The sequence below is a fragment of the Lissotriton vulgaris genome, chromosome 10, assembly GCF_964263255.1.
Source record: "Lissotriton vulgaris chromosome 10, aLisVul1.2, whole genome shotgun sequence".
Classification (NCBI taxonomy): Eukaryota; Metazoa; Chordata; class Amphibia; order Caudata; family Salamandridae; genus Lissotriton; species Lissotriton vulgaris.
In genome coordinates this window covers 259,016,017-259,160,195 of record NC_141698.1, presented here as the reverse complement: position 1 = coordinate 259,160,195, position 144,179 = coordinate 259,016,017, and the positions used below count along the sequence as shown (strand labels likewise).

The 144,179-nt window shown below is 45.8% G+C and overlaps 1 protein-coding gene across 1 annotated transcript; it reads right to left on the bottom strand.

Moving 5' to 3' along the window:
• Window positions 1–42,113: 42,113 nt before the first annotated feature.
• LOC147685071 (uncharacterized) lies at window positions 42,114–140,821 on the bottom strand. The gene is made up of 2 exons (XM_086940953.1): window positions 140,692–140,821; window positions 42,114–48,526 (listed from the first exon to the last, which is right to left on the bottom strand). The coding sequence occupies exons 1-2, from the start codon at window positions 140,771–140,773 to the stop codon at window positions 45,198–45,200; spliced, it is 3,411 nt and encodes a 1,136-aa protein (XP_086797079.1). The 5' UTR covers window positions 140,774–140,821; the 3' UTR covers window positions 42,114–45,197.
• Between the last annotated feature and the right edge of the window lie 3,358 nt (window positions 140,822–144,179).

Genomic DNA, 144,179 nt, shown 5'->3' with positions numbered 1-144,179 from the left:
CTCAATTTCTGGTATACACCGGAGCAACACGTAGTGCGTTATCTAAACAACTGATTCCGAGGGTACCCTTGTCTGGCTCACACGTAACATCAATAGGTTTTGATGGAACGCTCTCCACTAATCCCTTATCCACACCGATCTCTTTTGACTTAGAAAATAACACCACTGACACAACATTTCTGCTCTCCTCCAACACCCCCGATGCCAATATGGGTCTTGATTTGTTGAAACATTTCCGAGCCACCATTAGATGCTCACCGGACGGAGTTCGAGTCATTCTGTACGACAACCCTAATCTGCTCAGACCTTGTCCCACACGACACATGTTCTCTATGACCGATGCTGACACATCCCTGCCTGACACATTACCCCAGTACTTGTGGGCAAAGACCGACTCAGACGTAGGACGCATGATGATTGACCCTGTGCATGTGACTGTACGACAGGACGCTACGCTCCCAAAACTCCCACAGTATCGGATATCACCCGAAGGCGAGAAGGCATTGGTAAAGATCATCCAGTCCCTAGTGCATGCAGGAGTGGTAGAGGAAGTAGTCAGTAATGTTTGCAACAGCCCCATCCTACCCATTGTAAAGAAGCAAGGTGAGGGCGATGAGAAAGCGTACCGCTTCATCATCGACCTACGAGAGGTTAACAAAGTAGTCGTGCCTCAGTACCCCGTAGTCTCTGATATCACCACCATTCTGACCCTGATTCCGTCCACCGCCACCACCTTTACTGTAATTGATCTCAAGAATGCTTTCTTTTCTATCCCCATCCACCCAGACAGCCGCTACCTCTTCGGCTTCACTCGAAATCCCGCTCATACAGATTCTGTAGAGCACCCCAAGCCTACACTGAAAGTCCCTGCATCTACAGTCAGGCCCTCAAAAGACAGCTAGAAGCAGTTCAGCTACCGGATGGAGTGGTGTTAATACAGTACATAGATTATCCTTCTGGCAGCCGACACCACTCCACTCGCAGTCACAGCTACCATCCAACTCCTACACTTCCTCACAGAGAATGGTCACAAGGTCTCCAGGAAGAAACTGCAATTCTGCCAACCCCAAGTAACATACCTAGGTCACCTCTTGTCCAAAGACGGGAGAAAACTTACGCCAGACAGAATTCAGACCATTTTGGAAACACCCGTCCCTAAGAACCAGAAGCAAGTCCGCTCTCTAGTAGGCCTCACCTTGTTCTGTCGACAATGGTTGCCAAACGTCAGCCTTATTGTCAAGCCCTTACTTTCCTTTCTGGCCAAAGATGTCCCCTTCCCACTCCCTTGGACCCCCGAATGCCAATCCTCCTTCAAAGAATTACAAGATGCCCTTTGCTCAGCACCAGTTCTAGGAACCCCAGACTACTCCAAGCCCTTCTCACGTAAGGGAGGGATGCGCTTTATCTGTTCTAACTCAATCCATCGGTCCCAAACAACGCCCTTGCACTTACTTCTCTGCCACTCTTGATCCCGTAGCCAGAGCTTTGCCTGCCTTCGAGCTGTAGCCGCCGCTGCTGTCTCTATTCGACAGAGTGAAGGAATCGTGCTTTCAAACCCCCTCCCAGTGTTAGTACCCCACTCGTTGACACCCTCTGAACCAGACTAAGACTCAACATCTGACTAGCGCACAACTGACTGGATACGAGTTGACTCTACTGGCATCCCACATAACATTGAAAAGATGCACCACCCTGAATCCAGCCACCCTGTTACCCCTACCTGAGGACGATCCCAATGTAACTCCTGTACACGACCGTGTGACCTTCACGGACGAACAGACGAGGAGTAGAGCTGACCTCCGAGACACTGCCTTCCCAGAACCAGACGGAGAGCTATCGGTAGACGGCTCATGCATCAAACTCCCCGATGGCACCACTTCAGCTGCTTATGCAGTTACCACGGCCCGAACCGTAGTTGAGACAGCTCGCATTACACAACGATCCGCACAGGCGGCAGAACTGATTGCCCTCACACGAGCATGTATCTTAGCCGCAGGAACAACGGCCAACATATACACCGACAGCCAGTATGCCTTCAGGGTGGTTCACCATTTTGGGCTCTTATGGAAGGAAAGAGGATTCTTGACCTCACATGGCACACCGATCCTACACGGAGATCTAGTCTCCGCCCTGACTGAAGCAGTCCTCCTCCCCAAACAACTAGCTGTGATCAAGTGCCAGGCACACAAAAGGGTGACAGACATTGTAGGGCAGGGGAACGCACTGGCTGACATTACTGCCCGAACCACGGCCGAGAATAGGACGACAACACGCATGTATGTGACCAGGTCACAAGCAGAAAAGTGGAAGGACGCTAGGGAGACTATTAGGGACATTCAAACGGCCAGTACACCACACGAATTGACTGAATGGGCACGGGTGGGACTGAAAGACGATGAAGGCTGCTGGCGGACGAAAGACGCAAACAAATGGTTGTTACCCAATTCCTATCTGATCCCCATACGGACCATGACGCACTCCCCGGCACACATAGGATCTGCCCCATGACTGAACTTGTTTCCAGAATTTGGCACAACAACAAGATAGCAGATGCAGCGAAACACTTGGTTCAACAATGCCTGATATGTCTGCAACATAACCCAGGGAAAGGAACTGTAGTACCTCGGGGAGGGTTTGGGGTCCCTGATCCTCCCTTCGAAGTCCTCCAAATGGACTACATTCAGCTAGAGAGATGCCACAGTCTAAAATACGTACTCGTCATTGTGTGTGCCTTCAGCAAATGGGTGGAAGCTTATCCCACACGGGACAATACCGCCATCACTACCGCAAAGGTGTTATTGAAAGAATTCTTCCCACGTTATGGCCTTTGTCGTATTTTGTGGAGCGACAATGGCCCCCACTTCATAGCCGAAGTTATCCAACTTATCTTGAACGAGTTGGGTGTAAAACAAAAATTTCATGCAGTCTTCCACCCCCAATCTGCAGGCCTAGTAGAACGACATAACGCCACACTGAAGCTCAAGCTAGCAAAGATAGTTGCCACGACGGGACTGAAATGGCCAGACGCCCTTCCACTGGCATTGCTATCAATGCGCTCCACTCCTACCAAACACCACCTGACCCCATATGAGGTTGTCTTCGGCCGACCCATGATTATCTGGGCCGCACCAAAGCCAACATCCATCCATGATGTACCGGACATCCTAATGTCTGATTATCTACATAACTTGACAAAAACGCTAACTGTTATCCACCAACAGGTGCAGCAAGCCATACCAGATGCATCTAGGGGCCCCGGACACGACATCCAGCCCGGAGAGTTCGTCTTAATTTAAAATTTCCAAAGGACGAAGAGTCTGGAACCCAGGTGGACGGGCCCCTGGCAAGTCTTGATCAGCACCCGAACTGCACTTCGAGTGGAAGGGAAACGAAATTGGCTGCATGCGCATCACTGCAAGAAGATATCACCGACCCTGACAACAAAAGAAGACGTGGACACCCAAGAAGAGCTCCTGAACAAAGACAGACCATCCCTGAGTTGCTACCCTGACACAGAGACACTTGAGTTGACAGAATTTCCAGATCCCACTGTGCCGTCCAGAGAAGGTTACAACTTACATCGAAAGGAGAGCGCTTCAGCCAAGCAGACCACTGACTAAGTAAAAAATCTCAGAGCGGTAGCCTAACACTACTAAGGTTATCAGGAGAGAAGCTAGACGAAGTTTGTGGTCTTGCCCATCACCGAGCCTCTTGAAGGTGATGGAAGCTCCCAACAAGAAGATGATGGAAGCGCCCGACATGAAGGTGATGGAAGCAACCAGACGTTCGAAGACCCACTACAAAGACCCAAAGACTGACAAAAAGGAATAGCTCAAAGACAATTGCCCTTTTCATCGCTCTTCTCTTTTGCCTCCTCCTCATGGCCACCTTCTGGATCGTGGAAGAAAGTGCACCCGCCCATGAGACTTTGATACCCACTGTGCAACCCACCACCAAGAGAGAACACTATCTCATTTCATTTTCACCCCAGCTCCGAGAAAGACGCAAGGAGTTCTGGAACAATTCATTGGTGCAGTTGCTACACCAACACAACCTTGCTACCAATGCCACGAACTGCTGGATCTGTGGGCTGCTACCACATGCAACTGAACACTTTATCGTTTTCATCCCCTCGCCTTTTTCCGTTCATGGGTCCTGCCTTGCCTGGCTGATACTCTTGCAAGAGAGTTACAAGGACAATGCAACATCTGGCAAAACCATTTCACTCTTCTACAATGAGTTCTGGCTGAATAAGACCGGAAAAACTTCTGTTCCCTTTTGCCCTTTGACATCCAACACCACCTTTCAGATGAACATCCCTGCAAAGGAACGAATCGAAATGCAGGTGTTCAACAATCCAGCCAGACCCACCTTCTCTTATCTCCGGAAGCGAACTGCCGCCACACTGACTGTGGCCCTATCTGTGGTGAACGTTTCAGGCCTTGTCTGCATTGAAGGTCATGGAACAAAATCAGTGGGTCACAGCTCCTGCCACATCACAAAGACCCTGCACACAACCGATCCAACCTCTTTTGTTGCCTCCCCGAATATGTACTTCGTCTGTGGAACCAAAGCCTACACCTGGCTCCCAAAGGGCTGGGAAGGCACCTGTTACATCGCTTTTGCCCTTCCTCCGACATATGTGTCACCAGCAAAACATCGACAAAAGCGAGCAAAAGACATTGAACAAACAGACTCCACTGGAGCGCAGTTCCTAGACGCAGTAAAGGGACTTGTTCCATTTTGGGGCCCGATGGCAAACACTCGTGCCATCCGACATTTGACCCAGGCAGTTGAAACCACTATGAACATCACAGCTGGCATCCTCACGAACAACACAGCCGAGCTTCAGGCAGCTCGCCTGGTGGCTCTTCAAAATCGCCTTGTTCTAGATGTGGTTCTAGCTGATCGTGGAGGAGCATGCCGCATCATCGGATCTAGCTGCTGCACCTACGTGCCGGACAACTCGACCTCAGTCTACAAGGCAATTGAACATCTCCACAGACTCTCCTCAGAGGTTCATCAAGAGCAAGAAGGATGGTCATTTGGGAGCTGGTTCTGGAGTACTGTAAAAGACTGGGGGTGGAGGTTGTTTACGATCATATTGATCCCAATTGTAATAATATGTGGATTCTGCCTGGGTATTCAATGCTTGCCACCTCTGTGCTCACTTTTTGCGAACTGTATCTGCCCTAAGACTCTGGACTTTGAAGCTGAACGAATGAAAGCTTTATACGAAGTGGAAGTCCGTAACCTAATGGGGATAAATACAGACTGACAAGCTGGCTATATATGTTAAAAGGGAGGACCGTTAAAATCTAGTTTGCAGCGTGAACATTATCGGCGCCATCTTGTCCCTTTTCTAGGCCCATACGTGTGCGTAAGCGCTAGCCATTTTGCGTACCATGGCCTCTCTACCCATTGCCGATCACCAGCGCGTCTCTGACTTCTCAAGCATCCCCCACGCACGGACAGCCCCCGCACTCACATGCCCGGGCCATAAACCACCCCTTCAGCGCAACCCTGCCTCGGAGCCACATCCCGTACCAAGCCAACACCTCCCTCCATCCCTTTCATGACAACGAATCCTTTGATAACGCCCTTCCTCCGTGCCTGATTGTCCGAACTGATCTCAGGCCATCACCTAGCCCTGCGGATGTAGTTTATTGCCCCTACTGTAAAAACTCACCCTTCTTCAAAGGAGCTAAGATTAATCAATGTCTCCACCCCATGAGATCTGATCGATCGCACACATTCCGGGAACCGGCGGAATGTCCAGCTGCGCGATAGTCATCACCTGCTGAGATTGGGGTGGGGACTTCTACTGCAGATATGTGTGGGAATGGGCCTGAAGCGGGGATTCCGAGGATGTCTTTCCTTACATCAAAGCATTTGCAAGAATGTGCCATATGTAATAAACTACAATAAATGTCATAAACCTGTGTATAAGAGGCCAGGCCACAGAGATGCAGTTAGAGCACCTTGAGACGATACCCTGTTTGTCTGATCTGACGTGTTCTGTTCCGACGGAATTAAACCTTGTTTTCCAGCTTTCCAATTTCTAGCGCTCGCCTCTTTATTTGGTAATCTTCGAATGGTATGAGAGGCGACTAACACCAAGCAGTGTCAGAAGGTTGTCTATAGGAACTGCTTTTTCCACAATACATCTGCCCTTCTCCCCCAACATCAAGCTGAAGGCAGTAAAGGGGAGGGGATCCTCACTCCTCACTAGGTAGAGATAAATGAATCACTTGCACAACAGTGGACCCCCCACAGCCCCCTGGTATCGCTAACCGCTTATAAGGTCCCAAAGGCCACTGCACTCCAAACCAAAACACATAGGTAAAAGACATTCTCATTTACAACGCCAATAGCTCTAACTCTCACAAATGTGAGACCAATTACATTGCAAGTGCTTGTTAATATTTGTTGTTACTTCGATCTTGTTCTAAAAATGTCCAATCTGTTTGCACTGACAGTACAGCTCTTCCTGGAGTGTCCTTATGAGAAAGCAGCATAAGGAAATGAATGCAATACAGGAGATAATGTCTAAGATGTTTTTGAACTGGCGGATAATATTCTGTCTCTTAGATTGTATTTGATTTGCTAGACCCTTCTCTTGTGAAGGAGATAGTTTTCTTTCCCTCGTATTGAGAATTAACCACAGAAACTGAATCCTGATCAATGGTTCCGTTATTGACTTCTGCATGTTGACTGTTAGTCTAAAAATCTGCAACTAAATGGAGTAGACTCAAACATGCCTTGTTAAATTTAGGACTGAATTGCACAATGAGCCTTTTATCAGCCAGTTGAACAAGTTACTTACCTTCGGTAACAATATATCTGTAAGAAACAGTAGTTAGTATTAGATTCCTTACCTTAGAATATCCCCAGGCGTCAGTCTGGATCCGGAAACTTTTGCGTAGCAGTACCCCTGCGCGTCGGTAGGCGTCGTCTGCAGGCGTCCCCTGCGGCTCCGCGTCCGTCGTCGGCGTCGTGCGCCGTGATGACGTCGCTGGAGTATATAGACGCCGCCTCCGCGCGCTGACGTCAGTTCTTTGCACACAGCTTTTCCGCGCCAGAACACGCAGAGCCATGTGAGAACCAACACTGGTGCCATTTGAAACTAGGGCTCTGAAAGGGATGTCCTTAACCCTAGGTATCAGTTCGCAGAACGGGGAGGATGGGTGGGGCGGTAAGGAATCTAATACTAACTACTGTTTCTTACAGATATATCGTTACCGAAGGTAAGTAACTTGTTCATCTGAAAGAAACAGGTTAGTATTAGATTCCTTACCTTAGAATAGATGCCCCAGCAATACCAACGCCGGTGGTGGGTCTGCGAACCAATACAATCCTACACCAGAAAGTCCTGGAGGACAGAACGGCCAAAGAAGCCATCCCTCCGGACTTGACTGTCCAGGCAGTAGTGCCTCGCAAAGGTGTGCAGCGAGGCCCACGTAGCCGCCTGGCAAATGTCCTGCAAGGGGACTCCCCGGCCCAGGGCAGTAGTAGCCGCCGTGGCCCGAGTGGAATGGGCCCTCAGCCCAACAGGAGGCTCCTTCTGAGCCAAAGAGTAGCACGCTTTGATGCATAGAACGACCCACCGAGAGATGGTCCGTTTATGTACCGCCCGTCCCTTCTTCGCACCCACGTAGCCAACAAACAGTTGGTCATCCACCCGGAACTGGCGTGTGCGATCCATATAAAATGAAAGCGCACGTTTTGGGTCCAGACGATGGAGCCGCTCTTCCTCCTTTGAAGGATGCGGCGGCGGGAAGAGGAAGGGGAGGGTGATGGACTGCCCGATGTGAAAAGCAGAGACTACTTTGGGCAGGAAAGAAGGTCTAGTTCTCAAAACCACCTTGTCAGGATGGATGGACAGGAAAGGAGGTTTGACAGAAAGAGCCTGGAGCTCACTCACTCTCCTGGCAGAGGTGATGGCAACCAGGAAAGCCGTCTTTAAAGTCAGGAGACGGAGAGGACAGGAATGAAGGGGCTCAAAGGGAGCACACATCAAGAAGGTTAGAACCAGGTTCAAGTCCCACTGAGGCATCACAAACGGAACAGGTGGATACATGTGTGTGATGCCCTTCAAGAATCTTGTCACAATGGGGGACTTGAACAAAGAAGGTTGATCAGGTAGCCTCAGAAAGGCCGAAAGGGCAGAAAGGTAGCCCTTGATAGTGCCCAGAGCAGAGCCCTGCTGGGCAAGAGAAAGGAGGAAGAGAAGAACCTCAGAAAGAGGGACAGAGAGAGGATCCACAGCCTTTGCTGTGCACCATGCCACAAACTTGTTCCACCGACAGGCGTATACCGATTTCGTGGAGGAACGCCTGGCTGCCAGAATCACATCACAGACTTCAGGAAGCAAGTCAAATGGCCTCAACTGTCGCCGCTCAATCTCCACGCATGGAGGTGGAGGCTGGACAGGTTCGGGTGGAGGACCGTCCCCTGCTGCTGCGACAGAGGTCCTCCTGAAGAGGCAGGCGGATCGGGGGACCGACTGACATGCTGAGTAGCTCGGGATACCAGTACCTTCGAGCCCAGTCCGGAGCCACAAGGATGACTTGGGCCCGGTCGCGCCTGATCTTCTTCAGCACTCTGGGCGGAAGTGGTATAGGCGGAAAGGCGTATAACAGACCGCAATTCCACTCGCGCCGAAAGGCGTCGCCGTGCGAGTGCCGTCTTGGAAACTCCAACGCGCAGAACTGATGACATTGCGCGTTCTCTTTTGTGGCGAATAGATCTAACCAAGGCTCTCCCCATTGCAGAAAGAGGCCTCGCGCCACGTCCGAGTTCAGACGCCATTCGTGATCCATCGAGCACCGACGGCTGAGTTCGTCCGCCCTGGCGTTCAGAGAACCTGCCAGGTGTTGAACCATCAGAGTCACGCCCTGACGTTCCAGCCATTGCCAGAGGCGCGGAGCCTCCTGGCAAAGGGTCCACGACCCCACTCCGCCCTGCTTGTTGCAGTACCACATGGCGGTGGTGTTGTCCGTGAACACCTGCACTACACTCCCGTTGACAAAGGGGAGGAATGCTTTCAGTGCCAAACGAATCGCCCGGAGCTCCAACAGGTTTATATGGAGCCGGGACTCCGCCGGAGACCAGATGCCTCTGATCTCTGCCTCTCCCAAGTGGCCTCCCCAGCCATGGAGGGACGCGTCCGTCACAACAACGTGCTCCGGTTGGGGAAGGGAGAGGGATCTGCCTCTGACCCAATCGCGGTCCGTAAGCCACCACTGCAGTTGTCTCGCAGTGCCCTCCGAGATCAAGACATGGTCGGACAAGTTGCCCTGATGCTGGGCCCACTGAAACTTCAGGTCCCACTGCAGAGCCCGCATCCGCCACCGGGCGTGATGCACCAGAAGGATGCAGGAAGCCATCAGCCCCAGCAGCCGCAGCGTCAACCTGACCGAAACCCGGGATAACGGCTGAAAGATGGGAATCAAAGCCTGTATATCCTGGACTCGCCGTTCCGGAGGATAGACCCGAAACTACGCCGAGTCGAGAACCGCTCCGATGAAAAGGAGCTTTTGAGAGGGACACAGGTGTGATTTCGGCACATTGATGGAGAACTTCACCTGGTGCAGGAGGTCTGCCGTCATCTGAAGGTGGTGGACGACTGTCTGGGGCGAGCCCGCCTTCAACAACCAGTCGTCTAGATAGGGGAAGACTGAAACCCCCAATCTGCGCAGATGGGCTGCGACCACCGCCATCACCTTGGTGAACACCCGTGGGGTGCTGGTAAGGCCGAAGGGGAGCACGATAAACTGAAAGTGCTCGTGGCCTACCGTGAACCGCAGGTAACGCCGGTGGGCCGCAGGACGGGGATGTGAAAATACGCATCCTGCAAGTCCAACGCTACCATCCAGTCTTGCGGGTCTAGAGCAGCCAAGACCTGAGCTAAAGTCAACATCTTGAACTTCTCCTTCCGGAGGAAGCCGTTGACATTCCTTAGGTCCAAGATAGGACGTAGGCCCCCTTTGTCCTTGGGTACCAGAAAGTAGTGGGAATAGCAACCACGTCCTACTTCTGGCCCAGGAACGCGCTCAATGGCCCCCTTGGCCAAGAGGGCCGTAACTTCCTCCCTTAGAAGTGCCAAGTGGTCCCCCGACACACGGTGGTTCTGCGGTGGCATGGCTGGAGGAGTGGTCTCGAAGGGGAGGGAGTAGCCCCTTCGGACAAGCTGCAGCACCTACCTGTCCGATGTTATTGTGCGCCAGTGGGAGAGGTGATGGCGAACCCTGCCCCCCACTGGCGTCACATGGACCTGAAAGCACGGACTAGGAGGATTTAGTGGCAGATGCTGCGGGGGGAGGTGTGGTCTGACCCCGCCGCTGTCCCCGACCGCCACCACGGCGGTTTCCACGGCCGCCACCGCGTTGATAAGTCTGTTGCGGCGCGTGGCTGGCAGCACGTGTGGGACCGCCCCTTCCTTGGCCACGAAAGGAGCGAAACAAACCCGTTTGCTGGCGCTGGGTCGAGAGACCCAAGAACTTGGCCGTGACCCTGGAGTCCTTGAAGCGCTCCAGCGCGTGGTCCGCTTTGTTGCCAAACAGGCGACTGCCATCAAACGGCATGTCCATCAATGCATTCTGGACATCTGCCGAGAAATTGGCGGATCTCCGCCAGGCGTGGCGACGAATCGCCACCGTCGTGGACATCGCTCTGCCCAGTGAGTGGGTCGTATCAAGACCACACCTGATGGAGTACCTTGCTGCGTCTCGGCCTTCAATCATAGCCTTGCCGAGCTTAGCCCGTACCTCCGGCGGGCATTCAGGGAGCAGGTCCGAGACCGTATCCCACAGAGAGTGGGTGTAGCGGCCCAAGAGGCACGCGGTGTTGCAAGACACAGTCCCAGAATCAGGGACGAGATGACCTTCTTACCATACTGGTCGTACCTCTTAGATTCCCGGTCGGGCGGGGCCGACGGGAATGCGGTCTGGGAAGTCGAGGTCTGGATCACCAGGCTCTCAGGGGTGGGATGGGTGGACAAGAACTTGGGGTCATCCGTACACGGACGGTGGCGTCTGACCACGTTCCTATCAACAGGTGAACCTGAAGCGGGCCTGGACCACGTGCCCAAAAGAACGTCAGTTAAGGCCTCGTTGAACGGCAGCAGTGGCTCCTGTGGGCATGACTGCGGTTTGAGTACCTCAGTGAGGATGTTAGTCCTAACGGCCGCGACGGGGAGCTCAAGGTTTAAGGCATTGGCAGCCCTCATCAACACCACTGAATAAGCTGCCCCCTCCTCCGTAGCCACGGTAGGAGGCGAGACAAAGCCAGGGTTGGGGGAGGCATCCAGACCACTGGCGTCACCCAAGTCACCCGTCCAGTCCACATTGTTCTGACACTCGCGGGTCAGAGGGTCCTCAGACCCCTCCCACTCCTCTCCATAATCTACATCCTCACCATATTCTGAATCAACAATGTAGACCGGCTCCCCGGGGTCCACAGGCCCCACCGGCGTCGGGCGACGCCGGTCCGACTCCGCGTCCGGAGTCGGAGAGGGAATGGGGGCGGCGCCGCGCGGGGGCGGCGCCATGGGTTGCCCCGATGGAATCGGCGCCGGAGAGGCCGGTTGACCAGCCGGCGTCGACCCTGAAGGTCCCTGCGGCGCCGGAGCCGTCGGCGGCGTCGGGGCCGGAGCACCCGACGGCGTTGAGGCAGGAGCACCCGAACCGCTAGGGCCCTCGGGCGGGACCACAGGGCCCGCAGGCCCCGTCGGAGGAGACAGTGCCCTCATGGCCACGAAGAACGCCTCTATCTCCTCGGGCGACGCGCCTTGCCCAGGGACCGCAGGGTATGGAGCAGGCCGCGTCGGCGACTCACGCGGAGCCGCGGGGGTGGGGCCACCCGAACCCCCGGCCGCATCGCGCGAGCGTCGGGGGTACGATGACGACGCCCCGACTTCTTGTGCTTCCTACCTGAGGAACCAGAGGAATGGTGACGACTCCCGGAACGCTCGTGACAGCTCCGCGACTGCTCCCTCGATCTCTCCCTTGACCTCCGGCCGGACCGGGACCGCTCTCGATGCGGGGCCGACACCCGGAGCTCGAGCAGCTTGCGGGACCCCTCCTGTCTAGCTTTATTCGTCAAGGCCCGGCAATCGACGCAGGCGTCCACGTCGTGGTCGGGGCCCAGGCACCGGAGGCAGAGTCGGTGATGGTCCGTGACCGACATCGTGCGGTCACAGTCGTCACAGTTCTTAAAACCGGGCATCCTACCGGCACCTTAAGAAGATATCAGAAAGATTCAAAAAACTTTGGTCAAAGACCGGAGTACTGCTCTTCGGATCTGCGCTAACTGGCGCGGAAAAAAGAAGAACTGACGTCAGCGCACGGAGGCGGCGTCTATATACTCCAGCGACGTCATCACGGCGCACAACGCCGACGACGGACGAGGAGCCGCAGGGTACGCCTGCAGACGACGCCTACCGACGCGCAGGGGTACTGCTACGCAAAAGTTTCCGGATCCAGACTGACGCCTGGGGATATTCTAAGGTAAGGAATCTAATACTAACCTGTTTCTTTCAGATGTCCATATTCAGAAACATTTGATGACCGTGCTGAGTGAGCTATGACTGTACCATGCACTCCATAAATACCCTTGGTTCTGACTTCAGACTGAAAGGTAGCACTATAGTCTAAAATGCAGATTTTTTCATAGTTAGGGCGGAAAGAGAGTTAGAAATCAGCAACCTGCAGGATCAAGGTGGTCATAATTTCTGATTATCTTAACAGTTGAGAATGTCCTCAAGGGATACCATCCTAAACTGTCATTGCTTGAGAAAAGCACTGAGCTGCCACAGGTCCAAAGTTGATCTCCATGGTCCTTAATCCTGATTAAAAGGAATACACAAAATCCTGCATTTTTGGGGATCCGCTCGCTTTATTATGGAGAGAACATTCTCTTGCAACTTCTTCAGATGCAGATGTTATTTTCTGGTTGGAGGTGTTGAGGTCTAACAAACAGCAAAGCACACAAGTTCGATCTCCCATCTGTCCGTAGTGATGATTTTGCAAGCAAGAGGACATTTTCCACCTACTTAATGGTAGTTATTGGTGACCGGTGCATATGTTTCGTCAACGCCTTGTTCCAGTTTTCCGAGGTCTGTGCATGGAAGTGTTTGTTCATCATGGCATATATAGTCATTGATGTTCTGTAAAGAGGCTGATAGTCCAGAGTGTATGGGTTGAGGTATACATGATGTAGCTGATAATTATACTGCTGGTATCAACCTCCACAACTGGTTGTCCTCTCCCTCTTTAGGATCAAAAAGGTTGCGGTCTTCATTGCTGGAGGACTGTCAGCGATCTTACCATTTTCAGGTCAATCTTCATGATTTGAAGGGCCTAGTGTACATGTTTGCCCAAAAAAGGGACTTACTTTCAAAATGCAGATCTAAAATCCTACTGTGTACGTCTGGTCCAAGTGAAGTGCAATGTGGCACCCCTGCCATCTGAAAACAGCCGCTTCAGCAAGCTGCCTGAATTGTAGGTTTGCAATGTCCACATATGTGTCTATGATTGCAGGTGATGTTTGGTCTCTTTCTCTAAGAATGCTTTCGCCTCATTCTTTTTATCCTCTGAGTACTATAATTAAGACGAAATCCCATCACCCACCAAGGTGGCATGGTTCATCATCTGGGATTCTCCTCTTGGAGGACACTCCTATTACCGCCAAAGGCTACCACCCCCTCACTATGAGGGAGGAGCTCAAGGATGTTTTTAGATTCCTACTCTACGAAAGATATACGAAATCCTAGAGCTGTGAAGCTTTAAACTGGTTAGGTAGCAGCCGCAGTGCAGAAAAAAGAAACTCAAAATGTGAGGTAAGTGATGCTAAAAAAAAATACTAGGAGCGAAAAAAAACTTTATTGGCTCATTCCTAGAGTCAGGATAAAAAACAGTGCACCTCAGTATAGAAAAGATAGTTACTGCATGTGACAGATGAACCAGGTCTAAATGTTTCTGCCCAATCAACCCATAGAGGTGTCCCAGCCTTCTTCAGGACATTCAAACAATGTGCTACTGCGTTGGACTATGTGAAAAGTGGAAGGTAATACAGGTAAAAGGTAATAAGAATAGATACAAACCAGTAATTCTACTATTGGTGAACACAATTTACTGGATTTACCAGTAAAAAACAAAAACATGAGAAATCAAATGCATGTGTATCAATACAGATCGGTCAACCGAGTAGTGCGAGAACAAAGTAGTGTGAGTCCTATGTCCTCATCAATGGCCTGCCATCAAAGTGCAGATGAAAAAAGGTTCAAAATGTGTCTTACCCTTTGGTTGCAGATCAGAGGCCTCACCTCAGCCAGGCAACAGGTCAGGGGAGAGGCACCGCTCTGAAAGAAGGATGTTTACACATGCCAGAACAGTGTAACAATATTCAGTCAGACAACTCCAAACATGCATACACCTTGGAGAATAATGTTAACAGTATCCGCAAAAACACCAAGGTGCCAGTAAGTCAACTTTCTAACGATGGACAGCGTGTAAAGTGTGTGATTGTAACATATTGAGCTACATTGACTACCAACGCACTTTGGTGATGTGCGTGGATTCTAAGAAAGGGGAGGATGGCACACCTTTGTGTTTGTAGCAAAGGTAAGGCATTACAGGTAACCAACCACCATCATGCAAACCAGTTAAGTTCAAGAATAGAACTATCTCCAAATTAATGTTTTATATTAACCGCAATCTTGTGTGGCTTTAAATTGGTGCCTTTATAGGATTATCTAGTAATGAACGGTTCCTGGTTTTGCGAGAGCCGGAGCCTAAGCTGTGCACTCAGCGCCGGGAAGAAGGAAGGAAGGAATCCCGCCACTACTTGCCGCCACTCACCACCGCTGTTTGGAACTTTCAGCTGCCGTGGCGCTGGGGGAATTCCTCACTGCTGAGACTGCAGCCAAGACCACCAAAGCTGTTGTGCACCTGAAGCCCGTAACCCATGACCGTGAGCGGTAGAGCCCCTGCAGCTCCTGCTCCCGCCCGCTCCAGCTTAAGCCTCAAGCCACAGCCCTTGAGCCTATCGGGCTCACAGGTTTGCGGGGTCTGCGGGTTGTCTGGCAGGGTTGTAACCTTGGGCAAACGGCAGCGGACAACGGGTCAGAGTCAGAGTGGCTTAGGTGTGCTTAGAGGCAAAGAGGTGCCTACAGGAAGTTACAACCGGAGACAACGGGAGGACCCAAGGAGGGGCCAAGGAAGCGTCAAGGAGCCACAGTCAGCCCAGGGGGGTCCAGCCCTTGTTTGTCTAAATTTGCTCGGTTTTTCTGCCTGTTTGCTTTTGCCTCTTGTCGTGCACTTCCACTCCTGTGTTGTGTGGTGGTGCTTTTGAGCAACCAATTTACCGTTTACAGTTTATAGTTAACAGCTAACAGTTAGGGTACAAATAAACTCCCGCTCCTCTTGTGTCTCATTCGACTGCAGAAAGCGGTTGAATACTCTGGATTTTTAAGTTTTGTGAGGCTGCTGTGTTTGTGAGGCCGTCTCTGCAGCGGCAGGAGCCGCTCAAGCCGCAGAGCCGTAAGCGCCATTCCAAAGCGGTCGGAGCCGCGAAAGCTTCTCCTCGGCGGCCGGAGCCGCGAAAGCTTCTCATCGGCGGCCAAAGCCGCGAAAGCCTCTCTACAGCGGCTGGAGCCGCGAAAAGCCTCTCCACAGCGGCCGGAGCCGCGAATACCTTTCCACAGCGGCCGGAGCCGCGAAAGACACTTCACCGCGGCAGGAGCCACGAAAAGTCACCCCGTAGCCGCAGTGTCCACAGGAGCAGCCCGGCAGCGGCAGGAGCCGCGAAAGCCTCCTGTAGCGGCAGGGGCGCCAAACAGCACTGTTTTGCTTCGGTGACAGCTGCACAGGAAGCGGAGAGAGAGCCTCCCCTCTTCCTGCCTTACCTTACCGGTTGCCTGCTCCCGAGTTTCGTTGGCGTGCTTTGGCGGTGCAGGCAAAGGCGGTGGGGCTGGGATCTCCGACAGGGGGGGGAATTTTTGGACTGCTGGGCCGAAATTCTTTGCTTAACAAGTTTGAATCCCACATTTTTCAAGGTCCACTCCACGTCTTTGCCTGAGCAGAGCCCAGGAAGAGTTCAGAGGTTGGAACATCTGTGAAACAGGCAGGCAGGCAGGCTGTTTTAAAACGCTGAGCACTGTGGAAGCCGCTGCCACCTAGAAACTAACTAGCTAATAACAACTGTCGCTGGAGGAACACGTTTAAACGCCGATTAAACTGAAGAAACACTGTCTGAAAGGAAAGGAAAACTATAGTCTTGTATTATAGTCTTGTGTATATATATATATACATATCTATATATATATCAGCATTGTTTCTCTGCAGCGCTCCATGCCCACCTTTTCCCTTGTTTTTCAGTACTCCCCTTTGTATCACTTTTAAATATAATGACAGCAAAAAAAGTTAAGGTCTGGGCGTTTATTGGTGGGTAGGACTTGTGCAAAAACAAAATCAAATCCCTTACGAAATAAGGATGTCTCTGGCATGTTGTCGAAAGGAAAAAATCAACTATTTAGTCTATGGGAAAGGGGAAAGGATACAAACCCCAAAGATAGATCAAATACAGTAATTACTGGAGATAGAGGGGGAAATGCGAGTGGGATTAGAAAATAGTTTGAAATGGTAAATACTGTTGAGGCTGTAGAGTTCCATACTACTGGTAGTATTTCTAGAGGAGGAGAATCCCGAGAACCCCAAGAACCCCAGAGACATCCTGCGCAAAGTCCTGAGGATCTAATCAGTTCTCCAATTCCACAGGTAGCATTGGGACCTGCTCTATACACAGTAGATGTGATTATGCATAGAACTCCACACGCTCCCCATGGTTCCATAGAGGACCCCTTTAGTCTTAATCTAGTTGAGGATCTTCAAAGTAAAGATTTCACTCTCCCGGATCTAGACTTAGATCTCTGCAGGAGGTATGTTTCTATTGATTCCAGCAAGATTATAGAACTAGAAAATACTCCTACAAAAACAGTCCCCATAGGTCTAAAATTATTTAGCAGTACTCCATCAAATAAATCAAATAGTTCCTTTTTACACTCCCTCACCTCTATGACCCCTGATTTAAATATTAATGATACCTCACCCAGTCAAATACCTAGGAAGGATATATATGTCTCGGACTCACTATTATCCCTAGAGCATCTATTATCCTCTATCTTAACGTAAATTTGTAGGAGGTTCTGACTGTGTGTTGGAAACTGTAACCCAAATCTTAAAGGCATTGTTAAAAAGTAATCAGGAGAAGGAGGTTAGTTTAAAAACTGATTTCAAACAAGTAGAAGGAGAAGTAAAAGTAGAAGAGGCTGTGGTGAATATACTTGAGGATGCAAATAGTTATCTAACCCATATTAAGCATGACTGTAGTTCTCAAACTGAAAAGCAAATGAATAAAACGGTACAGCTTAATTATGATTTAGCTCAAGAACTAAAAGACTCGGTAGACTCAGCGAAAAGGATAGATAGGGAAGTTTTCCCTATTTTTAGAACCCAGTTAAGTGATGAGAAAGAAGATACCTTAGGAGCTGTACACTTGGAAAAAAAGAGAGAAAAGGGAAAAATGAAAAGAATAGAGGGAAAAAGATGAAATTATTACGAAGAATCTCAAAAAAGAAGCAGAGGAGAATTCGTTTTAAAGAAAATATAGAACCCTCGGGTAGTAAGGAATCTCTCTCCAAATCACTGCAAGATGCATCACAAGATATGATTCAGGAAAATGAAGCTAATCTTGTGAATCCAGAGATTAAAGATCTAGCATTAGGACCAATATTGGCCTATGAAGCTCCCACCTCGAACATTGCATATCCTATAACAGTAATTGATAATTCCACAATAGAGGGGTTTCCATCGCTGATAACAACAGAGCAGTGAAAGTCTGTTAGCCTATTCTCTTCAGTACTTAATCCTTTGGCTATCCCCTTTTCTGACACTGTAAAAAGTAGAGTTAAGTCTGAGATAACTGATGTTGAACACGTCAGGGAAAGTACAGACACACTCCAGTTAGATTTTATTCCTCTGTTTGATACAGATCTAATATTAAATAGGACTCTGCTTCTCAAATGTTTTCAGGAGATTGAAAGTTTAAAACTTATTCAAAGCAGTGATATAAGCTTAGTCTCCATCTTGAAAACAGAAGTTGGCCATAAATCAAGGGTAAGGTTTAATTCCAAAATTGTTGCTAACCTTGTATTTTAATGGTCAGAAGACCTACAAAGTAGGGGGATCGATATTATCCCTTATTCTGAGAAACCCCGAATTAGAGCCCTCGATAATAAGTCCTTCTTAACACATGTAGTTTTATGCAGTAAAGATCGCCCGTTTGAAGCGGAGGAATTAAAAATCTGTATTACAAAAAATGGCAGACAAGGGAATTTTAAAGATTCCATCCCACTCTACTCTCAAGGGAACTGCAAAGAAGAGAGTTCAAACTGGAACTGGCAACCTGGTGTTCTATCGAGCAGATCTAATAATAAACTCCCACAACAGCCATCCTTCTAGCAATTAATTAAAAATAATATAATGGAATGCTGCAGGAATAAAGAATAATAAGGAAAAGTTACAATACTTATGTGCACTTGGTGCAAACGTGATTTGTCTACAAGAGACCTGGTGTACAGAGGAATTTCTATGTAAGGATTATTTTACTTTAGATTGTAAGGCAGTTCCATCTAGGAGAGGTCATGCAAAGGGAGGAGTGGCATGCCTGTTGTCAAATAAGATAAAATGGAACTATGGTTACTATAAAGATCCTAGTAACCTTTTTCTGGCAAAAACGTTGTATAATTCTGATAATAGTGCAAAATGTAAACCACTGACGTTGATAAACGACTATATTCCTCCTGACACCTGTCACGATGTACTCTTGAAGAAGGTTTTCTCATATATTAAGAAAGTCAATGAAGTAGAACTTCCCCCTCATATAGTATAGGTAGGGGATCTGAATTGTAAAATCTCTAATTCCACTCTGGACATATTCGGAAATAAAGAAAAAGAAGAATCCATTCAGATCCCACAAGCACTTTTTTCCACAAAATATTAGGACAAATAAGAGAGAGAAAATACTTCTGGATGAGTTAACGAAAGTTGATGGCATTGTAGTAAATGGAAGACTCCCCTCTGATACACCGGCGAACTCTACTTGTAAATCTAATAGCAGAGAATCTAATCTAGACTATGTGACAGTAGGAAGTACATCCTTTTTCTTATTGAAGGATCTCAAGGTTCCCAATTCTCTCTATAGTGACCATAAAATATTAACTCTCACTGTAAATCTAGATCTACTTTTGAGTGACCCATGGTCACTAAACGGTGAAGCTGTCTGTTTTGCTAAGAATTCCGGGAAATGTTATTGGGATATGAAGGCCATTTTAGGTCTGGATAGTATCTTAGAGGCTAATGTAGAGAATCTGTCTAACTGGAATGGATCAGAAATTGCTAGTTTTAATGTTTTTATGATTAAGTTGATAGACATTGCTAAGAAGTCAAATCAAAAAAGAAGTACTAAAGTAGCCCCCATATCCTTACACCCGTTTAATCTTGTAACAAACAAATTGATTAGAGAACAGTACTTGCACTACTCCTCTGATAGATATCGAACAATATTACTATTAAAGAGGAGGAGGACTAGGGCAAAGGTTACGTTAATGAAAAGAGAGGGAAGACAAAATTTGGATTAATTTGAGAGAAGCAGTGTCGAAAACGTCAAGTAAGAAAGTATTGGTCTCTCATTGGGGAGGGATGTGGAGCTAGATTATGTCCTCTCCCAGTAGCCATTGAGGAGCATAAATGGGTTAGCTATATACAGGACCTATATGCGATTAATGCAACTATAATGGACCACACTGGACTAAACGAAGATCTATCATTATATGGCTCACCATCTGAAAAAGATATTGAAATGGCGATTAAGGGAATGCGGTCCTCCGGGGCAACGGGCCCGGATGAGCGTCCAATTACGGTTTTAAAACAAAACAGTAAAATGTGAAGCAAAATCCTCTATCCTGTGTTTAATTACTGCTATACAAACAAAACGGTTCTCCCATCCTGGAAGAGGAGTATATTAGTCCCCCTATTCAAGAAGGGAGACCGAGATGTCCCAAAAAACTATCGTCAAATTGCTCTGTTAGATGCAGTGGGTAAAGTTTTTGCTAAATGCCTCTTGATGCAAATAAATGACTGGGTGAACGGGGGTCAAATCTTACCTTTTGAACAAACAGGGTTTAGGTCAAAACATGGAACTATTTATTTATTTATTATTTAAATTTATTAAGCGCGACAGCTACCCAAAAAGGGTTTCCCGGCGCTGAACAGGCAGGTTCTAATTACATCTCCGTCTCAACTGCAAGGGAGTTACTGATTAAAAAGCCAGGTTTTAGTAGCTCTGCGAAATTTCACGAAATTAGTTTCAGTTTGTATGTGAAATGGCAGGGAATTCCACAAAGTAGGACCTAGCAGGGCGAAAGATCTTCCTCCCATTCTGGTTAACCTAATTTTAGGCACTACAAAATAGGCTAAAGGGGCAGATCCCAGATTCCGGGAGGGTACATGAGCGTGGACAAGGGACTTAAGGTAATGGGGTGCCTGGTTAGCTTTGATTTTAAACATGTAGGTAAGTGTCTTAAATTTAATACGGCTATCTATTTTGAGCCAATGAAGACTACGTAAAGGACCTGAAATATGGCTAGAGCGAGGTAGTTTGCACAACAATCTCGCTGCTGCATTTTGAACTAATTGCAAACGCCCTATTACATCTTTCTTTGCCCCTAAGAAAAGAATGTTTCCGTAGTCTAACCGTGAGGTTATGAGCACATGGACTACGGATTTTTGAGAGTCTTCAGGCATCATCCACAGAATTTTCTTTAGCCAACGTAAGATGACAAAACATGTGGCCGAGACCTTATTGACTTGATTTTGCATTGTCAAAGTTTTATCAATCACGAAGCCTAGATTACGTACATGATCTGTTGGACAGGGGAGCAAGCCCATTTCCGTGGGCCAATGTTTAGAGGACCATAGGTCATGATGCCGGCCCAATATTAACACCTCAGTTTTATCGCCGTTAAGCTTTAAAAAATTGAGATTCATCCAGTCAACAATTCTCCTCAACCCTAGCTGCAGGCGAGATGGCGAATCCTGAGCAGTGTTTGAGAGAGAGAATGCAATCTGGAAATCGTCGGCGTAAGTGAAAAGTGTGAGGCCTTCCTGTTCTGTTATAAAAGATAATTGACTAACATAAAGATTAAAAAGAAGTGGGCTCAAAACAGAGCCTTGGGGTACACCATAAGGAGACATGTGTTGTTTAGAGGTTGCAGAGTTAGAGAAAATCTGAAATGTACGTTTCTCAAGAAATGAGCACAGCCAACCCAAAGCTGGCCCGCCTATGCCCACGTCAGCTAATGTTTTTATGAGGATGGAATGTGAAATGGTGTCGAAAGCGGCACTGAGATCTAGCAAAATCAGTGCCACTGTCTCACCATTATCCAAAAGCCTACGTAAATTCTCTGTAACCCCAAACAAGGTAGTCTCAGTGGAAAAGCCAGAACGAAAACCAGATTGTGAAAAATGAAGAATACCATTGTCTTCAGTAAACTGAGCAAGATGGTGATGAATGTGTTTTTCAAGAATTTTAGAACAAACTGGTAATAAGGAGATAGGGCGGAAATTAGATGAGACATTTGGGTCAGCTGAAGGTTTTTTCAATAATGGTGATATCATTGCATGCTTCCAGACCGCTGGAACGACGGCAGATTGCATTGACAAATTAAGGGAATTACAAATCACAGAGAGCTGCGAGGTGCTAAGTTGTTTGAGTATAGTCACAGGAAGCGGATCGTTAGGTGATCCTGATTTTAATTTCCCTAAAATTGCCATCAAATTCTCAAGGCTAAGAGGTGGCCAATGATTAAGGACAGGGTCAAGATCTAGCAAAGGGTTTGGTATAGAGGTCAGGAGAGCATGGGTGTGGAGACCCTGATGAGACACTATATCCTTATAGATGTTATCAATTTTATTAGTAAAAAATTGGGCAAGTTCCTCACATTTTGTATCATTTAAGGGAGGTGTACTGACAGTGGTTTTGGAGCCAGCTAATTCTTTCACGACGGAGAATAGAGTTTTAGGTTTGCTGGAAGACTCTTTAATAGTCGACGCTACATACTTAGTTCGAGCAGTTGTACATAACTTGTGATATAGTTTTAATTCTTTTTTATAATTTTCTTTAGACTCCACTGAGTAATCTTGCCTCAATACACGTTCTAAGTGTTTACACTTAGACTTTCCTAGTTTAAGAGATTCGGTGAACCAAGGGGCTGGGGCATTGTGCGAATTGAATTTTTTAATTGACAGGGGAAGACAGGCATCTACAGCTTTCAAAAGCCAATTATCTATACTTTGCGAAATGCATTCCATGTCATCTTGGACGTCTATAAAAGATGGCAAACACTCGTCCAAATTCTGCTTTAAAAGCTCAATGTTTAATTTCCTCCAGTCCCTTTTACGAATACTGGCCCTTGAGTGGAGAACTTCCGACGTGACATCCGATGTAATAATGAATTTAATCAAAAAATGATCGGACCATTGTACTGGTAATGCAGGGGAATAGTCAATATATGGCAAATTAGAAAAGATTGGATCAAGCAGATGTCCCGCTATATGCGTGGAACCTGAATTACATAGCAACATATTCATGGCGGCTAAATCGGCTATCAAATTTTGACTGGCCAGATCATACTTGTCCTCAAGATGAAGATTAATGTCTCCAAGAACCGAGAAGTTAGATGAATTCATTAAACTTAAAGACACCAAATTTGACAGTTGTTCAGACCAGGAAAAAAGAGGTCCTGGAGGGCAATAGACTAAGATACCAGAGTATGTGAAGCTAGGATTTAAAAATAGTTGAAATAGCGCTGCTTCACTGGTTTGTCAAGTTTAATGGAGTGAGTTTGCACTGATATTTTTTATTAAAGATTATAGAAATTCCACCGCCAGTTTTTTTCTGTCTATCTATTCTTACAATAGCATAGTCCGCTGGTAATGCTTCTGCAATATCGGGGCCTGAACTAGCGTGAAGCCACGTTTCTGTAAGAAACAAAGCAGCAGGAGGATCATTAACCAAAAGATCAAAGATATCTCTTTTGTGCTTTGAAAGAGAGCGGCAATTTAGACAAAAGAAGGAATATTTCAACAAAGGCTTAGTAGTAGGCGAACAACAGTTACACAATTGGGGAGTTTCAAGTGAAAAAGTACAATTAACACAAAATGAGGGACCCTGATTGGGTGCCTCAAAAATGCTACAACTAGAGTTCAACCTGGGTCTTAACGCATGAATTTGTGAAGAGGTATACCGCAATTGAGCACTGGAAAAACTGCCAGGGTGTGTGGCCCCTGGTCCAGATCGGGCGCAGACGGGCTTGCCTTTGGTGCGCCTTCGGCGCGCCCGCTGCACCCGTCCGCTGCGCGTACGCAGGGACCGTTTCATATATAGACCTTCTCCATCCAATAACTGTGGCCCTGACCACGTCATGTGACCGGAAGTGGGTCTGAAACTGCCCGTTCCAGCCCTCCGAAGCAAACGGCACAAGCCGCGTCGGACCGGGGCTACGGGTGTCAGGTGCTAAGCAACTCAGGTAAGGCTATCGAACCCAGTGGCTACACAGTTAAAAACACACACAGATAAGCAATTTTAAAAACAGTGTATTAGAACTCCAAGGAGTAGAGGCGGCGAAATAACGCAGCCTACCTTGTCCGGTCTGACTCCTGAATGCTCTGCGCCTTAAGTAATCTAAGGGGAGCAGAAGCTGAAACCCTGACCCCACCTTCCGGCGGAAGTGGGTCTGAAACTGCCCGTTCCAGCCCTCCGAAGCAAATGGCACAAGCCGCGTCGGACCGGGGCTACAGGTGTCAGTTGCTAGGCAACTCTGGTAAGGCTATCGAACCCAGTGGCTACACAGTTAAAAACACACACAGATAAGCAATTTTAAAAACAGTGTATCACAACTCCAAGGAGTAGAGGCGGCGAAATAACGCAGCCTACCTTGTCCGATAACTTAACGGCTCTACAGGTAATACATGAAAAATATGTCAAAGTTAGAGGTGGAAGAGTGTAGACAGCGTTTATAGACTTCTGCACAGCATTTGATAAAGTAGATCGACCTTTGCTGAGGGGAAAATTGTTGGACCTGGGTATGCCAGCCATCCTCTTGGAGCTAGTCCGTGCCGTCTACATAGATACCTGGTGTAGAGTCTTATTGGGAGGGGAAAGAGGTCTCTCCCAAAAAATCCCCACTGTAAATGGCCTAAAACAAGGATGTTTATTGGCCCCTCTACTTTACTTTTCTCCCTTTATTTTACCGACCTTCCCTATGCTCTGTCTCAAAGTGAAGGCATCGCCCTATTATTGGGGGGGAAAATCAATTGTCTGTTTACTTTATGCAGACGACATTCTAATACTGGATTTGATGCCGAGGGGATTAAATAGTCGTCTTCAGGTGCTACATGAATATGCAGAGGCCCATTTTTTAAAGATAAATGTAACTAAAAGCAAAGTAATGTGCATGCATGGTAGAACAAGCATTTGCAATGCAATAGGTCTCGCATTAGGAAAGTTTGAGCTATTGGTCTTGTAAATGACACATTTTTTATTTATGTGTTGGTTTTGAAAATAGCGAAATTAATAGCTTTGTCATTATTTACAATGCCAATACTTTTGTCTTTTGCTAATGTGACACCTAAAGCATTTGTAATGCAACATGTTTTGTATTTACGTGACTTAGATGTATTGATATTACAAATAACAATGGCTTTTAATTTTTTTTAAATAATTAATACTTAAATAAAAGTTATTGTAATTTATAATGGCAATAGCTTAAAGTTGTGTAAATAATTTTTGTGAAGATTATGTTCAGTGTATTTTATTGTGACGAAAATCCAAGAACAGAAGTGAAATATTACCATCTTTTTGTGACATTTGTAATAAAGCTTGAAACATTGAGAGAACATATTTGAACCAGTTGTTGTTGAATAGTTGCACAGATTGATACTGTGGTGGCGCTGAGTGATGTGGTGGCGACGAGTGATGCTGTGGCGTTCAGTGATGCTGTGGTAGCGCATAGTGATGTTGTGGTGCCCCCGAATGATGCTGTGGTGCCCCTGGGTGATGCTGTGGTGATGCCATAGATTGAGTGAGGGCGATAGATAGCTAGAGGGAGGGCGAAAGATAGATAGAGTGAGGGCGAAAGAGAGATAGAGTGAGGGCGAAAGAGAGATAGAGTGAGGGCGAAAGATAGATAGAGTGAGGGCGAAAGAGATAGAGTGAGGGTGATAGATAGAGTGAGGGCGATAGATAGATAGAGGGAGGGCGATATATAGATAGATGGCGATAGATAGATAGAGGGAGGGCAATAGATAGATAGAGGGAGGGCGATAGATAGATAGAGGGAGGGAGGGAGATAGATAGATAGATAGGAGGGCGATAGATAGAGGGAGGGCAATAGATAGAAGGAGGGCAATAGATAGAGGGAGGGCAATAGATAGAGGGAGGGCGATAGGGTGTGGGTGTGTGAGGGTGTGAGGGAGGGTGAGGGTGTGAGTGTGAGTGAGGGTGTAAGGATGTGAGGGTGTGTGATGGTGAGGATGTGTGAGGGTGAGTGAGGATGGGGGGGGAGGGTGTGAGGGTGTGAAAGTGGGTGAGGGTGTGTGAGCGTGTGTGAGGATGAGAGGGTGAGGGGGTGTGGGTGTGTGAGGGTGGGTGAGGGTGTGAGGATGTGAGGGTGTGTGATGGTGAGGGTGAGTGAGGGTGAGAGGGTGCGAGGTTGAGTGAGGGTGAGGGGGCGTGAGGGTGTGTGAGGGTGAGGGTGTGTGAGGGGTGAAGGTGAGTGAGGGTGTGAGGGTGAGTGAGGGTGAGTGAGGTTGTGAGGGTGAGTGAGGTTGTGAGGGTGAGTGAGGTTGTGAGGGTGAGTGAGGGTGATGGTGTGTGAGGGGTGAAGGTGAGTGAAGGTGTGAGGGTGAGTGAAGGTGTGAGGGTGAGTGAGGGTGAGGGTGTGAGGGTGTGTGAGGGTGAGAGATGGTGTGTGAGGGTGAGTGAGGGTGTGTGAGGGTGAGGGTGTGTGAGGGTGAGGGTGTGTGAGGGGTGAATGTGAGTGAGGGTGTGAGGGTGAGTGAGGGTGTGAGGGTGAGTGAGGGTGTGTGAGGGTGATGGTGTGTGGGGGTGAGGGTGTGTGAGGGTGAGTGATGGTGAGTGAGGGTGAGTGAGGATGTGAGGGTGAGTGAGGGTGTGTGAGGATGAGGGGGTGAGGGTGTAAGGGTGAGGGGGTGTTAAGGTGAGTGAGGGTGTGTGAGGAAGTGACGGTGGGTGAGGGTGAGGGTGTGAGTGAGGGTGTGGGTGAGGGAGGGTGGGTGAGGGTGAGTGAGGGTGTGTGAGGGTGAGTGAGGGTTGGTGAGGGTGAGTGATGTGGGTGAGGGTGTGAGAGTGAGTGAGGTTGGGTGAGAGTAAGGGTGTGTGACGGGTGAAGGTGAGTGCGGGTGTGAGGGTGGGTGAGAATGAGGGGGTGTGAGGGTGTGAAGGTGAGTGATGGTGTGTGAGGGTGGGTGAGGGTAGGTGAGGGTGTGAGTGAGGGTGTGAGGATGTGAGTGTGTGATGGTGAGGAGGTGTGAGGATGAGGGTGTGAGGGTGAGGGGATGTGAAGGTGAGTGAGGGTGGGTGAGGGTGTGTGAGGGGTGAAGGTGAGTGAAGGTGAGGGTTGTGAGGGTGAGTGAGGGTGTGTGAGGATGAGGGGGTGAGGGTGAGGGGGTGTGAAGGTGAATGAGGGTGTGTGAGGGTGTGAGGGTGTGTGAGGGTGAGGGTGTGAGTGAGGGTGTGAGGATGTGTGATGGTGAGGAGGTGTGAGGGTGAGTGAGGGTGTGAGGCCTGCAGTTTTGGCCTGCAGCTGGTGATAGGCGACCACGTCCAGAAATTAGTTTCACATCACAGGAGGGGGATAAAAGTTTGCAGCATTTAAAAACCAGTGCCTTACATAATGTCATCGACTTTCACTTAAAATAGTCACTCTCAGTGAGAGAGGGCTAGATTCCATGTGCGTCAAGAGGGCCTGTAAGCTGACATCACGGTGTGGATAGAGGGGAGGGTGTAAGCAGGGAGGTAGAGAGAAGAGTTGAAGAGAAAGGCAGAGGGGAAAAGAAATGGTATTGAGAGGTGGCCGATATAAAGCAGAGAAGAGATAAACAAAGGGGCAATATGTAGGAAAGAGGGGAGGGGGGAGAGAGCGCGTAACAGAGAGAGCCTGACTAAAAGTAGAGAAAGGGAGTAGGTGGGAGAGACAGGGTCTGAATGTAAAAGAGAGGATGGTGGCGAGGGAAAAAGTATGGAACAGATCGGTAGAGGAAATGGGGCGAAGTGAGGGGCGTGAGCGAGGCTAGAGAGAGTGGTAGGGAGAGACCGTATAAAGAGGCTGCAGAATGGAGGGGTTGGCGGTACAGGAAGGGGGGGGGGGGGGGGGGTAGGGAGAGTACCCGGAGGAAAATAACTGCATGGGCAATCCGGAGTTTATTGCCAATGTGTTTGATATGTTCATGTCTGGAGAGTGTCGCTCCGTGTTTATTTACAGCGCTGCGAAGATGAACCAAACATAGGTGCATAATAAGTTTCTGGAATTTTGTTTGGGGGGTGGTGGGCGAGCGTTGCCCTCAGACAGCTGGTTCAGTCCCGGAGACCCTTTGATTGGTGCCTCTACCTCAAACCCAGCAAGGAGAGGCCCGGGCTGCCGTGTGTTCACAAGAGCCGATCTGCACATGCACAGGGTCTATTCAAGGGACGCCCAAAGGAAGGGGAGGGGGGTTGGAAGACATTACCTGCTGCCCCTACTGCTAAATAAAGATTGGGATTGTTTTGTATTTAGTTAACTGTAATGCAGTATTTTGGCGGTATTAACGATGCTACTGTTGTGTGCTTTCACATAACATGTTATCCAGGGGTCGGTGAGTGGAGGCTGTGACGTAGCAAGGTAGGCCAAAGCCAAGCAGGAAAACTGGAGCCTTCCCCCATCGCCTAATTAGGTGGTAACAAAAAAAAAATTGGCATTGCTTCGGGGGTGGGGGGGGGGATGGGGTTGGGGGGTGGAGAGGAGAAATGCGAGACACGGCCTGGAGGCCGTGAAGTGTGAAGCAGTGGGCGGGGGAGAGTTGAAGAGAAAGGCAGAGGGGAAAAGAAATGGTATTGAGAGGCGGTCGATATAAAGCAGAGAAGAGAGAAACAAAGGGGCAATATGTAGGAAAGAGGGGAGGGGGGAGAGAGTGCGTAACAGCGAGAGCCTGACTAAAAGTAGAGAAAGGGAGTAGGTGGGAGAGACAGGGTCTGAATGTAAAAGAGAGGATGGTGGCAAGGGAAAAAGTCTGGGACAGATCGGACAAGGAAATGGGGCGAAGTGAGGGGCGTGAGCGAGGCTAGAGAGAGTGGTAGGGAGAGACCAGATAAAGAGGCTGCAGAATGGAGGGGTTGGCAGTACAGGAAGGGGGGTAGGGAGAGTACCAGGAGGAAAATAACTGCATGGGCAATCCGGAGTTTATTGCCAATGTGTTTGATATGTTCATGTCTGGAGAGTTTCGCTCCGTGTTTATTTACAGCGCTGCGAAGATGAACCAAACATAGGCGCATAATAAGTTTCTTGCGTTTTGTTTGGGGGGGGGTGGGCGAGCGTTGCCCTCAGACAGCTGGTTCAGTCCTGGAGACCCTTTGATTGGCGCCTCTACCTCAAACCCAGCAAGGAGAGGCCAGGGCTGCCGTGTGTTCACAAGAGCCAATCTGGCCGTGAAGTGTGAAGCAGTGGGCGGGGGAGAGTTGAAGAGAAAGGCAGAGGGGAAAAGAAATGGTATTGAGAGGCGGTCGATATAAAGCAGAGAAGAGAGAAACAAAGGGGCAATATGTAGGGAAGAGGGGAAGGGGGAGAGGGCGCGTAACAGCGTGAGCCTGACTAAAAGTAGAGAAAGGGAGTAGGTGGGAGAGACAGGGTCTGAATTAACATCGCGGACAGAAGCTTTTAGGGGCGGGGGAGCGGATCCCTTTGAAGCACGGCCTTGCTGCCGTGAAAGAAGTGTGTGTTAATTAGGGGGAGGAGAAGTGAGGCCGAGTGCGCTGGGGAAGCAACAGATGGCTTTAATTTGAAGGCCAGGAGCAAATGGGTCTGATGCAATTAAGCACGCTGGGGAAGCCGGTAGGGGAAATGCGCGTGCTTGTGTGGTCACGTGATTCGCGTGAATGTTGAAAATCCGCTTGAGAGTCTTTTGAGAGCCTTGGAAGAGCCTTTGGTGAGCCTTTGGTTTAAGTAGTGGTTTAGCTGCATTAGACTCGCATATTCATTCCTTGCGGAATGGAATAGGCGAGACCTAAAAAAGTTGAAGTATGAAAACTTTGTTTGGTCTGTAGGTGGGCAAAAACTGGAACTTGTAAAATCCTATGTCTTCTTGGGAAAAACGGTGTGTAGTAATCTAAGTGATAAAGCACACAGAAAATAATGTTCATAAAGCAATTACACAGGGGAAAAGTTTGGGTTCCCTCTATAGGTCAACAGGAAAGAGACACTTTGGAATTCTATTGGAGGTATTTCGTGCTAAAATTCCTGCCTCTCTGTTGTATGGTATGGAATTACTTGACTTAGGAAAATGGGGTTTCCTAAATACAGCAGAAGGCAAAATTGTACGGAGCCTAGCCTCCGTTAACTCTGCTTGTCCCGTGGCTGCTTTAAGGTTGGAATTTGGACTAAGAAGTACCTGGGTACAGGGACTTGCGGGGATAGTACGTTGGGTTATAAGCCTAGTAAAGGGTGAGCTAGGTACAATAAGATCTTTTATCCGGAAAGAATTATTGGGAAGTTTAAATGAGCAATCTTTAATATTTAAAAATTTCAAAGTTGCGGTAGACTTGCTCCAACTGGATGAAACCGTACTCTTCACCCTATCTCTATATCAATTAAAAGCCACTTTGAAACAGGCTACCTGGAAATTGAGTTTTACTAGGGATAGGGAAGCCGACATGCTAAAGAGAAGTACCAATCCATCTATTGACTCCTGGGTGATAAACAAAGCACAGGCTTATATTACTTGGAACCTGCCCCATTGAGTGCGCCGTTTTTGGTTATTAATGAGGCAAGATCTACTCCCTCTAAATAATCTACTATCTAAATGGTATGGTACCTCTCCAGCCTGCAATTTGTGCAATAATCCTGTCCAGGATCTTATGCATGTACTGTTTATTTGTCCTGCCCTATCATTATGTCGCCATAAATGGATAAGTCCTATCTGTTTATCCTTATCTATTTTCTCTGCCCCGGCTCTGATAGATTCCATTTATGTACCACCGAATGCAATATTTTGTCATAGAATTTTTTACTTTTTAAAGTGTTTTATAGACATATATTAAAACATTTATATGGTGGGTATTATAGCTAAAATTGTTTTTATCTTATGTCTTCTATATTTATAACATTTGTATATCAAAGTTGAATGTTTTGACAATGTAAATTTCAATTTTATGTGGATCTCTTCGGAGTTCCAAGATCATAAATAAATAAACTTGAAACTTGAAACTAGTAACAAACGCATTGTTAGGCATATACAATCACCAATGAATGCCTATGTGCATATGTTAGGCAATGTCGTAGCATCGCCGACAGAAGGTCCTCGTTAGATGCTTGACATTATGGCGTGTTGACTAGTGTGAGGCAAACGAGTAGGTCATGTTCACATCAGCCTACAAGTTATAACGTTGGGTTACTACTAACGCGAGTTGTGTGTAAATACAAGACACTACTTTTGAGGGCCGATACATTTGCACTCTCCTGTGCTCAAATGGGTCACATCTACCTAGTCAAAGATGTATTGGCAATGTTGCACAGCGTGCCCTATTATAAGCTGCACTTATATGCCTGTACTCCTCTGCACTTGCACGTGCTCAAATTACAATACTCCTGGCATTGACTAAACATGACCTACTCATTTGCGCTGAATTGCCTCACACTACTCAACACGCCATATTGTGAAGCATCTCACGAGGTCCTTCTGTCGCCAACGCTACGACATTGCCTAACATATGCATATAGGCATTCTTTGATCATTGTATACCCCTAACAATACGTTCATCACTAGATAATCCTATAAAGAAACCTATCTGAAACCATACAAGATCATTGTTCTATTCTTGAAGTAAACTGATGTGCACGATGAAGGTTGGTTACCTGTAATACCATAACTTTGCTACAAACACAAAGGTGTTCCACCCTCCCCTTTCTTAGTATCCTCGCACATCACCAACGTGCGCTGGTAGTCAATGTAGCTCAGGATGTTACAACCACACGCTTTAAACGCTGTCCACCGTTAGAAAGTTGACTTACTGGCACCTTGGTGTCCTGGCTGATACTGTTAACATTTTTCTCCAATGTGCATGCATGATTGGAGTTGTATCTGACTGATTAGGGTTATACTGGTCTGACACGTGTAAACATCCTTCTTTCAGAGCGGTGCCTCTCTCCTGAGCTGTTGCCAGGCTGAGGTGAGGCTTCTTATCCGTAACAAACGGGTTTGACAAATGTTTAACCTTTTTTCATCTGCACTTTGAAGGCAGGCCATAGATGAGGACATATGACTCACACTACTTTGTTCTCTCACTACTCTGTTGACCGATATGTATTAAGACCCATGCATTTGATTTCTCTTGTCGTTTTTATTTTTATACGTAAAACCAGTAGAGTTCACCAAAAGTGGGATTACTGGTTTTGTATCTATTTTTATTACCTTTCACTTGTATTACCTTCCACTTTTCACATAGTCCAAAGCAGTAGCACATTGTTTGACGGTCCCCAAGAAGGCCGTGACACCTCTATGGGTCTATTGGGCCAAAACATGTAGACCTGGTTCATCTGTCACATGCAGTAACTATATTTTCCATACTGCAGGTGCACTGTTTTTAATCCTGACACTATGAATGAGCCAATAAAGTTTTTTTTTGCTCCTAGTTGTTCGTTTTAGCATCACTTCGCTCACATTTTGAGCTTCTTTTTCTACACTGAGCCCGCTACCCAACCAGTTTAAAGCTTCACATCTCAATGATTTAGTATATCCTTCGTAGGGTAGGAATCTATAAACATCCCTGAGCTCCTCCCTCACAGTGAGGGGGTTGTAGCCCTTAGCGGAGCTAGGAGTCTTCGCCAAGAGGAGAAACCCAGATGATGAAGCATGGCACCTTGGTGGGTGATGGGATTTGGTCTCAATTAAAGGACTCCCCCACTAGCTACACGATAGCTCTGCTGTTGTCTCTTCTGGTGCTATTCTAGCACTCTAGACGCAAGGATTCTTTGTGCTTTGCATTAATGATTGGGGAATCTTTCCTTGCTGGTCTTTTAACTTCCCTTGGACCCCCTCTCCCATTCTATGTTTCTGAATTACTATTTAGCCTGCTTTAGGATGAACTATCAAACAGGCTAGTGTAGTGTCTCATGCTGTCTTTCTTGTTCAGTCTAAGGAGCACTTACGATACTGTAGCTCAATTTTTCATAACCGCCTAGCATATATGTTTGATAATAGGAAATGATCTGATCAATTTCTTTGGGGTCTCTTTAAAGTTATACAGAAAGTCCACATAAATGAGTAAATGAATTGTGCATTTATAATGTGCTACTGCTTCCCAAAACACATGTTCAATGTTCTAGACCAAGGCTTGTGAACAGCGATACAGAAGCTAATAGAACGTAAAATATTTTTTTCAGAAGTTTAAGAAAGGGTGCTTCTGTACCGGCTAGGTAGAGGTCCAGAGGCAGAGTTCCGTTGCTTAGTGGCCAGGTAAGCAAAAAAGCACCCTGTCTAACTTGTTTGAAGAATGGAGTCAACAGTAGCCTGCCACTAGAGGAACCTGAGTAGCTCGCAGGGAGATGTGCGTGGATCAGATTTTAGAAATATTTAGGGACCTGCTTTGAGAAGATAGGGAAAGTTAGAACTAAGGCCTTGAACGTGATCTCTTTGTGTATGGGGAGCAAGTGCATATCTCTCAGATGTGAGGAGACGGATTGATGACAAAACATATTCAAAACGAGTCTTTAGGTAACGCTGTGAACTATCTGCAGCCTTTGGATTAGATATTTAAGGAGCCGTTAATGAAGGGAATTCCTGTAGTTCACTCTTGCTATGATTAGGGCATGGATTACTGTTCTGCAACTGCAAGGTGGAAGAATATCCAGTATTCTTCTTAAAGTTTTCAATTGAGCCAAGGAAGATGGCAGATACAGAAACCGTTAGAGGTTTAAAGAAGAGATCCTGACCAAATTTGATTCCAAGGTTTCTAACCATCTTAGGCGAGATAGTTGTTTTACCCACATCTGTTGAACACAAGGATGCTATCGAAAGAAGTTTGTTTGAAGTTTCTCGCTTCGAAAAAGCAGAAAAGGTCTTTTTCTAGCCGGAGCGGAAAACTTTCAACCGAACCCAGTGGCGGAAAAAAACAATCTGAGGAAGGAGTCGATGATCATGCGCAGTATTGTCCAAGGGAGGAGTCACCTATCTCGTGACTACAAAAGACTTCTTCCAAGAAGACAACAACCTGCAATCATCCGAGCCCAACACCAGGTGGCGATCTATTGCTAAATGTAGGATCTGTAGCTCATATGCCTTGAACCAAATGTTCCTGTCAGTGGAAAGGATCAGATAAATATCATCAGCACTGATATGATTTTGAGCCCATAGGACTTACTGGTAGTAGTAAATCAATCTATATAGAATCCTTTTTAATGATCATGTGAAATCCTGCTATGTCATCAGGAGGAGCCTAGAGGCATTGGTGCTGGACATTCTGGTGATGGAGCCACATATTCCATCCCTTTAGGGTTTCCAGGCAAAGAGATTCTTGCGTAATGCTTGTTGTGGGTCATGCTCATCCTCATCGGAGGTAAAACGTACATGGGTTAGTGCAAGACAAAGCAGAAGGACGTAGCAATTTATTTGCAGATACAACCTATGCAAGTGGTTCTGCAAGTTGAGGACCAACAAATGCCCCCTGTGGAGTTTGACTTGGTGTACCTTGCGCTTGGTCTTTATCTGGAAAGCATTTACAGTAGTCCGCCATGATTAAACTTAAATCAGGTAGCAAGGCTATTGGGATTTGAACTAGTTCTGAATTAGGATACTATCATTCTTCATAGTATGTTTCAAACTCCTGATGCAACTGCAATTGGCACTGAGGTGGATGTGATTCTTCACCAAAGGGTTCATTAAGACATTGGTTGATATAGTTCAATATGTGTCCCTTCACGAGGTACTGTGAAAGGCCACTCCTGATTGTTTTAATATTCTTGATATTTACCCCTCCATTGACCAGGGCTATGTGCATAGGCAAATGGCCTTTATCTCTAAACCACCAGTGTCCAGCAATCTGCAAGGTGAAGGTGGATGTTCTGATATTTTGATTGTGGTAAGTCTTCTAATAGAATTCCAGTATCTGAGATAAGAGACTGCCGCTGTAAAAAGCTCCTCAACCAGACTGATTCAGTCATCTATGGATGTTTCTCCAACAGAGGTGCCAGACGAGAGTCTTGTCAGCGGCGATGTTAATGGAGCTCTCGACTAAGGTGTCAACTACGATATCCCATCTACTATGGCGTGGTTGATGGCTTCTTTCCAGCAACTGTCATCAATGAGGGCTTCTTAGTTTCTTCCTTTACAGCTGTTGGCAACACCAGTGCTGCGGTCAAGGACGCTGATGGGGGTCAATGATGATAGATGTTTCTTGCTCAAACTAACTTTCCCCTGTGCTGTATTCTTCAAAGAAGATGGTGGAAATGGTATGCTTTGATGCTCCGTAGATGGAGCTTACCAGGAACCATAGCTTCTTTTAAGGGATGCCTCTAGTGTAAGTTTAGGCTTTTTATGAATCTGAGGAACCTCAGGAGATTAGCTGCACTGCTTGGATCGCTTCCCAGCTTGTTATGATGTAGAAAGAACCTCTACTTTTAAGACCATTTCAGAGAGTTTTTTTCTTTAGAGTGTAACCGCTTATGGGCATCTTTTATGCCTTTGAGGAGCTTGATTTTTTATCCAAGGCAATTTCCTCTCTTGATTTTTAGAGCCACAATAAAATACATCACAGTTTTTGTAGAACACTCTTCATGTTTTACTGCCTTTTAGTTTGCAAGATGGATGGAGGCACACATGCCTTATTAGGACCATCTGTATTTAGCTTTGCCACATGAGCCACGGAGTCTAAAAAGTTTATTTTTGACATCTATCGTGCTGAAGTATTTAAAAGATTGTAAAGCTTCTTTAATAATTATATAAGACAACTAACCAGTATCACAAAATGGAAGAAAAAAAAAGGCTCCGTTCACACACAAGTAGGAGAAATCTGAAGGATGATGGTCTCTGAGGGTGTGGTCTTCAGACTGATGGTCTCTGACTGGTTGAGCGTGTTTTAAAGACATTAAATGACGTGACTATGCGACTAAAGAGAAGTAGGTCCAGCATTAATGCTGTGTTTAAAATGTAACTACTATTGTAATGTTAAAATGGACCTTCCAGCTCAATGATGGAGAATTTATGAAAGATCCAACACTTGAGAACAAACAATGTACTAGAAAAGCAGATTAGCACTGGCTATACCTGATTTTGAAATAGGGTTGCCTTTGTGTTGCGGTGAGAAAGCAACAAACAACTGTTTTGTTTTTCGAAATACCTTAGTTCTGTCTATATGGTATAGCAGAGCTCTTTTGACATCTAGAGTATGCAAGGCCCTTTCAGCTACTGTCTGTGGATTTCGAAAGAACACTGGCAGTTCGATTGTTTGATTTATGTGGAAATGGGATACCACCTTTGGCATGAATTTAGGGTTTGTTCTGAGAACTACTCTATTTGCATGCATTTGGATGAATGGCTCTTGAATAGTTAGGGCTTGCAGCTCGCTAACTCTTCGAAGCGAAGTAATGGCAATAAGGAAAGCCACCTTCCAAGTAAGAAATTGTATTTCGCATGAGTGTAGTGGTTCAAAAGGTGGTCCCATAAGTCTGGTTAAAAAAATGTTCAGATTCCAGACTGGTGAAGGTGGGTGTGTTGGAGGAATTACGCTTTTGAGTCCTTCCATAAACGCCTTAATTGCTGGCACTCTAAAGAGTGAAAGGTGTTGCCTGTTTTGAAGATATGCTGCTAACGCAGCTAAATGTATTCTGATGGATGAGTAGGCTAAATTGCAGCGTTGTAGGTGCAAGAGATAGCAAATGATGTTTTGAGTTGAAGCATCAAGTGGGTTTATATCATTGTTACTGCAGTAAATGACGAAACGTTTCCACTTAGCTGCATAACATGCCCTGTTAGTAGGTTTTCTTGCCTCCTTGATAATGTTCATACAGTCTGGGGGCAAGTTCAGGTATCCAAACTCTAGGATTTCAGGAGCCAGATCGCCAGGTTCAGCTGTTGCAGATCTGGATGTTGAATTTCTCCATGGCTCTGAGTTAGGAGATTGGGTGTGAGTCTCAGTCTTTGATGAGGCACCACTGACAGTTCTAGGAACGTCGTGTACCATGGTTGCCTTGCCCATGTAGGAGCAACTAGGATTAGCGTTAGTGAATGTTGACGTAGTTTGCGTGCCACTAGCGGTATTAATGGAGCTGGAGGAAAAGCGTATGCAAATTTGCCTGACCAGTTCATCCATATCGCATTGCCTTGCGACTGTGGATGTGGGAACCTGGCGGCAAAGTACTGGCTTTTTGCGTTTTCGCTTGTGGCAAACAGATCTATTTCCGGGTGTCCCCACTTCCGGAAGAATGGTTGGAGCACTTTGGGGTGAATCGCCCATTCGTGCATTTGTTGGCTGTACCTGCTGAGCAGGTCGGCTACTTGATTGTCCTTGCCCGGGAGGTGCTCTGCCATAAGAAACATGTTCCTTTGAATGGCCCACTTCCACATTGCTTGAGCTAGGTGCGACAGCTGTGGAGAGTGTGTTCCTCCCTGTTTTTGAATGTAATACATAGCTGCCATGTTGTCCGTCCGGATCAACACAGTCTTGTTGCATAAGTGTGTCTTGAATGCTTTCAGAGCTAGAAAGATAGCCATCAGCTCCAGAAGGTTGATGTGCATCTTCTTTTGTTGTACAGTCCATAGTCCCTGTACTGTGTAATGTAGGACATGGGCTCCCCATCCTAGTAGGGATGCGTCCGCGGTTAACACTATTTGTGGGCCAGGCTCTTGGAACAGTCGTCCTTTGCAAAGGTTTTGTGGATTCCACCAATGCAGAGAGTTGTATGCCCGACTGGTCACCAACACTAGGTCTTGTAATTGCCCTTGAGCCTGGTTCCACTGCCTTGCTAGACACTCTTGGAGAGGACGCATGTGTAGTCTGGCATGAGGGACTATGAATTTGCACAAGACCATCATGCCTATCAGTTGCATAAACACTCGAGCTGGTAGTGAGTGTTGGGGGCTGAATTTTTGGATTAGTGCTTGCATGCTGTTGATGCGTGCTGCATTGGGGTATGCTTTTGCTGCCAGTGTATCTATAGTTGCTCCCAGGTATTGTTGTACATGGGGGGGTTGTAGATGTGACTTTGGGTAGTTTAGCGAGAAGCATAAACTGTGCAGGAGATGGATGGTTTTTGACATGTGGTTGGCACACCGCTGGGCCGATGGCGCGTGTATTAGCCAATCGTCTAGATATGGATACACATGGATGTGTTGCCTTCTGAGATGTGCCGCCACTGTAGCTAGACATTTGGTGAAGACGCGTGGAGCTGTTGTGACACCAAATAGTAGTACTTTGAACTGGTAGTGCTGTCCCTGTATGGTGAACCTGAGATACTTTCTGTGAGCAGGGTGTATTGGTATATGAAAGTATGCGTCTTTGAGGTCTAGAGTTGCTAGAAAGTCTCCCTTGCGGAGCAATGGTAAGACTTGCTGGAGAGTGAGCATATGAAAATGCTCCGACAAAATATACAGGTTGAGGGGCCTGAGAGACCCGTCCTTCTTTGGAATTAGGAAGTATAGGGAGTATACTCCTGTCCCCTGATGTTGTAGTGGGACTGGTTCTATGGCCCCCTTTTGCAGCATACGGATGACCTCTTGCTGCAGTAGTGTTAGATGTTCCTGTGACATTGGACAGTTCACGGGTGGTATGTTGGGTGGGGTTGAGGCGAGTTCTAGGCAATAGCCATGTTGGATAATTTGCCTGACCCATTTGTCTGTTGTGATATGTAACCAGATTGGCAGAAATTGTTGTAGTCTTCCCCCGATTGGTGTTATATGGTCTGGGGCAGTGCCAGGAAGTCACTGTTAGGTGTTAGTGGAGGATCTATTTGCATTGCCTCCACGACCCCTTCCTTTGGTGTTATTGCCCCTGTATCCACCCCTGTTGGTGTTTTTGTTGTACGTGGATTGAGCGTTAGCTTTGTAGGTGGAGGATTGCTGTGATGTATTACTTCTGGCTCCTCCTCAATAATTGGAGCGGCGAAAGGAGCCCCGGTGTTGTTGGGACTGGAGAGCTCCCATGGACTTCGCTGTTTCCGCATCCTTTTTCATTTTGTCCAGAATTGAGTCAACTGCTGGACCAAATAAAAAGTCTGGGTTGATGGGCTGATTAAGAATAGTGGATTGGACTTAATTCTTAAAACCTGATATGCGAAGCCATGCGTGGCGCCTTAGCAGCACGCTTGTATTGATGGATCTGGCAGCTGTATCAGCCGCGTCTAGAGCACATTTAATTGAGGCATTGGTGATGAGCTTCCCTTCTTATATTAGTTCATCTGCCTGCTGTTTATAAGGGTCAGGTAAGTGTTGGAGAATTTCTTCCAAGCTGTCATAATGCGCCCTGTCGTATCTGGCCAGCAAGGCCTGTGTATTGGCAATTCTCCAAGAGTTTGCTGCTTGAGCTGCTACTTTCTTGCCTGATGCCTCAAAGATTTTTGACTCCTTGTCTAGAGGAGCAGCCTCTCCGATAGTCTGGGAGTTAGCCCTCTTACGTGCGTTGGACACCACTAGGGAGTCCAGGGGTAGCTGCCCTTTTATGTATGTAGGATCAATAGGTGCAGCCCTATATTTCTTCTCAATTCTAGGGTTAATGACCCGTGCCCTAGCAGTGTCTTTAAAAATGTCATGTGCATGTTTTAAGACGCCCTTTAACATGGGGAGTGTCTTGACATGTCTCTCAGATGTTGTGAGTGTATCAAAGAGAAAGTCTTCTTCAATAGCGTCAGAGTGCATATCTACGTTATGGTAGGTAGCTGCTCTATCAAGTAAAGAATGAAAAGCCACTGTATCTTCAGTGGGTGATGGCTTAGTTGGGTAAACTGCTGGTTCTGTAATGGGAAGAGTCCCTTCATTATCTGGTTCTCCTCCTGCACCCCATGGCTGTAGGTTGGGTTCTTCAGTTGGGTTTTGTGGATAACCAAACCCCACATCTGCATCCTGATCTTCATCTGGGTTATATTCAGGTGATGTTGGGGCATATGGGGTTGTAGGCATGGCTGGATTGATAGGTTCAAAAAGGATAGGAGAGGTAGCACAGTCTTGTTTCTTTTTGAGTGGTATTCTAGGAAAGTCTGCTATTGGCAGAGGTCTTTTCTTTTTTGTGTACACAGTCACTTTGCCAGTTGATGGGTCAGTATACAGCTTGGACTGGTCCTCTGTGGAGGGGTCTGGGTGAATAAGCTCTTCCGTCACAGTCCTTGCCTTCGGTGCCTTAGCCTTTGGTTGGCCTGATTTTGGGTCTGTAGGTTTATTGGCTTCGACCGCTTTTGGTGGTTGGATGGGTCTCTGATGTTTATCGACCCCATTTTTTTCGGCTCAGCTGGCTTCACCACCTTTTTCGGACCGAGCGGTTTGGTTGCGACAGTCTCGTTAGGTGTTTTAGGAGTATGTTGTTTTGGCTCGATGCCTTTTTTCGGTTCGAGGGGCTTCGGCTCGACCGCTTTGTTTTTGTCCACAGTAGGTTTCACTTTCGGTTGGACGTTAGGTTTTGGGCGTCGGCCTTTTACTTTCGTCGACAGTCTTTTTCCCTTTGTCGAAATTTGAGTCTTGTTTTCTCGATTCGACATGCTTTGGTTTAGAGGTTGATTCAACGTGCCTTTGCTTTGGCGTCGGATCGACTTGTTTGGGCCGCAAGGTGGACTCGACGGCTTTCGGCTTCGAGCTCGACTCGACGAGTTTTGTCTTCGATGTCGACTCGACGGTCTTTGGCTTTGAAGGTTGTTTTGGGACTACGGCCTTCGGCTCGAGGACCTTTTGCTTAACTTCTTTTGGATCGACGACATTTGGTCCGAAGACGGTGTTGTCGATGAGTTTTGGTTTCAATGGAACCGGTGCCGTATGGCGTGTCTCAAAAAACTTTTCGAATATGTTCTTAGCCGGGCTGTATGGCGGGGCTGTAGAACGAAAATGTTGATTTTGGCTAAGGCCCACTGGCGATGCCTCGACCTGAGTCTCTAATATTGGTGTAGTGTCTATATGGGGCGGTGTACTCACGGTTCGCCCCTCGTCGTTATCGGAGTCGTCTTCGACAGCTACGATGTCGTCTTGATCGTATTCTTCGAGATCGACGATGTCTTCGTCTTCTTCGAAGTAGTTTTCGGAGTCGTGCTCAGAGTATTGTTGTACGTCTTGATCCGATTCTTCGGCGCTACCTAGTTCTTCCTCATCGTCGAAGATGTTATCTGGTTCTGGCGCCGACCTCTGCATTTCTTGCCTTGCTGCCCATCGATTCCGGATAGTCTTTTTTGACCGGAACTGGGCACAAGCTAGGCAACTATCTTCCTTGTGGTCCGGAGATAGGCATTTGTTGCACAAGGGATGCTTATCAGTGTGCGGGAACTTTGAGTTGCACTGCGGACAGTATATAAATGGACTTCGTTCCATCGACAGTCGGTCCACGTGGAGTCGAGAAGGCCTCACGGCCCGATTCGACGACCGGAGTGCAATAGATGTTTCTGAAGAGTCTCTGTACCGAGCGCAAAACAATACCGACGGAACCGAAGGCCTTTTGACCCTAAAGAAGAGTTAGTCAATTCCGAACTTGAAGTGTAGGAAAGTACATCCGAACCCAATGGTGGAAAAAAACAATCTGAGGATGGAGAGGATGCCCATTCGCACTGTAGTCCAAGGGAGGAGCCACCTATCTCGTGATACTTCGAAGACTCTTCCAGGACAACAACATGCAATCATCCGGACCCAACACTAGGCGGCGATCTATGCACAGATATGAATTCAGCAGCCCACATGCCTCGAACCTACAGTTTATACATTGATGTACATTTAATTTTAACTAAAAAAGGCAGCAATATCTATAGGTAGCATATTTACTTCTGAAAGACTGGTTTCCTCTTTTGGATATGTTTTTCACACAACCCTGTGCACTGACAGAGGTGTTCGTAATTTATGAACATTAAAGATGCCATAATCTAGAATGAGACATTCACCCACTGCAAACCCAATGCCCCACATATACCTGCATGCATCATGCATTTTGTCAGCACCAAATTAAATCTGTAGGGACAGATTTCACAGGAAGTGCACATTTTGTTTCAAATCAAAAAAAACACAAAGAATGTTTTTGCTCTCATTATATTTATATCATCCTTAATATAGATTATTTTACAGGTTCATGTTTACTTCCAAGTTGTGTTGCAATTTAACTTTGTACATCCGCACACAAAAAAAGTTCTACAACAATCTTCTGTAGTGCTTCTAAGTATATATATATATATATATATATATATATATATATATATATATATATATATATATATATATATATATATATATATAACTTTTTACCTTGCTTTTTCTATCTGGAACACAGCTGCCTTGAAGATTTGTCCTAAGCAACAATTGCCACTATCGTCATGGAAGCTGCTTCAAATTAACTCCATGGAGTGGGGCAGGAAATTCTTAGGGTCCTTTTACCAATATAATTCATGAAAATGTTATTTGTAAGAGCAGGGGATGAATGATAACAAATGCTATGATTTAAAACAAAAAGAAATCACTATTACCTCTATGGTTCCACTCTCCTGAGTACACTGTTTGTGCTTTCACTTATCAGATGTCCTCTCGGATACTACCAAAGAAAACAAAATATAGAACTACTAAAGCTGTGGATTAATTCATTCTTCTTAAAAATTAAGAAAATAATCATGCACAGACCTAAAATATTTATATGTAGAAATAACTTAAACAGTGAATGCGACTGCATGAACCATGGCAAGGGTTGAGTTAAAGTGAAATGTTACAGGACCAGCTCATTTTCTTCCACCTAAAGATACAGCACACCCTGGGAAATAGCTATGTATACTGGCAAATTAGAACTGGTTTGTGAGGTACCAACAAATGACCTCAGGAGAGTTACCGATACACAAAAAATAAGGAAATGTATTCTCATTTGCCTGTGTAGCTGGCCACTGCATAGACAAGTAGAGCAGGACTGTTAATGAAAATGTATCCTGTTAATTATTTGGGAAGATAGATAATAACAAAGATTATGGAAAGGCTGGAAAACTGCACTATGTGGAAGAAATTATTCTTCTGTAAAAAAAATCAAGTGCCCCCTGCACATGAAAACAATGAAATGCATTTGCCTTAGGGCTAACACACTTTTAAAAACAATGTAAACATTTATGGAAATAAAACACCTGTACGGCAATGGCTTATGGTTAATCTCAAAAGAAAACAGCAAGGTATTGTTACCTATGAACAAGTTTTAAAAGAACTTGAACAGGCTCTACACCCATTTCTTTACACTGAAGATGCTCCACTGGAGACATCACGCTAACATATTTCAAAAGATGTTTTTTCTAGGTGGCTGGCACATCTACTGTAAAAGTAATTTCTCCAAATATTCTCGAATCGTTGTGTAGCCAAGAAAGAACTGCAAACATGCATGATTTCTTCAAAGTCAAAAAACATGTCAGCACCAATGAGACATTTTATGTACATCTATCGGGCCTAATTTTATAAAGCAACACCATGAAGATGTAAGACTTTCCAGCAATCATTGCAGGTGCACAGTAGCCTATGCACATTTTACGTGAATTCAGTGTTTGTGAAATGTTCAAGATTAAGTACATTGAAAAGGGCCTCTAACTAATCATAGAGCAAGGGCAGCACGGGAGTGGGAAACACACGCTTTTCTACAGTTGCTCTCTAAATTTACCCAACTATCCACAGTATCATCATCTGTGGTAAATGTAAAGTTTGGGAGAAATGCCCAAATCTATGACTAATACTGCCAGATGTGATGCAGTTTTCAAGACAGTGTCCATATGGCCAGTTGACCAAGACTATCACACCAATTTCACAAAAAACCCTTCAACAATAGTCTGAATAAAATCTTAGTGCACATGGACAGAAGGTTTAAGTCTTAATTGCTTAATAAAATTCTGTCAACTTGCACATTCCTAAAATTGCTGGGATCAACAAAAATGCCAATTTAATTGCAGAGAAGGAGGAACAGAAAGTGGGATTCTGCACATAGAGCCAATAAAAAAACAAATTCTGTACGTTTGTAGATTCTTCTCTTTCCAGAAAAAAAACAAGGTTGGTTTTGTTGCGAAAGATACTGGAGAGCATTCCCTCACCTAATAAAGATTAACCTACATGGCCTTGTTGTTAGAACTGAAATGACAAACGATGAATTCATTCCATTCAAAGGACAGAGTGTTCAGATCTAAACTGAAAAAAGCAGAAAATACTCAATTTGATTTCAGAAGACCAAGGAACATGCTGCAGATTTCATTTTGAATATTACATATGTAGACATTTGCTACTGCAACTACAACTTGGCAGTGAGAGCATTTGCTAAGTCTGGGGAAGAAACAGTGATGAGACAGAAATGAATGCTACAAGTGAAGAAACAAGAGCTATGGAAAAGAAAGCTCAAAGTTCCGTTCGGGAGTCTAAGGAAATGGGTGTAAACAAGGAACACTAGGACTGTCTTTGGTAGCAAGTCCCAAAAACCCAGAAAAAGTTGATTGTGCACGTTTGTTGCATTGTGAAAGGCCTCATTCTGATAAAGTGGTTCCAGAAGTTTTGTTACTTGTATTGCTATAAATATTTGAAAAGTCACAATGACAGGAAAGAGACAGTCATTATAAGTTGTATGTGCGAAGTACTATAGCTCTATAAAAAAAAACTATGACCACCAGTGATCACAAGACCGAGACTAGAGTTAAAATTTCCACAAGAATATTCCTCTCCGTTACGGAAGTAGTTTCATTAATGGCATGCAATTTGTCAGCCATATATGGGAGATGAACAAATGAGTGCCTGCTCTTGCATCATCCAAGTGGGGAAGGAAGTAACTTAGGTCATTAAACCTTTAATAAAGAAAATGTCAAGGGAAAAACTTTCCCTTAAAAATAAACCAGTTGTTTACTTGTTTTCATAGTTAACTATTCCTTTGGCTAACAGCTCGACCAAAAACCAACTTCATATCTAAATTCTAATGTACTGGGCCTAAGGACAAGTATGTCAATTACATTCAGAACTCCTTTTTGGCTATACTTTTGTACCAGGGACACCTTTTCACAAACCAAAATCTCTCCAGTTCTTTTATGCAGAAAACTAAAAAAGGGACCAACCAGGATTTGGTAACCAATGGTCATTCACAAAGCACGGTTTCATGGCAGAACCCTTTCATAAATCAGTATGTTCTGTTTGCTCTTGCTGTATCAGACTTTTCTCTACTCTACCAGAGAGCACAGAACAACGAAATATAGGGGCATAGACTGCGCAGTTCACACCAAGCACCATCCTTCTCAGAAGACATGGCTCTCAATCATCCTTGCGAGAAGGTATGAAAGTTATCTCACAAGCAAAAGCAGTACAAATCACAACAACATCTTGGAGTTTCATCTGCAGTTTCTGCTAAGGAGGACAATGTAGGAGGAAAATTAGATTTTTAGTATATTATTCAGGCATCCCCTCTCTGTTCCAATTGCACAGTAGCCTGATGGCACAAAAAGACTGTGTTGTTTGGACTTTGGATTTTTAGACATATTACATACATGCATGCATGTTTAACATACACCCTCTGCTTTTGCAGACAGAAAGCCTACATTTTCTTCAACCATGTAACCCACTGCGTTTACAGTACAAATTCAGAGCATCATACAGTCTAAAGATGGACACAGTCATTCTTCTGAAATGTTTCTATTGCATTCAGAGTCTACAGCATCATTTCACAGTTTTACTTCCAAACTTTCTTTGTCTCAGCTTTTGAACAGGGTCTTTAGAATGGACACGCTGGTGGTTTACAAGATGCTGCTTCTGGCTGAAACCTTTACCACATTCACTGCAGCTGAAAGGTTTCTCACCAGTGTGCCGTCTCTGATGCCTTGTCAGATTGGTCTTCTGATTGAAGGTTTTCCCACAATCATTGCACTTATATGGTCTCTCTCCTGTGTGTTTTCTCTGGTGGATAAGGAGAGAAGAACGCCAATTGAACTTCTTCCCACATTCATTGCAGATCAGCTCCCTTTCTTCACGAGGGACTTTCGGACGAGGATTACGCTTTCTTTCTAGCCCAAAGACTGCCTCACTTTCAGGATAGTCACTCTCTCCAAAGTGAGTCCTTCTATGAGCAAGGAAGGGCTGCTTGTGACTAAAATATTCACCACATTCAGAGCAGTAATATCTCCGCTTTCCTATAAAACAGTTTGGAGTGGTGAGGAGGTTTGAGCTCTCCTTTAACCTCTCCACCCATTCTGTCCAAGAAATTGGTTTTCCACCTTCCTGAGTTTTAGGAGGTATTTTATCATCAACATTTTTATCATTTTCATTTAGTCGATGTATAGAGTGTAGTCTCTGGTGCTTTAAGAGATTAGGCTTCTGGCTGAAGCTTCGCCCACATAAACTACAGGAATACGGCCTCTCTCCAGTGTGTGTCCTGTGGTGTATAATTAGGTTTTGTTTGCAAGTAAAACTTTTTCCACAGAGTGTGCAGGGAAATGGTTTTTCACCAGTATGAATTCTTTGGTGAGTAATGAGAGTTTGCTTCTGAGAAAAGCTTTTCCCACACTGCTCACATGGGAAGGACCGATCCTGTGAGTGAGTTTCCTGATGTGTTAAAAGATTGGTCTTACGACGAAAGCACTTCCCACACTCGTCACATTTGTACGGTTTTTCTTCAACATGAATTTTTTGGTGGGAAACCAAGTGTTGCTTTTGGATGAAACTTTTATCACATTCCGTACAGTTGAATGGCCTCTCCCCTGTATGATACCGCCGATGTCTCAAAAGATTGGGCTTTTGGTTAAATGTTTTTCCACAATCAGGGCATGAAAATGGCCTCTCACCGGTATGGGTTCTACGGTGGCCTATCAAAGCTTGCTTTTGAGAAAAGTGTTTTCCACATTCATGGCACTGATAGGGTTTTTCACCAGTGTGGACCCTCTGGTGGTTGGTTAACGTGGACCACCAATGGAAGCTTTTGCCACAAATGTTACAGATGAACTCTCGCTGACCTGGAAATGCTTTCATTTTTCTCCGGAAGAAACCTTTCTTCTCACTTTTTATGTGTTTTCCAAGCAACATATGAAGGTTTTGCTCTGAGCCCACATCTACCCCACCTTCAATTTTCAAATACAATGCTTCTGCAGCATGATTTCTTTGGTGTTTTACAAGACTTGCCTTTTGCTTGAAGCTTTTTCCACATTCAGTACAAGGGAAAGGTCTTTCTCCTGTGTGAGTTCTTAGATGTGTCCTCAAATGTGGCTGCTGGATAAAGCTCTTCCCACATACTGTGCAAGCGAAAGGTCTCTCACCTGTATGGATCCTCTGATGAGTAATAAGAGTTTGTTTGTGGTGGAAAACTTTGTGGCATTCAGAGCATGGGTAGTCCTGTTTAACCAGAGGGGCTCTTGGTCTCCGGCTAACTCGTTTCTGCTGGCATTTAATCCAGGCAAATGGTTTTACATCTTCCCCTTCAGCTACCTCTTCCTTCACACACGTACCACATACACACACTTTTTCCCCCGTATGGATCCTTTGATGCTTTTTCAGGCTTGCGTTTTGACTGAAACTTTTCCCACATTCGTTACAAGTATAAGGCTTCTCTCCAGTGTGCCTTTTTCGATGTGTGATGAGATTTGGCCTCCATCGGAAACATTTCCCGCACTCGAGGCAGGCATAGGGCTTCTCTCCTGTGTGAATTCTCTGGTGAGAAATTAGAGTTTGCTTCTGGGTAAAGTTCTTTCCACAATCAGTACACCCAAACCGTCTCCCACCCGTAATAGGCTCCTTAAACACAATGAAGTTACCTAAAATCTCACTGCGCCTGCAGGGCTTTTCACCAGTATGAATTTTTTGATGGGACACAAGATGCTGCTTCTGAATGAAGGATTTCCTGCATTCAGTACAGTGATAAGGTCTCTCTCCGGTGTGGTTTTTCCTATGCCTTAAAAGGTTAGGCTTCTGATTAAAGCTTTTTCCACAATCGGGACACCTATAAGGTCTCTCTCCAGTGTGAATTCTCTGATGACTTGTTAAAGCAGACCACCAACGAAAACTTTTCCCACAGACATTGCATATGAACTGCCTCTCACCTGAGCGGGACCGTGGATTTCTTCGGACAGAAGAAAAGAGATAGGATCGCTCTCTAGTATGATTTATCTGGTGCTTTACAAGGTTGGACTTCTGTGTGAAACTTTTACCACATTCAGTACATGAAAAAGGCCTCTCTCCAGTGTGAACTCTTCTGTGTGTCTGCAGATGCTGCTTCTGAATGAACTTTTTCCCACACTCCATGCACTGAAACGGCCTCTCACCTGTGTGAATCCGCAGATGGTTTATAAGGATCTGTTTGTTGCTGAACACCTTCACACATTCAGTGCAATTGTACGTTTTTTTCTCCTTTGGAGCACAGAGTCCATGCTCACCCCGAATTCGCTTGACTTTTTCTTTACCTTCTGCGGTGTGTGTCCTTTGGTGGGTTCTAAGATTTGCCTTTTGGCTGAATCTTTTACCACACTCTGTGCATCCATAGGGTTTCTCACCAGTGTGAGTTCGGGTGTGCGTGATGAGGTTCTGCTTACAACTAAAGCGTTTCTCACACACTGTACATATGTACGGTTTCTCTCCTGTATGAAGCCTCTGGTGGGTGATGAGATTGGGCTGCTGCCGAAAACATTTTCCACATTCCTTACATTTATATGGTTTCTCTCCTGTGTGGATTCTCTGATGTGTTTGGAGAGAGTGCTTCTGGCGAAAGTGTTTCCCACAGTCAGTGCAAACAAACTGACCAGGCAAGTTCCGCTGATGTTGTTGCAAGATTGCATTTGTGATTTCACGAAAACTGCTATCCAATTCAGTCAATTCTTCAAACTGGAATCCCAAGTTTCCTTCTAGGGGATCAGTGGCAGTCTGATGGTTACTTCCATGTATGTTCTGGTTTGCTGCTGGATAACAATTTTCTGGAAGTTCCTGCAACGTTTTTAGCAGGTCTTGCTGCTGAAGAAAGGAATCTTCATCTTGTTCTGCCCTCACATCATTTTGTGACACTTGACCTGCGAAATTTAAAAACAAGAAATACAACCATTATTTTTACTTGAGAGATCTACAAAGAAAACACAACTTTAAACTGTAATGCAGATTAAAACAAATGAACAAGCGGGTATGTGAGTGGGCAAACAAAGGCATAATATCCAGGTATGTGTAGTATGTTTCAGACATTTGAAGGTCATCAAGGAGTTAGGCAGCAATGTAAGAAATTATAGAAGTACTTCCCAACATACAGTAAAATGCATCCATCAATAAATAATTTTTCCCACCAGATTGCTGAAGGATTAATTAAGGTGTATATCCTAGAGGGCATATTGGCCCTGAAAGAAGGTGTATTATGGAATGTTCTGGTTGAAAGGCCACATATTTCAGAATTCAAGAACTGAGAAAGTGACTATAAACTGCAGGGGATGGTCCTTTCAGGCTTTAGGAGCGAGGTAGAAGTTATAACCGCTTGTTCTGCATATTCTGGGGGGATGTGTGTAATTAGGAGTCCGGATGAGCAGAGGTATGCAGGGCTCATGTAATGTAAGGCTTTGAATGTGTGAATGAGTACCTTGAATATTGCTTGTTTGTGGATGGGGAGCCAGTAGAGCTCCTTGAGGTGAGTGGTAATGTGTGTACTGGGAGGGTGAGGGCGAGTTCTGTATGGTCTGATCAGTTAAATGTTGATTCTGGCTTATCAAGTAATTCCATAGTCCAGTTTGCTAGTCACAAGAGCCTGAATAACGGATCTTCAGGTGCTGGTAGTGAGCAGTTTAAACATCTTCTTCAGCATCTTTAGTGTGATGAAGCAGGTGGCAGCAACTTAATTGACTTGGCCAGTCACTTTTGTTTTGTCCATGTTTAACCTGTGTCAGTTGCCATTCTTTCATTCAGCAACTTCGGTCCTGCAGGCAAAGAAATTGGTCAGGGTGTTCAGTATCTTGTCTGAGACAAAAAGTATAAACTGGACGTTGTCAGTTAATAAAACGTTAATTTCTTGGTGCGGATGATGTTTGTGATCTGGGTTATGCAGATGTTAAAAAGAGTAGGGGTGAGTGATGACCCTTGACAAACTAAGTGCAGCCTGGAAGGAGCATATCCATGGAAGTGCGGGTCCTTGAATGCAGGCTTTGTGCAGTCGTCAGATTAGAAAGGGGTGGGGGATGGTGTGGAGCGTGGGGTCCAGGAGGAGGAGGGCTGCAGTCTCTTCTGTGCCCACTTTCATAAGGATGTTGTCTGCTGTGGCGATGAGGACTGATTCCGTGCTGTGGCTGGGACTTGGAGCTGTTGAGGAGATAGTTTTTGTCGATATTAGTGGCTAGACATTTGATACTCATCTTCTCCAGGACTTTCACCAGTTACGATAGCAAGGAGATTGGTCGGTGTAGTTAGCTAAAATTGTTGGGTCTACTGAGGGTTTCTTGAGGAAGGGTGGAGAAGACTGATGTGTTTCCAAGCATCAGGGTATACGTCTTTGGTGATGGAGGTTTTTTGGATCTGGGTGAGTGGTGTGATGATGGGGTCATCATTTGATGAAGATATAGTGAGGACTGGGATCTGTGGGAGCTCTGGAATGAATGGACGGCATGGTAGTTGTGGTTTCTTCTGTGGTAATGACGAGTCAGGTGGTCAGAGTGGTCCCTTGGGAGTTTGCTGAGATGGGCAGTAAAACTTAGGGATGGGAAAGGACTGAAGGCTAGCCTACTTGTGGGTGGAGGGGGGTTGAAGTGGTCATAAATGCTGGCGATTTTGGTGCTAAAGAAAAAGCACCGCTTGGTGCAGATGTCCTTCGAGGGGGTGATGCTGATGGCACTAGCTGCTAATGAGTTGAAATCATTCACAAAGGCGAAAATCTCTTTTGCACTATGGGTGCTGCCTTCCATGCAGTCTGTAGGTATGGAGCGTTTGGTGACCCAGTTCTGCTTATGGTTACATCCGAGGGCGGACTTGTCGATGCTCTTGTTCGTGTCACTCTGACTTACTCTCCATCTAGGCTTGAGTTGCATGAAGTGGAGTTTGTCCGTCTTAAGCTCTTCTGTGTATACGGGTAACAGTACACAAGCGGATGTAAATTGTGTGGGTGATGCAGGAAAACCTCTAAAAAGTGCCAATGCCACTACTAAAGTTACCATTTATAGGGTGCAAAATGATCGGATCTTGGAGGACTGTAGCACTGGCAATGAGAATGATGTGAGAGTGAGGGGGTATAGCCTTTGCAACTGTGTCTGCTTTTACCACTGTGATAGGAAAAGTTATGAATTCTTGCATCCCTTGCTGGGGAGAAAATGCCACATAAAATAACATGCCAGGAGCCCACCTTTTTCATGAAGGGAAGAGAAACGGAGAGAGCAAGCAGGACCTAATCTTGGATTAAGGAATAATGTCTGCATACGACTTGGATACCACATTTACATCCTAAGGCAAAAATGCCACAAACAGTAAGGACCAATATGGTTCCAAGGCCTTTTAAAACCCCTGGCAAGGGAAAACTTAAGACTAAAACAGGGTACAGCAACAAAAAGTGAGGGACAACACCTGGTCTGTTCATTAAGGGGTAAAAGCAAAATGTTGGTAAATGGGATCTTCAAGAGCACTCCAGATAGACGATGGACCCGAGAAAATTAGTCTTATGTCCCAGACTAAAAACACACTCCACAAATCTTGAGAGAGGAGCAGAACAGCTATAGAGATAGATAAATGTAGAATTTACTGGTGGTGTTCACTCATTGAACAAGGTAGAACTTGCAATAAAGACAGCTGGACATACTGGCCTGAAGAAAGGAGAACTGCATGAAGCTAGATAGCAAGTGGCTTGAAAAATTAAAAGGTTTAAGTCTAGATCAACCATCTTCGCTGTTGATCAATGAGTGACTAATTCAAGCATGACTGATTCCTTATGAAAGTGGGAGCTAGAGGCCATGAGGCCTCTACACAAATCTTTAAGTAACCAGAAAAACGGGTGGAGTCCAAGTTAAATAATTGGGTACAGTTTAACACTTGTGTCCCAGGGCTTTCAATACTGCAGGTATTTAAAAAGGATAACTATGTACTTTCTTTATTCTCCAGACTCTCCATCAGCAGTCAGGCTTACTCTATGACATGACAGTAGGTCTGGAGTTCCAATACAGAGCAATCAAGCATAATAAAAGTAACATATTAGTGCATTTCATTTTTACACAGAAGCATTCTTCGGTTACATATAGAAAAGATGTGTCAGCTAAGAATAGATAACAGAAAAACATAGGGTTCTAAAATTTTCTGGTGATTAGAAAAGCTCAACGTTTTAACAAGAGCGAGATGAAAAAGCTACTTACAGCGGTAAAATATTTCTGGTGGGTAAATAATCCTCCTACAGATTCCTCACATTATAAATGCACCTTTCAGGGTTCAGACTAGCCAGAAAAAAAAATCCCCAGCAATTACTCTTTGACGCAGCTAGTTAGCAACACGCGTCTCCAGCGCGACTTCACCTTTGGATGTGACATCAGTAGAGTATATTCAATGCAAACTAGGGCATTTGCGTCAGTTCTTGATTTTTTTTTCCCTGCGCTTGAAAGAGGCGTGCGGAAAGGATATGGTGACCAGATGTCCTAGATTCTCCTGGAAGATACTCCTTCGGAGTTATATCCCAGCGTATTAACACTTACTCCTAATAAAATATATGTCCTGGATTTTGGTTAGCAGTTCAGGTGAGCATGTCATCATGGATTCACATCTCAGAGCCTACCACTAACTTAACCCTGTGGGCTTGTAGATGCAGCTTGACCTAACTATAAGTGAAGGGTTTCTCACGACCACAGACTTGCAAAGGTAAGATAAGTGGAATTTGAATTTGTTTGCTCAGCTGCGACACGCCCAGTCTGCTGTCCAGTTGTCAGGAGCCTTCATTTGTACCCCAGACAGTGGGGGTATTACTGTATTTTAAGAAGTGGGCATCCCTCCCCCATATGACCTAAACAAGGTTTACTCAAATATTGTTTCATTTTGGAGTTTGGCTCCCAGCCCGTTTGGCATCAGCAGACCAGGGCTGTTCTGGAGCTGCTTCTGTCAGCCAGGATTCACCGTTAGTCATCAGAGACTAGCTCTCCCAGCCTGCAAGGATCAGCACTTTAATGGCAGCATTTGCATTTCAAGTCTGGAGACGCCTCACATTTCAGCAATTTGGGCAAATGCTTAAAGAGCTACCACATGTTCTCTTTGCGGTTTGTTTGATTGCCACCTTTCTCATAAAAATCTACTGACCATTTGTTTACACATTGATATACTCGTAGGGCTAATATCTAGCTTGTGAAAAACAATTTGGATAACTGACGCAGAGGATGAATTATTCTCTGAAATAAAGTATACAGACCACGAATTCACTGAAATCTCATAGCAAATCATCTTAAAACCAAGTGTGTGTACTTCTTTCATGTATTGCAATTAATGAAGAAATCATGTTGCAAACAAATGCCTGGCAAATGTTTTTCCTCTTAGGCCCCTGAGCTGTTGTGTAAAAAGGTTCTTTATTGTTAACACTAGAAAAACATAAATTGATGACCCGAGTTCATTTGGGCATCAGTAGGACAAACAGCTGACACAGCTAAGCAGCAATGAAATATCATTTGACGATACTGAATCAAGAGCATCTCTAAATAACCTGGGACATGATAGGATTCCTTAAAAAACTGGCATTTCTGCTTGGAGAATGGTTATGCTGTAGGAGCTCATTTAGCATGCTCACTTTCTACATACTTCATGCTGGAGGCTGTCATGTTTCAACTTTCTGATGTATTACCAGATTGCATATTTTCAGAAAGGGCTTCTAGTACTATGAGGGTAACAGTTCCATTGTTTCTAGTCACTTGCTACAAAGAGAAAAACAGTTAACTTCCCTACAATTACAGCAACTTTTTCATCTTTAAAGGTACAAAGATTCAGTGTTGTGTACACCATAGGACTGCCCCAGAACATTGCTCTTTTTTAAGATCAATCAAAATCCAATTGTTTGGTGGTCCAGGAAGCCAGTCCAGATTCAGGCAATGTGGCTCTCTTGAGGAAAAAAATTGTTCAGTATGGTATTTTCGAAATAGTCTGAATTTCATGATGTGGAGCCCCACAAATATCAGAAAACAAACTAAATGCCTAGCAATCCTGGTTAGCCAGGGAACATGAATACATGATAACATACTTTTGCCTCTGTGATGCAGGTATAGCTTGTTGTGCCTTCTCCGATTTGATCTGCTATCTTTTTGTTCTTTGACTCTTTGTTTCAAGTCTCATGTCTATTAGCCATGGCCTGCAGTTTAACCGCATGCCAATATAGTAACAGTTCTAAATGTGTTCTAGGATCAGACCACTCTTAAGTGGTTTGATCTCTTCAGTTACGAACATATTTATTTGTGGAAACCCCCACTGGGGAAGTAAGGGAGGAGGACTTGTGGATGGAGTTCCCACTCGTGTATTGTTGCTGCATTTACTGGTGAGGTAGGCAAAGTCGTTGGGTGTTCCTCTAAATGGTGAGGTCGGCAAAGTCATTTGGTGTTCTATTAATAGATTAATGTTGTGATCTACAATTCAACGCAAAATGGTCTGATAGACATACCTGTTGTGAATGTGCCCCCCCTTCTGTAAATAGTACATGGTTGTCATACTGTCCGTCCACACTATGACAACCTTGTCGATCAGGTGAGGTGTGAATGCTTTCAACACCAGGTGAACAATTTGAAGCTGATGTGGAGACCCTGGACAGGGAGAGTCTGCAAGTGAGCTCCCCAGCCTGCAAGTGATGCGTCAGTTGCCAGTAACATATATATGTACAGTGGACAGCGCTAGATATAGTGATCAGGGCTGGTAAACAATGGTTCGTTTATGCAACTTGTCGACTGCGTTTCAGCCCTGTGTGCAGTGCAGGGTCTCTTTAGGACCTATGATCCTAGGGAAACCTATGAGAAGATGAGGGATAAGGTCAGTATGTGGCTCATTTTAAGCAACTGGTATTATATAGTGGAACTAAGGTTTCGTTTGTATAATCAAAACACTTGATGGCTAGGGGAGATTTAAGGACCTGCGTGAGTTGACTCCCCACCAAATAATGTATCACACAAAACAAGCCATGGGTCCAGGTTAGGAGGAGGTTAGTATGTCATGCAGGGGGGAATTCCCTTTTTAGGACGGTTCCCCTCACATACCAGAGGTGTCATGCTTCATCATGGGGGTGCCTCCTCACACAAAAGACCTAGTCTTTGTGTGGGCTACAACCCATCGCTGTTACAATTGTGCTTCCGGGTACGAGTAACTCAGCTGATCTGAGTTTGATTACACGCAAACGTGTACTTAAAAGAGAGCCTTTTCAGGGTGCGATTTTCCTGTCCCGGACATGCACGACGGAAGAGGACACACACCCCCTGTGGCAAGTGTTTTCGATTCCTGGGCTAATTTAAAACTCTTCTACTGAGGAGGATGCCATCCGGCTTTTTATAGGTCCCGCTGGCTTTGGCATTTCACACCGCGCCACCTACCACGGTAAAACAGCACTACCCTCTGCACCCCGCATCCTTGCACTTTATTATTTGCCAGTCGCCTTATTCTTCTAAAGAGCAGGCATCCTTTCTCCTGCCACACCATCACGCAGCCATCTGCCATCCCAGATGAACCGCCACACTCCCTCTTGCAGTTTCCCTGCCTGCCAGGCGTTGCATCGCATCCTGCAGGCTGCCCGTTTGGTACATTTTCGCCCCCCCACCCCCTCACCCCCCCACACCCATGTTAGGTTTGGGCTCCACCAGATCACACCTTGTGACACACCCTGTCACCGAGGTTGACATTTAGACCATCCAGCCTTGGTTCATCTCCCTCACAGGGCAGTCTCTTGTGGACTAGCACTATCAGCCCTAATGCGTTTATTCTTTTTCACCAGCCCCCTCCACCTACAGGCTGCTAGGCTGTAGCCCAGTTCATCGGGCGCATTACTTCACCCAGCGTGCCCGTTGTAACCGCACTGATGCTCGGGCAAGTGTTACATCGCGCACCCTTACCATCATCCTTAAGTGCTTCCCCCTTCCACTATATTCTCAAAGAGTTCCCTGAACTGTGCTCCTTTCTCTGTTGCATCGATTTTACCGGTCTATGTATGTTGACCAGGGCTGACAGATCCCAGGCATTTCGTTTGGTTGGCTCTTTTTCGTTTTTGCGCCTTTAGCCATACCTGTGACGCCCAACGACAGGGAAAGTCATCGGACAGATTATTAAGTCGCTTTTTGCTCTATCTCTAATCCCTCCCTTGGGGCTTCTTGTTTTTACAGCAACACCATTTACCTCACCCTGCAGGCTTTGGTATAAGTACCACATGGCTAATATGCCTGGACAGATGTAGTGAACTATAGAACCCACTGCGGTGAGTCACACGTTTTTGTATTTTGACACATTGATGTAAAACATATGTGTTTCAAAAAATGCTCAAATTTAGAACTTAGGAGGTTAGTAAATGTACATGAGACTTTGGTTATATATACATTGTTTATGCATTATTTTGACATACTTGCCTTTATATTTTCAATATAGGTTGCATGCAGCCCATACTGAACAGTCCGTATACTGGTTCAGTATCAAACCTTTTGATTTATTCAGGTGTTCTTCAAATTAATATTTTTTCACATACACACATTGTATAACTGCAGTAGCTGAACAAATAGACCCTGAAGAAGGCCACAACAATACCTAGGTCATCCTGGCCGAAACATGTTGGTCTAGTTACACACGTGTTTCTAATGTTGGCACGTGTGTCATCAGCTCCTCAGTGTTTTTAATCCTGACACCAGGAAGCTGAATAAAGTCACAATATAGCTAACCCTGTAGCCAGTTTTAATTAATTTTTCACAACACTGCACTTTATAGCTCCACACACACACACCGGTTCACATAGGGGTTTAGTATACCCTGCCTGATCCTAGAAAACATCCCTGAGCTCCTCCGTCGTAGAGAGGGGGTTGTAGCCCTTTCGTGTGAGGAGGCACCCCCATGATGAAGCATGACACCTGTGGTGTGTGAGGGGAACCGTCCTAAAAAGGGAATTCCCCCCCTGCATGACACACTAAACTCCTCCTAACCTGACCCGTGGCTTGTTTCGTGTGATACTTCGTTTGTATAGTACCTGAAGGGAAATGGCCCAGCTCGTGTGGACGGTGTGGCACCGTGCAAAGGATAAGAAAAAGATACTCACAAGGGTCCCAGCCGGGAGCTACACACGTGAGAAAAATGTGTAATTAGTATTCCAATAGTGGGGGTTGGAGGCATGGCATAGTATTGCAACTTGAAACAGACCTGGAACTTACCCCAAGTGTGAGGTGAGTGGTGATCCGGCTATTATGTGAATGTGCACAATGTAAGGCTCCACGTGTGCGGAGGATGGCACGATCAAAGCGCTGTCAAGACGGGTCTGTAGAGAGGGGGAGCATGTGCATTGGTAATAGTATGGGGACACTTAGTGAGGTGAACATAATAATTAAAAGCTCAGCACTTACAGAGTTCCGATGCCATTTTGACTGAGTGTGTGCTGGGATCCTGCTACCCAGGCTCCAGCTCCTGTGTTCTTTCCCAAAACTGTACCTTTGTTACCCACAATTGGCACACTTCTGGGCTACCTGTAAGTCCCTTGTAAAAGGTACCACAGGTGCCAAGGGCCTTGTGACCAGAGAGGACCTCGAAGGGCTGCAGCATATATTGTGGTACAAAAGGGGGTGGTGATGGACGGAGCATCTGAATCAATCAAACACTCACACCCAGTTAAAAGATCTGGGTTTAATCCATCACCGTTCTTTAGCCCACTCTGCCACCCCAGTTCAGACATGGCTATATGCAAATCATATAGTGGTCCATCAACACCCCCTTTTGTACCGCTTTTGGCCGCCATAAGTTTGGCAGGGTATGCTCAGACGTGAGTCCCTTGCTCACTTTGCCACTGGATTCAAGCAAGCCGGGCTGAAGACGGCTGGAATGCCAGAAACCGGTCCTCGGAAGCTTGTTTCCGGTCCAGGGAAGACATGGCTTGGCAGTTCGGGCTGGACTGTTCCCATGAGGCACAGGGTCAGACTGATTTGCATATGGCCATGTCTGAACTGGGGTGGCAGAGTGGGCTAAAGAACGGTGATGGATTAAACCCAGATCTTGACTGGATGTGAGTATTTTATTGATTCAGATGCTCCGTCCATCACCACCCCCTTTTGTACTGCAGCATATATTGTGCCACCCTCAGAAACTCCTCATCTTAACACCCCCACCCTGCCAATGCAGACTGGGTGTTTTGGTGCAGACCAAACTGAAGAGTCGACATGGCACACATCCCTGTGTGCCATGCCTCCCTACACTGCCTGTGGCAGGGGTAAGTCACCCCTCTTGCAGGCCTTACAGCCCCAAAGGCAGGGTGCACCATACCCCAGGTCAGGGCATAGCTGCATGAGTACGATGCCCCTGCAGTGTCTGTACCATTCACAACATTGTAAGTGCAGTGAAGCCATTTTGAGTACATGGGCTGGGAGTTTGTCAACACGAACTCCACAGCTCCATGATGGCTTTACTGTAGTCTGGTAAGTTTGGTATCAAACTTCCCAGAACATGAAACCCACACTGATGAGAGTGTTGCATTTAAAGAGAATTGCACACATAGGGTAGAGATGCCCCCTGAAAAACAACCAACTCTGGTGTGGTTCCTGATTGGCTCTCAGCCATCCGCCACCACCAGACAGGTTTCTGGAGCACTGGATAGAGAGCCCTCCGCTCTCTAGGTCCGGGAACGAAGCACATCCCTGGCAGAGGTGTCAGGCCTCCTCCCCCAGTATGGGCAGGGTCCTCGAAGGAGATTCAAAGGCCTACCACCATTGTTTTCTGCCCTCAGCCTTTTGCTGCTATCAGCAACTGGCTCCCACTGGTTCTGACTCCCATTTTGGGGCTGAGAACAAGCGGAAAAAACCTACAAAGGGAGGGAGGTGTTCCACCTTTGCCATCCCCACCACTCATCACAAATCTCAGTCTCCGCCATGTTGAAGATTGGAGGGGTCCCCCGATCAGGAAGAGGCCTGTGCACTTCTCCCACTGGAGGGTGGCATACTATGAGGTTTAGACACTCCAGGGAAGGGACCCATTGGTCCCAACCTGCAGACCACTGCAACGCCCCTAAATTTAGTATTTAGGGGTACCCCTGAACTTTGTCATTTCAGATTCGATGAGACAAGAAGAACCAAAGATCCGTGCTGCAGAAGAGGAGGACGATGAAAACTGCTTTGGCCCCAGCCCTACCAGCCTGGCTCCTGCTCTGAACCCCTGCGAGTTGAACCCGGTGTGGCCTGCAGCCAGTGCCTCTAAGAATCCTGTAGGTCTCCCCTGCCTTCCTAAAGAACTCCTATCTCCCGTGGACACTGGATTGTCCAATACCACCCCAAACCAGGACACTACGATGCTCGCATGGATCTACACTTCGGAACTAGGATACTTTGCCTTTTTAAGAGAAGCCATGTGGAATCAAATTTGAAATTTTAAAAACTAATGGAGAAACCATGCTCTTTCTTGATATCTCAAACTTTTCATTCTAACCAACACTACTGATGAACAAACACAGCTTATCATTTGTCCGTCCATACACCATCAGCCCTGAAGAAGTCCCTGGACGGGACGAAACGCGTTGGCTGTTTCAAAAGTTTTTTTAAAAAGAATTGAATAAAAGATCAAATTTAATACAACATCGACTCATCTTTGGAACAAGCTTTGTTTTTTGATTACCATATCATTGGTATATTTTATGTATAAAAGTGTGCTGGGCTATCTTGTATACAGGACTCCAGATCCGGCTGGACCCTTAAGTCCTCAGCACCTGATGCCCACTGCCAGAGTCCAAGTGACCCAACACCCCAGTGAGGTCCCCCAGTGATCCGGACCTGTATACCAGCGTTGGACGACCTCCACCAATCTTCCCAACACCAGCAGCCTCATTCCGGAGGGTCCCACCAACCGCGACCGGAATCAGTGGGAAGAACCCAACATGAAAGGACAACACTACACTTGCAGCTCCTGGGTACTGAGGTGCCTGACCGACTGTGCTCTGGTGTCCGGCAACTCTTCATTTTCATCCTCCAGTCATTGGTTCTCTTCGTCCAGTCTTCTGGTTCCAGCTTGCAGTCTTCCTTCGCGACCGACATACTCCATTTAAACGCATTAGGCCCTTAACACCTACTGGGCACCCTGCACCCGGCCGACCCTGAGCTGCTGAGGGTGTGGACTTGGTGCTAGCCTGGGACCCCTTTTGTCCTGATCTTAACCATAGGAGCTTGGCTCCTGAGGCTGAGTGGCCTGCCCGTCAGCAATCCTCAACCAGGGTGCCCCCTAACCCCAATGACTAACATTGGCATTCTGTACCCGGCCACCATAGTGCCGCTGGATGTGCCCCTTGAGTGCAAACCTGAACCTTGGGGAACTTTGATTCCGACCCCCAAAACTTTAATTCTGAAACCGTTTTACTCACCTGTAACTTAACACTTCGTTTTTTCCAAAGGACTGAATGGTGGGTTTTCGCTGAAAATTCATTCAAGTGTTGAACTGTCTTGTACTGCACAAAAAGTAAACATTTGCTTGCACAAGAGTTAACCTGCTTACAAGTGTCCTGTGATGTGCAAACTGTGTTAGGGGTGTGTTTCATATCAAACCAGACAGTTAATCAGGATATAATCTAAAAGTAATTCAAAGCATTTTTTAACAGTTTACAAATAGTTTTCTTCATTGAAAAAGTAATCTGAATGTTCCCTACTTATCCAGTATTCACTGTATTGCTAACAGTAACATTGTATGAGAAGTATCTAGTGTGTACAATAAATGCTTAACACTACCCTCCTGATAAGTCGGATGCTCAACCACGCTACCACAAAAGAGAGTAAGGTATTATCACCTTTAGCCTCTGCTATACATCTGGGCATCCACTGGACTATGCACACTATACCTTACTTTGGTATAGTTTACATCGACTGCACAAAAGCCGAAAATGCTGCCCCCAGCCCCCTTCTGTCCCGGACAACGCCGGGGCGGGCTGCTAGTCTTTCATATAAAAAGGTACAGATGTCTTCCGACCACTACGTCTCAGACATGACTTGGATAACTCATCCGAACTATTAGACAAAGTAATACAAGACATAGGGCTAGATGTAGGTAATTTTATTTTACCACTTCTTAAATACCAAATTTTACCGATTCAGTATTTAAGAAGTGGTAAAATAGAGTGGGGGATGTAGGTATTACAGAATCGGTAAATACCGAATCGTTAAGATTCGTTATTTACCGATTCTGTAAATACCGATTCGGTAATGCCCATTGATTCCTATGGGCATTGAAGCCCATAGGAATCAATGTGCATTACCGATCGGTATTTACCGGTTCGGTAAATACCGATTCCAGCAAGGTTGCAGGGGGTGTCACTTTGACACCCTCTAGCACCCCAAATACAGGCATGTGTGCCATGTGGCACACAGACATGCCCTAAGGGCATGTCTGTCTGTCACATGGCATAGGTGTGCATGCACACATGTGCATGCACACCTGGATTCGGTATTTTACCACCCAATTGGATTGGGTGGTAAAATACCGAATCTGAAAGGCCTTTGGGACTCAGAAGAGTCCCACCTACATCTGGAAGTTACAGAATCGGTAAAAATACCGATTCGGTAAATTTATCGATTCGGTAAATTTACCGAATCGGTAAAATTGCCTCCCTACATCCCAAAAACTCATTTACCGGTCGGTAACGGCCGAATTCGGCCGTTACCGGCCGGTAAATGGCCACCTACATCGGGCCCTTATTCATTTCAGGATTGGATTTGACAATTACAACTCGACTCAAATTCCATTTTCCAATTTACCAGCATTTCTTAAACATTTCGTTACTTGCATGGGTGCAGTAAACTTCGACCATGACAATGCTTCTACAGGAGCTTTCACACGTACTAAATCACCCACATTTACACAAACTTGCTTTACTTTTTTCCTTCCATCAAAATAAATGCTGTAGGTTTTCTTCTCTTTTCCTCCGAACACCAATGCTATTGTCTTTCACACCTTTACCCCAAGTCATCCAACCTGGACACAAACTTGTGTTGGGAGCTCTGCCTTTAAATAACTCAAAAGGCGACTTCAGAGTAGAGGTGTGAGGAGTGAAACGATGAGCCAGAATACATTTTTCTAACTCATCCTTCCAATTCAAAGAATTGATCCTAGATAGTTGAATATTTTCTTTTATGACCCCATTACATCTTTCAACTACACCATTGCTTTCTGGGTGATAAACAGAACATTTTGTTATGAATAATACCACATGATAAATAAAAATCATTCATTTGTCTAGAGCAGAACAGAGGGCCATTGTCTGATAAGAGTTTTTGGAAATCCTTTTATTTTAAAAACAGCTTGTAAAAAAAGAAATAACCCAATTAGAGGTCACATCTGATACACACAAAATCTCAACCCATATAGAATAAAGATCAATCAAAACAATTTAATAAGGTGTACAATGTTCACCGCTGAGGGGGCCAACGATATCAATGGCAATATCTTCCCAAAGGACTATTTGGTAGTCTGCGTCAAACCATGGGAACAGTGCTAGGGGTAATAACCTGATCACTGATTTTACATTGCAAATATTCTCTAACTTCCCGCTCAATTTCTGAATCCATGGCAGGCCATCAGAAACAAGCTCTCAATCTTTCCTTCGTTATCACTATCCCTAAGTGACCCTGAAGTGCCTCCTCCATTATTTTTTTCCTTAGTGAGGAAGAAGGAACCAATTCTCTCAGCAAAATTTATTTGTCAACAGATAACTCATCTACAACTGTTCGCTAAACTTTGGGCAAGAGATCATCATGTAAAACTTTCGTTTGAATCATGCTCATAACTTTCACCAACTCACAATCTTTTTCAACTTCCTCCTTCCACTCATCCTCTTTTATGACACCTGAGGTTATTTCACAAACACTGACTTCCTCTTCCATTAAATCATCCACCAACTGTTCTTCTCCTACATCACAAACCAAATGTGACAATCAGCTGAAACATTATCAACACCAGGGAGATGTTCCACACTAAAATGAAAATTCTGAAGACCAACAACCCATCGTCTTATAAGTGACGAAATGGAATCAAGACCTTTCTTTGAAAAAAATTATTTTAACGGTTTGTGATCTGAACAGACCTTAAAATAAGTTCCCCAAACAAAGTTTCGAAACGTATTGAGTGCCCAGAAGATAGCCAGCGCTTCCTTTTCAATTAGGGAGTAATTTAATTCTGACCCACGTAAACTCCTTGATGCACATGCAATTAAATGTTCTTTTCCATCTCTAGTTTGTTTTAAAATAGAACCTAGCCCTTTCGAGCTTGCATCCGTCACCACAGGAATGAATGCTTGTAAACTGGGTGCATTTTTTAAATCTTCTTTTAGTTCCACAAATTCCTTTTGACAATCATTAGACCAAATAAACTCGTTGTTCTTACCAAGCAACTGCCTCATATTACTTGATTTACTTGCTAAATTATTTACAATTTTCCCATAATAATCAATCATTTTCAAGAAGGAGACAACTTCCTCTTTTGATTTAGGAGTTTCTAAATTGAGAATAGTATCAACCAATTCCTTCTTGGGAATAATACCTGAGGCTGTGATGCAATGACCCAAATAATTAACCTGTTGTACAGAAAACGAATAGTTTCTTACCTGTCGGTGTAGTTTTGCAGCTTGAAGATCTTTCTGGATTCACTATGCTGTGCATTATTCCGCGGTCTAGTGGTTGGGTTTGGAATCGTAGTCCTTTTTCTTTTTTTTCGTAGTCCAGGTGGGCGTCGACGTCCCACCTTTTGGGTGTCCTTCCTGTGATGTCGGCATGCTTCCTGCAGAAGCACCCACCTTTGGGCGCCCTCTTCGGATTCTTTTTTTCTTGTTTTTGTGTCATGTCATCCTGAGCAACAGACACACCTCCACACACACAAGGCCTCTGTCCTGGTCTGGCAGCTGTTTTCACAACTCATCATGGGAGCTATTCAGGGAGGGCTGGTGAGCCAAGATGGCGGACAAACTTTAACACAGCTCTGCATCTTACCCAGTTGACCTGTTAAATCCTCCGTAAGCGCAAGTGAACCAACCACCGACAGGAGCGAGATCGCTCTTGACTGGCAGCACTCTGAAATGTGGGGTGGGGCACAGCCGTAAATAGAACGCCTGCAGTGGGACCGAGAACCTGCGGCAGGCAAAGGGCGATTTTACTGAACCATTCGGAAAATTACGTAGCGGCTGAAGACGAGAGGTGGCAGATGTTGCCTGTATAGCAAAGAGGTGGGAGGAGAAGGATCTGCGTCCGGAGCCGGCCACAGAGGCTAGTGTGGAGGACTGTGACCGGCGTGGTGTGGAAGGGCCGGGGCCCGGGCGCTGACTGCGTGATACAGTGCTCGCCTGGCCCGTCACACCAGCTCGGATGCTGAGGGAGACCAGAGTGAGCTTGGAGGCCGGAGCGGGCCTGCGTTTGTCTGTAGACTGAGCAGAGGTACAGAGAAGAAGGCGTAACTGGACCTGCATTGGCGGAGGAGAACCGGTCTTGGTGACCTTGTTGTAGCGGGGAGTATTGGAGTGTGGGGCACGATGCATGAGGTCCTTGACTGCGGCCTGCCTGTAGCCAGAAGTGGCTGGGAGGAGATTAGTGGCCACTGACTGGATATCAAGGCGCAGATCGGAGGTGAGATTGGAGGAGAGAGGTGAGCCCCTGACTAGATTCTAGGTCGCTTGGGCCTGGGGGCGCTGGGCGGGGTCTGGAGGTCAGCTGGCGCCTAGGCTAGGTGCAGCGGCATACCTGTGACGGGAGAGCCTTGTGTGCACACAAGGGCTGAGAACAGGGTAGAAGTGGGGAGCAGATCTGACAAACTTCCCTATTCTGAGGCAATAAGTGTTTGGAACTACAGAATGAGGACTAAATAAATGAACTGAGTCTGGGCCTAGCAGCTGTGAAACACACAGTCTGCTGGCACACTACAACATGCAGAACTATGTGAACGCTATTGGAGGTGGACGGACGGTGGGCCACTGAGCAACCAGAGATCAAAGTGAAGTCTTCCTGCGCAGGGGTGAATTTATCATTTGCTTGTGGTTCCACACAGGAACACTAAAACAACTGGCAGTAGGCACCACACAACAAAGAGGCTGGACACTGACTGGTGTCGCAGATTATCGAAGGAAGCTGGCCCAGAGCAGGCACCTCAAAGTACTGGATTAGAGAGATCTGAGCGGCACCACACATGGCGGCGACCTGTAGCTGGGCTGAGGGGGTGGGGGGGGGGGGGGGGGGGGGGGGAAAGTGGGCAGCCAGCGACCTCAACCATATTGGGCCATCGACCAACAACAGTGGCACTGACCTGGGACAGTGTGGGAGCTGGGGATCCTCACCCTCTTCCTCCCGGCAGGACACACAACTTGTGGGCAGAGCAAGAGGCGGGGAGGAGCCAACCCCTGATTGCTAGACCACACACTGTACTGCACGTTTTGAAAGATTTATTACCGTCCTGGAAACGCACTCATCAGACGGAGCAATGTCGTCTCTGCAGTTATAAAACCAAAACCCAAGCCCATTTTCTCTGTGTATGTCCAGCAGTCACGGCCCAGAGGCGACGATATTTGAAACCCATTTTTAACAAGCTGAAAATCCGAACTTGCAGACACGCAGTAACAAGTTGGCTGGGAGGCTCCTCCATAATTCTGGCATGCCGGGGAATTAAATTCCTGGCAGAGGTAAGAAAATGCTTAGGTCAAGTTGAGCAGGGGGAATACTGAGGAGGAAGGCCACCCTAATCCAGGGTCTCTCATGAAAATCATAATCTGAACTACAAAAATTGATTGAGACCCTCAGACGGATGGAGCCGCCCCGGACCTAATTTTTTTTAAAATATCATATTTATATCATTTCTTAGACGCTGAGCTGTAATATGACTAGGAAATTTTAATGGTTTCTATACTGTTATTTTTACCATGTGAAATTTGTAATAATTTTAATTAATTATGCAATAAACCTTTTTGACTTAGAGGGTGAGCCCATGTGACTGGGCGAACTAGGCAACAGGAGCAAGTAACAACTGAACACCCCCAGGGCAAATCGAACTGAGGCCCAAACCAACATGAGGAGGATGGACAGAAGCTGGCCTGATGGTGTGACCGGGGGTGCCACTGTGAGAAGTTGGAGACTAACCTGATTGGGTTGTGGGAACAGCTAGACAACCTTCAACTCACGTGAGGAATACTGTCAGACGCCTCTACATGCCTACAGCTCTAAAGCTGGTAATGGGCTACTTGCGACCGAAGACTCCTCAACCAGCAGCATGCCCCGAATGGATGAGACATTGCATGTGGAAGAAAGCAGAGACCAAGAAGCACTGCACCTAGCGCTGGCCAATAAGCTGGACACACTTCTGAAAGCCGCTGGGAACATAGGAGCTGCCTTTGACCAAAAATGCACAGATCTAGACTCCAAAATCGATATGGTCACATCCAACTTTACCCTTCTGCGAGCCGATTACCGTAAGCTGGCTGATCAAGTCCACACCAATTAGCTTACACTGGCAATCCTACAACCGACAACTATTGCAAATGCAACAGTGCTACAGGACCTACTGGACTGGGTAAACACCTTGGAAGATAGACTAGAAGATGAGGAAGGCTGATCTCACCTGAACAATGCGAGAATGGTGGGCCTCCCGGAAGGGGAGGCGGGTCAAGATCCAGTGACCTACTTCGAAAACTCACTGAAAGAACCGATACCTCAGAATGTGCTGTCGCCCCAATTCGTGGTGGAAGGTTCACGCAGGGTGCCAGCTTGCAGGCCGCTGCCGGGAGCTAATCCCAGGCAGCTGTTTAGATTGCTGAACTACAGGGATAGGGACACCATCCTGAGAGAAGCACGCAAGTTAAACGACATAAAGATCAAAAATGCTCAGATGATATTATTTCCTGATTATATGGCGCAGGTACAGAAATGGTGGCGTTCCTTCTAAGCTGTGAAACGTCATCTTCGTGATCTGGACATACATTACTCTCTGCTATTCCTGGCCCGGCTGCGGGTAGTGGCAAAGGGCACCGTTGGTTTCTTTGATGTACCATTGGATGCCTGGGAACGCCTGGGAGGCGCTGGCCTTGTGGCTGGGAGCAAGTCACTGGGGGAACACAACGGCAGCATGCTGAGAAAAGAGAAGTAGCTGCAGAGGCAGGGACAAAGGAGCGGGCCGCTCTGTTCCACCACCAGTAGTCCCCAACCTAGAGCAGATGATAACGGAAAGGCAAGAGGCTCTTTTTGCAGCCGCAGCCATCCGAGATCTGACAGGGTTCAGAACAAAACGCAGTCATCCAAATCCCAGAATGAAGATGACTCCACTCCTACATGGTCTGGGGGATCCGAACTCGCCGGTCCTGCCTGTTACACCACAGACCTCGTATGACATAATATGAATGAACCTAAGATGATAGACAGTTGAACTGTTACCCTGCAGACTTCATTGAACGTAATGGAGTGACCCCATATCAGCTACACCTGATGCTCATAATATACGGATGATAGTTTGATCCCTATGTGGGTTAAGGCGAGGAGTCCTAAGGGAATAGTACTGTCACGCCACAACAGACCACATGATACTACTAGACATTACAGGACATACCTAGCACTCAACATATGGCATTAAAAGGGTAACCCAGAGCTAGCATCACATCCCACACTACCCCCACTTCACAAGACACATTCAGTAGTTGCCATGGTTGGGCACTACAGTGTGGGTAGACTCATGTTGCTGGTCTGCCCTCATGAAGTTGAACATGTTACCGTTAAGACCCCTGTCTTTCTTTTGAGTCTATGGAGCAACAAGCGGACTTGACTACTGAAGTAATCCCAGGAAGCAGTCATCATACAAATGATGTGGGTAATAATGAACCCTCATGGCACAGGTAAATATTATCACTTGGAACGTGAAAGGTATACATGCACCTGCACGCCACTACTCCATATACTTATACTTTCAGGGAAGATCTGCCAACATAGCGCTCTTACAAGAAACCCACTTAACACAGTCTGAGGCTGTCTGCATCTGTTGGCGAGGGAACGTGTTCAGCACTACCCCTCTCAGGCCAGGGGGGTACTGATATGGGTAAAAGCGGGGACTTCTTAAGTCATATAAGAGGTGGAAATGGACAAGAGGGGGCAATACGTGATCAAAACGGGCAGAATAATGAGCAAAGCATTCTTGTGGGTTCCATATATGTCCTCAACACAGACACAAGCAAACTGATGTCCTGGCCTGATGGCGTGAGATCCCCTGGTTGGTAGGAGGTGACTTCGACAACGTACCTAATGTTACACTGGACCGATCATTCCCACCCTTAACGCACACCACAGCCTTGTCGAATGCACAGGCGATGGTTACCTGGCTTATCCACTGACCCCTGATAGACATATGACATACTCACAATCCTGATGTGTGAATATATTCCTTCTACTACCCTGTGCACAACCTACACGTCAGATTGGATCGTATTGTGGGGTTGTCTTCATTATTTCCCCTTTTTGGACAGGTAGACTACCTAAGGTGCACTCAATCCAAACACAACCCCCAGTGCAGTCAGCTCAAATGGGATGCAGGCCCACGCCCACCCGCCTGTCCCTACTTGGTGCCTCCAACCGGCAGCGCTGGAGGACCCAGCATTCGGTGCATCTCTAGGGGCCGTGACTGCAGAGTATTTTGAAGTTAACGATGGCTACACAGGGAACACACTCCTGGAATGTGATGCCTTTAAAAGACATGAAGTGCTATCAATTGAAAACTGATAGCATCCCTTAGGGCACACTATATGGCGATCCTTGCCTCCAAAGTTTAAAGAAACAGGATTAATGAATTTTCTTGAACAAAAGGTTTTAATCTATTGTACTCAATTTAGTATGTTAATCCACATACTCAATATGTAACATTATATCCAACATTGTTTCTCCTGCTCCAATGCATTTCGGACAGTTGTCCTTCGTCGGGGAGCATCTAAAAGAACGACATACAAAAAAACCTATATGTATTCCTTGTTTACTAAGTCTGATATACACATGTGCAAAAAATCAAACCCCGTGTAATAGAAAAACGTGCTCATGAACGTGATTGTGTGACACCTTGTTGCTTAAATACGTAAACAAAAAACGGTTTTAAAACAGGTGAGGAGTGAACGCTGATATAGTGTTGGAAAACGTGATGAAAGTATGGTGGTTTAATAAGTGAAAAGTTCACCGGGTCGGTGCAGCTGAGGACTCATCGTAACAAACTAATTGCGAACGTGCTCAAGTTTTTGTGCATTATTAAACCCAGCGTTACAAACGGCTGATATAAAGCAGCTAAAATGCTAACGGTTTAGGTACTGGTTAGTAACGAGTGCTCTGTGGACTTACGTTCAGGAGAAAGTCATGGCGGGCTCGTTCGCGCAGGTTCAAAAAGCTCTGCAATGGGTTAGGTGACTAACGCGGAAGTGTAGATTAAATCGGATGTGTGGGTCACATGATTGGAAACTAGAGCTAAACAAAGGACTACCGATCTGTGAGAATAGGTAGTGGTGGCTTAAACAAGGTAAATAATGCGGTTAAACTGCACATGAAAATGCAAAATAAAACAAATGAAAATTCAGGTAAACATAAAGTGAATGCATCATCTAAGATAGGAATAATTAAAGGTACTTAATACAGCAACAAGGAGAATTGTCCAGAACTAATGACCCCAACATGGGGATGTCTGCAAAAGTTGTTTATAGATAACACGAGAATTCGATACGTTCATTTAACCCATATGGCTTCATTGATTGAAGTCTGTATATCCAGTAATTTTCTCTTTGGAGTAAATGCTTGTTGTTATCTCTTCCCTCCACTTTGTTGATAACTTCCAGGATAGTGTATTTCAGTTGAGAAACAGAATGTTTCATTTCATTGAAATGGGTTGCTACTGTTGATTTTTGGTTCATGGTGCGGATGTTGGACTTGTGTTCGTTTAAACGTACTTTGATTTTTCGCTCAGTTTTGCCAACATAGGTTTTTCCACACGGACATTTTAAAAGATAAACACAATTATTGGTGTCGCAGGTAGCTGTGACCTGTAGATGAATTTTGTGTCCTTTCATAGGGTGTGTTATTTCTGTGCCAGTTATTATGTTGTGACAATTGTTGCAATTATTACATGGTCTGGTACTACAAGATTAAAGATCCGGTGCTTTAGTCTGTTTGAGGATTTCTCCCAGATTTTTACCCCTGGTGTAGGCAAACAATGGTAAGGGTTTGAACAAATCGTTAAAATCCGTTTCTAATTGTAATAGTGGCCAATATTTGAGCACAATGTTTTTATAGGCAGTGGTGACATTGGAAAATTTTGAAACTACAACCATCCGGTCGCTTTTAGGTTTTTGTCTGTTTTTTAAAAAAATCTCTTGACGATTCATTGGTTGGATGAAGTTTTTTGCAGATTCCAGAATCTGATCAGGATATCCTCTTGAACGGAATCTCTCCGTCATTTCGTTAATGCGTGCCTCTGCCATTGTAGGGTCTGATGTTATGCGTTTGACTCTGAGTAGTTGTGATCTTGGTAAATGTTTTTTTAAGGATGCTTGGTGAAAACTTGTATAGTGCAGGGTGTTGTTTCGATCTGTAGGTTTTCTGAAAATGTCTGTGGTTATCTGATTGTCCTTGAGTGTAATTTTGACATCCAAAAAAGTGATGGAGTTGGCTTCAATGTTCCATGTGAACTTGATTCTGTCATTGATGTTGTTCAAAGTGTTAAGGGCTGTTTCTAAGCTTTCTTTGTTGTTCTTCCAAAGGATGAACAAGTCATCAATGTAGCGTACATACATTTTGAGATTATTGCTCCATTCAGACTTTGACCATATGTTGGTGTGTTCGAATTCTCCCATGTAGATGTTAGCGTATACTGGCGCTGCGCAATTGCCCATGCTGGTGCCTACTAGTTGCAAATACCAGTTATCCTGATGTTTAAAATAACTGTGGTATAACGTGAAAGTCGTTAATTCCATTAAGACAATTTTGGTAGCTTCATCCAAGTCTAGATTCAAAACAGCTTGTTCAATGGCCTCTATGCCACCTGAGTGTGGGATGGATGTGTGCAATGCACTGACATCGGCAGTGCATAACCATAATGTTTCATTGGGGTGGATTTCCAAATCTTGTAGTCTGCATAAGAAATCGGTCGTGTCTCTGATATAACTTGCCAACGATTGAACAGTGGTTGCAATTTGCGATCCAAGTACTGTCCCACGGGTTCGTGAATGCTTCCACGGGTAGATACTATGGGACGAATCGGTGGATTCGTCAAGTCTTTATGTATCTTGGGCATGGCGTATATTGACGGACTTCTGGGATGAGATAGTAATAGAAAGTTTTTGGTTCTTTGGTCGATGATTCCTTGTGAATAGGCTTTATCAATGATGGTTTTCAAATCTGTGGCAAATTGTTGTGTGGGATTGCTTGGTAATTTCATGTAGATCATTTCGTCTGAAACATGTTCATGTAATTTTTGATGATACATAGAAGCGTTCATAACGACAATTGCGGCACCTTTATCTGCTTTGGTGCAGATTATCTTGTCATTGTGGGCTATTGATTTTAGTCGATCTTGGTCTTTCTGAATCATGTTCTTGTGTGTGTTTTTCTTGCAGTTAATGCTAGTCAAATCCTTTTTGATAAGTTGTTCAAATAGATCGATGGTTTTATGGCTTACTGGGGCCTGGAATGTACTTGGTGCTTTTAGACCCATCAATGGGTCCACTTTTTTCTCCCCTTGTTGGTTCATAATGTTATCAAAAAAGTGTCTAAGTCTTAATTTTCTGATCAGTTTGAACATGTCTATTTACAATTCTAACAAATTAGATTTGCTAGCAGGTACGAACGAGGTGCCTTTTTGTAACAGTTTCATATCTTGTCTGGTAAACGTGTAGTCTGATATGTTGATTACCAGTTGGTTATCCTCATTTATTTCTTCTTCTTTTCTTTCTCCTTTGGTAGAGTCACACTTCTTGTCTGTGGAGTACTTTTTTGTTTTGCCCCTCCTGGGTCGTCTTGTTCCACAGCCTGTTCTAAAAAAGGAGTTGTAGTGGTGTCAATTGATGTACTAGGTATCGATTCTTGTGTTCTTGTGGTTTGATGAGATCCTTGTGGACGACCACTCTGTTGTCCAGATTTACGTTGATGTTCAGTAGAATCACCTTCCGATGAGGACGTGTCCGTATTTTGGGTATATGGGCGAGATCTTCTCCTCTGGGCGTAAACTTCCGCCCAGGTATATACTTCGTCCAATTTATAATCTAGCGTATCACGCCTGAATTTTCTAATTTTTCGATCATTTATTTCATTTTGGTGTTTATCAAGTTGTTGTTTGATATCAGCAATAAATTCGTCCCATTCCTCTGTGGGCATCTTTTTTGTAAGCTCTTCCGTGGTTTCTGTGATTTCTTTTTCTATTTCGATTATGATTTTGGATAGCTCTTCCACTATTAAGAGAATCAAATCGAGGCTACATTTGTTTAATATAGCATACCACTTGTCTTGAAATGGTTTCGAATTCTTGCACAATGAGGGTTTGAGTACAATTCGTAGGCCCCTAGGGATGCGTAGAGTCTTGTGGTATTTGATTACGGTCGCAGCATGTAGTGTCTGATTTATTTTGCGTTTAGACAAATATAACAGTTGTTTTGCGTTCTGTTCTTTACTCCTTGTTGTTGAAGATTGAGTTATGTCGTCCTGGATTAAAGCATAAATTTTACTTGCTTCTTCGATACCAAAAGCAAAAGTATCTGCTCTAGCTTCCGTAGAGCGGGCTATGTCTTCGTAGTTCATTTTGAGATTTATAGGAGTGCAACTTGCCGATGGGTAGAATCAAGTGAAAATGCTATGTAGAGGTTAATGGAAAAGTGCACAGCTGTAGGTCAACTCTTTATAAAGGAAATGTTCAATTGGTAGAGTAGGTGCTCCCAGGTATCGTCCTCTGCCCGATGGACGAGTGGTACTCTCAAAACATGAAGTGCTATCAATTGAAAACTGAGAGCATCCCTTAGGGCACACCAGAGGAGAAGATCTCGCCCATATACCCAAAATACAGACACGTCCTCATCGGAAGGTGATTCTACTGAACGTCAACGTAAATCTGGACAACAGAGTGGTCGTCCACATGGATCTCGTCAAACCACAAGAACACAAGAATCGATACCTAGTACATCAATTGACACCACTACAACTCCATTTTTAGAACAGGCTGTGGAACAAGACGACCCAGGAGGGGCAAAACAAAAGTACTCCACAGACAAGAAGTGTGACTCTACCAAAGGAGAAAGAAAAGAAGAAGAAATAAATGAGGATAACCAACTGGTAATCAACATATCAGACTACACGTTTACCATACAAAAAGGGAGGGATGTGTCCAAGATATAACGACACGATCACCCTAAACCTTTCACTGTGGTCTTCCCTCATCCGTCTGAAACGAAAGTACCAATTATTTTAAATTTATTTTATATTCTTTGCACTTTATTTAACATTTACGTAAAAGTTGCACTTGATTTCTACACTTATCAAATGTAATACGGTATATGTGTACATAGATGAAAATCATGCCCTTTAACTGTGGTCTGAATTGCGAGCCCTTGTCCACTAACCAGGACAGGATACATGACATGTCATGAACCTAATCTGCTATCACACTATTATGCGAGAATACAGTCTAATATACTATAATTAAATATGTACCCCAGCAGATTCTCACTATCAGGAGGAACGTAGGTTCAGGATAAGTGTACCCTCCAGTTATCGCACTTTACGATGACTCAACCCTGAATAAGTTCCTTTATTCCTTCACTAATCAGGACTTATTATTATTTATTGAGGCCATGCCAGATGATTATATGGCACGGGTTACCTAGACAACCGAGATACGTCATACAACGCATCCCTGGGGCGGAGCATAGACACGTGATCAGGCTTACTGTGTCTCCATCCCCAGATCGGGCTCCAAGACAAATTTAAGAACTCTTCGATACTTTTAATTTAACGTACCGGTCAATCAGACACTGGGCTAGGATGATACCCATTTTACATCATACACAGAACCCACTCGATCTAACCATTAGATACCAACATATATGATTATTTGCATCATTACTGTTATAAGAACGGCTCTTTATTTATGTCTTATTAGTTTTGATTAGACCAAAATGAAATGTATATATATACTATGGTGTGAACAAATATGACACACCATTACAAAATGGCGACATGTTAATGTACTGACAACAGTAATCTGGTTCTACAGTCCGTCGTTCATTTCAACAGTAATGTAAAAATGTAAACATAAAAGATGTATAGCAACTGGTGCAATTTGTGTGATCAAGCACTCTGTGGAGTGCGAAACGAGTCACGTAGATTTATGAAGGAATAAATCAACTTTTGGATTTACGAGTGGATTGTGCTCTGTTCGTCTTGCGCCTGAGTGCTCGTGAGGAACGCCGTTTTTTATGCATATATATATATATATATATATATATATATATATATATATATATATATACACATAGTATTATTAAAAAATATACAATATATTTATCATAGGATAGCGAGAGGGTTAACTTACTATTACCACTCCAGTGAGTGCAACAGTAGAAAAAACATTAGATAGCGTAGCAGTAAAAATTACTATTCCCACTCCAGTGAGTGCAACAGTAGGGAAAGCATTGGATGGCGGGAGGGTAAAAATTACTATTTCCACTCCAGAGAGTGCAACAGTAAGGAAAGCGTTGGATAGCGTAGGGGTAAAAATTACTATTCCCACTTCAGAGAGTGCAACAGTAGGGAAAGCGTTGGATAGCGCAGGGGTAAAAATTACTATTCCCACTCCAGTGAGTGCAACAGTAGAGAAAGCGTTGGATAGCGGGAGGGTAAACATTACTATTCCCACTCCAGCACTGTGCAACAATAGGGAAAGCGTTGGATAGCTTAGGGGTAAAAATTACTATTCCAACTCTAGTGAGTGCAACAGTAGGGAAAACGTTGGATAGCGTAGGCATAAAATTTACTATTCCCACTCCAGTGAGTGCAACAGTAGGGAAAGCATTAGATACCAGGAAGGTAAAAATTACTATTCCCAATCCAGAGAGTGCAACCGTAGGGAAAGCGTTGGATAGCGTAGAGATAAAAATTACTATTCCCACTCCAGAGAGTGCAACAGTAGGGAAAGCGTAGGATAGCATAGGGGTACAAATTACTATTCCCACTCCAAAGAGTGCAACAGTAGGGAAAGTGTTGGAAAGCGTAGGGGTAAAAATTACTATTCCCACTCCAGTGAGTGCAACAGTAGGGAAAGCGTTGGATAGCAGGAGGGGAAAAACTACTATGCCCACTCCAGTGAGTGCAACAGTAGGGAAAGTAAATACTTCATATATAAATAAAAATAAAATAAATATTAATACCAATTACAAATTAATTAAAATAATTAACACTTTTATATATTAATTTATCAATTAAAAATACAAATAAAAATGATTAAAAATAATTACCTACTAATACAAATTATTTATCAATTAACAAATTAATTAACAATTAAAAAATTAAAAATTAGATAAAAAAAGAATTTAAAAATTGAATTACTTACAATTAAATTACACCCTATTCCCCTATAAACCCACAACAGAAAATAAATTCATAAAATTAACATAATTATCTATTAATAAATTAATTAAATTAATTACCCATTATATTTTAATTAATTACCAATATATAATTAATTCACAATTCATTCAAAATAAATACAAATAAACATATTTAATTATTTATAATTAAATAACTTCTCAACCTATTCCCCTATAAACCCACAACCCGCCACAGAAAATAAATTACTAAAATTAACATATTGATCAATTAATCAATTAAAATTATTTACTAATTATATTTTAATTAAATAACAATTAATAATTAATTAACAATTAATTCAAAATAAATACCAATAAATAAATTAACATATTTAATTGATTATAATGAAATTACTTCCCACCCTATTCCCCTATAAACCCACAACAGAAAATAAATTACTAAAATTAACATTTATCAATTAATCAAAATTAATTACCAATTAATAATTAATTAACAATTAATTCAAAATAAATACCAATAAATAAACATATTTAATTAATTATAAATAAATTACTTCCCACCCTATTCCGCTATAAACCCACAACCCGCTACAGAAAATAAATTACTAAAATTAACATAATTATCAATTAATCAAGTAATTATTACCAATTATATTTCAATTAAATAACAATTAATAATTAATTAATTCAAAACAAATACCAATAAATAAATTAACATATTTAATTAACTATAATTAAATTACTTCCCACCCTATTCCCCTATAAACCTCAACCCGATACAGAATGATATTACGCAAAAATAAATACCATAAAAAAATAATTAATATAAATAAAATAAATATACACTTTTCAAACATATACTAACATAAAAAACACTTTAAAAATTGATATTAACTTACTTACCTCAAATTCGATATTTTTGTAGTCTATATTCTGTCCATTCTATATTTTTGTGTCTATATTGTGTCCATTCTATATTTTTGTTGTCTATATTCTGTCCATTCGATATTATGTCCATTCTATATATTTGTTGTCTATATTCTGACCATTCTATATTTTTGTTGTATATATTCTGACCATTCGATATTATGTCGATTCTATATTTTTGATTCAATATAAATGCTATTCTATTCGATATTTTTGTAGTCTATATTCTGTCCAGTCGATATTGTGTCCATTCTATATTTTTTAATCGATATTAATGCAAATCGATATTAAAAACTCGACATTTTGAGTGTATACCGCTCATTCCGCGTGCATTCACACAACATCGACTAGTGCAGGACGGTTGTTGGCATGGTTATTGTGCCAGGAACAGACTCACCAACCTATGTATGTCCTACTTACCAGCTTAGGACATAGAATATACACACACTACGAAATGCATGCAGAGATGACACGACATTACGCAGCGCTATACAAATCCACCGTTCAGCATGACTGGACACTTGGATACCTTCCTAGACTCGGTGCGACTACCTGAGATCACTTCTGAGCAGCGTGCGACACTTAACGCACCAATTGACCTTGCTGAGGTCTGTGAAGCCATTGCAACACTGCAGACAGGAAAAAATCCTGGACTTGACAGGCTAACTACTGAATATTACAAGGCTTATGCTGTGACTCTGGATCCAGGACTGCACACCCTATACACTACAGCCTTGGAAGAGTTTTTTCTCCCCTTGTCACTGCGTGAAGCAACCCTGGTCTCGCTGCCAAAACCTGACAAGAGATTCAATTGCCCCAGGTTCATATCAGCCATTGGCCCTATTAAATACTGACAGTAAGATTCTGGCGAAAGTACTAGCCGATCAGTTGGCGCCCATGATCCCAACCCTGGCCCATGCTGATCAAAATGGGTTTGTACCTGCCCGCAATATCTCCTTAAACCCGAGGCGGTTTTTCAGAGTACCCATGTATTCGGTAAGTCGATGGCACTACTCGGAATTCTTAATATTAGATGTGGAAAAAGCCTTCAACTCCCCGGAATGGTAATTAGTATTTACTGGGCAATTGAGTTATGGGCTCGGTGGGGCTTTCATTCGCATGATTAGTCTACTATATTGGGAAGTGAAGGGACGAGTTTGGATCAGCCCTTACATCTCTGCTCCAATTAAGGTGGGATGGGGAACCCTACAGGGATGCCCATTATCCCCATTAGCTATAGAGCCACTAGCGGAGCCTATTTGGGCAAGAGACATGGACTAGGGCATTACACTGGGGGATGGTGGGCATTTAATTTCATTGTATATGGAAGACCTCCTTATACATGTCAAAGACATCTGATTGGTCTCCCCCCCTGCTGGCGCACACCTTAGGAGCTTTGCCACCCTGTCGGGACAGAGTGAACACAGCAAAATCATGCCTATATCCTTTTGTTGGTATGTGTCCGGAACAGATGTATGCGCTGAACAGAGCCCACACAGAATGGTGAGTTGACAACTTCAGTTACCTAGAAATAAGGATCTATTGCCAACATGCGGACCTCCTGGAGGGCAACCTCTGTGGGGCATTGACATCCATCCGTTCTCAGATGTCTTTCTAGGGTACACTCCCGCTATTGGTCACAGGCCATATGGCTCTCATCAAAATGGTGGTCCTACCATGGCTCCTTTAAATGTATTACTTTAGCAATTTACCCCTTGATATCCTACCACCCTTCTTTCGCGCACTTGAAAGTACCATCAGGGATTTCCTCTGGTGGAGCTCCCACACCCGGGTAACTATAAAAAAAAAACTCTACCTGCCGACCAACCTGAGAGGCCTGGCAGTGCCAAACGTGGAATAATACTATCTTGCTGCACAGCTGCAGTGGGTGGCCCGGTGGCTGGCTGGCCGCCACCTACATGACATGGCAACCACTTCCTTGCCCTGGTCCCTTAATGCCCTCATCAATCTATTGCATCACTGTGCAAAGACGAAGCCACAAACACCTCTGCTGCTTAATACAGCAGAACAATGTTATCGCAGGTGCTTACATATCACCCGGAAAATGAAACAATATGAGCCTGCTTTGCAATTGCAGGGCACACCTAGGGGTCACGTGGTCACTATGACAATCAAACTATGCCAATGGGGGGGTGACTGGGATGCATGACATTTGAGACTTGTATCAGGAGGACATCTTAACAATGGGGGGTTACGGCAAGGCCAATTTCTGCTGCACCACTCGCTTCTAACAACCCTGACTAGCCAATGGGGTGACATGGTCAGTGATCCCCCAACACATCTAACAATCCAATATATGCATGTAACAGGACGGGGCGAGCACCTCACAAAGTGGTCACAGGCTCCCTCAGATAGCATAGAACAATAACATTATTGCCCATTGAGATGGTGCTGGGAAGGAGCCCTGTGCCGTCCTTTCACAGACAACGATGGCCCTCTGTGCTGGCAAGCCCTGTATACGTTCCCGGGAACGTGTGCTTTTGTTTGATACAATATTACCTCACACAGAGAGTGCATCTCAACCAGCCAAAATCAATTAATATTTTGAACGCATCGATGCCGCCTGCCCGCGCTGCTGTCTTGTAGACGTGGACCTGCTACATATGTTGTGGAGCTGTCCGTGCCTCCAGGGATATTGAATGCAGCAGCAGACACTCTGTCTCGCTGCATTCCTTCCTGAATGGGAGACCTGAATCCTGCATCTCTAGCCCAGAAACAAAAATCAAAATGGTGACTTTCTGCTTTATTAACCTGAGAATGGCAATAGCCAAATGGCTGATCACTAAAAGATGGAAATCCCCAAACCCCCTCAGACGCTGGCCTGGTGGCGCTCCCTGCAAATATTGGCTAAAGCATAAAGCATTGCACTGTACCAGGAAGATACACTAGGTCTCTGTATGGTCCCAATTGCAGCAAACTGGGATGCAATCATGAGCAATTTGCAGAGTGAACACAGTAACATGGCAGACATGCTAATACCCAATAACGCCGCTGAGCGTGAGCCAGAGGAGGCGCACCGACCCTGAAACCGACACGATTTAGGGACCCTTGCCAGTGAGCACATCCATGCAACACTCGCTATAGTTTCAGCAGCGCACACTCATGCGATCCAGTTAGTTAAGATTCAAGCAAATCTCTAGAGGGAGGGATCAGGGACTGTTCCAGTTAGATATGCCACCACCTCTTTCATCTTTTACTTTACCCCACTTTATTATTACCCACCACCCATGTTAGTAGGTTAACTCACAGCAACCACACCATGGATGTCTAGATGGTATGCACCTGGAAGTCAAATCACCGCAACTAGTGGCAGAGGTCAACAAGGTATATAAACAGAGCCTTTGTATACATCAGTAACTACCATATCCAATATTATTGATATGCTTAGACCATCTCTATACTAATGTGAATGATGTAATGTATACCCAGGAGAGGCAGCAGAAATATTATGTCAATTACAATGTGAATGTCTGCTTTGTGAATGAAAAATTAAACAAAACAGATTTAAATTTAAACAAAAACACGGGAGCTATTCAGCTGCCGGGAAACAGCTGAAGCCCATGCAAATAGGCCTACAGAGGCTTTAAGCAGGGAAACATACCTTTCCAAAATATTATTTACAAATCCGATTTCACCAGTGAATTGGTTTTGTGATAAATATTTCAATATGTCCAAGAATGTAATTTGTAGTTGTTTCTTAGCCGTAGATAACAAAATTACATGTAATTCTGTATCCCAAAGTTTTCCTATGGAACAGCCAACCCTGATACAGAGAAAATCGCTTTTAGGGCTTTTCACTGTATAACATTAAACTTTTACATGCTCTCATTTTAAATAGCATGCACCCTACCCTATGGGTAGTAAGGCCTACTTAGGGCTGGATTATTAAAATCCAAAAGGAAGATTTAGGCCTATCTAAAGGCGTTATTTTGACAAGTCGAATTTGCAGTTATAACACAGCACAGCCAGGCTACAAATTCGGCTTCGTGAAATCTAATCACTCACTTGCTACGGCGAGTCAGATTTTATGAGGGTGAGCTATTTTTAGGGCCCACTGGTCCTTTCTGGCATGCTGACAAAGAACAGGTAAATGAGAAATAAAGAGGTTTTTACATTTTGTTTTTAAATTGTCACATCTGCTCTGCACAGACAGAGGTCAATTGTCAGCTTATGCCCTCTTACAGTAGCTGCTTATTTTATCCTGGAGGTTGGTGTTTACTTTTTAGAGGATTTTGTCAGGTGAACTGTCAATCGTGCTGTACAAAGAGTTTGAAATGAAGGGCTGTAGAATGTCACTTTTTTTTTTAAACACTCAACATTTAAATACCTTGTGTAAATGTTTCAAAATATAATTTCAGTGGTTATGAAAGCGCATATTTGTAACTCTGAAGAAAAACAGATTTTAATTGGATGAAAACAAATCAGAACACTTTATTTGGTGATGTGCTAATGATATTTTTACTGAATTGGTTTGATTTTAAGATTTATAAAGCGTGCAATTGCCCATGGGCGTCTAGGCGCTATGTGACATAGTAGACCAGTTAGCTTCTATTTGGCGTTAAAAACTTGCAGAGAACAACCAAATTGTTATCTCTTTTCTAAAAAAAGAGCAAGGAGGGGCTGTTTTTAATTGGGAGCAAGTTCCAAATCCTGGCTGCATGCAGTCTGAAAGTTCTCCCACCCCACCAAACCTGATTAAATCTAGGCACCTGAATCATTTTTTGATGGCTGGATCTGGAGGGCTCGTACCATTTCAAATGACTTTTCAGAAACGGACAACCAGTTCTATGAAGGGCTTTATATGTCAGACACAGGGATTTGAATTTAACTCTTTTACCAATTGGCAGCCAGTGAAGACCTCTCAATCTGTGCGCTACTGGGTCAAACTTTGGAATCTCTAGCACCAGCCTGGCTGCTGCATTTTGTAGACGTTGTAATGTTGTTAGCTGCTTGGCCTGAATCCCCGCATATAGCGCGTTTTTAAAGTCCAACCTAGACAGCGCCAGTGCTGTAACCACTGTCTTGCGCGAATCTTGGGGAATGAATGGTAAGAGTTTTATGATTGTTTTAAGAATGTACCAGATGGAAGAGGCCAACTTGTTCGTTTGTGCCTCATATGTGAGCTTATCGTCCAGGACTCCCCCCAGATTTCTGACTTTGTTAACTGGGGAGAGACGTTGGCCCAAGCTGTCCGGCCACCATTCCTGAGACCAGGTTTGCATGTCTGTCCCCATCAGCATTACTTCACTTTTATTTCCATTTAGTTTCAAGCAGTTGCCCTACATCCACTGGAAAATGTGTTCCATGCATGTTTTGAATTTCTCGGCCGTCCCTTTAATGTGATTAGTAATAGACACCACGATTTGTGTGCCGTCGGCGTAAGAGACTGGGGTAAAGCCGTAATCCCTTGTTATTGCCGCCAGGGGTGCCACATATAAGTTGAATAGAATGGGACTTAGTGACGACCCCTGGGGAACACTGCACGGGGAACTGAAAGGTTTGGATTTTGCCTCTCCCTGCTCCACCGTGAACGTCCTGTTTGATAGGTAGGAGGCTATTAGAGTTTGAGCTGACTCATGCACCCCTGCATCTCTGAGGCGACAGAGTAGGATATCGTGGTTTACCATGTCAAAGGCCGCCGAGAGATCTAATGGAATCAAGGAAGCCTTTCCTCCGGCATCCAGTACATACCCAAGTTCCTCTGTGGCCATCAATAGGGCTATTTCAGTTCCATGCCCTTCTCGAAAGCTGAATTGTGAGTGGTCTAGCGTATTGGTCTTTTTGAGAAATTGGGACAGCTGCCTGTTCAATAGTTTCTCCAAAACTTTGGCCGGAAAGGGTATTCTTGCTATGGGTCTATAATTGCCCGGTTCTTGTGGGTCTAGAGTGGGTTTCTTTAAAAGTGGCAGTACTGATGCTGTTTTCCAAGTCTCAGGGAAGTGGTTAGTTTTAATTATTTCTTTGAAAAGCAGTGCTAATTGCTCACTCAATAGTTTGGGGAAAAGGTGCATTACCTTAGGTGGACATGGATCGGAAGTGCCTCCTGACTTTGTATACTAACAACCTGAAGAATCTGGTCGGTGGAAGGAGGGTGAAATTGGAAGGAGTGTCTGATTGTCGGTGATATGTGGAGGACATTCCTTTCACTGTTTGGTTGTTTGCATGCACGATTAGCTGTACTTTTGAAGGACTCATAAACACTACCTACTTTGTCTACGAAGAACTGGTCCAAGACATTGCAAAACTCTGTGCTGATTTCAGCAGACGCAGAGTTGTCATTTTTTGTTAATTTGTTTACTATGGTGAAAAGTTCTCTGCTCGAGTTTTTAGCTTCCTCTATTTTTCGGGTGAAAACCCAATACACTATATAGTTTTATCAGTAAATAGTGGGAAAGTATGTGACTATTTCAATGGAAAATGTGTTGTTTGTAAATTACAGTGCACTATCACATCATGCTTTAGTGATATACTTAATACAGGTGAGTTTCTAAACATGAAATGAGAAACATTCCTGCCCCGCCCCAATGCCAATGGATTAGTGACCTAAGAGGCAAGTCAGAAGTCATGAGTACCCTACATGTAGACTAGATTATCATTATACATGGAGAAACGTTTAGTCTATTAAATCAAACTCAGGAGTTTAATTGTTCAGCAGAAATGCTGAACTCTCACAGTTGAAGGATAAAAAATGCTTCTCAGTAAAATAAAATATTTGCCTAGCATCATACAATTTGAAACCAATTTAAGTGTCAAGTACATTACAGTTAGGTCAAGCAGATTATTCAAGTCACTAGACCTGCAGGTCTGGTAACATTGTTATGATTTGTGGAGGCCGGCAAATGGTAAGTCTGAAGTCATCTATGCACTGTCAATGCAGTGGGTGGCACAATCCGAGCTGAAGCCCACTGGTGACCTTTAACTTTCAGGCCCTGGGAATTCTTTGTACCATATACTAGGGAATTAAAGCTAAGATAAATATGTGAGTTAGGAGTATTCCAAATTCATCACAATGAAAGAAGCAGCACAGGCACTTTACCCCTGGTTAGCAGGGTTTCAGTATACAGAGTTCTAGAGACAGCAGAAAATGTTTAGGTAAACATATGGGGGTACATCATGGTCAAGTAGGGTAATTTCCAACAGTATTCATGACAATTATCCAATATTTGCCTAACTAATAATTTCGAAATAATTTGGAAAGCTCTTAAATACTTCTTACATGGTCCCTTCATTCATTTGCAATTCTGTGTACATTTTAATAGGGTAAAGATACTGGATTTTAAGGTTTATCCTACCTGTTTTAATGGCATGAACATACAAATGCAGACTAGGCTGGTAAAATAGTGTCTAGGTGGCGACGCTCTCTATTCAGACTGTTTTTGTATGACATGCTTGTTTTTAGCGCTAAGTAACAAAGCACTATACAAATGCAATTGAAGGATAGTATTACACATTGCTTCACAGTCACATAATATGCGTCCACGTTCTCACAACACCATTATGCTACTATCTGCTATGCCAATGTTTTTAGACTGGCGTTTTGATGCCATGCCAAACGTTTTGGAGTGCCATTTGTGTCCCACGTTTGCTTTCACAGTGCCATTTGCTTGAGGCTTCAATTTACATTGGGATATGAAGCACTACACAAGTGCAATTGACAAACAACACAAGCATATGAGTTAGTTCTGTGTACCACTGTCACAAGTCTGGTTTCAGTATATTTGAGTTTGAATTTTACATTAAATGTTTGGAAATGGTGGGTGGCATCTGAACACAGCCAAAAGCAAATACATTCCTGTGCTAGTTAGTAAAAAAAACTACCAAAAGAAAACTTGAGCAAGCACTGATGAAGCTTTTTTCTTCCTTTAAAAAAAAGGGATCTCAATATTTGTTTAATCTTGGAAGACCAATACTTTAAGTTAAATTCTATCTCAGGTAAGCCGTTTCTCCTTTAACCATCAATTCGCTCGCTTTTACTTCTTCTAGGTAAATAAACAAAATTATTGTCTACAGAGTTTAAATAACTGCACATTAGCAACACTGGTTAAGTGCTTGAGCAGGATCACTAACTTATTTTTTAAGGTGGTAACGCCTTGCTGCCATGTGGTAAATGGCATCACAAACTCCAAATGGCAAGAATGATTACAGAACTTCAGATTAGAAAAAAAGAGCACTAGGACAATTTTTAATTGCACTCCTTATTCCTGCAAATATTATTCCGCAATGCTCCCTTCTTCTGAAATGGTTCTAGCAGGTACGCACTGTTCTATAGAATTTTATTGCAGCTATTTTGAAAAGACAAATGTGTGTTTGTGTACCTTGAATAGGAGCTTTAGCCAACCATCATGCATCTTTAATACTGCTGTATACTCAAGAAGTGATGAACAATCCTGCTACTTTTATGCCTAGACTTGCACTTCCATTTTTATCATGAAACATGGGTACATACAGCCTGAAGTGTTCCATGAGCGAAGCGATCCAGTGGACCTTTTCACTTTTGAGCAAGGTCGGGAACTGTGACAACAGCTTTTTCTTTGCAAAACCTACAAATCTATACTGTCCATTAGCCGCAGTGGAAAGTATGATTATAAGCACATGCAGACCAAAAAAAACAAACAACAAGTTCTGGGCCCAATCTTCAAACAATAATAGCAAAATGCTCAATCTTTTAAGGAACATTTCAACAAACAAGGTACCTCTGACACCGTTAATCACATTACATCTTATGCCACAATAGTCTTTTTTATTGACTCTTGGCTTCCATTTTTAATTTTTTCAAAACGTATTTTCATTTAAGAATCCCTTCACCGGATACATTACAACATCTCATCAATATTTTCCCAAAAACATAAACATGTATATACAACACATATACACAATATATGAATAACTAGACAAACTCCAACTTCTTACACATAAATAAGCTCATGTATTACTGTATATTATATATGTGATATTTCATTTGATTCACACACTGGAGTACATTTTTTCACCTCACACACTGGGGTAATATTGCAAATGCTACTTACCAGTATGCATCTGTTCTTGGCATGTAGGGCTGCTGACATTCATATCTGTGCATAGATCGCCACCTAGTGTTGGGTCCGGATGATTGCACATTGTTGTCCTGGAAGAGTCTTCGAAGTATCACGAGATAGGTGGCTCCTCCCCTGGACTACAGTGCGCATGGGCATCGCCTCCATCCCCAGATTGTTTTTAGCCATTGGCAGAGATGGAGTGAAGAATGTGAGTGATGACCATGCTATGAGCATATGTAAATATATGAATGAATACTGCAGCTGCTACAGGCGCCGGGGAGGAGGGTGGGTGATATGAATGTCAGCAGCCCTACATGCCAAGAACAGATGCATACTGGTAAGTAGCATTTGCAGTTCGAGGCATGTGGGCTGCTGAATTCATATCTGTGCATAGAATACATAGCAGTCCCTCCATTATCGGCGGCCGCCCGTGCCAGCTGCAGCGGTCTGAAAAAGTGTTTTTAGAACAGCCTGACCAACAGCTGCCTGCTGTTTGGAATGCACGTCTACACAGTAGTGCTTAGTGAAAGTATGTGTGGTAGACCATGTGGCTGCTCTACAGATATCTTCTAAGGGAATGTTACCTAGGAAAGCCATAGAGGCCCCCAACTTCCTGGTGGAGTGGGCCCTCGGTGGGATAGTGAGGGTGCGCTTAGCTTTAGCGTAACAGATCTGAATGCACTTTACTATCCACCTAGCAATCCCTGCCTTTGAGATAGCGTTTCCCTTGTGGTGTGTGGCAAAAGCAACAAAAAGCTGCTTGGTTTTGCGAAAATCTTTTGTCCTGTCTACATAATACATCAAGGCCCTCTTAACATCAAGGGTGTGGAGCATGCGCTCCGCCAGTGTCTCTGGGTTTTGGAAAAACACCGGCAATTCAATTGTCTGGTTTAAGTGGAATTGGGATACCACTTTGGGTAGGAATTTAGGGTTAGTGCGGAGCACCACCCTGTTAGCATGTACCTGGAAGTAAGGTTCTTGGATGGTGAGCGCCTGCAGCTCCCTAACCCTCCGTAGCGATGTAATTGCTACTAAGAACGCAACCTTCCAAGTCAGAAACTGAAGCTCACAAGAGTGCAGTGGCTCAAAGGGAGGACCCATCAGCCTCGTAAGAACCACATTGAGGTTCCATTCTGGAGCTGGTGGGGTCCTTGGTGGAATGACCCTTTTGAGTCCTTCCAGAAAGGCCTTGATAGCAGGGACCTTAAAGAGTGACAGGTGCTGCCTATTCTGGAGGTATGCTGCCATAGCAGACAGGTGAATGCGGATGGAAGAGTATGCCAGATTGCATTGGTACAGGTGGAACAGGTAACAAATGATGTTTTGAATGGAAGCATCTAGCGGGTCAATATCGTGGTTAACACAGTAGATGACAAACCTCTTCCATTTAGCCGCATAACAAGCTCTAGTAGTGGGCTTCCTTGCCTCCCGAATGATGTTCATGCAATCGGGAGGTAGATTAAGGTAGCCAAACTCTAGGACTTCAGGAGCCAGATCGCCAGGTTGAGCTGTTGCGGATCTGGGTGCTGAATGTCGCCATGGCTCTGCGTCAGAAGGCTGGGAGTGAGATGAAGCCTTTGATGCGGTACCACGGAGAGTTCCAGAAACGGGGTGTACCACGGTTGGCGAGCCCACGTTGGAGCAACCAGGATGAGAGTCATCGAGTGCTGCCTGAGCTTGCGTGCTACCAGCGGTATCAGAGGTGCTGGGGGAAAAGCGTACGCAAATTTGCCTGACCAGTTCATCCACATCGCATTGCCCTGTGATTGCGGGTGTGGGAACCTGGCGGCGAAGCTTTGGCATTTTGCGTTCTCCTTTGTGGCGAACAGGTCTATCTCTGGATGACCCCACCTTTGGAAGTACGGTTGGAGTACTGATGGATGTATCTCCCACTCGTGCATCTGATGGCTGTGCCTGCTGAGCAGATCCGCCATTTGATTGTCCTTGCCCGGGAGATGCTCTGCCATGAGGAAGATGTTCCCCTGAATGGCCCACTTCCACATGCTCTGAGCCAGATGAGACAGATGTGGAGAGTGCGTGCCTCCCTGCTTCTGGATGTAGTACATGGCTGTCATGTTGTCCGTCCGGATCAACACGACTTTGTTGCACAGATGTACTTTGAACGCCTTCAAGGCCATGAAGATTGCCATCAGTTCCAACACATTGATGTGCAACTTCCTTTGCTGTAGTGTCCATAGTCCCTGCACAGTGTAATGGAGTACATGCGCTCCCCATCCCTGGAGAGAGGCGTCCGTCGTCAGGATAATCTGTGGGGCAGGCTCTTGGAATGGTCGGCCCTTGCAAAGGTTGTGTGGATTCCACCAATGCAGAGAGTTGTATGCCCGACCGCTCACCAACACTAGGTCTGTCAGTTGCCCATGAGCCTGAGTCCACTGACGTGCAAGGCACTCCTGAAGCGGACGCATATGTAGTCTCGCGTGCGGGACAATGGAGATGCAGGAGGCCATCATGCCTATCAACTGCATGAACACCTTCGCTGGAAGCGAGTGTTGGGGTCTGAATCGCTGGATCAGCGCCTGGATACTGGCGATTCTCACTGAATTTGGCTGCGCTGTGGCTGCCAGAGTGTTGATTGTCGCGCCCAGGTACTGTCGCACGTGGGCGGGCTGGAGATGGGACTTTGGGTAGTTCAGAGAGAATCCCAGATCGTGCAGGAGATGAATGGTGCGTGACACGTGGTCGACGCACTGCTGTTCTGTCCTTGCTTGAATGAGCCAGTCGTCCAAGTAGGGAAAGACGTGGACGTGCTGGCGACGGAGATGCGCTGCCACAGTCGCTAGGCACTTGGTAAACACTCTCGGTGCCGTGGTGACCCCGAACGGCAGAACCTTGAACTGGTAATGCTGGTCTAAGATCGTGAATCTGAGATACTTCCTGTGGGAAGGATGCATGGGGATATGAAAATAGGCATCTTTCAGATCCAGCGTAGCCAGGAAGTCCCCCTGTTGAAGCAGGGGAAGCACCTGCTGCAACGTGAGCATATGGAAGTGCTCCGAGAGGATGTACCAGTTCAGGGGCCTGAGGTCCAGGATCGGCCTGAGGGATCCGTCCTTCTTGGGAATCAGAAAATACAGGGAGTAAACCCCTGTTCCCCGCTCTTGCAATGGAACGAGCTCTATCGCCCCTTTTTGCAGCATGACTAGAACTTCTTGCTGCAACAAGGTCAAGTGCTCGCCTGACATAGGACGGCTTCTTGGGGGTATGTCCGGTGGAATGGACGTAAGCTCTAGACAGTACCCGTACTGGATAATAGACCTCACCCACCTGTCCGTGGTGATGGACTTCCACGCCGGCAGGAACTGCTGGAGTCTCCCCCCGACCGGTGTTGCATGGTCGGGGGGCAGTGACAAGACGTCACTGTTTGTTGGTGGTGGTGGACCTGGAGCTATTGTTTCCACGTCCCCTGCCCTTGACATTATTGCCTCTGTAACCACCTCGACCCTTGTTGTTATACGAGGCTTGGGTGTTACTCTTGTAATATTGGGTTGACTGGGATGCCTGTCCCCCTGAGGTGCCTCTGGAGTTTGAGCGGCGAAAGGAACCACTCCGAAACTGCTGACTTTGTAAAGCCCCCATAGACTTGGCAGTTTCCGTATCTTTTTTCATTTTCTCCAGTGTGGATCCACCTCAGGGCCAAACAGGTGGTCAGGATTCACTGTTTGATTGAGGATCGTAGTTTGGATGTCGGGTTTGAACCCCGAAATTCTAAGCCAGGCATGGCGTCGAAGCAGCACACTGGTATTGATAGCCCTGGAGGCTGTGTCTGCCACATCCAGTGCACATTTGATGGATGCATTCGTAATGAGTTTACCCTCCTGAATGAGCATCTCTCCCGCCTCCTTGTATTGGTCAGGCAAGTGTTGCAGTATGGCCTCTAATGTGTCATAATGGGCCCTATCATAACGTGCAAGTAAGGCTTGGGTGTTAGATATTCTCCAGATATTAGCTGCCTGTGCAGCAATTCGTTTGCCTGAGGCCTCAAAGATCTTGGACTCTTTGTCTGGGGGAGGAGCGTCACCAGTAGTTTGAGAGTTCGCCCTCTTCCGAGCGTTGGAAACAACCAAGGAGTCCAATGGCAAGTGTCCCTTGATATATGTAGGATCCGTGGGCGCTGCCTTATATTTCCTGTCGATGCGAGGGTTGACCACACGCGCTCGGGTGGGCTCCTTGAAAACCTCCGTTGCATGTTTAAGCACCCCCTTAAGCATCGGTAGCGTTTTGACAGACTTTTCGGCTACCGAGAAGGTGTCGAACAAGAAGTCCACATCCACGGGGTCCGAGTGCAGCTCGACGTCGTGGTTAGCAGCAGCTCTCTCTATCAGAGCATTGAAGGCCGCCGAGTCCTCAGTCGGGGACGTCTTGGCCGCGAAAAGTTGAGTGTCCTGACCCGACTGCGGGTCCTCCGGGTCGCCTCCGGCGGACCACGGTACGTGCTCCTCCTCCGGATCCGAGTACGCCGGATAGTTGTACTCGTCACCTTCCTCGTCCGCATCGGCTGCGGCGGAATGCGTCGGCGAGTGTCCTAGGGTTTGTGGGGACACAGGTTCCACCAAAGCCGAAGAGTCCTCGGAGTCCCTTTTGTTTTTGAGAGGGATCTTAAAGGGTTCCAACGCCGGCTCCGTCGTGATCTTCCGTTTGAGGAGCGACAGTTTTCCGGTGTTGGCGTCGATGATTACCGCACGACGTTCCTCTTCCGCAAGCGGCTGGAGACGAAGCTTCGACACCGCCAAGGCAGCCTTCGGCGTCAATGCCTCCCTCGAGGGTCCGCCCTGTTTCGGCGCGAAGGCCTTCGGCGCCGACTTGGGCGGTAGGGTGAAACGGATAGGCGTTTGCTCCCTCGCAGGCTTAGGCGTCAGCTTAGGCGTACTGGTGTCCTGAGCGGGAACCACACTGGCCTTTCGAATCCGCTGCAAGGATTCCGCTACCTTCTTTGTCCAGGCCGGAGAGGGCTGGGCCGGTTCGAGCGACCCCACATCGTCGAGAGCCTGTTCGCCGGCAGGCACCTTCTTCGGGGCCGACGCCCCATGCCTATGCGCGTCGTCGCCCTGACGCTTCTTTGGAGCAGTCTTCGGGTCCGTGACCCCTTTCGGCGCCGACGCAGCCGCGTCGGAGGACTTCGCCTTCGGCGCCGACCCCGAGGGCTTCGGGTCGGCCATTTTGGCGTGGCTCTTCAAGTCGGCCATTTTGGTTTTCTTGGAAGTTGACACCTCCAGAACCTTCTTCACCAGCGCCACTTTCACTTTCGGTTTCGCATCCGAGGATGCGTGACCAGTTGGCTTCACTTTCGTTTTCTTCGACGTAAGTGATGGTTCATGAATGTCCGTGACCGGGCCCGGAGGCGGGGACGTAGGACTCATAGTTAGATCTTGGGTAAGGCCCGAAGGCGATCCCTCGACCTGGGTCGTATGAAGGGGAACAACCCCTGAGTCAGGTTGGGGATGCTCTTCCTCCGAGCTATCTCCCATCGTGGCGAAAGCCTGATCGTCGTCCCCTACCTCGTCGGTGACTTCGCCAAAGTTCTCCTCACCCGCGTCGTAGGCCTCTCCCTCGGATGCGGGATTAGAGTCCGAACCTTGCACGTCGTCTTCTCCCTCGACATATTCTTGGAAAATGTCGTCTGGCGGGGGCGCCGTGGCCGATAACCTAGCCTGGAGCCTATTGGCCCGACGAATCTTTAAAGTCTTCTTGCTCCGGAATTTCGAACACGCCATGCAGGTGTCCTCGCGGTGATCCGGCGACAAGCAGGTATTGCACACCGGGTGCACGTCGAGGTGTGAGTATTTAGAGTGACACAACGGGCACTTCTTAAACGGAGTTCGCTCCATAGCAAGAGTGTAGTATAGGCCCGACCGCGCCGAAAGCACGTGGAAGGGCAGCAAGAGATCGGAGCTGAGAGTCAGAAAGAAACCCGTACGCAACTATACCGACGCCCAGCCTAAAGACCTTTTGGTCTCGAGTAGAAGTTGAACAACTATCGGTTCCGACAGAGGGAACCGAAACACATCCGAACCCAATGGCGGAAAAAAACAATCTGGGGATGGAGGCGATGCCCATGCGCACTGTAGTCCAGGGGAGGAGCCACCTATCTCGTGATACTTCGAAGACTCTTCCAGGACAACAATGTGCAATCATCTGGACCCAACACTAGGTTGCGATCTATGCACAGATATGAATTCAGCAGCCCACATGCCTCGAACCAATGCTTTATATGGTCCTTGTTCTCTTCGTGTCCTACTTTTTTATGTGGTACTGGGACCTTATTCCCCTTAGTCCTCAGCACTATCTGTTTGCATGATCCTGCAAGAGGTCAGAGACAATTTTTAAACTTCATACATGAGCAAGACTGCTAAAACTCAAATGGCTGAAAGAATCAGTGTCTTATTGTCCTGGTTTGCTCTGAGCCTCTATATAAGCCGACGTGTTTCGACCGTATATGGTGGGACCAAAACACTATATTTATAGGAAGGTCTTCTTCAGGGCTGAATTTGGTTCGGTTAGGACATATTTTACCGTTTTCCATTGCTGCATTGAGATGCAGTGGTTTTCTGCCGGAGAAAGCACCCTGTAACTAACAGAGGACGAGGAAATTTTACTGCGAAAAGAGCATTCGAAAAACTCAGCAAGCAACAGAATCCAAGACACGGCAATGTTTGGAAACCTTTTTCCACAAACAACAATTGACCCGGCAGAAAACCTCTGCATCTCAACGCAGCAATAGAAAAAGGTAAAAGATGTCCTACCCGAACCAACAATACAATAAATACACACTGAGCAACTGTATGATACACTGGGGAAGTATAAGCTGCTTAAAAAAACATTTGTTTTGTATGGATAATACCAACACAAAAACGTAAGGGACTGCTACGGTCCAGCCAAGCATATTAAATTTAATCTCAGCCAGGGTTTTCATGGGGGTTGCACTGCAATGATAACCATGGTGGAGAGGATTCAAAGAGGGGCCTACGGGGCACCCGTGCCTCAACCCCATGTACGTGTACAGAGGGGAGGCATAACATGTGCCCCCCTATGTGCATGCACATAGGTTCCTGCACACGCATGGACTTTGAGTCCATGCCGTGCAGAACACTTGAGGTGTGATCCCATTGCGTTGCAGTTTTTAATGGCAACGCCACCTTTAAAAGAGGCACCGCTATGCCGCCTGCCTGCTAGGCTACTGAAAAGTAGTAATCTGGCATGCAGAATGACCTTTGGCGGGGGTGGCCTGTGATTTGCATCACCTAGCCAAAAAATTATAATAGGCCCCTAAGTGTTGATGTTCATTGACTGAAACACCCAATACTCTTTATTTTCTGTAATGCTCTCAAATCTTTCATCATTTCTTAGATATCTCTATCTCTCTAATCCCTCTTCTTTTTAATTCCGGTAACCCTGAATGTCCAAGGCCTTCCTTTCTATCTCTTTCAAATAGGTTTCTTCTTATTTCCGGGGTGAGAGCAGAGCCCTCTTTCTGTTTCTGGTGATTATAATACTCCATGGTCCTCTATTTGTTTCAGTTTCTACAAAAAAAGCTGCTCTCTTTCCCTAACAATAGAATATCCTTGAGATGGGATGAGTAGGTTTTGTTCAAAGGATTAGCTCACCTACCAGCACATGGATAAATATCTCGGCCGCCAGGGAGATACCACCTCTTCTCTGTATGCCCATCTTCTCTAGCAGCACTCCACCCCTGCGGATGCAGCACTATGGGGAACTGGTTAGACCTCACAAGCAGGGGCGGCGGCTCCATGTGGGTGGAGGAGCGTCGCCCCACTGCTTTCTCGCTGTGTTTGAAGCAGAAACATAAAAATGGTATAAATACAATTTTAAGTTTCTGCTTCTTGCACGGCGAGAAAGCAAAAGGAGGGTTTGGTTGGGGGAGGGCAGTCGGGGAGGAGTGGCTAGCCCAATGTTGTGGGTGCTGACTGGACGGCCCCAGGTCCGACCAAATCAGTCATGCAAACTCGCCCGTTTTCTCAATGTAGGCTGCATGGAGAAAACGGCCTTCCTAGGTGGTGCTAATATTTGTCTCCTTCCAAGAACCTCTTTATTACTGGTGATGCGAAATAACGTCTCCAAATATGGCCTTTGTGTAAGCAACTATTGCTGCTAAATTAACCATTAAAAATGCATGTTAGTTTTTCCTCTAGTAGGAATATAAAAAATATTTTAACACAGTCTTGTTCCCTACTAGTCCCTTCTTAATACACCATTGTAGCTCTTGCACTTTGCCATGTAACTCTTTCTTGTTGTGGGCTTTCTTGCTTCTCTTAGAACAGCCATTGCGCTTTCTGGCAGCTTTAGATGTCTGAACTGTAAGTCCTCATGCGCCATGCTGCTAGGATAAAAACCTCTAGTTGAAGGTGTAGTACCCTTTGTTTTTCCAATGTCAACATATCCTGTTAATTTTTGGAAGTTCCAATGAGCTAGTTCCATTAGCTCTGAGAACCATGTTGGTCTCACCCACTGTGGGGCAATTAACGTTAGTGTTATTCTGCTCATTCTGCATTGGCTGATCTCTCTGTGTGACAGAGGAATTGGGGAAAAAGCATACGCAAACATCCCTGATCAGTCTATTGACCTGCATTCCCCACAGAAAGGTGGTATCGTTGTCTATAAGCAAAGCTTTGATATTTTGCGTCCAAGATGTAGCAAACAGATCTCACAATGGGGTTACCATTTCCAAACGATTCTTTAGACTACCTTCTGGGTTCGGTTCAAATTTGTGGCAGCGTGAGGCTTGTATGCTCAGTCTGTCTGCCTCAACATTGTCCTTTCCTGATAGATGGATTGTTTGGATTTCCATCTTCCTCTGTATTGCCCATCTCCAGAGTTCTTGGGCTAGCTTTGATACAGGTAGGGACTCAGTCCCTCCCTGTATGTTGATGTAAAACATTGTTGTTGCATTGTATGTTTGAATCAATATTTTCTTGCCTAAGCTCTTTGGAAAGCTTTCAAGGCTACAAAAGAGGTGTTTAATTCCAGGATGTTGATGTGTTACACTGCATCCTGTTCCTTCCACGTACTTTGAGTGGGCCGATGTGAGAGCCCCAGCCCATATGCGAGGCGTTTGTGATCTTCACTGTTGGAGTTGGCAGTGCAAATGTAATGCCCTTTGTTAGATGTGATACACTCCACCACACTAGTTCTTCCTGTACTTTTTGTGTGACAACCATTAGATCTTCTCAACTCTCTGTTGCTTGTGACCATTGGTTATGTATCCATTTCTGTATTGGTCTCATGTTAAGTTTGGCATATGGGACGGGATTGAAGGGATGCATGGTGCCATATCCCCTAAGAATTTACCTACAATCCTCCCGGTCAGAACTTGGCCCTTCAGGTAAAGGTGAGTTTCTGTCGATAGAGATTATGTTCTCTTTTAATTGGGAAATACTTTCCCCTGTATTGAATTGTTTCTAGTTACCAAGTAGATTTTCTGTTGTGGTTCTGGAGGGAACCTCTCCATAGTCATCGAGAAAACCAGTGTGTAAAAGGTCCTCATTACCTTTTGAATATCTTCCTCGCACTTGTTGTATGAGTTTACTCTTATTAGTAAATCGTCTAGGTAAGGATAGACATTGATACCCCTTATTCTCAAGTGTGCTGCTACTGCTGCCGGACACTTTGTAAACACTCTTAGTGCTGATTTTTTTTCTAAACACCAGCACTGTGAACGGACAATAACGCTTGTTCATCACAAATTTTGGATATTTCTTGTGCCTTGCATCAATTGGAATGTACAATTGGGCATCATTTAAGTCTACTGCTGCCATGTAATTCCCTTTTTAGGTTGAGCCTAGAGCAGCGCATGTGCTGTGCTCTGGCAAGACCTTTAGTAAGGGCTTCAGAAAATGCTACCACTGTGGCCTAGAGCTTGCGTGCATGTGCGCGGGCACACGCTTACTAGCAGAGGCGCCATATGGCTTACCTCTCTCGTCATGGGTCACTGGGTTACAGGCCCTGGCTGTTCTCTCCTCCCTCTGCATTCCATTCTCCTTATTCAACCCCTCCCTTTGCATAGGGAGGAGGGAAACTGCTCCGGTTTGCAAGCCTCACCACTATTCATGCCATGGAAGTTTGTCAATAGGGCATGAACAGTGCATTTCATTTCTTGAAAAGAAGTGTCCTTGTCTCCCTTTCTACTCTGGGCTGCTCGCTCCTCTGGCCCCTACCTCTAGGTTTCAAGTTCAGAGTCTGCCAGCAGCTTCACTCTGCAGCTCTTCTCTCCTCCTTCTCTCACCCACCCTTTTTCAGAAGGGAGGGGAAGGGAGGCTGGGTCCATTGCAAGCTTCTCAACCAGCAGCTTTAGGTATGTCATAGAAGCGGCCACTTTACCCTTAATACATAGTGCTTACCCCCTCTGCCCCCCCACTCTGTCCTAACACTGATCATCAGGGTCAAAGCTCGCCGTGCTTACCCCCCTGCCCCCGCTCTGTCCTAACACTGATCATCAGGTTCAAAGCTCGCCGTGCATACCTCCCTGCCCACCGCTCTGTCCTAACACTAATCATCCGGTTCAAAGCTCGCCGTGCTTACCCCCCTGCCCCCACTCTGTCCTACCACTTATCAGGTTCAAAGCTCGCCTTGCTTTACCCCCTCCGTTCTAACACTGATCATCAGGGTCAAAGCTTGCCGTGCATACCTCCCTGCCCCCCGCTCTGTCCCAACACTTATCAGGTCCAAAGCTCGCCGTTCTTACCCCGCTCTGTCCTAACACTGATCATCCGGTTTACAGCTCGCAGTGCTTACCACCTCTGCTCCCGCTCTGTCCTAACACTTCTCATCAGGTTCAAAGCTCGCTGTGATTACCGCCCTGCCCTGGCCTTGTCCTAACACTTATCAGGTTCAAAGCTCACTGTGCTTATCCCCCTGTCCTGCGCACTGTCCTAAAACGTATCAGGTTCAAAGCTCACTGTGATTATCCCCCAGCCCCCACTCTGTCCTAACACTTATCATCAGTTTCAAAGCTTGCCGTGCTTACCCCCTGCCCCACCACTGTCCTAACACTTATCAGGTTCACAGCTCGCCGTTATGCAGCACAATATCTTTGGTGCAACAACATCAACTGTTGCATGGCTAAACACTTATAAGTTCCCAAAAGGGAGACATATTGGCTATGCCAATGCTGGTTTCAATTATGGTATGACCTCTTGCAATGTTGTCATCTTGAACTTTTGTGCTTTTATAAACCTGAGGCCTAGAATTCGTCATACAGACACGTCTTCCTTTGGGATTAGAAAATGATGTTGAGTAATTTCCTTTGTCAAAACCTCAATTTAAAAAGAGGGTCCAAGGGCAAGTTTAACGACCCAAGCTAGATATGTACCCCAACATGAATACCATAACAACGATTATATCTAGGAGTCAAAGAAAAAAAGAAACTCACTGTGAAAGACAAAGCCTCAACGCGGAAAGACAATAAGTAGATTAACTAAAAGTGGAGAACCAGGTGTGCAACCAAGTGTGATACGAATATAAATGTGAGCTAAAGCTCGAGGGCATGGGTACGTTTTCCCATCAGTAGCCGCTCTGTACCACCCTTTTTGACATCATTTGGGTTCTCCTTGCCCAGGAGACAAAGGGACACAGCCTACTGATGTTATCAAGGCTGTGTAAGAACCTTTGACGTGATGTAATTTAGCACTAGCTGTTATAGATGGTGTTTTAAATATAAGTGGCAGTGCAAAAAAAGAAGTGTATGTGAAAAAAATTAAAATAGGATAATACTGAGTAGATGTTAAAGTTTAATATTGTCTCTCAGTTTTCCAAATCTACAAATAACGTGCAAAAACAGATTTAACATAATATCTGTGAGCAATGACGGTCGACATGTTTCAGCATTCTAATGGTAAAGAACCAATGCTTTCTTCATGACCCGGTGTTAGATACTGCTAGTATAATGTGAAGTAAAAAATTTGCCGGTTTGATGTATCCACTGCGTCTAATGTAGATTTTAAGCAGGTGCTGCCAATGTTCTTGCCACTTTCTGCCAGATGTGCTTTCTGTATTGCACCGGGAGGTGATTCATCAGTTCACCCATCTCCTTCCATTGTTAATGGGTGTGTCTGTGATTAGTGCATTTGAATTCGTAATGCACCACTAGTTGCCAGCACTACGATCAAACTTGCATCCCATGGGGTCCATCCTTTTGCTCTCCTCATCTGAAGGCAGGCCGGAGGTTGATGGCTCTTTTCCTTGCTGTAGATGTTATGATAGTGTCAGCAGGTACAGTGCCTTTAACATATACAGGGTCCTTAGAAGAGTATTTATATTTCTTCTCAGCCCATGGAGTCCCTGCTCTACAAGTGACTGATTCTTGGACCCCAGGGAGCATGGGCAGGAATCGACTCCTTGTCTATGTTGGCACCAGTGTTTCAAGCAGTAAACACGATTGGGGATGATCGTCTTCCGGCTGTACACCATATTTCTCAGCTGCCAGCTTTGTGACCCGGATTATACAACCCAATGTCATCCAGAGAGGAAGGCTTAAATGGATAACCGTCTACTCCTTCCTCAAGGCAGTCTGTTTCCAGATTTTGCCACTGGGATTCATTATATTCAAATTCCTCCAAACCCTGTTAATCCCTGACTGATGGTGGTCTTCCTTTTCATAGAAGAGTTCTTCCTCCTCTTCTTGAGGCTCTGGTTTCAAGGGAGGTTCAATTTCCTCGACCTACTTATCTGTCTGCTCCTTCAGCGTCAAAGTCTTTAGCAGTATCCAGAATCCCTTCAGACTCTAAAAGTCCTTCTTTTTATGGAGAAGGGTGGCCATTTTGGCCTCGAGTTGCCTCTTCTTTTTTCAGTCTCGGCGTCCCGTTTTTTGGGGGTTGAAGCTCATTATCTTCCACTTTGAAGAGTCTTCTGTCAATCGTCAAGCTCCGATGCTCGGCTCTTGACCGTTCTGATTTCAACGCCCAAATATCCTTTCCCCGTAAGTCCTTCGACGACTTGGGTTTTTCAGGAGTTTTTTCTCCACAGAGTCCACCTCAGAGGATCTGCTGGTCTCTTTGTCTCTGGGCGTGTCTGAGGTTGGTAAATGCTTAGACGCTGAGGCTCCCTACAACGTAGTTCTTCATGACTTATATATTTTCTTTGAGGCAATCGATCTCTCACCTCAGAACTCTCCATCTTTTTGGACACCTGGTTTGAGATGATTCTCAGATTGGCATCTGATGTTTACTCCTTAGCAACGTTTTACTCTTTTTCACTCGAAAGGCCTAGGTCTCGCAGGGATGGAGTAGTCTGCTAGCCCTGCATTGTGTGATGAGCTACTCACCGTCTCGGTCTCTCACTTCGCATCAGTGCTCGACAGGCAGACAGAGGTTGTAGACTGATTGTTTTTCTACGAGAAATATATTCTTGACAAACTTCTTCATTGTATTGGAGATACTTAAGCAAGCATCAAGACCCAACAGCTGGAAAAAAGAATCTGAAGATGCAGACCAAAGGTGAGAGCTTCCGGAAGAAGCAGTACAGGTGTCAGCGCCCACCAACACAGAAAAACCTAAAAGAGAAGGACTACAAGAAATCAAAGAATTCCGGACGCAACCACTAGATGGTAGAATAATGCACAGCATGTGAATCTAGAGAAGATTCATGCTGCACAAATTAATCTACAACTGAATGGCAAACACAAAGTGTAGACCTCTCGCCCACTGATATATTGTGGCAAAAACTAAAGAGCTGTGCATAAACAAATGTCCTCAAACAGCACCAAACCTGCAGTTTTTGAAGGCGGAGTGGGCTATGGTACCTAGCAGGGCGATGTTAGAGACTGAAAAACTCTTACAGGAAACCTGTACTTCTTGTTATTGCTGCATAAAAGAGTTCCACATGTTACTGAAGCAATGGGAATACTTACTTTATAACACAAGGCTACTGAATGTTGGTTAATTCTTTTTCTTTGTCAAATATAGGCAGTGCAATTTGTGGTAACATGGGGTAAGATTAATACATTGTTAGAACTTGGTGAGGACTGGATGATGGTCTTATGTGTCTTCATATGTAAAACAACAGGCTCTTAAGATGGTATACTTTCCTTCTCATATCACTGTAGGTCAGCAGAAGGCAAAAACAGCTCTGGTGGCACATCTAGCCAAGACAAAATGCAAGTGGTTCAGTGATTCCACAGGTAGAGGCAAAGGAGGAGAGACATAGGGATAAATCACAGCTGAAAGGCTTGAGCAATGGGCTCTTTGGAACTGGATAGACCTTCACATAGACATGGTCATGGGCTTTCTGGCAGCTAGTTTGCTGACTGCTAGAACGAGAGAGGTCATCTCACAGAATACCAAAATTGGCTCTGTATGTGCATTTTTAAATGGAAGAAACAGCGTGGATTGCAACCTAGCAGGTTCAAATATTATTATTATTATTATTTTTTAAACCTTTATTACAATAAAAGGAATACAGTAGCAGACCTACAACCACAGGGGCCGGCCGTCAGCAATAAATACCAAAGTTGCAATGTTACACAGCTCATCAGCCGACAACCAGTGGGCCCGTCAGCGTTGTCGCACAACATTGTAGAGAATCTGTGGTGATAGGGAGGATAAGTGAAAGGTTCCACATTTTATATTTTATAAAACAAACACACAAACAAAAAATTTCGAGGCAATGAACTATACAGTAAGTGGCTGTCCCAGGCAGGAGGTGGAGCGATCCCAGCTAAATGAATATATTTGATGAAGGATTGAGGATCTCAGGGAGGAGGGGGGGGGCCGAGAGCAGGTGTTAGGAATTAGGTCCGGTCCGCTTTCTATGGCCATGCTTTGCCATCACATGACCTGCCTTGCTGGGATTTAAGACTGACCCATCCCATTAACCAGTGCTTGGTATCTTTCTATGTTGGGTTCCAGGTTCTGGGTCATTTTTGCCTCAGTCTTGTTGGGTTCACGGGCTCGTGTTCCCTATTCTATCCGTTATTTCCCTGGTTATTGGAGTCCCGTTTTTGTTATTCACCCTTTGAACCTTTGCCCTTCCTCCTCCTTGTCACTCGTTTGACTTGTTCGTTTTTTCTTTGGTTATGCATACATCACAGTGACCCTGCCTTTGGAGCTCGGTTTTTGTTACGCTTAGACTCGTGCTTGGAGGGATAGCTGGGGCTCCAGCCCCCTCGGACACTCACCTGGCACGAAGTACGACATCTTGGGACCTCTGGTGCAAACAAGAAGAGCCACTCGGAAAACGCTACAGGACTGCAAAGTAGCGTGCTTGACTTCCGCGGTTTGTGTTCCTGTCCGCGTCGTTGTGTGCTGCTTGGTCGTTTTCCGACGCGCTGACAGACCAGAACAGCGCGAGTTCGCGCCGGACGTTGCGCTGAGTTGTTGGTGTATTTTCCTCACCCTCTTCCCGAGTCTTGATTAATTACCCGTCCCTAGGGGGTTTTTTATGCCGTTGAAGTGGCTTTTTCCCCCTACTTCTTTAATTAAGAGACCTGTGCACCGAAGACATCTTGGCCAAACCCCCTGGGCAACCAAAGACCTTCACTGGGATTCAGTCGCTTTTTGCTGCTACCTGCACTTCCCGGAGCTGATCCTGTCAATGATACAAGTAAGGAGGTGGTGTATTGTATATGGCAGAGTATGGTCAAAGATTAAGGAGGGAGGTTGCTTATTGGGACCTGGGGACACAAGAAGTAATTGTGCATATTATTCCCTTAGGTACAGAAGCGTGGAAGTGGTAGCAAGTGATTGGTCTGCTGTCCTGTCCTGGGGTGAAGGTGTCCTGTTGTCTCTTCCCCTTGTTTTGTTTTCCCGCCCCCTGTACTGGACTCAGGTGTTGTCTCATGATTGTATACATTCTATGAGCAACGTTTGTGTCGGGGTAGTGGATTGGGCCATACTACGTTCCTGCAGTGTTGGTCGGGCCGGTGGAATCTAACAGCAGGCAAGCAAATCACAAACAATAGGATGTAGGGAATGCATGGTCACGGGGACAGAGGAATGTCAGGGACTTCTACAAAAAGGGGGGGGTGCAAATCTCTCCACGATACGAGTTCCATTGACTCCATATCCTCCCCCACTTCTTGGGCCTACTTCTGGCAACATAGACAATCTTTTCTTGGAACATGCACCAGTCCAGGTTTTCTTTCCATGTTGAGACTAGAGGTGCCCTCTGAGACCCCCACAGTTGGGCTATGTCCCTTTTCGCTATCCTATTGCCAAGGGTGGCCCGTTGAGTCTGAGCAACACTATAGTCATTCGGCTCCCAGACATTCAACAAACAGCGTCTGGCCTCTGGCAATAACGAAACACCAGTCACCTCTTCCATAACAGCATGCACACGATTCCAAAATACCACAACATCCGGACACTCCCATAAAATATGAAGGAAGGTAGCAAGCATACCGCAGCCACGCCTGCACAACCCATCCACAGAATAACCTATACACATCAAGCGTGGACCCGTGACATAGACTCGATGTAAAATCTTCAGTTGCACCAGCCGGAGACGCGCCGGAATCGCGACCTCCTTGGGGGAAGATATTGCAGCCTGCCAGTCTTCATCGTCCAACTCCAGTCCATCGCCGGTCCAAGCCCCCCGAAGCTGTACGAGTAGGTCCGAACAATCATTAATAAGTTTCTTGTAGATGAGAGAAATAGTGCTATCGGGAACGTATCCGTCAAGCACTCTATCTTCCAGAGGAGAGGACTCTGGAATAGTGGTTCCGACTGGAAAGACCGACTCAAGCGCATGGCGGATCTGGATATAACGAAAGTGCTCCCTATCACTTAATGCGTATTCCCGTTTGAGTTCATCGAAAGTTTTGATTCTGTCCTTGACCCAGAGATCTCCGACCGTACTAATACCAATGAGGTCCCATTTGTCAAATCCTTTTGTCGTCCAGAGACTGCCCAGTCTCTCTGCCGCGTAAAGCGGGGTAGCTCTAGTCAGTCTGTCTGACCACCCCGTGGCAGCGGTTGCACTACCCCACACCCGTACCGCAACCCCGGTGGGGCCTGTCAGATTCTTCCTAGCCAATCGAGAGTAGAGCGCCCTATTGTAGTTACCTCCCGGTAACTGCCATCTATCCATTTCGAAAGCAGGATTTGGGACTGGGCCGTACATAGCGTGGTTGACTGCACTTAATTGGGATGCCCAATAGTATCGTTTGATATCCGGCAACGCTATGCCTCCATCCTACCAGGGCAAAGTCAGTTTCGCCAATGCAATGCGAGGCCGCCCGCCCCACACAAGCTTCCTCTGGAGGCTCTCAATCTCGCGGAAATAACTGTCAGGCACCAAATCAAGCGTGTTTTGGATGGCGTACAGGAATCGGGGAAGAGACATCCTCTTAAAAAGAGCTGTTCTCCCCACCGGGGACAGCGGCAAGCCACACCACGCCGTAAGGTCCGATCTAAGCCGGAGGAGCGGAGGAAGCAAATTCCTCTCATAACGTGCAGCGGAGTCCAACGATATATAAATCCCCAGATACTTAAAACCGGCGTGCGAAATCGGTATTGGGCAGATGCGGGGCAAGGGAGGCAATTCTCCAGTAAGCGAGTAAATACAGGACTTGGCCCAATTAAGTACCAAGCCAGAATTCTTCCCGAAGGAACTCAACACGTCGAACAGTACCCCTAGTGACTTTCGAGGGGAAGTTAGGTATAGCAAAATATCATCCGCATACAATGATATACGATCCTCAAAGTCAGGGGACCACGAATACCTTGAGCGATGGTTCCCACCGAAGCCACGCAGCAAGGGGTTCAAGGGCGAGCGCGAAGAGCAATGGTGACAAAGGGCAGCCCTGCCGCGTGCCTCTTCCGAGAACAAAAGGTTCCGAGGCCCTACCGTTGACCACCACCTGGGCCAGCGGTTGCTCATACAGGAGTCTAACCCACCCGATGAAACTGGGGCCAAACCCAAATTTTACAAGGGCCGCCCACAAGTACAGCCATTCCACGTTCCTCATATTCAATCCTCAATCTGGCCGGGAAAAGGATGGCCTACTTCAGTCCCATGTCTCTAAGTCGCCGGTTCACCCCCAGGAAACTCATGCGCTGCTTCTGCACAGCCTGTGTAAAATCCGGGTAAAAACTGATCGATGCATTTTCGAATTTTGTTGGACCATTAGTTTGTGATGCTTGAAGAATAGCGTCTCTGTCCTGAAAGTGGAAGATCCTGGCTATGATAGGCCGCGGAGCGGCACCCAATTTAGGCTTCCCGCCGGGGACTCTGTGGGCACGCTCCACTGTGAAGAAGTTAATGAGGCCCTTGGGTGTTAAATGATTCAATACGAGGTCCTCCACAAGTAGATCTGTAGATAATTCAGTGGGCCTCTCCGGAACACCGATGATGCGGACGTTGTTGCGCCTAGCCCGGCTCTCGAAATCATCCAGCCGACGGGCAAATAAGTCGTGAGATGATCGGAGATTGCGAACTACGGTCTGAAGAATAGAAACATCAGTAGTGAGACTCGCAGTCTTAATGTCCAGGGACTTGACCCGCTCATTGGTCTTCGCAAGGTCAGTCCTGATTAAGTTAACTTCGATCGCCACCGTGTCAATCTTCGAAGCCAGTGTCTCGTACTGCTGGCCCATAGATGTCTTCACACTTGCAATGTCGCCCATGACGTCCCTCAATGTCAGTTCTTCAGTCGAGGGAGAGCCATCTCCAGTCTCGTCCAGAACTTTACCCACACCACTAGGGGATCCTTTCGGGCGAGTGAAGCGATCCATAGTATTGAATTGGGTGGTACCCCCTCGGTACGTGCCTTTGGTGACCCGCTTCTCGCTCTCCGACTTGCCCGCCATGTTGAGCAGCGAGCCCTGACGGGCCTTTTGGGACCTGGTTAGAATGGCTCTCCGCAAAGCTGACTCGTAGAGTCCGGGGCGAGGGTGAAAGACAAGCTTATAGCCGATAGCAAGGCACAAGCCAGCATTGTCAACAGGCAGCAAGTCTCGGTAGACAAAGGCCAAAAACAAAACCGAAAGTACCACAGGGGCAGCGGCCGACTCCCACTGGCCGTTGTTGTTCAATTGCCACCTGGGTACCCCGGGGACTCAAGTCCCTGGATGGTCATCGATGTAGGCCGCGAAGTTTCGAGGGTCATAAGTCCGGTTCCCGGTGGCCAAATCATTTTTTGGAAAGAGATCCGGTGTCAGCAGGGTGTCAGCTAGAAGAACCCGTCGTCTATATCAGGATTCGTGACAGGATAGATGCAGGAGGCGGATAGAGTCTCGGGAGCCCTGTGCTCACGCGTCCATCTTGGATGCGCGCGTAGCTCCTCCCTCAAATATCTTTTTAAGTCAATCTAAGGGGAGTGCACACATGACTCACTGGATGTTACAGAGCTAGGAAAAACGTCAATCAACTTTCTTCATTCAGATGAAGTAGGCAACAAGGGTGCTGGACATCAACAGTAGTGGCCGGTACCACACCAAAGCATAGAGAGCCCATTGAGGTCTGAAAACCAATTTATTTTTTATTTTTATTAGAACTCTTTTTATATCTAGCTTGGTGAAATCTATGTTGCCCCTTAAGAACAAATCGTCAAGCCCCTATTGGTTGAGGCTCACAGTAAAAATCTGGTGGTTGTTCAGTCTTATCCTTCAAAGCTTTCCTCCTAGTACCATGGGCTCCAAATTCTGAAATATTTCCTCATGCATTCACACATTTTGTAGATCATTGTAACTGTAGATGCATACTTGTCCATTCCCCCATGCCAATCTGTCAAAAAGGAGGATCACTGCTTCTCCATTTACATGTAATATCACGCTTGGCCGCCAGGAACCCTATTCCCACTAGGGCCTTGGTACCTGCTGTTCCCTCCCAACCATCCATGATTCCAAATATTACCATCTTATGGTCTAGATCCATCAGGTGGCATACCAACACTGCTAATTCCCGCTGAATGTATTGCCACTAAATCACAATTTTGAGGCATGACCATATAGCATGCAAGAATGTGCTGTGTGTGTTGGCACTGTCTTTCAAAAAAGAGTTTGGCCCTTGTGGACAGAAGTGGGGTAAGGGCCCAAATACTTTATACAAAAAGAGGAAGGAACCCACACTTCAATGTATTTCACACCATTCAATTTTGGATGAAAAGATAAACAAAACTTAATATGTTTATGAGGGCGATTATTTACGCCGTTTTTATTCATCAATTTTGTGAAAAAAGGCAAATTTTGGTGGATATTATTTATGTCAAGAGAAATTACACTGCTATTTACGTACTGACCAAAAAAGTCGTGATGCCTAATCTTTACAACACATAAATCAAAATACATGAACAATGTGAAGACATATAACTAGTGTGAATAATTTTACAACAAAGTGATAACATTTCAAAAAGAAGGGAAAGTTGTCAAGGTATTTTTCAGTAACATCAATATGAGCATTTAAGCACACGTACATTTAATCACAAAAGAAATATTTGACCATAACGCAGCCTTCAACTGAGTCTGCGAGAAAAAACAAACAACATCTCGGTAAAAATGTTTTTAGGCTATGAATTCCTAAGTATTTTATCTGTATTTCTTAGGACTTGATCCTGTTCGCCTACGCGTTTCGAGTTTGGGAGATTTCTTTGCAAACTCTCTTCAGGGCCAAATGAATTCTTTCCCCTGTTCCTTAACCTAATAGTGAAAACACAAACAGATTGTGGACACTCATTATAATTAGCTCCCTTCAACCTGCTCGGTCCTTCTCATATGTACATATTTTAAAATGAAACATACCTCTGGGGACTTGAGGTAAGCTCAGTTCATCCAAAACACTTTGATGGATTTGTCGAATCTGCGCGCTTTCTAAAAAACCACACACGGGATTTTGTGTCAGGTACTGGTCGTACAAAATTATTTTGCACATTTAAGTGAAGGTAAAAAAGGTGAAAAACAGGACCAATTTTCTCATACCTGAATGTAAAGAAAGAAGGGAACCAGTTGTTCGCTGCGGTTTTCCGTTCTGAATTATAGGTATTTATTGCTGTGACACTCGTTTTTCACATATAGTCACTGCAAGTAAAATGAACGTATTACTTGCTTATAAGTAATGGATTTAACTTAGTCCAAGGGCGTTATGTGTTGAGACACACTGTCACTTCCTCGAAATCTTTTAAGCCATTCAAAACTGTAGGAGTGGGCAGGTCGCAATGGCTTTCAAACCGCCTCAGTTTCCGAGGATTCTCTGGATGGGCCGGTTCCCCTTTTCAAGCTTCCATCAGGTTCCGTGATTTTATCTAGAGGAAAGCGGGCGCTGGTTATTTAAAACGCAGTAGGTCAGTGTGCTTGTGAGTGGGGCGGCGTCGCTTATGATTTATTTAAAGCCGAACGCTTACATCGGCTACAGTCATTGTCTCACAAAGGAGACGAGCGCTGGTTGCTTACAGTATTGCCGGTTATTTTACTTGGAAACAGCGCGGCGGCGCTTAAAAAGCCATTACCATTCCATTATGCAGTTTAAGTGTCTGCACGTACCTTCTGGTTTAGCAGCGTTTTCCACTTCCTCATTCCATCACATGGGCTGAATGGAATTCAGTCCCATCGGCCTCTCTAAGAGGCTCGCTGTTTGTTTAACCAATCACAGGTGAGGTATCTTGGTATCCCATAATGGTGCATTGTGGGACCTGAAGTCTGACTGGCCAATGGGCCAGTTTTACAGCCTGGTTATTTCACTAATTGAATTGAGACCAGTGTTGATGGTGTCAAAACGAAGTATCAAATAGGCCTCTTTGCGCAACAGCGCCTTCTCGACATTAGGCGATCTGTGCTGTGGATCCATTCCAGCTAGAACTGTCCATGTAAAGTCTGTTTCTTTATGATTAGCAGCCGAAAAGTGCTCCACCATTGGGGCATTTTGTACTTTTTTCTTTAATCGTGAACGATGTTGTGTTATCCTGACATTTACTTGCTGACATGTTTTACCTATGTACAATCTATTGCATGCGCACAGGATCCCATAGATGACATTTTTACTTTTACAGTTTGTGTGTAAACTGTGTCTCCATTTCCTGCCATTATGGCAAAATTCATCTCCTTCTACAACACTGTTGCAGGCCACACAAGTACCACATTTGTGGTGGCCTGTAACGGGTTTAAGGTTCCATTTGGCTATCAGATCACTCTTGGGTTTTTGTATATAGCTATCAGCTCTAATGATCTGTTGGCCGACGCTCGGATTTTTCCTCATTGCAACAATTGGCTTTTGCAAGGGAAATTCCATTCCCTCCAACAAGTGCCAATTGCGCAATATGATTTGACGAAATTTATTAGTGTGAACCCCGTAGGTAGTCACACAAACGAGTTTCTCCAACTCTTTTTTGTTTTTTATTTTCAGCAAATCTTCTCTGGGGGTGAAGCGTGCTCTTTTCTTAGAATGCTTCAGAAGTTTTTCCGGGTAGCCCCTTTTGGTTAACTCTTTGCAGAAGGTATCTGCGTGTGCGTTGAACTCATCGAGGTCAGAGCAATTGCGCCTAATTCTAAGTAGTTGGCCATAAGGGAGGTTCTGTTTCAGGCACTGTGGATGTGCACTCTTATAATGTAAGATTGTGTTTTTGTCTGTTGGCTTCTTAAACAGAGTAGTGGTAAACTTATCCCCCTGGGTGCAGATTGCCACGTCAAGGAATGTCATTTTTTGATTACTGCAATCAATGGAAAATTTGATGTCAGGGTGTCTAGAATTTAACCATTCATGAAAGGCAGTGAGCTCTGCCTGGCTCCCCTGCCACAGGAGCCAGACATCGTCAATATACCTTAACCATTGTTTGATGTTTGCGCTAAAAGGGTTGTCTTTATAGATGAACCTTTCTTCGTATTGTGACATGTACAATACTGCCATTTCCGGCGCATATGGACAACCCATAGCTGTGCCTTTGACTTGGGACGAAGAAATCGTTCTCAAACTTGAAATAGTTACTTTTCAATGTAATTTGGGCCAGAGCTAGAATAAACGCAGTTGGAACTCTGTGTGGTCTTTCACGTTGTTCCAAATAGATTTCCATCACCTCAAGGGCCTCATCTTGGGGAATTTGAGTGTAAAGTGAGGTGACGTCTAATGTTACCATCAGTTGCGTTTCTGGGTCAAATGTCATGTCTTGTAGTTTATTAATGAAGTCAATGGTATCCCTTAGATACGATTTGACTTCAGACAAAAAAGGCTTCAAGAAGAAATCAATGTACTTTGAGGCAGGCTCAAGGGCTGAATCACAGCCGGAGACAATTGGTCTCCCCGGGGGTGTTGTGTTGTTTTTGTGAATCTTTGGTAGAAAGTAAAGAACAGGTGTTCTTGGTGATTTTTTATTTAAGAATTCAAGTTCTTTTGGACCCAAGAAGCCATTCTCTAATGCTTCATTGGAAATGTGGGCAATTCTATCCTGGATTTCTACCACCGGGTCATCTTTGACCGCTCGATACCATTCCTGATTGTTTACATGTGTCCTTCCTTCTGATAGATACATTGGGCGGGGCCAGACAACCACCGCACCGCCCTTGTCGGCCTGTTTGATGATGATAGATGGATCTGATTTCAAATCTTTTATGGCTTTAAGTTGACCCTTACTGATGTTGTGGTGAATGAATATTTTGCTCTTTTCAAGTTTTGTTAAAGATGACAGGACAGCTTGTTCATAAGCGTACACCTGTTTAGGTATATTGGTGGTGGGCAAAAATTTAGATTTGACCCTGAGACCCGTGGTTTCAGAACTCGTGGTGACTTCTGCACCAGCGAAATAAGTTTTAAGTCTAATTTTCCGGCAAAAATCCAATGCCTCAAGTTTAAGTTTGGTAAAGTCTGTTCTTCGGGTTGGTACAAATTTGAGTCCCAAGTTTAAGATGGTGCTTTCGTCTGTGGTGAGGATCTTATCGGAAAGGTTAACTATTGTAGATGTATCTAACTCTTGTAATACCTGTTCCTTGTCCGCATTTCCCATGGTGTTTTGAAGCGGACGTTTTGTTGTCCGCCCCTTTCTAAAAAAGATTGATTTGAACCCTTTTTGTTTTGCTGACCTTGATTGGGATCAGAAGAAGATCCTGATGATGAAGTGGACGAAAAGGTACTAAATCTTGTCCTTGATCTTCCCTGATATGAGTTTAGAGCTCTTTTTGAGTCAATAGTAGTGTAGTAATCTTCTTTTAAGAAGGGATAAACCTGTTCTATTTTGAACGATTTAGAATCCTTCTCAAACTGGGCAGTTTTGGTATTGATATTAGAGGCGAAAAATCTACTGGAAAAAAATGAGAAAGAAATTCAAACTTTCAAAGACATTACCATCAATACCAAAACTGCCCAGTTTGAGAAGGATTCTAAATCGTTCAAAATAGAACAGGTTTATCCCTTCTTAAAAGAAGATTACTACACTACTATTGACTCAAAAAGAGCTCTAAACTCATATCAGGGAAGATCAAGGACAAGATTTAGTACCTTTTCGTCCACTTCATCATCAGGATCTTCTTCTGATCCCAATCAAGGTCAGCAAAACAAAAAGGGTTCAAATCAATCTTTTTTAGAAAGGGGCGGACAACAAAACGTCATCTTCAAAACACCATTGGAAATGCGGACAAGGAACAGGTATTACAAGAGTTAGATACATCTACAATAGTTAACCTTTCCGATAAGATCCTCACCACAGACGAAAGCACCATCTTAAACTTGGGACTCAAATTTGTACCAACCCGAAGAACAGACTTTACCAAACTTAAACTTGAGGCATTGGATTTTTGCCGGAAAATTAGACTTAAAACTTATTTCGCTGGTGCAGAAGTCACCACGAGTTCTGAAACCACGGGTCTCAGGGTCAAATCTAAATTTTTGCCCACCACCAATATACCTAAACAGGTGTACGCTTATGAACAAGCTGTCCTGTCATCTTTAACAAAACTTGAAAAGAGCAAAATATTCATTCACCACAACATCAGTAAGGGTCAACTTAAAGCCATAAAAGATTTGAAATCAGATCCATCTATCATCATCAAACAGGCCGACAAGGGCGGTGCAGTGGTTGTCTGGCCCCGCCCAATGTATCTATCAGAAGGAAGGACACATGTAAACAATCAGGAATGGTATTGAGCGGTCAAAGATGACCCGGTGGTAGAAATCCAGGATAGAATTGCCCACATTTCCAATGAAGCATTAGAGAATGGCTTCTTGGGTCCAAAAGAATTTGAATTCTTAAATAAAAAATCACCAAGAACACCTGTTCTTTACTTTCTACCAAAGATTCACAAAAACAACATAACACCCCCGGGGAGACCAATTGTCTCCGGCTGTGATTCAGCCCTTGAGCCTGCCTCAAAGTACATTGATTTCTTCTTGAAGCCTTTTTTGTCTGAAGTCAAATCGTATCTAAGGGATACCATTGACTTCATTAATAAACTACAAGACATGACATTTGACCCAGAAACGCATCTGATGGTAACATTAGACGTCACCTCACTTTACATTCAAATTCCCCAAGATGAGGCCCTTGAGGTGATGGAAATCTATTTGGAACAACGTGAAAGACCACACAGAGTTCCAACTGCGTTTATTCTAGCTCTGGCCCAAATTACATTGAAAAGTAACTATTTCAAGTTTGTGAACGATTTCTTCGTCCAAGTCAAAGGCATAGCTATGGGTTGTCCATATGCGCCGGAAATGGCAGTATTGTACATGTCACAATACGAAGAAAAGTTCATCTATAAAGACAACCCTTTTAGCGCAAACATCAAACAATGGTTAAGGTATATTGACGATGTCTGGCTCCTGTGGCAGGGGAGCCAGGCAGAGCTCACTGCCTTTCATGAATGGTTAAATTCTAGACACCCTGACATCAAATTTTCCATTGATTGCAGTAATCAAAAAATGACATTCCTTAACGTGGCAATCTGCACCCAGGGGGATAAGTTTACCACTACTCTGTTTAAGAAGCCAACAGACAAAAACACAATCTTACATTATAAGAGTGCACATCCACAGTGCCTGAAACAGAACCTCCCTTATGGCCAACTACTTAGAATTAGGCGCAATTGCTCTGAACTCGATGAGTTCAACGCACACGCAGATATCTTCTGCGAAGAGTTAACCGAAAGGGGCTACCCGGAAAAACTTCTGAAGCATTCTAAGAAAAGAGCACGCTTCACCCCCAGAGAAGATTTGCTGAAAATAAAAAACAAAAAGAGTTGGAGAAACTCGTTTGTGTGACTACCTACGGGGTTCACACTAATAAATTTCGTCAAATCATATTGCGCAATTGGCACCTGTTGGAGGGAATGGAATTTCCCTTGCAAAAGCCAATTTTTGCAATGAGGAAAAATCCGAGCGTCGGCCAACAGATCATTAGAGCTGATAGCTATATACAAAAACCCAAGAGTGATCTGATAGCCAAATGGAACCTTAAACCCGTTACAGGCCACCACAAATGTGGTACTTGTGTGGCCTGCAACAGTGTTGTAGAAGGAGATGCATTTTGCCATAATGGCAGGAAATGGAGACACAGTGTACACACAAACTGTAAAAGTAAAAATGTCATCTATGGGATCCTGTGCGCATGCAATAGATTGTACATAGGTAAAACATGTCAGCAAGTAAATGTCAGGATAACACAACATCGTTCACGATTAAAGAAAAAAGTACAAAATGCCCCAATGGTGGAGCACTTTTCGGCTGCTAATCATAAAGAAACAGACTTTACATGGACAGTTCTAGCTGGAATGGATCCACAGCACAGATCGCCTAATGTCGAGAAGGCGCTGTTGCGCAAAGAGGCCTATTTGATACTTCGTTTTGACACCATCAACACTGGTCTCAATTCAATTAGTGAAATAACCAGGCTGTAAAACTGGCCCATTGGCCAGTCAGACTTCAGGTCCCACAATGCACCATTATGGGATACCAAGATACCTCACCTGTGATTGGTTAAACAAACAGCGAGCCTCTTAGAGAGGCCGATGGGACTGAATTCCATTCAGCCCATGTGATGGAATGAGGAAGTGGAACACGCTGCTAAACCAGAAGGTACGTGCAGACACTTAAACTGCATAATGGAATGGTAATGGCTTTTTAAGCGCCGCCGCGCTGTTTCCAAGTAAAATAACCGGCAATACTGTAAGCAACCAGCGCTCGTCTCCTTTGTGAGACAATGACTGTAGCTGATGTAAGCGTTCGGCTTTAAATAAATCATAAGCGACGCCGCCCCACTCACAAGCACACTGACCTACTGCGTTTTAAATAACCAGCGCCCGCTTTCCTCTAGATAAAATCACGGAACCTGATGGAAGCTTGAAAAGGGGAACCGGCCCATCCAGGGAATCCTCGGAAACTGAGGCGGTTTGAAAACCATTGCGACCTCCCCACTCCTACAGTTTTGAATGGCTTAAAAGATTTCGAGGAAGTGACTGTGTGTCTCAACACATAACGCCCTTGGACTAAGTTAAATCCATTACTTATATGCAAGTAATACGTTCATTTTACTTGCAGTGACTATATGTGAAAAACGAGTGTCACAGCAATAAATACCTATAATTCAGAACGGAAAACCGCAGCGAACAACTGGTTCCCTTCTTTCTTTACATTCAGGTATGAGAAAATTGGTCCTGTCTTCACCTTTTTTACCTTCACTTAAATGTGCAAAATAATTTTGTACGACCAGTACCTGACACAAAATCCTGTGTGTGGTTTTTTAGAAAGCGCGCAGATTCGACAAATCCATCAAAGTGTTTTGGATGAATTGAGCTTACCTCAAGTCCCCAGAGGTATGTTTCATTTTAAAATATGTACATATGAGAAGGACCGAGCAGGTTGAAGGGAGCTAATTATAATGAGTGTCCACAATCTGTTTGTGTTTTCACTATTAGGTTAAGGAACAGGGGAAAGAATTCATTTGGCCCTGAAGAGAGTTTGCAAAGAAATCTCCCAAACTCGAAACGCGTAGGCGAACAGGATCAAGTCCTAAGAAATACAGATAAAATACTTAAGAATTCATAGCCTAAAAACATTTTTACCGAGATGTTGTTTGTTTTTTCTCGCAGACTCAGTTGAAGGCTGCGTTATGGTCAAATATTTCTTTTGTGATTAAATGTACGTGTGCTTAAATGCTCATATTGATGTTACTGAAAAATACCTTGACAACTTTCCCTTCTTTTTGAAATGTTATCACTTTGTTGTAAAATTATTCACACTAGTTATATGTCTTCACATTGTTCATGTATTTTGATTTATGTGTTGTAAAGATTAGGCATCAAGACTTTTTTGGTCAGTACGTAAATAGCAGTGTAATTTCTCTTGACATAAATAATATCCACCAAAATTTGCCTTTTTTCACAAAATTGATGAATAAAAACGGCGTAAATAATCGCCCTGATAAACATATTAAGTTTTGTTTATCTTTTCATCCAAAATTGAATGGTGTGAAATACATTGAAGTGTGGGTTCCTTCCTCTTTTTGTATAAAGTGTGTGTTGGCACATCATGGCCAATAAGGGTAGGGGGCGAGCCCCATTTGCCACGGTATCGTAGGCTAGTAATATTCTCTGTGAAAATATATATGAGTTGTAAGAGTCTAAGGTGAGAGGCAATGGCCAAGTTGCATATGGACCTCTTGAATTCTACTAATCCTGCACAAGATCTCTTTACCATTTCTCTTTCAGGTGTAAAAGAGGAGCTGGCACATTTAGAAGCACAAATTTAGAAATCTGGGCTATACCCTTCTTATCTAATTGTTCCATTGTTACCTTAATTTTCAACCTCCCCCCTATAACGTTCCAGAGCTTGGGAAGCTGTAAATATCTGAAGAATTGGATGTTGCTAAGTTTAATGTTTGTTGTCAAAAGTTCAAATGGTTTAATACGGCTCTGTCACCCTACATCTTCCAACTTGGATATATTTTTGAGGTCCCCGCATGGATAGTGTGGAGGGTTGTCTCCGACGGAAGCAACATCCCATGCGATAGTTGGGTTATATGGAATATTTTTCCTTGCTATGGGATCCGCTTAAGAGCTGCGTAATAGATTATTAGTGGGGCTCTTATGAAAAGCGACAGAGCGTGTGGGACAGAGGTTCCATACAATAAAGTTATCAGGTTATGTGGTTCTCAGAGGTCCAGATCTAATTCCACAGCGGAGTCTGTTCCATGACAAAAAACAGACAGTCATGGAGTGAGATTAACTGTGAAGCCCAGTAATATCGCTGTATGTCTGGTATTCCTAGACTACCTTCAAAGGTAGATTGCACACATTTCTTGAATAAGACCTGAACCCAAAATCATATGCTTCAACCGATTGGATGGTTTGAAGGCTTATCAGTTTAGTAGCTGCATGGTGGTGCAAGATCTAAAAAGTGAGGGCTAACCAGAAAAGTCTAAGAGTTCTTTATCTAAATATCTGTCACACAGAAAAAAAGAAACAGTATCACTGGAACAAGCAGTGCCTTTTTGAAGACTTTGTGTTATCCTTTGCAAATGGAATCCTCTTTGCCACGGTTTATCAGTCATTTGGAAATACTGAAGAATTTTAGGATCCAGTGTAGGATATTTCCAGGTGAGTATCTGTTTTCAAATTCATTTCATAGTGAGCTGCTTCATTTGAGACTCAATGTCAACGTTATTTGAAACTCAGGGCCTACTTGAGTTCAAAAATGCCCTATCAATATTGGATACATTAACTTTACAGTCTGGTGACTAGACACAAGGCAGTGTTTTGTGGAAGTCATTATCTGACCACATTTCATGTAGTTCTTTCCATCGTTTGCTCTCATAAAAGAAATGTATAGCAATTGCAACTGGTCATTTTGGTTGAATGCGGACTGACTCCAAGTCACACTGAACTGTACAGCTGCCTGCAAACCTATCCTGCTCACTCCCTTACATACTGATCCACTTCAAAGATGTTGAGGCACACGCCTGCTTTAAGTCTGGTACACACATTACTCAGGTAACACCTCTACTAGTACTATTCTGCAACCATGCACAACAAACCAAACATGGAAGTGTTTTGGGGATTTGAGGTAGGAAAAAACTATAGAAATGCTTCACAAAACAATACTCTGGCCAAGTCAAGTGCTGAGTGCCAGGCGTTTTGTCATGTGTTTACTACCAGGCCCTTTTTGGTTTCCCAATGTTAGCCTGGTTGTGCAAGGTATGAACAATAGTTACTTACCAGTAATCTGTGGTTCTCCAGTATTTGTGTCTTTCATAGATTCACATGCCTGAATCATTCCCCGTCGTCGGAGTGGGAGTCCCACGGTACATAAAAAAACAATAATAGCCTATGCATAACAATTCTCTACTGTCACAAGTATTATTTCGCAAACATCAATGTTGTTACAGTAGGAAGCTGGCTCTGTATATACTATACCAAAATGAGGTATTGTGTGCACAGAGTCCAGTGGAACTCCAAAGGTAGGCAGAGGTAAAAGTAGATAGAACCTTACTCTCTATTTGTGCTAGTGTGGGTGAGCAGTAAGGCCATATTAGAGGGAAGTGTTAAGCATTTGCTGTACACACTCAATCAGCAAATGATGTCATACACCCAAAGACTGAACTCAGACCAATTTTGTTAGTATAACAAATACTGTTTAGTTATTTCTAGAACCAAGCCAAGCCTGACACAGGTAAGTTAAATAAATGCTTTGCAATATATTATGCAGTGTTTACAAGTGAATGCAAGTTCAAACGCAGTTGGTTGAAATATAGGTAAGTCAAGGTATTGAAATTACTGTACAGATTACTTTGTTACTTTTTACATTATTTTTAAGTTAATTTTTCTACTCAGTGTGATATGCCTAGATATCACACTGGGACATTTCCTAGAGAAAAGGAGAGTAAAATCAGTTTGGACAATTGTAATTTTGCAGGTTTCCATACAAATCAACTGCACACTTAGAACATTTTCAGAGGAAAACAGTCAATAGGTTCCAATGGAGAGAAGGAAAATGCTACTTACCAGTATGCATCTGTTCTTGGCATGTAGAGCTGCAGAGTTACACACTGTGCATAGATGGCCACCTAGTGTTGGGCCTGGATGTTTGCAGTTTGTTTTGTTGTAGAAAAGTCTTTGGAAGTCACAGGATAGGTGACTCCTACTTTGGATGATACTGCTCATGGGCATCGGCTCCATCCCCAGATTGATTTTCGCCATTAGGGAAGTGATGGAGCTGTACAAGAAGTAGTGATGTCCATGTGATTTGTATCTAATTAAGATAATACTGGAACAGATAAAGGTAGCCGGGGAGGCGGGTGGGCGTGTGTAACTCTGCAGCTCTACATGCCAAGAACATACTGGTAAGTAGCATTTTCCATTCGAGGCATATGAGCTGCAGATTACACACTGCATAGATTGTATAGCAGTACCCACACCTAGCGGCGACCACCAGTATCTGTTGCAGTAGTTTGAAACAGAGTTTTTAGTACAGCCTGGCACACAGTGGCTTGTTGTTTAGGTTGCACATCTACACAATAATGTTTAGTGAATGTGTGCGGTGTAGACCATGTAACTGCTTTGGCTATATCATCTAGGGGAATGTTCCCTAAGAATGCCATTGAAGCCCCTATTTTCCTTGTAGAATGGGCTTTTGGAGGAATTGTTAATGTACGTTTGGATTTCTGGTAACATATTTGTATGCATTTAACAATCCACCTAGCTATCCCTGATTTTGATATGGGGCTGCCTTTATGTGGTGGTGAAAAAGACACAAAAAGTTGTTTACTTTTACGAAAAGTTTGTGTCCTTTCGATGTAGTACAGTAATGCTCTTTTGACATCTAAGGTGTGTAGAGCTCTTTCTGCGACTGTTTGTGGCTGCGCGAAAAAAACGGGCAGCTCATCAGATTGATTTAGATGAAATGGTGAAATGACTTTTGGGAGGAATTTAGGATTAGTGCGTAGAACCACTTTGTTATGATGCATTTGCAAAAAGGGTTCTTGAATGGTAAATGCTTGTAGTTCACTGACTCTTCTGAGAGAAGTAATAGCTACTAAGAAAGCTACTTTCCAAGTTAGGAATTGCAATTCCCATTTATGTAACGGTTAAAAGGGAAGTCCCATTAACCGTGTAAGAATAATGTTTAAGTTCCACACTGGTGAAGGTGGCGTTCTGGGAGGGATTATTCTTTTGAGTCCTTCCATGAAAGCTTTTATAGCAGGTACTCTAAACAAAGATAGATGTTGTCTATTTTGTAAATATGCTGCAATGGCAGCAAGGTGTAGTCTGATAGACGTGTAAGCTAAATTACACCTTCGAAGGTGTAATAGGTATCCTATGATGTGTTGAATAGACACATCTAAAGGATTTATGTGGTTGTTTTGACAGTATATTACAAATTGTTTCCACTTAGCAGCATAACATGCTCTAGTAGTGGGATGTCTGGCTTCTTTAATAACGTTCATGCATTCTGGAGGAAGGTTGAGGTAACCAAACTCTATGACTTCAGGAGCCAGATCGCTAGGTTGAGCTGAGCTGGGTCCGGGTGTCTGATCTCTCCATGGTTCTGTTTCAAGAGGCGTGGAGATAGGCTTAGTTTTTGGTGTGGTACCACAGATAGTTGCAGCAGTGTGGTGTACCACGGTTGTCTGGCTCCAGTTGGAGCTACGAGTGTTAGGGAATGTTGCTGTAGCTTGCGTATCACTAACAGAAGTAGTGGGAGAGGAGGAAAAGCGTACGCAAATTTTTCGGACCAGTTCATTCATATTGCATTGCCTTTGGACAGCGGGTGTGGATATCTGGCGGCAAAGTTTGGGCATTTTGCTTTTTCGTGGGTGGCGAAGAGGTCTATCTGAGGTTGTCCCCACATTTGAAAGAACGGATGAAGAACTTGTGGATGAAGTTCCCACTTGTGGAATCACTGGGTCTGTCGACTTAGCAGATCTGCCATGGGGTTTTGTACTCCTGGAACGTGTTGGGCTAAGAGGAAGATTTTTAGTGGTATAGACATCTCCATATCTGCTGTGCTAACAGAGAGCGGCAGAGAGTGTGTTCCCCCTTGTTTGTTTATGTCGTACATGGCTGTCATATTGTCTGTGTGGACTAAGACAGCTTTGCCTGATACTTGTTTTTGGAATGCTTCTAGGGCTAGAAAAACAGCTAGTAACTCCAGGTGGTTGATGTGGAGTAACTTTTGTTGCGGTGTCCATCTGCCTTGCATGGTGTGATGCAGTAGGTGAGCTCCCCAGCCGGAGAGCGATGCGTCTGCAGTCAGGATTATCTGCGGAACTGGCTCTAGGAACGGTCGGCCCTTTGAAAGGTTTTTGGTGCTCCACCATTGCAGAGAGCGATGAGCCCGACTGTCTACCAACACTAGGTCTGTTATTTGACCACGAGCCTGGTTCCATTGGCATGCTAGGCACTCTTGAAGTGGACGCATTTGCAGTCTTGCGTGAGGTACTATAAATATGCAAGATGCCATCATTTCTATGAGCTGCATGAACACTCGAGCTGGAAGCGAGTGTTGCACTTTGAATTTTGTTAGGAGAGTTTGTACACTTGTTATCCTGTTTGGAGAGGGATAGGCTAGTGTTAGTTGGGTGTTTATTGAAGCGCAGAGATATTGTTGTATGTGTGAAGGTTGCAGATGTGACTTGGTGTGATTTACTGTGAATCCCAAGTCGTGAAGCAGTTGAATAGTAGCGTGAGTGTGTTGTACACACTGACTGTATGAGCTGGCTTTTATGAGAATGAGTATGGGAAGACGTGAATATGTTGTCTTCTTAAGTGTGCTGCTACTACTGCTAGGCATTTGGTAAACACCCTTGGCGCTGTTGTGACTCCGAATGGGAGCACTCTGAACTGGTAGTGCTGCCCGTCTAGTACAAATCTGAGATCTTTTCTGTGCGCTGTGTGGATGGGAATGTGGAAGTAGGGGTCCTTGAGATCTAGAGTGACAAGGAAGTCGTTTTGTAACAGGAGTGGAAGGACTTGTTGGAGTGTGACCATATGAAAATGATCCGATTGTATGTTAATGTTTAGAGGTCTGAGGTCTAGGATAGGTCTTAGAGATCCATCCTTCTTTGGAATTAGAAAATATAGGGAGTATACTCCTTTGTTTTGCTGATGCATTGGGACTATTTCTATTGCATTTTTCTGCAGGAGGGATATTACTTCCTGTCTGAGCAGTGTTAAATGTTCTTGTGACATTGGACGCTGCTTGGGTGGTATGTTTGAGGGGGTGGATGTTAGTTCTAGACAGTAACCTGATTGAATTATTTGAAGCACCCACCTGTCTGATGTGATGTTTTCCCAGGCTGGTAGGTATTGTTGTAGTCTTCCCCCGACAGGCGTGGACTGGGACGGGGGAAGGGAAGGGGAGTCATTGGGCAGGGGTAGAGGCAGAGCGGGAGTTGTTTTTACCTCTGCCTTTATTATTGTTATCCCTGTAACCTCCCCTTTGGAAGCCCTTACAATAGGTGGATTGTGTAGGGGCTTTGTATGAGTTAGAAGGTGTGTCTGAAGAGTATTCCTTGGTGGCGCCTCGATAAGATGAGCGGCGAAATGAACGTCTGGGAGCCTGCGACTGCAGGGCTCCCATAGATTTGACTGTATCTTTATCCTTTTTCATTTTTTCAAGTGATACATCTACATTGGGTCCGAATAAGTGTTGATCATCGAAGGGTTGATTAAGTGTAGCACTTTGGACTTCAGGTTTGAACCCTGATATTCGTAGCCAGGCATGTCTACGTAATAAAACACTGGTGTTAGCTGCCCTGGAGGCAGTGTCCGCTGCATCAAGTGCACACCGAATGGAGGTGTTTGCAATATTTTTCCCTTCTTGGATAAGCTCATTTGCTCTATCTTTGTATTTATCGGGGAGGTGCCGCATTAGTGATTCTAATTCGTCATATTGTGCCCTGTCATATCTGGCCAATAATGCTTGTGTATTGGCAATATGCCACATGTTTGCTGCTTGAGACGCAGTTCTTTTCCTTATGCGCCAAGTAGCTTAGATTCTTTAGCTGGTGGGGGAGCTTCACCTAATGTTTGTGAGTTTGCTCTCTTGCGTGCGTTGGCAACTACAAGTGAGTTTAGTGGTACTGGACCTTTAATATATGCTGGGTCTGAAGGGGCAGCTTTATATTTTTTCTTTATTCGAGGGTTAATGACCCGAGTTCTGACTGGGTCCTTGAAGACTTCAGGAGCATGCCTAATCACTCCTTTAAGCATTGGAAAAATGGATGAGGATCTTTGTGCCTTATCAAAGGTATCCATTGGAAAGTCTTCATCTACAGGGTCTGTATGCATATCTACTCCATGATATTGCGCAGCTCTGTGTATCAACTGATTAAAACCCATAGTGTCTTCTGGTGGGGAAGGCCTTGAGGGGATTATGTCATCTTGAGGGACATTTGGGACGTATGGGGTGTTATAATCATCCCACGGGTCAGGTGAGCATGGAGGAATAGATGGATCATCTATGTTAGCCCCTATATCATCAGAGCTATCATCCCTATTGTCATCGTCTGGCATGATAGAGAATGTAGGGGAATGTTGTGGTAGGGGAGCAGGTGGTGATGGTATATGTGGAGGAGAAGGGGAAGGAAGTCTTAAAGGCGAGGTAGCCATGTCCTTTTTCTTTGAATGAGTAGCTGACGCTGGTGTATCCAGTGGTCGCTTTTTTGAAGCTAAAGTTAGCTGCCCAGTTATTGGGTCTTTAGCTAGAGTCTTTTGTGCAGGGTCTGGATGAAATAAGTCCTCTGTAGGAGGCCGATCTTTTGGTGTGGAGGGAGGTTTCGGCATCAAAGCGGATTCTTTTGTTTTTTGGCAATGTCCTTAACCGGAGAAGCAGGAGTCTTTTTCGGCTCCGAAGATTTTTTCAGCTCCGATGATTTTTTCGGCTCCGATATTTTTTTGGGATCCGATGGTTTTTTTCGGTTCCGGTGGTCTTTTTGAATCTGAAGCAGGTTTGATTGGTTCCGACCTGGGTTTCGGTGCCGAAGGAGTAGCGGTAGGCTTCAGCGCCGATGGTTTGGATGTCAGCGGGCCGGTGATGTTGTCTTTTTCGGTGCCGGTACCGTGGGAAGGCCGACTCGAGCCAGAGTCGCCTGAAGGCTTAGTTAGCTTCTTAGCCAAGCCCGAAGGTGGGGCAGTAGAAGCAGTGTGTCGGTGTGCAACCGAGCCCGAGGGCGAGGGTGTGACAGGGGCCTTCTTTGGATGTGTCAAGGAAGGGCCGGGGTCAACGGTCTTACTTACGACCCGCTATGCTGGAGTGATGTCCTCGACTTCTGAATCTTCTGCCTCGGAGTTGCTGTCGACGCCGTGGTGTTCTGGGACGTAGACGCCCGCTTCAAAGATGTCGTCCGGAATCGGAGCTGAAGATCGAGCCATTGTCCTCCTAGATCTTCGGTCCCGGATAGTCTTTTTGGAGCGAAAAGAGGCCCAAGCAGAACTGTCTCTGGCCTCGTGCTACGGGGAGAGGCAAAGGTTACACACTTCATGAAGGTCGGTGTGGGGAAACTTCGACCCACATTGAGGACACTTTTTAAAAGGCGTCCTTTCCATGAGCTGGAGCCGAGGCCTAGTTAGGCCCGAAGGCCGTCGGCGATGACCGGAATCGAAACCTTCGGTGTTGAAGAGTAGCGTTGACTGGGAAAGCGTTCGAAACTGATTTTCTTTAAGTTGGTGAGGATTGCACGCCGAAGGAAATTGGTTCCAACGCGGAGCGCTGGAAACACATCCGAGCCCGGTGGCGGAAAAAAAACAATCTGGGATGGAGCAGATGCCCATGCACAGTATCATCCAAAGGAGGTGTCACCTATCCCGTGACTTCCAAAGACTTTTCTACAACAAAACAAACTGCAAACATCCGGGCCCAACACTAGGTGGCCATCTATGCACAGTGGGTAATCTGCAGCTCATATGCCTCGAACATGAAGTTTCACGCTTAGCAGGTAAGTAGTCGGTCTTTGGGGTTGAGGTTCTGGGGTTAGAACACGGTTCCCCCAGGGTCAAGGATGCACTCTTGTTACACCCTCAGTGGGTGCAGGAGTGTCTAGGCGTAGAGTTTCTTAGTAGCTCTTGTCGCGATCGGGGGGTCCTCCAGAAAGAGGCTGCAGGCTTCGCTGGGATATTCAAGGCAGGTCAGAGATCACCAGATCTCGGGTTAGAATCGCCGGGGAGGCCCCCTCGTGGTGTTCGGCCACTCGAACTCGGGCCATGGCCGATGGGCGCAGAGTGGTGCAGATTCGCTGATTTAGCTGGAGCTGGAGTCTGTTGGTGAACGAATCCTGTGTTCACGGGAGAAAAAGTATTTTCTTTGGAAGGCAGGGCAGGCCTTCTGGGTTCTTGAGTTTGCTGTCTGCAGGACACACCAGAGTGTCTCGCTTCTGCAGGTTCGAGTGGGGACAGGCCAGTAGGGCTGGGGCCAAGTCAGTGGGCGTCCTCCTCCTCTTAGCTTCGGCACAGCTGCTCGTCCTTCTTTTCTTCTTTGTTGTTGCTTGTCTGAGGAGGCAAAGTTCAGGGGTGCCCATAAACACTAGATTTAGGGGTATTATAGGTTAGTAAAAGGTTGGGACCAATGGGTCCCTTCCTTGGGGTGGGTATACCCCCTTATATGCCACCCTTCAGTGGGAGGGGGCATATGCCTAGCTCTGGTTAACTAGCCCCCCCCCCCCCCATCCCATTGGGGAAGATGGCGGGGACTGAGCGTTGTGCTTCACCTCGCCTCCCCCACCTGAGGGATGGGGTTGGCAGAGTTGGGCACACCTCCCTTCCTCACTTGGTTTTCCTGCCAGGTATCCCGCCCAAAGTGGGTGTCAGAACCGGTAGGGACCAGTTGCTGGAAGCAGCAAAAGACCTGGGGAAGCTCAGAAAGGCGGAAAGCCTTTGAAGTTTACCCTTCGTGGACCCTGCCCATCCTGGGGGAGGTGGCTTTGTACCTCATCCCAGGATGTGCATTGTTTCAGGCCCCTGAGAGTAGGAGGCTCTCAACCCAGGGGTCCAGAAACATTTCTGGTGGTGGCATCTGGGGAGCAGCTACTCAGCCTGGACACTAGTGTTAGGGCATTTTTCAGGGGGCATCTCGAAGATGCCCTCAGTGTGTATTTTTAATAAACCCACTCTGGCATCAGTGTGGGTTTAATGTGCTGAGAAGTTTGATACCAAACTTCTCAGTTTTCAGTAAAGCAATTATGGTACTGTGGAGTTCGTAATGACACACTTCCAGCACCATATACTCTTTTTTTTAAATTTTTTTTTAAAACCTTTATTACAAAAGAGCACACAGCTATTCAGCCTAACATCCCGGAGGCAAGGCAGCATAGAATCAGGAGGAGAAAAGTGCAAGGAGATTCACATCAGAACATTGCAGGTTGTTTTTTGTTTTTTAAGAAAGAGAACTAAACTAAGAAAAGAAACGCCAAAAGGCGCGTGAGAGTGGCAATGGAGCAGTAAAGACGTCAAGGAGTCGGCAAAAGGCAGAGGAGGAGAGGCAGAGAATCAATAAGAAGGAGTGGCAGGATAGGAAGGGGGGGGGGGAGGAAAAAGCAGGAGAAATATAAACAGCATAAAACAGTTGGTGTCACAGGCTACGGTGACAAGTGTTCATCCAGAGGGACAGGTTCCGGCGGCAGGCACACATCGCCCCTGTACGTATTCCATGCCCCCCACACTTTATTCCATGTCTGAGGCCTCCCCCTGGCTACATAGACCGTCTTTTCCCGGAACATGCACCAGTCCATGTTGGCTTTCCATTGTACCACCAGGGGGGCCGTAGCAGCACCCCACTTTTGAGCAATATCACGCTTGGCAACCATATTGCCCAGTGTCACCCAACGTGTCTGCGCCGTGTTGTGATCAGACGGTTCCCAAACGTTAAGGAGACATCTGCGCGCCTCTGCAGCCAACACCACACCAGTCACCTCTCCCATAATCCGGTGCACTCTCGCCCAATAGGGGGCAATGACGGGGCACTCCCAAAGAATATGTAAAAAGGTTGCGAGAGCACCACAACCTCGACGACAAAGGCCATCTGGCGAGAATCCCATATGCAAGAGCCGAGGGCCGGTGACATACACCCGGTGAAGGATTTTGAATTGCACCAGTCGGAGTCGTGAGGAGATAGCGACCTCCTTAGGGGAGGACACCGCACTCTGCCAGTCCTCATCGTCAAGCTCCAGGCCGTCCGCCGTCCATTGGTCTCGCAAGCACAGGAGGAGATCAGTTCGAACATTAATCAATTTCTTATAGGACAGGGAAATAGCACTGTCAGGCATATGGCCATCCAGTATGCTGTCCTCTAAGGGGGAGTTTTCGGGGATCTCTCCCTCCGTTGGCTTGGCAGAGAGCAACGCGTGTCTCAGTTGGGCGTAACGGAAAAACTCCGAATCGCCCAAACGGTGTTCGGCCTGCAGTTGAGGAAAGGTCTCGACTTCGCCCTTAATAACCATATCGTCCACCCTGGAGATGCCTATGAGATCCCATTTGTCGAAGCCCTTGGTGTGCCACAGCCTGCCCAAGATATCAGAGTCGTACAGTGGGGTAAACCTAGTCAGTCTGCCCTGCCAACCCTGCGCCTTAGTGATCGTCCGCCAAACGTGAACCGCCGCCTTAGTCGGGCCTGACAGGCGCCGATCAAAGGATCTAGAATACAGGGCACGATAGTAGTTGCTACCGCGTAAGAGCCACCTGTCCATTGCGTAGCCTGGGCTATCAGTAGGGCCATAAAAGCCGTGGTTGATAGCAGTGAGCTGAGAGGACCAATAGTACCGACGCACATCCGGGAGGGCTATGCCTCCGTCGTACCACGGCAACGTGAGCTTCTGGATGGCGACACGGGGACGACCATCCCAGAGCAAGGCCCGTTGCAATCCCTCAAATTCCCGAAAATAGCGGGCCGGGACCGGGTCCTGAGTGTTCTGCAAGGCATAGAGGAACCTGGGCAGGGACATCATTTTGAACAATGCTGCCCGGCCCAGGAGAGAGAGCGGGAGCCTGCGCCAACTATCCATGTCCCTCCGCAGTCGCTGGAGAGGGGGGAGCAGATTGTGGTCGTATCGCGCCTTAGAACTACCGGAGATGTATATTCCCAGATACTTAAAGCCCTGTCCGGCCATCTGGATATTGCAGCCTCTAGGGAGGCGCGGTGTGTCCCCCTTTAGAATGTAAAGAGAAGACTTGGCCCAATTGATGACCAGGCCAGAGTGGCGTCCAAAAAGCCTGAGCACGTCGCATGCCACAATGAGAGACTTGCAGGGAGAAGTAAGGTAGAGCAGAATATCATCTGCGTACAGGGAAACTCTATCTTCAAAGCCCGGGGCCCAGGTTATGCCATGTAAGTCCGGGTGTGTACGTAGCATGGCCGCGAGCGGTTCAAGAGCCAGGGCAAACAGGAGAGGTGACAGGGGGCAACCCTGCCTGGTACCTCGGTGAAGGGCAAAGGTCGCCGACACGCGGCCATTGACTGTGACATTAGTCAGCGGGCAAGCATAAAGGATTTGCACCCAACTCACAAAGACCGGTCCAAATCCAAGCTTCGCCAGCACCGCCCATAGATAATTCCACTCAAGCGAGTCAAAAGCCATCCTGGCGTCCAGAGAAGCAAGCACCGCCGGTTCATCGAGGGTGTGGGCTCTGGCCATAACGCCATGGAGCCGACGCAAGTTAAGGGCAGTGTTACGGCGGGGAATGAAACCCGACTGGTCCGGGTGCACCAAATCACCGATGACTCCAACCAATCGATTAGCAAGCAGTTTGGCTAGGATCTTAGGCTCCACATTGAGGAGGGAAATAGGGCGATAGGATCGGCACACGTCTCTTGGCTTTCCCTCTTTGTGAATAACCACGATGGTGGCCAGCCTCTGATCTAAGGGGAGGAGGCCCTCGTCCAGTGCCTTCAAAAACATAGTCCGCAGGTGCGTGGATACCACATCCGGTCGAATTTTGTATAACTCGACCGGAATACCATTGGGGCCAGTCGCTTTACCCGACCTTAGTGCACGGATTGCCAAGGCGATCTCGTCGGCGGATATGTCTCGATCCAAGTCGGCACGGTCCTCTTCAGAAAGACAGGGAAGGTCAATCGTTGAGAGGAACGCAGCCGAGTCAGCCTCGGAGCGGTCTGAGTTGGAAGTGTAGACACCCCGGAAATAATCAGCAAAGCACTCGGCAATAGCACTTGGGTCCGTGACGGCGACCCCGTCATCGCCTAAGATCTCAGGCACCACGCGGCTAGCCATCTCGCGCCTGTCCAGCCAAGCCAGCAGCTTCCCAGCTTTATCCCCAACGTCGTAGATACGACCTTGCTGTTCCTTGGCCAGGGTAAGGGCAGCATTCGTGGCAAGACCATGGTATTCCGTCTGTTTAAGGGAAAGAGCATGTAAAAGAGAGGGATCGGGCTCAGGCCCCAGTCGGGACTCGAGGCGCAAAACCCCGTCTTCAATACACGTGAGGTCGGCATCTCTAACCCGCCTGGCCTCTGCAATGAGAGCAAGAGCCTCACCCCTTAACACAGTTTTGAATGCCTCCCACAGGGTAATAGTCGAGCCAACCGAGCCCACATTCTCCGAGAAGTAGAGGTCGATGGCTTTAGCAAGGAGTGCACGAGTCTTGAGATTACGGAAATACCATGGGTTAACCGCCGCCGGCCGGTCAGACAGGACGATGTTAAAATCAAACGAGACCCACAACGGGGAGTGGTCGGAAATACCCCGTGCCAAAAAACGGGCCTCAGACACGGCAGACGCATGTGCAGCCAAGGTAAAAACGTAGTCTATACGGGAGAGACTACCATGGGCACTCGAAAGGAAGGAGAAATGGCGGAGCGCGGGATGTAAAAGTCGCCAACTGTCCACCAAACCCATGGAGTCAAGAAAGGAAGGCAACCACAGTTGGGAACTGCGAAGATCTCTCGGCGGTTGGCGGTCCAGGGAGCCAGAGCGGACAGAGTTGAAGTCACCCCCCATTATCAATAGATCATCAGGCAAGGACAAAATGGCGCCACCAAGGTCCTGGAAAGTGCTGGATTGCAGGCCTGGGGGAACATAAACCGAAAGTAGCGCGAGGGAACGCCCTTCCCATCTCCCCGCCACTGCAGCGCAGCGCCCCCTCTCATCAATCACAGTGACGTCTATCTCAAGGGGAAGGGACGCACGCACCAGGATTCCCGCCCCCCGGGAGCCCGAAGAGAACCCAGAGTGGGCAACCATCTTGTAGCCTTTACGATTAAGAGCTTTGCAAGAATTTCCAATCAAATGCGTCTCTTGTAGGAGCACAATGTCTGGCATATGTCTCTTAAGCAGTTGAATCACCACCCCTCTCTTAACACGGTCACCCAGCCCATTAACATTCCAACTGATCACTTTTAATTTCCTACCCCCCATCGTCCCACATCCCGTCCCACCTAGCCCCAGCCAACCCAACCATCAAATGAAAAACAGCAGTAAACATGATCCATTGCCTAGAGGAAGGAAAAGAGAAAGAACGAACAAACAAATAAACTTGTATGATTGCACCCCCCACCCTGCACCCCTGCATCAGACTAAAAAGCCCCCCCAACCAGCAGTGTGCCTGTCGCCCCATAAACTACTCTACAAAAAGTCCCAGAGGAGTAAGGAATCTCCACGAACACCTCCCGCCACCCTCCATGTAACGACAGGAAAGTCCGCAGGGTAACTTGAAAACAATACCGACAGTCTCATGAAGCGGGGTCACCAAACGCCAGTGTTACACAGCAGAGCCAAGTCTCATAGATCCGAGCCACCAGCCGCACCTCCATCTTGTTCATCTTGAGTGTCCCGACGCGGCGACAAAGTGTCCAACCATTCACTCACATTCTCGGCGAAGTCAAAAAATAGGGCACGGCCCTCATGCTCAATCCGGAGTCTGGCAGGGAACATCATAGAGTACTTATATCCCATGTCTCGCAGTCGCCGCTTTACGCCCGCATAGCTCTGGCGCTGTCGCTGAACAGCCCTGGTAAAGTCCGGGTAGAAGTGTATTTCAGCGTTCTGGTACTGAAGCGGTCCATGCCGTCTGGACGCCTGCAGGACCACATCTCGGTCCCGAAAGTTGAGAAGCCGTGCTATGATGGGTCTAGGCGCCACGCCCGACTTCGGCGGGCCGCCCGGCACCCGATGGGCACGCTCCACAGAGAAAAAGTTGCTAAGACCAGACGGTGCCAAATGGGTCTGTATCAGGTCCTCCACAAAGAGGTCCGTCGCCGCTTCCTCCGACCCCTCCGGAACACCGACAATGCGGACGTTCTGTCGCCTGGCACGTCCCTCAAAGTCCTCCAGCCTCCTCGAGAATTGGTCCGCAGTTATCCGCAGGTTCCGGACCTCGGTTTGCAGGTCCGAGACGTCGGCCGTCAGGCTGGAGGTCTTAATGTCCAGTGTCTTCACTCGATCATTAGTCTTGCCCAGGTCGGCTCTAATGAGAGTCAGATCAACAGCCATAGTGTCCACCTTGTGGGTCAAGATCTCATGTTGCTGCTGCATGTCAGCCCGAAAACTGGTAATGGCTCCCATGATGTCGCTCAGAGTAGGCTCAGAGCCGTCAGGTGAGCCCGTAGATGGAAGGCTCTTGGCAGAAGATCCCGTGGCAGGCGGCGTCTTCGGCTGGACATATCGCTCAATTCTACTCTGTTGTGACTGTGCTTTTCCGCGGACGCCTTTGTTCGACGTCTTGTCGGGGTCCCCTCTGCCCGCCATGTTGGTTCCGATGAGGACAAAGGGCTGCACCAGCCAAGCCCGAGCCCAACGAGCCAAGAAGAAAATCCGAGCTAGACAGGTAGACCAGGCCGATGAAAGAACGAACTGTAGGCACTAGCACTCCGCCAGCAGGGACAGCAGGCAGTCACTACGCAGTCCAATCGTGCGGAGTCACAAAAGGGGGTGGTGATGAACAGAGTGTCTGAATTGAGCAGACCACTCTTACCCAGTCCACAGATCAGGGCTTGATCCATCACCGTTATTTATCTCACTGCCCCATCCCAGCTCAGAACCTGGCTATATGCAAATCAGTCTGTCCCTGGCCCAGTGCATCATGGGAACAGGGCAGACTAAACTACCAAGCCAATTCTTCACCAGAAAGGAGACAAGCTACCGGGGACCGGTTTCTGGCATTTCAGCCGTCTTCGGCCCGGCTTGCTTGAATCCTGATGGAGCAGTGAGAAAGGGACTCATGTCTGAGTATACCCTGCCACACCTATAGTGGCCAAAATCGATTCACAAAAGGGGGTGGTGATGAACAGAGTGTCTGAATTGAGCAGACCACTCTTACCCAGTCCAAAGATCAGGGACAGGAACAGACTAATTTGCATACAGCCAGGTTCTGAAACTAGGATGGTGCAGTGAGCTAAAAAACGGTGTTGGATCTAGCCCTGATCTCTTGACTGGGTGAGAGCTTTCTGCTTAATTCAGAGACTCTGTCCCTCACCACCCCTTGTTGTAAATATTTTTGTCCACCCTAAGCGTGGAAGGGTATTCTCAGATGTGAGACCCTTGCTCATTGCACCATCAGGATTCAAGCAAACCGGGCCGAAGACGGCTGTAATGCCAGAAACCGGTCCCCGGGAGCTTGTTTCCTTCCCAGTGTAAGAATTGGCTTTTGTAGTTTGGTTTGCCCTGTTCCCATCATGCACTGGGACAGGAACAGACTAATTTGCATACAGCCAGGTTCTGAAACTGGGATGGTGCAGTGAGCTAAAAAACGGTGTTGGATCTAGCCCTGATCTCTTGACTGGGTGAGAGCTTTCTGCTTAATTCAGAGACTCTGTCCCTCACCACCCCTTGTTGTAAATATTTTTGTCCACCCTAAGCGTGGAAGGGTATTCTCAGATGTGAGACCCTTGCTCATTGCACCATCAGGATTCAAGCAAACCGGGCCGAAGACGGCTGTAATGCCAGAAACCGGTCCCAGGGAGATTGTTTCCTTCCCAGTGTAAGAATTGGCTTTTGTAGTTTGGTTTGCCCTGTTCCCATCATGCACTGGGACAGGAACAGACTAATTTGCATACAGCCAGGTTCTGAAACTGGGATGGTGCAGTGAGCTAAAAAACGGTGTTGGATCTAGCCCTGATCTCTTGACTGGGTGAGAGCTTTCTGCTTAATTCAGAGACTCTGTCCCTCACCACCCCTTGTTGTAAATATTTTTGTCCACCCTAAGCGTGGAAGGGTATTCTCAGATGTGAGACCCTTGCTCATTGCACCATCAGGATTCAAGCAAACCGGGCCGAAGACGGCTGTAATGCCAGAAACCGGTCCCCGGGAGCTTGTTTCCTTCCCAGTGTAAGAATTGGCTTTTGTAGTTTGGTTTGCCCTGTTCCCATCATGCACTGGGACAGGAACAGACTAATTTGCATACAGCCAGGTTCTGAAACTGGGATGGTGCAGTGAGCTAAAAAACGGTGTTGGATCTAGCCCTGATCTCTTGACTGGGTGAGAGCTTTCTGCTTAATTCAGAGACTCTGTACCTCACCACCCCTTGTTGTAAATACCAATCGTGCGGAGTGGCGGAGTCCGGAGAGACAATGACACAGCCCTGGCACGGAGTTCAACTCGACGTAGCTCAGCGTAGGAACCACCGATTCGAAGGCGGAAGGCAGCTCCCGCCTCAGTAGACCACCAGCAATAAGAATCCACCCTCGTGGATCAGGATTTCAGACAGGATATATGAGGAAGATCGGAAGGTCCGCGGAGCTCCGAGCTTACGCGGCCATCTTGGTTGCCCGCGAAGCTCCTCTGCACCATATACTCTTAATGGCATTACTGCACTTAAAATGTCTAAGAATTGGATTAGACACTGTAGGGGTACAGGGTTCATGCACCTGTACCCTCACCACTGGTATAGTGCACCCTGCTAGAGGGGTGGTTGATCTAAACGAGGGCAGCGGGTTGTAGGCATGGCACACAGGGATGTGTTCCATGTCGACTCTTCACTCGTTTCTGCACCAAAACACACAGCCTACAAAGACAGTGTGTGGGTGTAAAGGTACAGGGCCTCCAAGTGTGGCACAATAAGTGCTGCAGCCCTTAGAGGCCTTTCCTGGTCACAGTGCCCTGGGTACCTGTAGCACCATTTACCAGGGGCTGACCTGTGGCCAGAGAGTGCCAATTGTGTTTGGTCTTCAATGCAGTTTTAGGGAAAGAACATAGGCCCTGGGCACCTGATTGGGAGAAGCCCAGGGCACACTCAGTCAACGTACATCAGCAGTTTAGCAAAAAGCGGAGGCAACCATGCAAAAAAGAGGGCAATTTCTCACAGTTACCTCCCAAACTCCACCATAAAAAAGATATTTTGAGGAATGATGCCCTACCCGTGAAAAGTACATTTTAAAATAATGGGGCTGAAAAAGGAAAATGCTACTTACCAGTATGCATCGTTTCTTGGCATGTAGAGCTGCAGAGTTGCACACAGTGCATAGATCGCCACCTAGTGTTGGGCCCGGATGTTTGCAGTTTGTTGTTGTCCTCAAAAGTTCTTTGGAAGTCACAAGATAGGCGGCGACTCCTTAGGACAACATTGCGCATGGGCATCGGCTCCATCCTCAGATTGTTTTTCGCCATTAGGAAATGATGGAGCTTTGCAAGAAAAGGAAGGATGTCCATGTAATTTGTATCTCATTAAGATAATACTGGAAAAGACAAGGGTAGCTGGGGAGGCGGGTGGGCGTGTGCAACTCTGCAGCTCTACATGCTAAGAACAGATGAATACTGGTAAGTAGCATTTTCCGTTCAAGGCATATGAGCTGCAGATTGCACACTGTGCATAGATTGTATAGCAGTACCCACTCTTAGCGGCAACCACCCCTATCTGTTGCAGTAGTTTGGAATAATGTTTTGAGAACAGCCTGGCCCATATTAGCTTGTTGTTTGGTTTGCACATCTACACAATAGTGTTTTGTGAATGTGTGCGGTGTAGACCATGTAGCTGCTCTGCAGATGTGATCTAGGGGAATGTTCCCTAAAAATGCCATTGCAGCCCCTATTTTTCCTGTAGAGTGGGCTTTAGGAGTAACAGATAAGGTACGTTTAGCTTTGTGGTAACAAATCTGTATGCATTTGACAATCCATCTAGCTATCCCAGATTTTGAAATGGGATTACTTATTTTATTTATTTATTTTATGTAGTTTATAGAGCGCGCAGCTACCCCCGAAGGGGTTCCTGGCGCTAAAATCCTGAGTCACCAAGGGAAAATAGGGAGTAAAGCAGGAGAAGCAGTGGAGTGACTCAAAGTCCGGAGAAGAGCCAGGTTTTGAGTTTGGCTCGGAAGATGGATTCAGAGGGACAGAATCTCAGCTCGATTGGTAGGGAGTTCCACAATTTGGCAGAAATGACACTGAACCCTCTGCCACCAGTTCTAGATAATCTAAAACGGGGCGAGATCAGGAGGCGAAGGTCGTTAGATCTCAGGGATCTGGTGGAGCGGGATATCGAAACCCGTTTTTTCAGATAGTTAGGTCCGCGGTCGTTGACGGCTCGATAGGTGAGGGTGAGGACCTTGAACTGAATGCGGCTAGCCACTGGAAGCCAGTGGAGTTCCCTCCGATAAGCAGAGACAGTTTGGCGGTACGGGATGTTACCAATCAGTCTGGCTGCAGCATTCTGGACAATCTGCAGCCAACCTACCAAGTACTGGGGAGCACCAGCATAGAGGCTATTGGCATAGTCCAAGTGGGACGTGATGAGGGCTTGGGTGACTGTACGGCGGGAATCCAGGGGGAGATAAGGGAGAATTTTTCTGATCATGCGCAACTTCAGGAAGCAGGCGGAGGTGACTTTATTAACCTGAGTTTTGCATGACAGGGAGTCGTCAAACTGGAAACCCAGATTCCGAGCCGAGTGAACGGGGGACGGGGCGGGATCAAGCGCCGTGGGCCACCACCAAGAGGAGGGGATGGAGGTTCTCTGATTAAAAAACAGTACCTCCGTTTTGTCTGCATTCAGTCTGAGGTGATTCGCGGTCATCCAGATACTGATGTTGTTGAGGCATTGGCGAAAGTTGGCGAATGCGGAGTCCGAGTGGTCCCTGAAGGAAAACACCAACTGTGTGTCGTCAGCGTAGGAGACCACCCTGACTCCGTAGGACTCCACAACGTCGGCCAAGGGGGCAAGATAGACGTTGAAGAACAGGGGGCTGAGGGCGGAGCCTTGCGGCACCCCGCATGACAGGGGTTTTTTCTCTGACTTGAAGGGACGCAACAGTACCCTCTGACTTATAGACGAGAGGAAGGACTCGATCCAGCTGAAGGCAGTGCCACCAATGCCTATCTGCTTAAGTCGGTCAAGGAGGATAGGGTGAGAGACCGTATCGAAAGCTGCGGACAGGTCGAGGAGGACCAACATGGCCTCCTCGCCCCTGTCCACGCATTCTCGAATTGTTTCGGATACTTCCAGCAGGGCCGTCTCAGTGCTGAATCCGGCTCTGAATCCGGATTGTGATCCATGCAGCAGAGAATGATTTTCTAGGTATTCCGTGAGTTGCAGCTGCACGGCTTTTTCCAGGACTTTGGCGGGTTTAGGGAGAAGGGAAATGGGGCGATAGTTAGCAAAGACAGTGGGATCTGCGTCCGCTTTTTTTAGAATGGGGATCACCAAGGCTTCCTTCCAGGTGGTAGGGAAGAAGCCATGGTGGAGGGAGGCATTCCAGATGGAGAGGAAGGGGCAGGCGAGTGAGGGCGCCAGTTCTCCCATGATTTTTGCGGTGACAGGATCGGAGGGGGCGCCGGATTTGCAATGGATGAGTAGCCTGATAGCATCGTCCTGGTTAAGTTTGTTAAATGAAAGAAAGGACGGTGACTCTGGGGGACTAGTGGGAAAAGGCAAGGGGGCAAGCCCTGTGGGGAAGGAGACACGAAGTTTATTAATCTTTTCGAGAAAGTAGTCTGAGAGTCCCTCGCAGAGAGCCTGACTCGCGGTGTTCTGAGGAGCCCTGGCCGGAGGGTTAATAAAATCTTTAACAATGCTAAAGAGGGTTTTAGATGAGTTTTTGGCTTTAGTAATTTGAGAGGCAAAGTGATCTTTCATAGCGCTTTTTTTTTGTTGATGGAATTTTTTCAGGGCAGTTCTATATAGGAGTTTGGCTTCGAGGTCGTAGTTTAATCTCCACTTGCGTTCGAGAGCCTTGCATCTGCTTTTCTCCTCACGGAGGGAGGTAGAAAACCAGGGAGCAGAGGGTCGCGATCTAGTGGAGGTGATGATTTTCTGGGGGGCGATAGAATCAATCGCATTAACGAGGGTAACATTCAGCCTAGAAACATTTTCATCTATGTCCGAGGAGAGGTACTCCGTCTGAAAATGGAATAACGGGTCCAAGGTAGCACATGTAACCTTGTGCCACTTTCTTCCCAACTCCTTCCTTGGGGCCACAGGGGCAGATTTTCGTCCCAGGGCAAGAGAAAAGGGGATGAGGTAATGATCAGTCCAGGTAAGAGGGAGGGGTGGGAGGACAGTGATATACGGGAAATTGGCGAATATGAGGTCCAGAGTGTGACCAGCCACATGAGTGGGACCTACGACTAATTGTTTGAGATTCAGGCTATCCATAGTTTCCAACAGGTTGATTGCCTTCACGCAGAGCGGGTTGTCTATGTGGAGGTTAAAATCGCCCAGGACAATGAAATATTGGTGTTTGAGAGATAAGTCAGCCAGTTGGTGGACGAGGGCAGTGAGAGTAGGGGAGGTGGCGGGGGGGGGGGGATTGTAGACTAATGTGCCAGCCAGGATAACTGCAGCAGAATCGGATATGGAGAAGTACATGGCTTCGATAATACCAATATTGGTGAGTTTGGTAAAAGTCAGCTGGAAAAGGGATTTAAAAATGACGGCTAGACCGCCTCCAGACTTACCACCAGCCCGGTTCAAGCATTTTATATCATATCCTGGGGGAATAGCCAGATAGATATCCGGAGAGGAGGAGTCTGTGATCCAAGACTCGGTGAGGAAGAGAATATCCCATTCATCAGAAGAGATGGACATCCAGATGTCATTGGCATGCCGGGGAAGAGAGCGGCAATTGATCAAACCAGCTTTCAGGGTGCGCTGATTAGAGGAGGGTAGCTGTGACGGGGGACGTGGAGAGAGACAGGGTTGGTAGGGCGGAAGAGTGAAATTGCATTGCGGGCAATGGAAATGAGCGGCCTCCAGGTGGTTTGGGATGCAGCGAGTGCTGGTCAAGCAAGGGCGAGTATTAAGTAGGTGAAGTTGGGTATTGGTCCAACATGTGCGGACGGGGCTAGTGGAAGAGGCAGGGGGACTGGCCCTAGGCCCGGTCCAGGCCGGGACGGGCCCAGACGGGCTTGCCTTTGGCGCGCCTTCGGCGCGCTGACGGCGCGCCCGCTGCGCCCGTCCGCTGCGCTTCCTAGCGAGACACATTTTTTATGTCGGTGTAAGAGGAGTCATGGGGGTGTGGCCAGCTGAGGTGGGCGTGTCCGCCGTGGCGCCTCGCCCTCAGTGATGGCGAAATGGAGTGTTCGTTGCAGCGCTAGAAGCGCTGTTTCAGTGCACAGGGAAGTGGTTTAAAAGCACAAAGTATCACACAACAATGTTTTAAAAAAGCAGATTCACTCCCGGCTTCCGCCTCAGGAGACTCACGAATTAAAGTGACGCGCTTTCCAGCTGCGCGCACTTTATAGTGACAAGAAGGGGGCGTGGCCAGCTGAGGAGGGCGTGTCCGCCGTGGCGCCTCGCCCTCAGTGATGGCGAAATGGAGTGTTCGTTGCAGCGCTAAAAGCGCTATTTCAGTGCACAGGGAAGTGGTTTAAAAGCACAAAGTATCACACAACAATGTTTTAAAAAAGCAGATTCACTCCCGGCTTCCGCCTCAGGAGACTCACGAATTAAAGTGACGCGCTTTCCAGCTGCGCGCACTTTATAGTGACAAGAAGGGGGCGTGGCCAGCTGAGGTGGGCGTGTCCGCCGTGGCGCCTCGCCCTCAGTGATGGCGAAATGGAGTGTTCGTTGCAGCGCTAGAAGCGCTGTTTCAGTGCACAGGGATTTTTCACCACCACACAAGGGATTACCCTTGTGTGGTGGTGAAAAAGACACAAAAAGTTGTTTTGTCTTACGAAAGGGTTGTGTCCTCTCTATGTAGGATAGCAATGCTCCTTTGACATCTAATGTGTGAAGAGCTCTTTCTGGTACTGTCTGTGGTTGTGAGAAGAAAACGGGCAGTTCCACAGATTGATTGAGATGGAAGGGAGAAATGACTTTGGGTAAGAATTTTGGATTAGTATACAGAACTACCTTATTGTGATGCATTTGCAAGAACGGTTCTTGAATGGTTAGTGCTTGTAGTTCACTAACTCACCGCAGAGAAGGGTAATAGCTACTAGGAATGCAACTTTCCACGTTAAAAATTGTAGTTCGCATTTGTGTAAGGGTTCGAAGGGAGGTCCCATTAACCGTGTGAGAAGAACGTTTACATTCCACACAGGTGAAGGTGGTACTCTGGGAGGAATTTTTCTTTTAAGGCCTTCCATAAAGGCTTTAATGTTTTGCAGATATGCTGCTATTGCAGCAAGATGTAGTCTAATAGACGTATAGGTTAAGTTGCATCTTTGGAGATGCAGTAAGTATCCTATGATGTGTTGAATAGAAACATCTAGGGGATTAAAATTGTTGTTGTGACAATATATTACAAAACGTTTCCACTTGGCTGCATATCATGCCCTAGTGGTTGGACGTCTAGCTTCTTTTATGACATTCATGCAGTCTGGAGGAAGGTTCAAATATCCAAATTCTAGGACTTCAGGAGCCAGATCGCAAGGTTGAGCTGAGCTGGGGCCGGGTGTCTGATCTCTCCACGGTTCTGTGTTAAGAGGTGTGGAGACATGTGTAATTTTTGGTGCGGTACTACCGACAGTTGTAGCAGTGTGGTATACCACGGCTGTCTGGCCCACGTTGGAGCAACTAGGATGAGGGTCAAAGAATGCTGCTGTAGTTTGCGTACTACTAGTGACATGAGTGGTAGAGGTGGAAAAGCGTACGCACATTTGTTTGACCAGTTCATCCATATCACATTGCCTTTGGACAGTGGGTGTGGATATCTGGCGGCGAAGCTTGGGCATTTGGCGTTTTCGTGGGTGGCAAATAGGTCTATCTGAGGTTGTCCCCACATCTGAAAGAATGGCTGAAGAACCTGCATATGAAGTTCCTATTCGTGGGTCTGTTGAGTTTGACGACTTAACAGATCCGCTATGGTGTTTTGTACTCCTGGAACATGTTGGGCTAGAAGGAATATGTTTTGAGGTACAGCCCACCGCCATATGTCCTGTGGTAGTTGAGATAGCTTCAGGAAGTGTGTGCCTTCCTGCTTCTGTATGTAATACATGGCTGTCATGTCTGTGCGGACAGCTTCCTTTCATAGTTGCTTTTGGAAAGCCTTTAGTGCTAGGAATATTGCTAGTAACTCCAGATGATTGAGATGTTCTTGTGACATTGGACGCAGTTTGGGTGGTATGTTTGGGGGGGGTAGATGTTAGTTCTAGACAGTAACCTGATTGAATAATTTGTCTCACCCACCTGTCTGATCTGTCTGATGTGATGTTGGTCCAGGCAGGAAGGAATTGTTGCAGTCTTCCCCCCACAGGAGTTGGAATTGTGTGTGCTGGTGGGGGGGGGGGTTTGAGTCATTGGGGAGGGGTAGAGGCAGAGCGGGAGTTGTTGATTTTGCCTCTGCCTTTGTTGTTGTTACCCCTGTAACCCCCTCTTTGGTAGCCCTTAGTGAATGTGGATTGGCTAGGGGTTTTGTAAGAGGTGGAGGGACTTTCGGAGGAGTAGCCTCTAGTGTTGCCTCTGAATGATGAGCGACGGAAAGAACGTCTGGGAGCTTGCTGCTGCAAGGCTCCCATAGATTTTGCTGTATCGGTGTCTTTCTTAATTTTTTCTAAAGACACGTCAACATTTGGGACCAATAGGTGTGTCTCATCAAATAGCTGATTAAGGATGGAGTTTTGTACCTCATGTTTAAAACCGGAGCTACGTAGCCAAGCATGTCTACGTAGGAGGGTGCTGGTATTGATTGCCCTTGAGGCGGTATCTGCTGCATCTAGGGCACAGCGAATGGAAGTGTTAGTGATATTTTTACCTTCCTGTATAAGTTCATTGGCCCTATTTTTGTATTTATCAGGTAGATGCTGCATTATGGACTCTAATTCAACATAATGAGCCCTGTCATATCTGGCCAGCAATGCTGGGGTGTTGGTGATGTGCCAGATATTAACTGCTTGTGACGCGGTTCTTTTACCTGAGGCGTCAAGTAGGTTGGATTCTTTGTCTGGTGGTGAGGCCTCACCTGAGGTTTGAGAATTAGCCCGTTTACGTGCATTAGACACTTTTAAAGAGTCTATTGGTGCTGGACCTTTAATATAGACTGGATCTGTAGGGGCAGCTTTATATTTTTTTCTCAATGCGAGGATTGAGGACCCGAGTCCTAACGGGGTCTTTAAAAACTTCAGTTGCATGTTTGATTACACCCTTAGGCATTGGCAAAATGGCAGTAGACCTTTGTGTGTTATCAAAAGTGTCTAGTAGGAAATCTTCCTCCACTGCATCTGTGTGTAAGTCCACCCCATGATATTGGGCAGCTCTTTGAACTAGTAGGTTAAAATCTATAGTGTCCTCTGGTGGGAAGGGTCTAGAAGGGTATATGTCGTCTTGTGGGATATAAGGCACATCAGTGGTGTTGTAATCATCCCATGGATTAGGTGACTGAGGGGGCCATTGGTCCCTGCTGGGTCATGTGCACCTCTATCTGTGTCATCAGAGTCTGTGTCTACATCATCAGGATTAGGGGATGGTGTAGGTGAATGGTGAGGTGGAGTAGGTGTAGGAGGAGGAACAGTATGGGGAGGTGGAGGAGAAGGCACCCTTAATGGAGAAGTTGCAATGTATCGTTTTTGGAGGAGGAGGAGGTGCTGGCGCCTTAAGTGGTCTCCTTTTGGAACGGAGAGTCAATTGGCTAGTCTAAGGATCCTGGACATGAGTTTTTTGGTTAGGATCAGGAGTGAAAAGTTCCTCTGAACAGGGAAAATCCTTCGGTGTCAAGGTTTTCGGCTCCGTAGGTTTTTTCGGCACCGAGTCGGAAGCTGATTTGGGTTTAGAAGTGTGCCCTTTTGAATTGTCTTTTACCGGAACCTGTTTCTTCGGTTCAGGGTGTTTTTTCGGTTCTGAAGGGTATTTTTGAGCTTTAGGCGTTTTTTTTTAGTCGGCTCCGAATGCGGTATCGGCATCGATGAGCCGCTGCCAGTCTTCGGCGCTGTGTGCTTAGGTGTCGGAGCACCGGTCGGTGTAGTTGAAGAAGATGGCTTTTTCTTCGGTGTAGGATCAGCACCGTGGATAGGCTGGCTCGAGCCCGAGCTGCCTGAAGGCTTAATGGGCTTCTTTGCTGGGCCCGAAGGCAGGGCGTTGGAAGCAGTCTCTGTGTGCACCTGGGCCCGAAGGTGAGGGTGTGCCCAAAGCCTTTTAGAAGGGTTTTGAGGAAGGGTTGGGGTCGATGATCTTACTTACGACCCGTTGAGCTGGAGTGACTTCCTCGACGTCTGAGTCTTCGGCGTCTGAGGAGCTGGTGCGCTCTTCGGCGTGCTGGTGTTCTGGCATGTCGACGCCCTCTTAAAAGATGTTGTCGGGGATCGAAGCTGATGAGCGAGCCATTGTTCTTCGAGCTCATCGGTCCTGGATCGTCTTCTTGGAGTGGAAGGAGGCACAAGTGGAACAGTCTTTGGCCTCGTGCTCCTGTGAGAGGCAAAGGTTGCACACCTAATGTAGGTCGGTGGGAGGAAACTTCGACCCACATCGAGGACACTTCTTGAATGGCGTCCTTTCCATGAACCAGAAAGTAAGGCCTAGATAGGCCCGAAGACCTTCGTCGATACCCGAATCGAAGACTTTGAAGTGGTGAAGAATCGCGTCTATGTGGAGCACGATCGAAACAATACCGTCGAACTGGTGAGGATTGCACGCCGAAGGAAATCCTAACAGGAGCGCAGGAAACACATCCGAGCCCGATGGCAGAAAAAAACAATCTGGGGATGGAGCCGATGCCCATGCACAATGTGGTCCTAAGGAGGAGTCACCTATCTTGTGACTTCCAAAGAACTTTTCAGGACAACAACAAACTTTAAACATCCGGGCCCAACACTAGGTGGCGATCTATGCACAGTGTGCAATCTGCAGCTCATATGCCTCGAACATATATTTTCTAAAAGTAGTAAAAACAAACTGTGATATTTGTTGTATATCTGCAACAAACCTATATATTAAATGCTTGTAGTGATTTTGAAGAACCGTAATAAACACAAGACTTATTACTGATTATATTTCAGCGCCTGTATGGTGCTTTATACCAGAGTGCGACACCATAGCACTTTTTTATCCTCTACATACATTTAGTCCACTGAAAACAATCAAGCAACCATTTATTAAAGAATATGGTTATTCGTTACATTTGAGAGGACTGCCAAAAACATGTTGTGGCAGCACATCTTATAGTGGGATTCACACTAGTAGGTAACAGGATCTCGGACTGAACATATGGTGTTATGAGCAACATACCTAGTACTAAGCAAATTAAGGGGGCATGTTCATTTTTCTTGAAAAGAGACCAGTAAAAATATGACTGAAAATGGCTACAGATTTCGCATGAGGCTCACCATTGACTGTGGAAGAGCTGTGAGGGACTTCCATTTCTGGTGCATTATGGTGATCATGGAGGCTGAGCTCATCTATCTCCATTCTTGATATTAGGTCAGACTTACACACTGGATAACCTGCAGGTTGGACAGAAGAAGCACAACATGATTATGGGGGGACATCAATAAAAAACAAGAACAGAGGAACTCAATTAAACGTTTTTTCGGCCTGGAGGGAGGCAAACTGTTGTTCAAAACAGGGGCATCTAATACTGAACTGCAAGGCTCTTGAGTTTACAGTAAGCATGTGATCTAAAGTGCTAATAAATGCCTGACAAATGACAAGTGCTTTAGCACTCCAAATGAACAAACAACTTACCTTCTGTAACGTTCTTTCTGGTGGATACTCTATCTAACTGCTAATTTCTCACATTTTGAGTCCTCCCAAGCACACAACTGAATCCAGAAACCCTTCTGCAATAGTTCCAATTGGTGTATAGGTGACCGATTCATACCCAATAGCAGCTCTATCCCAACACTGAAATTGATGGCATAGAACTGCATACAGGCACCACCCTGTGCATTATTGGCTTTTTATCGATAGACAATTTGAGCCCCCAGATGCAGAGCAATAAAAAACAGAAATTACAATGACTGTGTGCAAAGACTAACTTGCCACCTTATAAACTACGAGAGGTCCAACTCAACAAAATGGGGAAGTGGTGGGAGCAGTGAGAAATCTGTAGTAAGATTCAGTTTCCAATAGAAAGAGTGCTACCAATGGTAATTAACTTTTGACCACTCATTTCTCACCTTCTGAATCAATAGCAAATCAGTACCCCTAACAAAGGTTGTGGCTCCAAGGAGTGGACTTTACACCAGGGGAGTCCTAAAGGGCAAAGCTGGCACAATAACCCTCCCTGCAGACCAAAAAAAAATAAACAATAGGGCCTGGAGAAGGTATGGAAATATGACTATGTAGCAAATTACCAGATATCCAATACTCTATTATCTGTAGCTAGGTCTGTAGTTGTAGCCTTTGCCCTGGTGGAATAAGTTAAAAGGTCCTCAGAAGGCTCTGCTTGGACTACACATATCACATCTTAAGACAAAATAAAATCCAACTTGATAAGATCAGTTAGTTATACCTTTCTTTGAAACTGTGAATCTAACAAAGAGTTGGTCGTCCACCCAGGTGCTCCTTAGTTTTATCAGTATAGAAACTATGGATCTGCTTCGGATCCAACAGGTGTAGAATCCCCTGCTACTTAGAGGGATGTGTCAGAGAGAAGAAGGCGGGAACCGTGATGGACTACCTCACATTAAATGGCAACACCTCAACTAAACAGTAACTTTCATGGTAAATGATTAATATGCAGTTGCTCAACAGAAAATACCTTGAATTCAGTGCAGAGTCTGACTTCCGATAGGATGACAGAAAACCCCTCCGAAGAGTCGAAAATCTCATTTTGCAACTGTGCATAGGCTCCAAAGGTGCACACATTAAAAAGGAAGGGATCAAATTAAAATCCCACTGTGGCATAGTACTAGTAGTGGGGAAAATGTATATGAAAGCCATTTAAGAAATGCATCATAACAGATGACTTGAATAAAGAAGGCCAACAATGCAAATGAAAGAAGGCTGAAAAGGCTGATAAATAATCTTTTAATGTGCCAATGCCGGGCCAGAAACAACAGAAACAAAAAATGTCAAACAGCTTGGCTTGAAAAGGATCCTCACAGCAGGTAAACAACTCATGCCTGGGCCCAGAGTAGTCAAACCTTGTGAATGTATGGCAAGTAGCCAAAAATCACACCCACCAGCTTGGGTTGGAGATGAAAGCTACTCCATTAAATAAGATAAATCTCCCAGTAAGGAAGTATATATTGCCATGGTTCAGGTGCAGCACTGTGCTCTACTGTTGGGAGGGCATGTCCTCTCGAAGAGGCCCTAAGTGGAGGGCGGATTCTCAAAGCCAGAACGTCATTGTGAGAAGTTGGCCTGGTATATGATGTTCACGGTTCTAGTGAGCACCTTGCACCAGTCCAAACAACCCTTATAGTGATGGTTGTAAAGTCAACCTTATAGACTAGCTATCCTAGGGGTAGCATGGACAAAGCAGTCTTAGGCTAAACTCAAGAGGGCATGTGAAGCCAGCTGTTTTACCATATGTAACCCCTTTAATACCAAATGAAAGGACACCTCACAGGATATATATAAAATATATATGTTTTTTATTACTAGACAAACCCTCTGAACTCTTTATGAGGTCAGAGGCACAAGCACAATACAAGATACTTAAGGAGCAGTAGAGAACGCATGAATGGCGAGAGTCAGGTGCTTTATATTTGTACGGATGGGTCCCAAGTAATTGGGCGGCTCACAGCTGTTGCAAAACAAGGTCTGGATCTTGCTAAAGGTTTTGTTAAATGGCAGTAAGGGCTCTGTAACTGATGGCACAGGCCACAAAATTCAGGTCACCAAGGTTGCCTTGGTCTACAGAAAGGACAAGTGCAAATCCAAAACCTCTGCGGCCCAGAGTACAACCATAGCAAAGGACACACTTTCTTGAGTAGGGAACCCACTTCAGTTTCAGGCAAAGTGTCTTAACCACTGGTGTGTGAAGCTGGCTCTTTATATGATATATCGAAATAAATTATATCGGGAAAAGAGTCCAGGGGTTCTTTTATGAGTGGGCAGGAACTTGTTCTAGAAATCCCAAGGTGCTCTTCTTGGGGGTAGTGGTCGAGCAGCCTTAGGCGTATCAGAGAGGAGTATTAGACATCTGTAAATACACACAATAGTTGATAAATAATGCACAGGTCAATAAGGAGATCCACACCAATTTATAAAAATAACACGTATCTTCATATATATGCTTAGGCACCAGACACAATATACAATGAGGTAAGTACATTTTGCAAGAGAAAACTTTACATTTTAAAAAAGTTGACACTTTGTGCATTTTTCAGAAGCTGCAATGTTATTCTATGGGAGGAAAAACAAGCTAAATACTGGTAGTGTACAGCGACTTACGGGACCAATCTGCTGGACGAAGGGAGAGTACTAAGCAAGGTCCAAGGCAGCACAAAGGTCATTTCCAGCGCCATTAGGGTGGCCGGGTGCAGAGGTGCAATCCAGCGTTGGGTGCCCAATGTTAGTCTATGAGGATTAGTCTTCGTGAAAGAGGGTGCAGGTTTTGACTGGGAGGCCATTCGGGTTGAACCACACGCAGGGCTCAAATCTTGCGATGCTATTGGACGTGGGGACATCGGTGGTCCTTTTCTCTGCGGACCAGGGTGGCTGGGTGCAGAGGCTCCTTAAGGTGTCCGGTTTCTTTGTACGGAAGCATTCATGGTTAAGGGGGCCTGCAAACTGAGGCTGCAGGCGGCGTCACAGTTCATGAGGGGCAAAACCAAGGTGAGCTGTGTCTCTTGAGAGCAACAGTGGCATCTTTGGCCTACTTCGACATGGGCTGTGAGGGATCGTGTGCAGATATGCTTGGTGG

Excerpts from the sequence above, each read along its gene's own strand:
- LOC147685071 (XM_086940953.1), bottom strand. The coding sequence starts at position 140,773 with ATGGAGATAGATGAGCTCAGCCTCCATGATCACCATAATGCACCAGAA. Across the intron at positions 48,527-140,691 it reads CAGCTCTTCCACAGTCAATG|GTCAAGTGTCACAAAATGAT; the intron begins GTGAGCCTCATG and ends TAAATTTCGCAG.